Here is a 144179-nt window from a genome sequence, read left to right on the forward strand (position 1 = left end):
TCAATTAGGGCATGTTTTGGATGGATAGGGAGCGCTGCTCCCATTTTCTCAACTGTGTGCTCTTTATAAGTTACGACCCGTACAGGTTTTACCCTATCTACAGCTGAAACACTATATTGGCTCCTTACCGTTTGAATGTAAGCGACCAAATGGTCTTTGGAGCGGTGAGCCAGATGTTGCAGCTGGAGAGGTCAGTGAAATTGACAATGGCGGAGATGCATAAGGGGTTAAAGAGATCTGTCTTAGTTGACTCAAGTGTGAATCTGGCGGAGAGATGGAACAGTGACGGTGTATTCATGGTATCCCCTGGGATGCTTTGGAGTTGCTTTAAACAGGTCACACAGGTGTCCAGTAATCTGTACTACCAAGAGATGCAGTATAAATTCTTGTGGAGGGCATATCTGTCTCCGCATCTCCTATTTAAGGCCAATTTAGGAGCCACAGATCAGTGTGAGAAATGCTACGTCGGCCCCTGCACTCTCTCTCATTCTTTTTGGGGATGCCCAAGAATCCGATACTGTTGGATCCGCTTCAAAAATTATTTAGTGGATCTGTTGGACGTCTCTGTTCCTCTCTCGCCAACAGCTCTTCTATTTGGTTGCATACCTTCCTCTGTGGTTCGGGGGTCGGAGTTACGCCTGTTAATTCAAAAGACCTGTTACGTGGGGAAAAAACTTATTTTGTTGCGCTGGCGGTCCCCAGAGGCCCCTTCATACTGGATATGGAGGAACGCTTTTTTTAGGCTGCTGCAGATGGAAAATTTGGCATCCAGGACAACACCGTTGCATCGTTGCAAAATCCTGAAGATCTGGAATATTTACATACAAATCTTACCCCACCGAATTAGGTGCTTGATCCTAAATGACTAATGGCGAAGTGTTCTTGGCAAGTTGGACATGTTGTCTTGTGGAACAGCCGAGCATCTTCTGTATGTACTGGTTTGTTTTGGATGCCCAGAAGTTTCGTATACAGTTCAATGACTCAAATCCAAGCAAGAGGGGAGAAGGGGGAGGGGGAGAAAGGAGATCTGTGAGGCAGAGGTGAAACTGTAAATGAGCTTGTTTTAAGATAATCGCCAATCTGTGTTCCTGGGATGTATAAGTATCCATGCATTCTGGGCAGTGTGTTTTGTTTATGCTCAATAAAAACCATTTAACCATAAGAAGAATAGCAAATATAGTAAATGATAAATCGCACAGCTGAATTTTGGATAGATTGTAGTAGAAAGAGATGGTTCACTGGGAGACGTGAGGATTAGGTTGCAATAATCTAAGCGAAAAGTGATGAGAAAGTGGATAAGGGTTCTGGTAGTGTGTTCAGAAAGGAAGCGATAGATTTTGGTGATAATGCAAAAGAAATGGCACATTTTAGCAGTCTAGGATATGTGTAGAAAAGGAAAGAAAAAAATCAAAGATGACTCAAAGGTTACAGGCTGAGGGGACTGGGAGGATTACAGTGTTATTCATAGAAACAGAGAAAGGAGGAATAAGGGAACTGAGTTTCTGGGGAAAGATAAGGAGCTCTGCCTTGGCCGTGTTGAGTTTAAGTTGGCGGTGGGATATGCCATACTGGGTTAGACCAAAGGTCCATCAAGCCTAGTATCCTGTTTCCAACAGTGGCCAACCCAAGTTACAAGTACCTGGCAGGATCCCAAAGGGTAGATAGATTCCAAGCTGCTTATTCCAAGAATAAGCAGTGAATTTCTGCAAATCTATCTTAATAATGGTTAATGGATTTTTCCTTCAGGAACTTGTCTAAACCTTTTTCAGATGAAGCTACATCCTCTGGCAACAAATTCTAGAGCTTAATGGACATCCATGCAACAATGTCAGACAAGCAGGCTGAGATCAGGGAATAAATTTGTAATGACATTTCTGGTGCAGAGAGGCAAATCTGGGAATCATCAACATAAAGATAGTATTGAAACCCATGAGAGGAAATCAGAGTACTAAGGGGATTAGTATACAGAAAGAAGAGGGACCAGGACAGAAACCTGAGGCACACCAACTGATAGTGGGATGGCAGTAGAAGATGATCTGCCAGAGAAAATACTAAAAGTGCTATGGGAGAGGTAAGAAGAGAGCCAAGAGAGGACAGAGTATCATGGAGTAAATGGTGATTAATAGTGTCAAAAGCAGCAGATAGGTCAAGAAGGATAAGGACTGAGTAAACGCCTTTGGTTTTAGCCATAAACAGACCATTGGAGACTTAGGAAAAGGGTGAAAACCAGACTGGAGTGGATCAAGAATGGCTTGAGATAAAAAAAAAAAAAAAAGTCAAGACAGTGGTGGTGAGAAACACGTTCAAGAAGTTTGGAAGCAAAAGGAGGGATAGAGATTAGGTGATATTTGGCAGGACAGGTAAGGTCTAGTGAGGGTTTGGGGTTTTTTTTTTTGAAGAGTGGTGTGATCTAGGGATGTGCATTCATCCAGGCCGAATTAGGCAATTTCAACAAAATTGCCTAAGTCGTCCTGGTTCAGGGAGCCCGAAATCTGAAGGAATTTTTCCCGATTTTTGGGAAAAATTTGTTTTTGGGTTTAGTGTGCACTAACTCCCCATTAGTGTGCACTAAAATGAAATTCGGGTCTCCTCAAATTTTAAAGGCCCAAACTGTGGGAAATACGAAATTTCCTGCAGCGGGCCGAAAACGAAGCTCGAACCTATAGGTTTGGACTTTACACATCCCTAGTGTGATCACAGCAAGTTTGAAGTCAGCAGAAACAGTAGCAATAGAAAGTGATAGATTGAGGATGTGACAGATGGAAAGAATGACTGCAATGGAGACAGAGCTGAGGAACTGGGTGGGAACCAGGTCAGAGGAATAAGTAGTGAGTTTGGAGGAGGAGAGAAGATGGATAGTTTCCTCCACTATGACTTCAGAAAAGGAGGAGAGAGTGGAAGAGGCCAGGGGAAGGGCTAAGGAAAGAAGTGGGGCAGAGGAAGTTAGTAATGATCTAGTAGAGAACTCAGAACTAATATTGTGAATCTTGTCATGGAGTTAGTCAACCATAGTTTGGACAGAGAATGAAATGGAGGAGGGAGTCAAGGGAAGTTTCAGGAGGAAATTGAGTGTGGCAAAGACATGTTAAGAGTTGGATGAAAGAGAGTTTGTCAGATAGATATAATAGTCTTGCTTGGCAAGTTCGGTAGCAGACTGGAAAGAGGTCAGCATGAATTTGAAAAGTATGAGGTCTACATGGACATGGAATTTTAGCCAAAGACATTCTGCAGAGCAGGCACAGGAATATAGGAAGTAACACCTAGGGGTCAGCAAAGGCTGGGGTTTGGTGCACCTTACAGGGATGGGGAAAGGGAAGGGCATGAGTGTTGTAAGAAGAAACTGTAAAACAATTTGGTGCAGGAAAGAAGCAATATTTTGCTTTTTCCACTGTGGCAGAAATGTTAGGTTTTTGTCCACTGTTACCAAACTATCAGGGAGATATATGTTAAACAGCATATATTGCATGATATTTGCTTCATATTGTGCAAAAGAGCACTATTTTGATTATATGGAGCAATATTTAGCATGTCCCTACCCTGGTACCCTTCCCTATTACAATAACCTTCTTTGCATGCATGATAATGCAAATGCCTGCAAAGAAGGTTATACCTAGGCAATATAATGCAAATGTTTTATCACAGGCGACTCAGAAAGAGGTCAGCCATGATAAAATAGCAACACCTCTTTGAAATGGGGAAAACGTGAGGCTCCCACTTCACATTTAAAGTACCAGTCCCCAAAAATAAAATACCTGTGAATCAAGAAAAGTTTGAGCGGAGGTCAGGGCTGACCCCTGGCCCAACTGGCCAAAAGAAAAAATACAGTCAAATGTGCCCGCAAGGTGATGGCCCCGGCCCCCCCATCACCTCTCCTCTAAAGATACAATAAAAGACAAGCTCCTCCTCTCCATCTCCCCCCAAAGGTTAGGCTCATTGGAGTTCAGTGGCCCCCCAACCCCCCTCCCCAAAGGTAAAATAAAATCTAAAGAAGGCCTGAGCCCCTTCCCTTCCCAAAGGTCAAATGTAAGCATTGGGGGTTCAGTGCTCTTCACCCCTTCTTACCGCCTTCCAGCTACCCAAAGTGCTCTAAAATTAAAAAAAAAAAACCGTCTGGGTCCCCACCCCCCAAAGTGCATAACATAAATGTCTTCCAAGCCCCATCTTTGTCCTCTCCTACTCCCTGCACCCCCTAAACCATTAACATCCTGGGTAGGTCCCTTAGTGGGGCCAGGGCATCCCCTCACACCCGGCTCAGTCAGCACCATTTTTCAAAATGACGCTGACCTGACCTTGCCCCAGCATGCCATGTGGGTTATTATTTTCTTTTGGCCAGTCGGGTCCACCTCAGGTTGTGGTCCCAGTTTGAGCCCGGGGGTCAGCCCTTACCTCTGCTCAACCTTTTCTTGAGCTGTGTTTTGTTTTTTTTTGCAGGCTCTTGAAGGCAATGGTGGTCCCTTGAGGTTAAAGGGCCGCACACTGCATTCTTTTGTCCCGCAAAACAACATGTGATAGAGCTGTGATAGTTTTTCAGAGGAGGGGCCTCACTATCGCAGCGACACTTACCCTCCCACAATAGTGGGATCCCTCCCGCAAAAAAAGCAGTTTGGCTTAGTGGCTCTAGGCCAATATTGTAAGATTTTGGGCTATGTATAAAGTTCACTTGCAATTGCAAATAGAGGAGCCCAAATCTGTTAGCAGTCTGTTAAGAATTTTTGTTGTATTGTGCACACAAAATACAAGTTAGTATAAACTTTGGCCCAAACCTTATGAAAAGCATTTTCTTTCTTTGGTCACATGTGCCATTTCATGAAAAGGCAAAAGAGATTAGGGTGGTAATACATTATCAGGACACAGCTTACAATTATTTCTTACAAGCTAATACTATCTTGTTTAGTAAAAATGATAATGTTTGTGGAGATGTTTGGGTCAGCATAGTTATTTCTTTTGATATTACGGACAGCAACTAAAGCAGGTAACAAAACAAAAAGAGTCCAGCATTCTAATAAATGCTAAATAGGAAATTAATATCATAATTAAAATTCAAGATATTTGCTCACTGTCCATTTAAGTGAAGTTAGAGGCAGGGCATTTTCTGTTTCAGGACCTAAATTATGGAACTACGAGCGCAGAGGGACTTCAAAATGTTTAAGACAGAGCTAAAAACTTGGTTATTTAAATTAGCGTTGGAGGGTTAAAATCCTGGCTGAAGAAAGGTAAAGATAATTGGACCCATTTATGAAAGCATACTTAATTTGATTAGAAATTGATATAGGAGGTATGGATTAAGTATTGCCATGTTTTATTATGTTTTCTGTTTATAAAATTGTTTTAGTGTATTTGTATTACAAATTTTCTGTATTTTGGAATTTTGTAAACCACCATGATTGCTCATCAGAATGAGAGCATATAAATAAAATAAAAATATACTATAAAATATTTAAGCCAATTGGAATTTGTTGCTTTTTCACCTCTGACTCTTTCCTCTTTCTCTTTCTCTTTAGAGGTAATTTTAAAAGGAGTTACACATGTAAATGTAACATATTATCATTGCAATTTTAAAAAGCCATTTACACGCATAAAGTGCACTTACAAGTGAATGCCCTATGGACAACTCAATGGCATATATTACAGCAATTTTCAAAAGTGCACTTACACGGATAAAGTGCATTTACATGTGCAAATCCCTATTTTAAGCATGTAAATGCTTTTTAAAATTAGGTCCTAAATGTATAACAGCTGCACAATTATGTATAATATAACTTTGCACAAAGCTTATATCTTAAAATAAAATATTCTTAGATTGTAAGCCCTCTGGGGATAGGGAAATACCTACAGTATCTGAATGTAATCCACTTTGAAGTGCTGAAAAAAGTGTGAAAAATAGAATATAAATCAAAATAAATATATGAATACCTACCTTTTATGTCTATCTTCTACTGTACCCACTACCCTGGGAAAGTGAGCTCAGGACCTTGCATGTTCATTACTAATAATAGTGAGGTTGCATTTGGAGGTTCATCTTTCTGGGAACTTTCCAGTGGATCTCCAGTTGGGTGGGTAAAACATTTGGTTGTACCGGGAATTTGGTTAAAGGCTGGTAAAACCTTTTTTTTTTTTTTTTTTTTTTTTTTTTTTTTAAATTGTGGGTTTATTCAGGGTGAGGTTTATGACCAATAGTTCTTGTGATCAAATTTGGTGATATTGCATGGCATGGTATTTGTCTGAATTAAATGAGTACTGCATATTGCACAGATGAACTTGTTATGGTTTGTTTAAATTGCCAGATCTTTTCCATTATGTAAACTGCTTAGAAAGAGTTACAGAATTGTGGCTTGGTACACAGTGAAACTGTCCCTCATTTAATACATTACACATCTCTCCCTGTGATTTCAGCTGTATCCTTTCCTTATGATTTGTTTTCATTCTAGCCTGTCTTAGTGAATGTGTGACTTGATCAGACTGGAACAGACATCTAGTAATTCTTTACTTTTTCCTCCTGTGGACCTTTGGACCAAGGTGGAGTTGTTGACGCAACTTGCAGGGAGTAGCCCTGCAGGTCCCCACCGTTGGCAGGCAGCCCCAGATGAGCTTTGCCTGTACCAGCCCATATTGCCTTTGGCCTGAGCCTTTGGGTGCTAGGGTCGGTAGGTCTTAGATGGGGGCCTCTGCTGATGGTAGAGAGATCCATCGGGGTCACTGGATCGGAGTAGAGGTAGGTCAGGCAAATCCAGAAGCAAGCAGTGGTTAGCTGCAGGCAGTGTTCAAGAATGTCCAGGAAGCAGGCCAAGGTCAAGGCAAGGTATCCATCTGAAGGGAAGGTGGGACAGAGACGCAGGGCAGGAAAGCAAGAAACAGCACAGAAAGCAAGGCACACTGAAGAACTAAAGATACGACCACAGGAACTGATGAATGAAGACAAGGAACAATGGAATTGAAGAACAAGATACTGGAACTGAAGGAAGGAGACAATGAAACTGAAGAAAGATGTCACTGTAACGCTGGGACAGAAGACAGGCAACGCTGACAACATGCACTACTCGCAAGTAAGAAGACCAGTTGCTGAGGCAAGGATGATGTACAGGAGGACCTTTTATAGGTCTGGCGGAGTGAGGTCATCAAGGGGCGCCACAGGCCCTTGAAAAGATGGTCCGTCGGGCACACATGTGCCTTAGGGGGGGAGGCTGGATGAGCGGTGTCCTGTCGCGAAGGATCTCGGTGGCATCCCGCTGTGCTGGGAAGCCAAGCAGTCTGGCAGCAACGGGGGATAACGGATGAGGCCTGGCCTGGGAGGAGCCCATGGACTGCCAAACTCAACACCTTCGCTTTATTCTCACTAAACTCCCCCCCCCCCCCCCCACATATAAACCAAATGTTCTTACTTTCTGCTATCCTTCAGATCTCTTTTCTTCATAATAGAGAGGTATTTTTACATCCAAGGATGCACATCTACCGTATATAAGAAAAATAAATAAAAAGCCCTGTACCCTGTATAGATCTCTGTAAGCAGTCTTAACCATGGAAGCATTTGATTTCAGAGTTAAATGAGCTATTTTTCTATTGCAAGACAAAAGGTGGTCCATTTTTATTTGAGTCAAATGATATGTCATGGAATGGAATGCATTGGCAAATAAGATATAATCAGGAAATCAAGAAAAAGAGTAAGAAGAAATGTGTATTTATGCAAGGAATCTGCAGAGGTCTATCTGTACTTAAAAAGGGGAATGCTGTATTTTCCATTCAATGTGTGTAGTTGTCTAATGATTTAGAGGAGGCTCAAAACTCCATTAATATTCAAAGAACCAAAGTGATACAAGCCACAAATTCTTTTTTAGCTTTTAGTGAAGAATTACAAGCACTTAAGAATCAAATGAAGCCTTTACAAATTTAATTGGACTCCCAGGGACAAGTTAATAATTAAGTGTCCTGGCCATCAGTTTCTCTCTTTTCTGCCCCTCCCCCATACCAAGACCCCCACTATATGCCACCTACATGTTGTTTTGAAACAAATGGAAAAACAAAAGTGTGCATGGCAGGGCTAAGGCATGGCAAAAACTATAGGAAAAGCTAATCAGATATCTGAAAGCCCTGTAAAGGAACAGAAACCTAGAGTAGCAGATCAGGATCTATATTCATCAGATTCTGATGATGATGAATCCCCTGCAGCTGTAAATGTGGTGTTACATGATTCATTGAAACAAAGTGATACTGAAAGATTAGCAGAGAAAGCTTGTCCTATGCCTTTTAATTCAAATGAATGGTGTAAATGGGCTACAGATCTACTGACCCATTGGGGTCTAGAGAAGTCCAAAAATTCAGATTTTGACAATCTCATACACCTGGTTCTGGGACCACACTATTATTAAAAACCCATACTAACTGGTGAAAAAGGGGGTGGAAAACTGAACCTGTCCAAGTGCTGATTAATTACCATTTCTCTTGCCAAATGATTTAGTAGAAGAGTTTGCTTACAGAGTCTAGATTTTGGAAGCAGTTTTGTGTGAGGCGGAATACTGGCCCGGAACAAGTGTGACAGAGTGATCCTGTTTCCCCCTGTTTGCTTGTGCAGGACAAGGCTAGAAGCCTGATCCACCTTAATTCCGGAGAGGGAGCATGCTCTGTGGGTGGACCCCGCAGGGGCAGGGAAGAGTCCAGCGGGGTGGGTGGGAGGGACTCAGCTGGGGCTGGGATAAAAGGGCAGACCCAGCTGTGTTCAGGAGGGCCCATATGCCTTGAGGAGGATGGCAGCTCCTGTGAAGCGCTCTGTCCAAACCAGAAGGAAGTGAAGGTACCCTGGCCTGAAGCAAGGCAGGCTACAGCTCCTGCGGGTGAAAGTGACTACTGATAAGGAAGGAAGTCCGTTATGAAGGATTGTGTTTACTTAATAAAGATTTTATTTGCAGCAGAAAAGCTGGAGTCAGTGTGGATTTCTATCTCCAGCCAGGGAAACTCTGCTCAACCCCCCTCAAGAAGATTATAGTCAAAGACAGTATAAGGAACTTTTTTTTTTTAGAATTACTCTATCATGAAGTAACTAAACCTCTACTACTGTTTTCAGAGGACCCAAAGGAAACACCTTTTGGTACTTTAATGCTCCAGATAGGGTCTGTTTTTGGAAGAGTCAGCCATCACAGGTAACAGTATCAGAAGCTAGGAAATGGCAGAGGCAGAGGGAATATTGACTCTGGAGAGCACAAATCAGAGATAATTTAAAAGATTCCCCAGGACATATTTCCTTTCATGAACCGAAAGCACAGCGAGGTGAGACAGAAAATGAGAAAATGAAATAGGAACAAGATAAAGTCACATTAGAATCAGAGCAAGACAAATCAAAACTTGGCTTGCTTGCAGCCCAGGACAAACAAAAAGCTAATATACAGGGATGTCCTGAGCTCATGTGTCCAAATGTCTTATAACTTTGCAACTCAAGTTGGATCTACTTTCTCACCAAGGGACTCAGCTAATGGGCCCCAGGATGAGGGGAAGGATTCAGCTTCAGATCAGGGCTAATGTTTATGACACCATTGATGTTGGCTACCTGCAGGTGCCTCAACTATTCCACCAAGGTTAGAGGTCAGGAAAAATTAACTTTAATTGATACAGTGGCTGAAATTAATTTTACAGACAGAATTTCTCCCACTGCAGACCAAAGAAAGAATAGAAATCTATGAAATTCAGGGTGTTAATGACACAGTTTCCAAATGTGTGGCTATCCCAATTAAATGGGATTTCCATATGCAAAGTGAACATAACAATGACATTTTAAAAACCATTGCTTCCATTGTAGTGAAAAAAGGGAAGAAGATAATTTGGAATTGATATTATCAGCCATTTAAATCTGGTTGTGGTTATGGATAATCTGAATCTGTGCTAGTGTGCAGAAATTTCAAATGTTTCCAAAATTTAGTGCATAAAATAATTTCTATAAAGTTGACTACTCAGTGCTCAAAATCAGATCATATCCCAGATACTGGAACAAATGAGGAATAGTGGGCAACCCTTAAACCCTTAACAGTTTCTCAAATGGGATGAAGAGTGGAAACCTTAGATGGGTTAAACAACCCCAGCATAGGGCTGGGAAGGAAGAGAGGAATGGGGATTTTCTTAGGTGTATCCCCCTAGTAAGAACAAATGCTCAACCTAAGAAGTTTGAGATGAGGGGGAGGATACGTGAAAGAATATACAGGACAACCCCCACCCCCAAACAAAACCTTAAAGTGTTAGTTTCACAACTCATGGAGCTCAGGCATGAGCCGTGCCAGTTACTTGGCTTCTGGAGCTGGCGGATACCCTCTGTTTGCGGAGGGACGCTGCCCATGGGCTTTGCAGCAGGATGCTGTTGATACCACTTCCTCATAGGCTCCTCCTAGATGCCCACAAACCAGACTTCCCGGCCCTTAAAGTCCCTGCAGTGGGATAGTACTAGAAGCGCTTCCTGATGATGTCATCTGTCTCGCCCTATAAGGGCGTGCATTGGATGTCCCTTCTTCGTCTCAGCAATAGGTCTCCTGTGCAGAGTGAGTTGCTGCTTCCTACATTCATGAGCCAGCCCAGCCTGCCTTGTCATTCTGCCTAGTCTGCCTCCCGTCCTTGCTTTCTCATCTATCTTTCGACTGACCCTTGACCTCAGCCTGGACCCTGACCATTCTTGTCTTCTGCCTGACTCTGACCTCAGCCTGCACTACAAATACCCTTGTCTTCTGCTTGCCTCTGACCCTTGCCTGGCACTGGACCTTCACTATAGTCATACTATAAGAGAGACTTCCTTAAGACCTCCTGACCCCTAGAACCCAAGGGCTCAACCTAAGGGGAAAGGGCTAGTATAGGTAAAGCTCCAGAGCAGTCTCTTCCACAGTCAGCTCTGCCAGCTGTTGGTGGAGAGCTACAGGGCCCTCCCTTGTAGGTTGAGCCAACTCCAACATAGGAATAAGGGTTCACAAACCTTACAGATTGCTGAAGCCATGGACCTGATGGTTGTGTCCTCACTCCAGGCCATTCTGGGCCTGGCCCAAAGAGTCCAGAAACAACAAGGCATGCTGAATTAGGTCACCACTGCCTTGGAAAAACTCACACTCCACATGGATGCCCTGACACCTATTCCAGCTCTTCCGTCAGTGTTTCCACCTCAGGCTCAGGCTGCCATAGTATCTAGACTGATATTCCAGATTCTGGTACCACCTAGCTTCATGGGTGATCCAAAGGAGTGTCAGGGTTTCATCAACCAGTTTCTTAAGCACTTTGAATTATAGTCCAGACTTTTACTGACAGATCGCTACAAGGTCCTCTACATCCTCTTTCTGCTTATTGGCATGGCCTTAGCCTGGGCTTCCCCCATATGGAATTGAGAGAACCCCCTGTTCCAAAGCCTTCCAGACTTCCTCCAACAATTCAAGCTGGTTTTCAAGGAACCTGGATGGACCTCTTCCCTAGCTGCTAACCTGCTGTGGATCTGCCAGGGGACATGCACCCTAGGGCATCCTAGGTGACTATGGTATTCAGTTCCACTCTCTGGCCTCAGAACTACATTGGGGAAAGGATAGCCTCACAGCCATATTTTTGCAAGGTCTCTCCAGAAGAATTAAAGATGAGCTAGTGGGTCATGAAGTGCCCTCTGAATGCACTGATGTCTCTGGCTGGCCATATTAATTGTTGCTTTCAGGAAAGGGTTAGGGAGAACAAACCCACTCAGTGACCAAAATCCTTGGCACCAAGCATTCAACAGCTTTTGTCTATGATATCCTATCCAGATACTCAAGCGGCTGAGGAAGCAATGCAACTTGGCATAAATAAATTTCACAGGAGACAGATGGGCTTTTGTCCATATTGAGCAGTCCGGAGGCACCTGGTGTCCAACTGCCAGAAAAGCAAGGAAACTTGAACCAGGGAGGCAATCTGAAATTGTATATCTTCCTCCCTTCAACTACTCGTTCCTGGCAGGATCTCTACAGAAAAACCCCAGTTACATATAGAGGCCTTCCTAGATTCCAGAGCTGGAAGGAATTTTATAGATCAAGTCCTTGTCCACTAATACCAGATACCCACCACTCTTCTGAAACAACTCAAGATCATTTCCTCCATCTACAGGGATCCCCTTCCTGGCCAGCTAATGGAGATGGCCATTCCCGTGTCTCTTCATACTGACTACCTTCATTCAGAAACCAATTTGTTCCACAAGCAGTGAATCCCATTATTTTGGACTTAACTTGGCTTCAGCAGCATCAGCCTATAATGAACTGGGCCTCTCAGGAATTATCCCAATGGAGTCCCCCCTGTTCTATCACCTGTTTGGCATCCATTCAGCATCCTGTTTGTCTAGCCAGGGCAGCTACTGTGCCTGGACTTCCTCCACAGTATGCAGACTATTTTGATGTATTCTCCAAATAGCGGGCAGAGATGTTGTCCTATGATTGCAGCGTTAAAACTCCTCTCTGACAAAATGCCCCACGAGGAAGAGTCTACCTGTTGTCCCCACTGGAAACCGAGGCCATGAGTGAATACATTACAGAAAATCTGGCCAGGGGCATTATTTGGCCCTCTTCTTCTCCCACAGGAGCGGGCTTCTTCTTTGTAGCCAAAAAAGATGGGACCCTCAGACCTTGCATTGATTACAGAGGTCTTAATGCCATTACCAAAATGAATCATTACCCATTGCCACTCATCTCAGAATTGTTCGATCTCCTGCAGTTGCTAAAATCCTCACCAAGCTAGACTTGAGAGGATCCTAAAATCTCATTCAAATCAAATAAGGGGATGAATGGAAAACAGCCTTCAGTAATTGTGATGGACACTACGAATTGTTGCACGAGTAGCAGTGGACCCTTGGGCTGGCCTGACGGAGAGAGAGGATGATGGGAGAAGGAGTCTCCGTGAAGAGAACACAGGCCGGGAGGTGGATGCTGGTTGAGCGAGCAGGAGCTCTTCGCCCTGGAAGCCCGGATCCCCCCGGGAGGAGCCCTTGAGGATCCAAGCCACTGGGACTTAGGTGATCGAAGAAGATGACTTCACCCTGGAAGCCCGAGGCTCTGTCCGGGAGGAGCCCGAAGGAGCCTGGGCTGCTGGGACGTAGGCGAGCAGCAATCCGAAGAGGCGGTCCGAGGTCAAGGCAGGCGGCTGGCGAGCAGAGTTAGAAACAGGCAGAAGTCAGCACCGGAGAAGCAAGCCGGCATGAGCAGGAAGGTCTGGAACTGGAACCAAGGCAGGAATTGGAACAGGAGGAGAAGAACTGGAACTGAAATGGAGATTCGAACCTGGGACTGGAACTGAAGACGAGGGTCTGGACCTGGCACTGGAACTGGAACTGAAGACAAGGATTCGAACCCGGAACTGGAACTGAAGACAAGGATTCGAGCCTGGAACTGGAACTGAAGACAAGGGGTCAAGCCTGGAACTGGAACTGAAGATAGGATCCCAAGAGAACACAGACAACGTCCGCAGCACACAGCAACAAGAAGGCAGGTAACCTTGTTGCAAGGGCTTGATTGAGGGCAGACGCCGGCTTTAAATATCTGCCGGCATCTGAAAGGGGCGGCCCGCGATCCGGCGGGAAAAGTCCTTTAAATTGCCTCCCCTCGCATGCATGCATGCCTAGGAGGGGAGGGGCCATGTTTAGAGACTCGGCGGCGTCTCCCTCGTGGAGACGCCGCCGAACAGGCTGTGCAGGCCCGCCCGGATGCGGCGCACCGGCAGACGGACCCCGGACACGGAGCCCTGGAAGACAAGGTAAGGTCCCGGTTGCCAGTGCTGCGACCGGGACCGCAACAATGAATAGCTTGTTATGCCTTTTGGGCTCTGCAACATCCCAACCATGTTTCAAAACATGATTACTGAAATCTTCCAAGATCGTAAGAACATAAGGACATAAGAAATTGCCATACTGGGTCAGATCAAGGGTCCATCAAGCCCAGCATCCTGTTTCCAACAGTGGCCAATCCAGGTTACAAGTACCTGGCTAGTACTCAAAAACTAAGATTATTCTATGCTACTGATGATAGTAATAGCAGTGGCTATTTTCTAAGTCAACTTGATTAATAGCAGGTAATGGACTTCTTCTCCAAGAACTTATCCAAACCTTTTTAAAACCCAGCTACACTAACTGCACTAACCACATCCCCTGGCAACAAATTCTAGAGTTTAATTGTGTGTTGAGTGAAAAAGAATTTTCTCTCATTATTTTTAAATGTGCTACATGCTAACTTCATGGAGTGCCCCCTAGTCCTTCTATTATCTGAAAGAGTAAATAACTAATTCACATTTACCCATTCTAGACCTCTCATGATTTTAAAGACCTCTATTATATCCCCCCTCAGCCGTCTCTTCTCCAAGCTGAACAGCCCTAACCTCTTTAGTCTTTCCTCATTGGGGAGCAGTTCCATCTCCTTTATCATTTTGGTCGCCCTTCTCCGTACCTTCACCATCGCAACTATATCTTTCTTGAGATGTGGTGACCAGAATTGTACACAGTATTCAAGGTGCGGTCTCACCATGGAGTGAAACAGAGGCATTATGACATCCTCTGTTTTATTCACCATTCCCTTCCTAATAATTCCCAACATTCTGTTTGCTTTTTTGACTGCCACAGCACACTGAGCCGATGATTTCAAAGTATTATCCACTATAGCGCCTAGATCTCTTTCCTGGGCGTTAGCTCCTAATATGGAACATAACATCGTGTAACTACAGCATGGGTTATTTTTCCCTATATGCATCACCTTGCACTTATCCACATTAAATTTCAACTGCCATTTGGATGCCCAATTTTCCAGTCTCACAAGGTGCTCCTGCAATGTATCACAATCCGCTTGTGATTTAACTACTCTGAATAATTTTGTATCATCTGCAAATTTGATTACCTCACTTGTCATATTCCTTTCCAGATCCATTTATAAATATACTGAAAAGCACCGGTCCAAGTACAGATCCCTGAGGCATTCCACAGTATACCCTTTTCCACTGAGAAAATTGTCCATTTAATCCTACGCTCTGTTTTCTTTCTCTTAACCAGTAGTAATCCTCGAAAGGACATCACACCTATCCCATGACTTTTTAGTTTTCTTAGAAGCCTCTCATGAGGAATTTTGTCAAATGCCTTCTGAAAATCCAAATACACTACATCCACCGGTTCACCTATATCTACATGTTTATTAACCCTTTCAAAAAAGTGAAAAAGATTTGTGAGGCAAGACTTACTTTGGGTAAAGCCATGCTGACTTTGTTCCATTAAACTATGTCTTTCTATATGTTATGTGATTTTAAGCTTTAGAACACTTTCCACTATTTTACCTCACATTGAAGTCAGGTTAACTGGTCTGTAGTTTCCCGGATCAGCCCTGGAGCCCTTTTTAAATATTGGGGTTACATTAGCCACTCTCCAGTTTTCAGGTACAATGGATGATTTTAATGATAGGTTAGAAATTTTAACGAATAGATCATGGTTTACTTAGATGACACCCTCATCTACTCCCAGTCTTTGGCTTCTCACCGAGAACATGTGAAACAAGTTCTTCAGCTATTATGGGAGCACCACCTCTATGCAATACTTGGGAAATGCCTCTTTGAGCAAGAGCAACTTCCCTTCCTGGGCTACATCATTTCTCGCATTGGCCTCCTGATGGACTCTGCAAAACAGAAAGCCATCTTGGATTAGCCCCAGCTGGTCAGCCTCCCGGCCTTACATTGCTTCCTAGGATTTGCCAATTTATACCTCCAGTTCATTCCTGGGTATTCCATCTTAGCGGACTTACTCACGGCCTTGACTTGAAAAGAGGCAGACACATGGAACTGGTCTCAGGAAGTCATCGACACCTTCCAAGTGCTAAAACATGCCTTTCCTCAAGTTCCTTGCCTGTGACTCCCAGACCCTGAATGTCCTTTCATTATGGAGGTAGATGCTTCTACTCTTAGTGCAGGGACTGTCCTCAATCAAAACAATACTGAAGGGACCCTTCTACCATGCTTTTTCTTCTCCAGGAAGTTTTCCTTGGCTGAAAGATACTATACGATTGGGGATCATGAACTCCTGGCAGTAAAATTGGCATTAGAAGAATGATGACACCTCCTAGATCACCATCTACATGGACCATAAGAATCTGGAGTATCTTCAGCAAGTCGAACAGTTCAATCCCAGGCAGGCCCACTGGTCCCTCTTCTTTTGCTGGTTTGATTTTGAGCTCTGCTACTGACCAGCAGCAAAGGACCTATGAGCGGATACCCTCTCTTGGTCCTTTTTAATGGATGATGTAATGGAGGCCCCCCAACACATCATCGATCCTGCAAGAGTCATTGTTGCTTCTACTACTTCTGTCCCCATTGGAAAAACAGTTGTTCCCAAGAGTCCCTGGGAAAAAGTGTTAAAGTGCACTCATGACTCTCTCATGGTAAGACATCCTCGAGTAGCCCGAACTCTTGACCTCCTCCAGAGCCACTATTGGTTGCCTCAAGTAAAGACGTATGTGAAGAACTATGTGAATTCCTGCACTACCTGTGTGCAGCACAAACCTGTTCGTGGAGGAGGAAGTGACGTCACCTGCACAATGGCCGCATGATCGGAGAGCTCCTGGTCCTCCGGCGAGAAAAGCTTTATTAACTGGGCAAAAAACGCTGTGAAAAAGAGCCTGACTAGGTGGCAGAAACAGAGCACAACTCCCGACGATAAGATATTGAAATTGTGGGGCGCTCCGATAATTTTTCTGCACAGCAGCGACTATCCGGGAACAGCAGCTCTCCAATCTGATGGCTGCCTACTCTGAGAAACCCGCTCCTCCTGCTAAGAAAAATTAATTATACGGGCGATTCAAGCAGCGAAACAGATCAGGCTTTGGGGGCAGAAGCAGAGCTAACTTCCAGATGGCAAACTGCAGCACCGGCAAACTAGGTGTGTAGTTGTGAATCCGCCAACCGGCTCCCGGCTCCCAACTAGGGCATACAAAAACCAGAAAGGAAAGGAAAAGCATCCCCAAAACGGACAGTCACTGTGGCGATTAGGGGACGGGCATAGGAGCAACTATAACTCCCCTCAATCTGATGTCTAAACCGAGCCACTCAGTGGATCTCCAGCAGTTTTCCTACGAGTCAGCAGCTCCACAAAAACTTACCAGCTCTCGGGACAAAATGGCGTCCGGAGCAGCTCTGGAAAAATCTGCTCAGGCTGGTGAGTCTCAGGCCCCGTTGCCAACTTCAGCTACTTATGAGCCTATTTCTAAAGCAGACTTTATACATTGGTTTGAAGAATTGAATAAAAACATTGGTGGCATAAAAACTGAATTGTCTCAGATAGTTGCAGAGCTTCGTCAGGATATGGGGGCTATCAGGCAAAGGGTGGATGATGTGGAGACACAGATGGAGAAGCAATTTGTATCAGTGGACAAGCTTACAAAAAGATTCACAGAGCTGGAGTCCGCACATGACCTGACGCAAGAAAAACTTGAGGATCTGGAGAACAGGTCCTGTCGATGCAACCTTCGCTTCAGGGGGATCCCAGAATTGGAGGAGTATAAACATGCTGCGATAGTGGTTAAAAAAAAATCAGCAGCTACCTCCTACTTAAACATAGGGAGAGTTGTGACCTGGACTCTATACATCTGGAGAGGGCGCATAGGGCTCTAGGGGCCAGGAGGAACAACTCTCCCTGGGACATAATTGTTTGCTACCGGGAATTTCGCCAGAAGGAAGAGATATTCTAAGTGGCTCGGAGAGAAAACTAATTGCCATGGGAAGGCCACAATATCTCTGTGTTTACGGACTTGTCCCTGCTGACTCTGCAGAAAAGAAAGAGCTTTCATGATATTACTGAAGCGGCGTGAAGGTATAAGATATAAATGGCTGTTCCCTTTCAAGCTCACATTCACACTGGGAGGTACTACTTCTTGGCTGAAGACAGTACAGGAAGCTGCAAATATCCTTACTGAAGCCGGCATGCAAGTAGATATGCCGCCAGAACATCGTGAGCGGGCATCGGACCCTGCAAAAGATACACCTAGGTGGCAGAGAGCTTCATCGGGTAGACGAAGGCTGTGGAGGCACTCAGGGAGCTCAACCTCATCTAAAAATGCACCATCATGAAGACATAATTTTGGTCCACTTAGTGAAACATTCTGGTTGGCCTGCAGGACAGTGAGGGTTCTCATATTTCTATTTCGGCTCAATGGTAGCTCTATTTTGGCTTTGGACAACTTTTGGGCCCACTTTAGATATGCCCTATACCATTAACTGACCCTATAGGGACTAACTAGGAGGTGTAAAGGTTTGCTATCCTGTGGTCCCTATGTTTTGGTGGGTTCCCCTCAGTGTAGAGATTTTATGCTGTTGGGACGACCTGGGTTCGAGTGTCGTGGGATTAGGTGCTATCATATGTTGCAAAGTTACTGAGTTATGTTGGATTTGTCTGTTGATTGCTTAATGACCATCAATTCTACTAAGACAGGGGAACCGGGGCAGGTTGTGCAGGGGCCCACTTTCTTCCTCCCACTACAGGCTGCTCATGTATCAGCCTACTATAACAGGGGAGATTGGGGGAGGGGGATGATTCAAGGGCTCAGGGTTGTATTCAAATTGGATATGATGTACTACATTCTTGCTTTTTGGGAACTAGAACCCCACTTTTACACTAAACTGAATATTATTTTTTCACAGGGGAACAGCATGCTTCCATGGTTCATTTCTTACCTTACCATTGGGCTCAATCTGTATTCTAGGGTGCAAGGTCTGTATCAAGTGTTACATATGGATAAGGAATTCCAATGGGTATGTTCAAATTAGCCTCCTTGAACACGGGGACTGAATTCCCCATTTAAAAGGAATATGCTATTCAAGGAGGCTCGAAGTCTACAAGCAGACATTCTTTTTGTGCAGGAAACGCATTTAAAAAGCAGGGACAGAAGGCTTTTAACCTGGGGATAGTGCCTACTGCCAGTAGGCACTATCCCCAGGTCTTCTTGACTCCCAGTCGGGCTACTAATAAATATGGTGGGGTGGGTATTTTGATTGCCAGTCATGTCTGTGCAGATTTTAAGGTTCTGCACCTAGATCCAGAAGGGAGGATGTTGATTTTACAAATGACCATTCCACAGGGGACCTATATTCTGGTAAACATATATGGCCCTACACATGATCAGGATTCCTTTTATTGGAACCTATATCATCAGCTAAGTCAGTTTCCAGGGGATCATCTCATAGTGGCAGGCGATTTCAATATCACATTACACCCAGTACTGGATACTTCTAAGGGAAAGAGCTCTGTGCCGTCCACACAGTGCAGGGGACTGAAACAAATGATGTCACACTTTGAGCTTATTGACATCTGGCGCTTTATGCACACCAATACTAAAGACTTCACTTTTTACTCAGTGGCCCATTGCTCGTATTCTAGAATCGATATGTTTCTTATAGATAAATCACTCATTTCGTGCACCATGCATACTTCTATAGATATTATTACATGCTCAGACCATGCATCTATCACCTGTGACTTAAATGCTTTACAGGGAAACACAGGAAAGCGCTTCTGGAGATGTAGTGATTCTTTATTTGAGGACAAAGCAATTTTACAAAAAATACGAGAAGCAATAAATGAATATGTAGAGTTAAATGATACAGGTGAGGTGTCCCCGATGACGGTATGGGAGGGTCTCAAGGCAGTGATTCGTGGACACTTGATAGCACAGGCTTCCTATACGAAAAAATCCAACAATCAAAATAGACAATCCTTGGAATGCAAAATCAGATCCTTAGAGGTAGAACATAAAAAATATGGCAGAATAGATGACCGTCATCAGCTTTATCAGGCTCGGCAGCAATTACAGCAACTAAATATATCTGAAACAGCTCACCATCTGAATCTCCTCAAACAACAATATTTTGAAGGCGGTAATAAAGCCGGTAGGTTGTTAGCACATGCCCTAAAGAAACGGCAGTTACAGGCCCAGATCTTGAAAATCAGGGATGATTGGGGTAATGTCCTTTATCAATCTACTCAAATCAGGGAACGCTTCGTACAATTCTATAAAGAATTGTATACGCTTGATAACACGATACAGCACGATGACATTTCGGACTATGTCATCAGTAACACTCCCAACATTAACTGATCAACAAAGGGACCGATTGAATAAGGAAGTAACTTTAATGGAAATTATTCGGGCAATTGGCGACTTGAAATCTGGCAAGGCCCCCGGTCTAGATGGTTTAATGGGGAAATTCTATAAATCATATATGGAGCAAGTAGCACCCCTCCTCATGAAGGCTTTCAATTCATTAATCGAGGGGTCTCAGTTGGGACTGCACACTAACACAGCAGGGATAACGATTTTGCCCAAACCAGGCAAGGACGTTATGCAATGTGGTTCTTATCGTCCAATCTCATTACTGGATATTGATTTGAAAATACTAGCTAAAATTTTAGCTACTAGATTGGATGTCCTTTTGCCGGATTTGGTACATGCAGATCAATCTGGCTTTGTCCCTGGGAGAATGGCGTCGGACAATATTCGTCGGGTATTGAATTTGGTTAATTTGCCAAAAAGTCGACAGTTAACATCTATATTAGTGTCTGTCAACGCTGAAAAGGCTTTCGATAGAGTACATTGGACATTTTTATTTCAAGTTTTAGAAAAGTTTCAATTGGGGAACCACTTTATTCAGTGGATTCAACAATTATATACATCACCAGAAGCGTTTATCAAAGTTAATGGGGGATACTCAGACAGTTTCTTGGTGGGACGGGGTATCAGGCAGTGGTGCCCCCTATCGCCGTTATTTGCTTTAGTGCTGGAACCATTTGCCACTAAAATACGCCATACTGAAATAATTCGGGGTATAGAGGTGGGGGGAACTTCGTATATAATTTCAATGTTTGCAGACGATATCTTATTCACCTTAAGCCAACCGACATCCACTTTTCCAGCTTTAGTGGGGGAATTAGGAAACTATAGTAAGGTCTCGGGTTTTAGAATGAATTACGATAAGACTGAGTTGCTGCCGATCCACCTGTATGACTCTGTACGTAATCAACTACAATCACAATATCCTTTTAAATGGGCGAAGAACAGCATTCGATATCTAGGCAGAAATCTGACAGGCACGGGTACGGATTTATTTAAGCTAAATTATGACCCATTAGCAAAGAAGATTTATCTAGATCTTGTGGCCTGGAATTTGTTAAATTTATCCTGGCTGGGTAAAATTGCAACGGTTAAAATGAACATCCTCCCTCGTCTCTTATACCTATTTCAAACCTTGCCCATTGAAGTTCCCGATAGCTACTTTAGGTCACTGTGAAAATGGATCTTTGACCATATCTGGCGCAGGCGGCCACCATGGATTGCCAGGCAGATATTGTACCACCCAAAATTAAATGGAGGGGTGGGCATGCTAGATCTTAAAAAATATTATTTAGCTGTTCAGTTGAAGGCAGTAGTGGATTGGCATTTAGAGAGCCCGAAAAAGCAATGGGTGGCCATTGAGGAAGCCTCTGCTAACTGTCTGCGCCGGGCAGAGCTGGCTGGCATGCTCCCATAGGATGGTGGACCGAGAATTATCTCCCTATGCAAACCATACTTTAAGTCTATGGGATAAACAAAACGAGCATTGATAGGCTCCCACCCATTGCATAGAAATACTCCCATTTGTGATAACAGGGGATTCCCTCCATAGAAACATAGAAACATAGAAATGACGGCAGAAGACCAAACGGCCCATCTAGTCTGCCCAGCAAGCTACGCACTTTATCCATTTTTTTCCCCTTTTTTTTCTCTCCCACCTGTTACTATTGGCTTCCAGTACCCTCCAGCCCTAATTCCCCTCCACCCCACCACCAATTTAGAGAGCAGCGCCATATCTGCATTCAAGTGAACGTCCAGCTCAATTAGGGGTAGCAACTGCTGTAACAAGCAGGCCACACCCTTACCCCATACTCTTACCCACCCCTGTTTTTATTTATTTATTTATTTATTTTTTGAGATAGCAGCCCTCCATCCTTCCGCTCCGTGAAGGTGGAACACCAACTACTGGCCACTGGCATCCCGCTCCGTGAATGCCTCTGTGGCTACTGCCGCTCCGTGCAGTGTTTGAATGCCTCCTCCTTATTCACACCCTCTAGACTTGATGGATCCACAGTATTTATCCCATGCCCTTTTGAAGTCGTTCACAGTTTTAGACTTCACCACTTCACCACAGTCCTCCAGGACTACAATGTGGATATTTTACACACTGGCATACTTTAGGTCTCAGGGTGGTGGACAACTTATTAATACTAATAACAAAGAATTCATGGACTTTGCTACTTTGCAAGTGAAATACAACTTACCCTCAACTGATATCTTTATGCATTCACAACTGAAACACTACTTAATTCAAGCTAAATCTAGGCAACCGGATAAATTGCTTTTTGAGGGTATATGTGGTGTAGAGGGGAAAGTAAAAAAAGTGATTTCTAAGATCTATTTGCTTCTTTTGGGAGATATGCGGGACATCCCTAAACATGCCCAGGCATGGGCCAACGACTTAGGGGTGGACATAGACAATAAGGACTGGGATATCTGCTACCAAAGCATTGGTAGAAGTTCTAGATCTGCTATGTTGGTGGAAAATGGATACAAATTGTTGTATCGCTGGTATTTGACCCCCTATAAACTGCACATGATGTACCCTAATTTCTCTAATCAATGTTGGCGAAATTGCAAACAGTTTGGAACACTTTTACATATGTGGTGGGAATGCCCAGGAATTAGCGAATTGTGGACCTCTGTATTTTATACATTATCTGAGATGTTGGGCAAGACAGTGTTAAAAGAAGTAAGATGGTGATTACTTACCTTTCCTTACCAGGATACTGGTAGGGCATATAGACTGATAATTGTGTAGGTGGTTTTAGCCACGCGAATGACCATAGCAGCCTCTTGGAAGCAAGTGAGTAGTCCACAGAGTTCGGCTGTCTGGAAAAGAATGTCGAGTGTTTATTATCTGTGCAAGTTAACAGCTCTTCGACAGGACCGCCTGGAACACTTTCAGAAGCTGTGGGTGTCCTACGAACAATGGGTGGCCTGCAACTCGACTCCTTGATTGGGGAACCATAGTTATTACAATGAACATCAACTAGTGGGATTGTGGAACATCAAATCATCTATCCTCTTCCTCTATACTAATGATTGCGGAATAGTAAATCCAGAGGGGTTAGGGTGATGGGGTGGGTATATCTTGTCATGACATGTCGGCTCCTAAGGGCAGGCTATTTTACTGGTTTGCAAGGTTGTGTATTCTGTATTACGGATGCCTTATGCTTATGTTTATGATTATGTTCATCTGTTTCTGACATGTATTATTGACATTCATAATAATAAAACTTTAAATGACAAAAAAACCCCCCAAAAACCTGTTCATGCTTGACCCCAGGGGTTGTTACAGCTGTTGCCAGCAGCCAGGGAACCCTGGACCCATATAACCACAGAGTTCATTGTGGATCCCCCCCCTCACATGGCTCCACTACAAAATGGGTCATAATGGATAGATTTTCTAATATGGCACATTTTGTACGTCACAATGGACTATCTTCAGCTCCTGATTTGGCATGGATATTCATCCAGCATATCAGATTACATGGATTACTCTCTCACATTCTAATTGACAGGGGCATCCAATTCATGGCTTGTTACTGGAAGGCACTCTGCCAAAAATGTGGGATCAACTTAGACTTCACCACAATCTATCATCCTCAAGGCAACATGCAGACTGAGAGGATCAACCAAATTCTGAAAAACTTCCTCCAGCTGCATGTTAACAAAAGGTAAGATGACTGGACTACTCTTATACCTTGAGCAGAGTTCTCATACAATAACCACTTGAGTAGTGCCACAGGCTCCTCCCCATTTCAAATAGTGTATAACAAGCATCCATGAGTTCCTCTACTGTGTCCTCTCTCAGGCCACTAGGCAGGCTACTAACTGCTGCACAGGAATTCCAGGACTTTTGAACACAAACAACTCAACTAATTTCCCAAGCTGCCATTCAAGCCAAGAAGCATGAGGATGCCAAGTGCAGGCCAGCTCTGCAGTTCAAGGTGGGAGACCTAGTCTCGCTAAGTACTCAACATCTATGTCTCCACATGCCTTCTCTTTAGCTACTGCCTCACTTCATAGGTCCCTTCCTCATCCTATGACAGGTAGGACCAGCGATGTACAAAATTCAATTTCCTGCCACATTGAAAATTCATAATGCTTTATGTTTCACTCTATTTTTCCCCCTTAAATATGTTTATTGAGTTTTACAAGAGGTACATCCAAGATTATCAAGAACTAGAACAGTAATATGTTGCAGTACAATACAATATGTAACATTATGACAATCAAATATTAGGCACAAGAATCATAGCAGAAAAGACCTCCTTATTGCTTCCTTCCTCCTAATCTCCCTGTACCCCAACCTCCCTTACCCAGTAGAGAGGAGTTAAATAAAAGCAAGTGAGCAGAAAGAGAAAAAATAGTTTCCCTAGAGACTAAAGATTATAGGGACTTAGGGAGGAGCTCTGAAAATCCTTCTAGCACTTCATAAGGACTTCCCAGCGATCATAGGGACACAATGGTGTCTTTTACCACTAAAGGCAAATTGTCGACGTATGGTTTCCAAGTTTAGAATTTAGCCTCACATTTAGAGGTTGGCAGGGATTTGGCCAAGAGGTATTCAAACGTTAATAAATTGACCATTTTATTTTCCCATTGCTCCAAATACAGAGTTTCCTTTCCTATCCATACTGCTAAAATTTCCTTCTTGGCTATGAAGCCTGCTTTATCTAGGAACAACTTTTGACTCTTACGGGTGACAGACGAACCATATCATTCAACCCAAATAACCAGATTTTGGGGTAATCGGTAAGATTGATTCCCAGATTTTGGGGTAATCGGTAAGATTGATTAGCAGTAAGATTGATTTCTTACTGCTTTCCAAAAGGGGGCAACATTGGGGCAAGTCCAGAAGCCATTTAAAAAAAAAATCACTAGAGGGGTTATCACATTTCATAAAAATTGGGGTGGCACATAACTTGACTTGGAATGCTTTTTTTTGTGAGTAAAATAACTGCCAGAGAAATTTAAACTGGGATTCTTGTAGGTCCATGTTTTCAGTAACACTAGCTAGATGCTAGAAACAGTACTGCAGATCCACATTGGTTAATGAGAGAGCCAAACCCTATGTTTCACTCTTAAAGCCATTGAAGTGGTCCTGGTGATCCTGTTGACCTCTAGAACCCGCAGAAGAAGATACGCAATATGAGGTACAGAAGATTCTGGATTCCCTCAAATGTCATAACTGCCTGGAGTACATCATTACATGGAAACATTGTGAACAGGAGGTGAACTCCTAGGAATCTGCAGTTAATATAAATGTACGTTGTCTACTGAAAGAGTTCCATCATCAATTTCCCTCTAAGCCAAAGTCACAGATCTTGAGGGGGGCTTAAGAGAGGGTAATGTTACATTTCATGGTTGTGGTGCCCGCTGCGAACTGCACCACTCACCTGACCTCTGGAGTCAGTGGATGCCACCTGTGGACTTTGCAGCAGGACACTGCTGACACCACCTCCTGATGGGCTTCTCCTAGGCGCGATTGTGCTAGACTTCCTGTCCTTTAAAGGCCCTGCAGTAGGAAAGTACCGGCAGCACCACCTGATGATGTCATCTGCTTTGTCCTATAAGGGCCTGCCCTGGATGTCCCTTCTTTGTATCAGCAATCTAAATTGCATTCTGTGCAGAGTAAGTTGCTGCTTCCTGTATTCCTAATCCAGCCCAGCCTGTCTCGTCTCTCCAGCCCAGCCTGCCTTATCCTTCCTTCTAGTCTGCCTCCCATCCTTGCTTTCTCTGTGCTTGGACTGACCTCAGCCTGGACCCTGACCATTCTTATTTACTGCTTGCCTCTGATCCTATCCTGGCACTAAACCTTCGCTATACCCATCCTGTAAGAGACTCTCACCTAAGACCTGCTAGCCCCCAGAACCCAAGACCTCAACCTAAGGGGACAGGGTTGGTATAGGTGAAGTTCCAGAACAGTCTCTTCCATAGCCAGCTCCAATAGCTGTCAATGGAGACCTACAGGGCCTTCCCTGTAGGTTGAGCCAACTTCACTACAGCAACAAGGGTCCACAAACTTTACATAAAGGACCAGATCCAGAGATATAGCTTGGTCCACCTTAAGCCTAAAACAGCAGGGAATCCTAGTCCATGTGGAGGTCCCTGGGAAGGGGTATAACTATCCAGGTCAAGGAGGGAACAGGAGGTCTGTAGGAGATATCCGAGGTTTCACAATATGCAACAAAATATGAACTCTGACTTCACATAATGGATATCGACATGTATTTCAGCAGAAATACAAAGATGAAGAACTTTGGCCAGAATAACAATATGTAGCAGAGTTATCTGATCTGCCTGAATAACTAAGCCTTTCTGAAGGAATGTAGCTTCTCTCCGTAAACACTGACTTAAGAAAAGGCCCATGTGTGTGTGTGTCAGGGATAGGTCCCAGACTTGAAAACGAGTCCAAATCTGCATGGAGATGAGAACCAAGCCAATCTAAGAAGGCGGGCTTGTTAGATAGGTCGGCTTACAGATGAGGTCTGCCACAGCCAGGGCAGCTTGCTGGTCAAGAGGTTACAAGATCACGGTCACGCGTTCTTGTCAGGACTTGCTGCACAACAGGAACAGTGATACCGTCTCCCCCCCAATGGGAAAGGGGGCCAGCAGTCTGAAATGAATATGTGACCCCATCCATCCCTCTGCTTGCCTGTGCATGAAATCTTGCATATGCAAGTCCTGCCTTTTAAAAGCAGGAGTGGAAAGGGCTCAGGGAGTTAGCCTGCAGGAGAAGACCCATTAAAACCAGAAGACGATGCCCATGCCATCACTCCCTGCCCCCTCCATACAGCCAGCAGACCAGCTTCAACTACCCAAGGACCCTACCCATCAGAGAAGCTGAGTCAAACACCTTAATGTGTGCTGTCGCCTCAGAGACTCCGTGACTTGCGATGTCTCTGCAAACCAGGCCTCTGTTATGGTGAGAATAGATGGTAATCTCCTAAAGTAATGGGGGTAGGTAGCTAGCAACATTTATTCATACACCTTATTAAGCAAGTCTAAGTGTCTGAGTTCACCAGTGATTTAAAGTGTTAGCCAGTACAGTTAAGGACTTTAGAGGCATGAGTTGCCTGTCTTATTCTAACTAGTAAGCCTGAAATGTCTGAAAAATAAAGGTCTGATTCTGAGCTAAGCATTTGTCCTTTTCTAGACTGCTCACATCACTGAGAAGGTAAATAGGTGGTAATCTTCAGTAGTGCTGCCCTCCCAAAGAGACAGGGAGAGGAAAAGCAGGATGGGATCCACAGACTGCAAAATACTCTTTCTTTCTTACAGGCCTAAGGGAAAGATGGAAGCCTAGAGATGAAAACGCTACTAAACTAGAAGTCATATCACTATCTTTGTAATGTTGAACTGTGAAGAATAGCAGAGCTTTTGTTTCTTGTCACTAATAAAGAAATTTATGCAAGATTTCTGCCAGAGACTTCTCCTGAATCTGTTCTCTGGTTACTCCAAGACCAATTACAGTGCCACATATGCGTTTTTGTATCTATCAGGTGTGTATTCTAAAAAGAATCCTGTTGCCTTAGCTACTAAAGATCAAACCACTACAAATAATTACCTCAAGGATTTACTATGGTATTACTAAGCTCCTCCTGAACTTTATTTAAATGTTCTGATTATACAATTGACGCCATTTATCTAAATTATTCCCATGTGTTTTTATTCCAGCCAATGTCAAGTTATTCTGTGTAGTCCAACCTTCTAATTAGTGGGTTAGTCTATAAAGTTAGAGTGGAAGGCAGGAGATGGGGAGAGGATCCCTTTCCCGTCTACTCTTCCTTTCTAAACTTAAGCTATAATAATACCCAACAAACCAAAATGCAATGCAAAATATTCCTTTTTCAAAAATAAACAAAACAAATGCAATGAAGAAAAATACCCCCCCCCCTTATTTTAAAAGGTCTCAGCAGTTTAATTCAAGCCAGAAACATTACCTCTGTTTGTAGTTTTGTTCCTCCATATTAACAGTTAGTTATTTTAATTATTTACTGTACTGTCTAATTTCTTTTCTATTTTGTAATTATCACTTCTATTACTTGAGTCATTCTCACCCTTGCATTAGATCCAGTATAAAAACCAATAGCAGAGTCAAATTCTGTTTCAATGTGCTTCTGTATCTGCTCATGTTTTTTGGGACTCTTGTGGACATCCATGCTATATCAGCTAATAACACAGTAAATAACAGCAGAAAAAGACCATCCAGCTTATCCACTTTACTCAATTATCCTGTCCACACTACTAAGGATACCAGCTAGCCATCCTTAGCCATCTGCAAGATTCCTCCTTATGCAGGACAGTCTTTTTTTGTCTTCCTCTTTTGTGCTCACCATCTTAGGAAGATGATTATACTTACTTAGTTCCCTCCAGTACCCATCTTTACCATGCCTAACTACAAGGCTCTGTAATTATCTGAATAGCCAGCAATATTAGTGTGGCCATTGCCCAAACCTCTGGGCTCCTAGAACCCATATACAACTTGCCAAACATCCAGCTATTTGAGCATTTGTGTTTTCATGAGGAGTTTTAGTTAATTACAGAACTTGCAGCCTGCTGGACAGGCTCAGCTTCTAGTTTGATTCTATCATCATAGTATGATCTAAATAGATACCATTACTAGTTAACCTCCCAGTTCCCTTGTGTAGCTTTCCCAGCAGACCCAGTTGTGTGAACATCTGCATTTCCACTAGGACTTCCAGAATTTCAGACCATGCAGCCTGCCAGACAGGCTCAGCTGCTAATGTAATTTGGATTAGCCACTGTTGGAAACAGGATACTGGGTTTCATGGACACTTGGTCTCTCCCAGTATGGTAAATCTTAGGTTCTTATCATCACAACCTGTTAGACATACTGCCCTTATGGACAGGGCCGGTGCAAGGGTATTAGGCGCCCTAGGCGAAACGTCGGCTATGCCGCCCCCCCCCCCCGCCTCCACACACAATTAACTTACATTGTGCATTAATGAAAATAACGAAGTCTGTATTTATAACAGAACACTTATTTGACATTTTTATGCCATGTAAACCATTGAGATGATTTGTCTTATTGACGGTATAGAAACTCTTTTATAAATAAATAAATAAAAATAAATAAAATAAACATAAACCAAACAAAAAAAGCAGACACATCACATAATATTAAATAATTAAAATGGCAGTCAATCAAGAAAAATAAACTTAAAGCCACCTTTACTTACCCCCTCCAGCAGCTCTCCTACTCCCCTTCCCTGCAGGCCGTGGCACACACCAGAAGCAGCAGTAGAAGCTAAGCTCTATACTCATGGTCCTCTTCCTTAAGGCCCATGTCTCTCACACACACACCATATCAGTCATGCCCCCATGACCAGTTTCTGTCTCTCACACACCAATCATCTCCCAAACAGTCTTTGACACACACACCAGTCACCTTCCTGAACAGTTTCTCTCATGCCATACACACACACAGGCTTCCCACTCCTGTGTTCTACTTACATATACGGGCTTCTCACTCTCATAATCACTTTCTCTGTCTCACACACACACACACACACACACACACACACACACACACACTCACTCACCAGTCTCTCACTCCCATGCTTGTTCTCTCCACATGCACAGGCTTCTCATTCCCATAATCACTTTCTTTCTCTCACACACATACACAAACACACACACCAGTCACCTGATCTCTCTCATGCATACACACACACAGGCTTCCCACTCCCATGTTCTCTTTCAGATATACAGGCTTCTTACTCCCATGCTGTATCTCACACACTCCCAGCTTTCTCACTCCCATGCTCACTCTTCACATGCACAGGCTTCTCATTCCCATAATCACTTTCTTTCTCTCTCTCACATACACACAAACACACACCAGTCACCTGTTCTGTCTTACATATACAGGCTTCTCCCTCCCATGCTGTGTCTCACACACACCCAGGTTCTCACTCCCATGCTCACTCTTCACATGTACAGGCTTCTCATTCCTATTATCACTTTCTTTCTCTCTCTCACATGCACACAAACACACACCAGTCACCGGTTCTGTCTTACATATACAGGCTTCTCCCTCCCATGCTGTGTCTCACACACACCCAGGTTCTCACTCCCATGCTCACTCTCTTCACATGCACAGACTTCTCATTCCCATAATCACTTTCTCTCTGTTACACACACACACACACACATACACCAGTCTCTCTCTCATTTCCATGCTTGCTCTCCAGGTACACAGGCTTCTCATTCCCTGAATCACATTCTCTCTCTCTCACATTCACATACACACCAGTCACACCGTCACCTTACCAACCAGTCTCTCTCTCATACATGCACACACACACAAGCTTCCCACTCGCATGCTCTCTCTCACATAATCAGGCTTCTCACTCCAATGCTTTCTTTCACATACACCCCCACCACACCAGGCTTCTTACTCCCATGCTTTCTCACATACCCAGAGTTCTCACTTCCATGCTTTTTCTCTCTTTCTCACACACACACACACACACACACACACACACACACACACACACACATCCCTGACTGTCTCACACATCAGTCATCTCCTTGAGCAGTCACTTTCATTGGCTCTCACATATACACATACATCAGCTCTCTGACCAGTTTCTCTCAATCACACACACATGCTCTCGATCAAATACATTCTCTCACTTACACACAGGCTCTCAATCACACACAGGCAGGCTGGCTGCTTCTCTCTCTTTCTCTCACTCACTTCCTCCCCCCCCCCCCCCAGCACAAATGGGAGCTGCAACAGCCTCCTCCTCCAGCCCCCGCAGGCCAAGAAGGAAGAATCCCATCGGCCGCAGGAGGCTCATGCTGCTGACTCCTTTCTTGATTCCCGGCTGCTTCAATTGCTCGGGGGCCGATGCTGCTGTCGCCGCTATTTTTTTCATGCGGCACGGCTCTTTCTCCTTCCCGCGCATCACTTCCTGTTCCGGGTCACGGGGGGGCAGGCGCGGGAAGAAGAAAAGGCCAGCCGCGGATGCCACAGCTTTTTTTTTTTTTTTGCACTGCTGCCGTTCCCGCTGGGCTTGAACGTGCTGATAGCCCGGCGGCAACGGCAGCAGGGAAGAAAGAGCAGCGGGAGAGACCGGGAGCACGTGAACCGCTGGGGGAGGTCAGATGGGTCTTTTGGAGCGGGCTGCCGGCAGCGGCTTCGGGGGGGGGGCGGCGGCGGCTTAATGCAGCTCTTTTAATTTTACCGGGGCAGCGGCTGAGCGCGGCTCTCTTAATTTTACCGGGGCAGTGTCGCCCCCGGGAAGCTGGCGCCCTAGGCAACCGCCTAGTTCGCCTAGTGCTTCCGCTGGCCCTGCTTATGGAGCTTGTGTTACTGCTAGGATTTCATATTAACCTCTTTGCCATACATTCTGGCATCCCCAGCATCCATTGTTGAATCAGGTGGGCACAGTGTTATGAACACTTAAATATGTGTTGCTAGGTTGTTCTTTCTGCTGTCTTCACTTTGAGCAACTAAGGAGCCTCTGTGCTTTTAAACCTCCTCTTAAACTCCATTACAATTTTAGCTGCTTCCACCGAGCCCAGGAGGTGTTCTACTCTTCCACCACTCTGCATGAAAAAAATATTTCCTAATGTTTCTGCTTAGTCTACTTTCTTAAAGCCTCATATCATGCCCTCTTTTTCCAGAACATCTTTTCCCTTGAGATGGGTTTGCTTTTGGTGCATTATTCATACCTTTCAGGTTTTTGAATGTCTCTATCATATCTCCCCTGTCTCAATTCCCTTCTCAGGTCGTGGTTCACAATCCAGTCTTTGGGACATACCTTGCCTGTCTTGTTTTCAGGATATCCTCAATGAATATGCATGAGGTAGATCTGTATGCACTGCCTGAAACATTTCACCCAATGCTATTTGCAAAATTTTTCAAAGTATGCATGTTGCAAAAAATAGTGCGTATTAACAATAAAACAAATGAAACAAAGATGAGAAAACAATACTAAATATATGAAATAGTTTACTGAACAAAGTTTAAAATTTTGGTTCTGGCATTAAAAGCTGTGTCCCACTTTACCTAAATCAAAACCTGAACTTCTATAGGCTGTCCCACTCTCTGAGGTCACCACCACAAGTATGCCTAATGGTGCCACCACTCAAAGACCAAGCACCTTACCTGTACCAGAAAGATAATTTTCTCAGGTGCAGTTCCAAAACTATGATTCTCCCTGCCTCTCAACAGCAGACTACCAACAACCACACTAATCATCAGAAAACTACTGAAAACGTGACTTTTTTAAATGGCCTTCACAACTCGTCATGATTTAAGATATACTTCTCTGACAATCACCACACTCTGAACCTGAAAAATGTTTATATTGCAGGGTATAGAACAATGATTTTTAAGGACTTATATTACTATATCCATATCTCACTGGAGAAAAAATTTCCAATGTCTGGTAACCTGCCTGAAGTGATACCCAGGGATACTCACCCAAATTGTGCTACAAATATTTCATTAATCTGCATACGCTCTTCTATTTTATGTACCTTACTTGATGCACAACGTAGTTTTGCTACTATCCCTTGCTGTGTTGTATATTTCTGCTCTGTTGTAACTCGCTTTGGGCTCTCTTGATGGAAAAGCTTGAAATAAGTGATAATTATGATGAAACAAATGGAAAACGAAACAAAATTATTTTTTTCCATGCATGCCCCCTAGGTTTCAATTACAATTATAAAACACATTGCTAACATACAATAACAGCAAAATACTAAGGGCTGGATTTTTAAACCTACGCGTGCGGGGTAAATTTGTGTGCGCTACCCGGCACGCACAAATGGACGCCCGATTTTATAACATGCACGCGCAACCACGTGCATGTTATAAAATCCGGGGTCGGCGCACGCAAGGGGGTGCACACTAGTACATCTTGTGCGCGCCGAGACCTAGGGGAGCCTCGATGGCTTTTCCAGTTCCCTCTGAGGCTGCTCCGAAATTGGAGCGGCCTCGGAGGGAACTTTTCTTCAGCCTCCCCCCCTACCTTTATTTTGTAAGTTACGCCTGCCTCTGGCAGGCGTAACTTGCGCGTGCAATCGCCCAGCTTTGCTGTTGTGCCAGAGGCCTTGGTCCCGCCCCCGCCCCACCCCTTTTTTCAAGCCCTGGGACATACATGCATCCCGGGGCTTTATGCTCACTGTCGGGCCTTTTGAAAATAGGCCCGGCACATGTAGGGCTTTGAAAATCTGCCCCTAAATTTAAAATAAATGAAAATTCCAATTATCCATAATTCCTATAGATTCTCATAGTTGTATATTTTATTATATTCTGATCTACCCTGATTACTAAAAGGACTGACCCTAGAAATGTGGTTGTCAAACCTAACTGGGAGAGACACTTAACCAGCCTGATTTTCAGGAATGCTGCAAAAAATATGCATGAGATAGATTTTTATACACTGGATTGCCAATGAGTGCAAATGGATCTCATACCTATTCTTTATAAGCTGAATTTTAAAAGCCCACCGTGCATCAATTAGGGGATGCACGAATATGTTGGGCCGATGCGCGCTGAGCGGATTTTAAACACCGCCCAGATACGCATGTATCTCCCACTGCGCAAATGAAAAGTTTCCAAAAAGTGGTGGGGCATGGGCAGGGTAGGGGCATCCCTGAATTTTGACTTCGAATTAGCACATAAATATTTATGTGCACTGCTGCATTCCGGGGTCCCCTGCCTTGTAACTTTACTTCTGCTATAGATGACGTGTAAGTAATAAAACAAAAAAAACCTAAACAGATCAGGGGATTTTAAGGGTCTGGTCTAACAGTGGGGAAGGAGGAGTATTAAACTAGGGGGGTTTGGAAGTCTTATCCCTTAACTGGGAACAAACTGGAAAACTGGGCAATGGAGTCGGCCCATGTCTTTTAAAATCCCTCCACTTACGCAGTAGAAATGGCATTTGCACGCACAGGCATGCATCCACTTTAAATTGAGCACACGTGTGTGTGGTCAGGCTATTTTATAATATGCGTGCATACATGTGCATATGTTATAAAAAAATCCATGTCCCTGGGCGTGGGCCAATGAACGCACACATGTGTGCCTGCACACCAGTTTAAAAGTTACAGTCTTAGGCTATCCTGAAAAACAGACCAGTTAGGCGTACATCCAGAACAGGGTCTGTCTAGGACCCTGTGATACATTGCATACCTTGCATGGTGAAGTCTTTACCCTAAGGGGTTAAACAGCTGTGTTTTTAACAATTCTACAAGAACTATATGGCAGCAGCTGAAAAGCAGGAACAAGCACCAGAGAATTGGTGATAAATATTCATATAGAGAACACCTCTAGGGAGGAGCTAGTTACTACTTATGTTGACAGGGATGGCTGGTTATGCATTCTAATGGATCCCTGGGGCAAAATTCAGAGAAGAGGGAGTGTGTGGATGTCCCTTAGCACATTTAGCAGGTGCATCTGATTCTCTAAGCAGGACACTATATAGCAACCTGTGGGCTATGAACAAGAGAAAAGCAGGTGTGCTGATACACAAGCTTGGGGGGGAGAGAGCGAGGGCTTTGGTGCTGCTGTTCTCTGACATTTCTGCTTATGCCTGGCTGTGTGTTTTTGTTGGGTCTGCAGGTTAGGCCGAATAGCAGTGAAAAAGGCTAAAATAGGTGTTTTAATGAAGTATTTTGGACATGCCCAGTTCCAAGCCATGGAATGCATTGACTGCCTCATTTCCCTATGCATGAGCCTTATTATCCCTTTTCAGACTTGCACTACTCTGGTGATGTTGGTCCCCCTATAACATACTCTGGTCATGATGTTAGCATAATCTAAGCAGGGCAAGAAGCTAAAAATGCCAACCTATACTTGAGTCTCCATACCACTTCACCTGCATATTCAGTGAAACATTTATTTGTCCAGGCTTCAGAGCAATCAATGAATTATTCCCCCTGCCTCCACATAACTTATTCACAACCCCAGTTTCCTTGCAGATTCTGTGGCAAGAGTTAGCAAATATTGTGGCAAAGTTTCTGAAATTCTGTGATAAATTTGCATATAATGCATAGTTTATTTTTCTTTAAAAAAAAATAAAGCAATTTTATGACTTTACTTATGTGTATAAGCAATCTCAGTAGCAGAAAAGAGATCTTAGTGACTGGGGTAGGGAAGGAAGGCAGGGGAAGGAGGGAGGAGAGGAGCAGAGATTGGGGGAAAATGTAACCAGAGGTTAAAATATGAAAATAAGGAGGTAAAGATTTTTTTTTAATTGACCTGGACCCTGGGCTCTAAGAAAATATTGCTGGTATGTGGCATGTTTTTTTCCAGTTCTCACTGTGTATGTTGCTGCATGGGAAAGATGTGCAATCAGCTGTAAGAGCTCCTGTTTCCCTTCCTGTGCTGCTGAGAATCTGAGGACTGCAATGTTTGTGCAATAAAGTTGCAGGAGAATTGACTTGTGAGTCATCAATTCGGAAGTGATCTGGAGGAGGTATTTCCTGGTTTTACAGAGGTCAGAGGAACTTTTAAAAGTTTATAAAAATGGATCTGAGCAAAAAAAAAAAACAACAAAAAACAAAAAGCAGATTCTAGGTGGGGAAAGCCTGCCTGAGCCCACACCTTGGATTTATAACGTCAGAGAGAAGGAATAGCCTAGTGGTTAGAGCAGTGGGCTATGAGCCACAAGACCAGGCTTTGAGTCCTGCTGTCACTCTTTGTGACCTTGGGCAAGTCACTTTACTCTCCATTGCCTCAGGTACAAAACTTAGATTGTAAGCTTTCTGGGGATAGGGAAATACCTACAGTACCTGAATGTAAACCGATGTGATATCTCAGATTGAATGTCGGTAAATAATAAATTGAATTTTACCTAAATTGATTTTGAGGGGGTCCCAGTGCTCTTTTTAAAGTTAGAATGGTGACAAAATAAGCATTGGGACCAAATTGGAGGCGCTTCCCCTGATAGCCAAAGGTGGTCTTGGGTCTCAGAATGTGTCAAAAATACCCCAGAGTGCCTATGGTGGACCTGAAGATCCAAATTGGCAAGGTCAGAGATGCCTAACTAAATACGTTCTGTGTTTTTGAAGGGGTTTTGTGAGGTTTTAAAGGTTATGCTCCAGAGATGAGCAGAAATGGAGAAAGAGGACCCTCTACATATTTTATTTTAATGAAAGTTTGAATGGAAATTTTTAAATATATTATGGTGATATAGGAAGTGTGTTTTGTGGTGAAGAGGGAATCTGGGGCACTGGGGGATGCTGTGGATCACTTCAGGGTTCTTTCCAAATTATTTGGAGGAGAGAATTTGGATTCCCAAGTGGATTTTCTCGGTGAAGGAGAAGAGAGCTCAAACTCCATTTTGTCACTGGAATCCTGAGGAAAGTGTCTGTCCATGCAAGTGAGCTGGTGACATCATTTTGTGAGCCAGTGTTGGAGGGAAAATTATGTGAAGAGACTAGTGGACTGATACACATATGTTTCTCAGTGATAAAAAAATTCAGATTCCATCAGCCTCAAACTATGTCTCAAAATTGTTACGAGTGCCGCCCGCGTCAGACCCGCAGCACGGCATTCTCACTTTCTTTACGGACCCCAGCTCCTGGTTCTTGTTCACTGGTGGTGGTGGGCCACCAGCTCTGACCTCGGGTCGCCTCCGGTACCTCCGGTTCTGCCATGGTCCCAGTGTTGCCAGCCAAGATGTCCCTGCTCATTGGGCTTCTACACATGGCCCACAGAGAGACGCCACCATCTGCGCCGCATCCCTCCCTAGGCGCGCATGCATCGCTGATTCTTTTAAAGGGCCTACGGTAGGAACCTGGCTGCAGCCCCAGAGGCTGACGTCAGACTCTTCAGTGTATATAAGCTCAGGCCTCGCTCCATATCGTTGCGTTTGCAACAGGTCTCCTTGTACTCATTTCTGATAGAGAATCGTCTCTAGGTTGTGTTCCTGTCTCCTGTGGTTCCCAGTTCCAGTTTTCCTTGTTCCTGCCCTGTTTATGTGTTGGACTGACTTTCTGGATTTCGACTTGGCTTATTTGACTACTCTTCAGCTTATCTCCAACCCTGGACCTTTGCTACGTTTGACTACTCTTCAGCCTATTTCCAACCCTGGACCTTTGCTACGATTGACTACGCCTGCCTCCTCCGTGCCTGACCATTGCCTTGATTGACTACGCCTGCCTTCTTCGTGCCCTGACCATAGCCTTGATTGACTATGCCTGCCTTCTCCATGCCTTGACCATTGCCTTGATTGACTACGCCTGCCTTCTCTATGCCCTGACCATTGCCTTGATTGACTATGCTACAGATTATTCCATGTCCAGAGTTCTTCATTACTTGCCATGACATTTGCTTGCCGCCAGCCTTGACTCCTGTCAGTGATGCCTCCTCCAGCCTACTTCCTGGACGTGGACTTACAAGGCTTTGGCCTTTCTTTGCTCAGGCACCTCCAGTTACCTCTTGTTTCATTGGTGCCTGAATTCCCATACCGAACCCAGTCCAGGGTAAGACTACACCACCTATCGACTGCTGTCTCTGGGCTGAATCACCTTACTTTACGAACCAACCTCGAGGCCCACCTAAGTCCTGCCGGCCCTGGCACCCAAAGGCTCAACCCGTGGGGAACGAGGGCTGGTATAGGTGAAGCTCCAGCGGGCCTCTATCTTCAGCCCACTCCACCTGCTGACATTGGGACTCGTAGGTCCCTACCTAAGGGTTGTATCAACCGCACCTCGGCCCAGGTTGCAAAGGCTATGGACTCAGTGGAGCCGCGTGCCCTCCAGGCTAACCCAGGCCTGGCCTCTAAGGTACAAGAACAGCAGCAATTTCTTGAGGCTCTGGCCTCTTCCATGGATCGTCTCCTCACCAGGCTTGATACCATTACAAGTAACCCAGTTCCTCTTCCGGCTCCTCCTCATCCACAGCCACCTCTATTGATGCCTCGAGCCTTGTTGGCACTTCCAGTGCCCCCGCGCTTCAATGGCAACTCTGGACTCTGCAGATGGTTTATAAACCAATGTTACATGCAATTTGCTCTACAGCCCTCAGTTTTCCAGGACGAGTTGACTAAAGTCACCTTTATCCTTTCACGCCTTGAAGGGAAGGCACTGGCCTGGGCTTCTCCCCTGTGGGAATGCTCGGACACTTTGCTGAAAGAACTAGCTCAATTTGTGGCTGTATTCAGATGAATGTTTGATGATCCTGGGTGACATGCCATTGCAAGCACCAGGTTACTACACCTTCGACAAGGTCAAAGAAGTCTCTTTGATTTTACCATTGTGTTTCGGAGTTTGGCTACTGAGCTTGTTTGGCAGGAAGACTGCCTCCGAGCTATCCACTTGGATGGACTCTCCCCCCAGCTGAAAGATGAGCTGGCTGCATGGGAGCTCCCTTCCTCTTTGGAGGACCTTATAGACTTGGCAGGCTGAATCGATCATCATCTTCAAGAGGGTCACTGGGAGAGTCAGATGCCCATGAAACCTACGCAGGTTTGCTCCCTTTCAACATCCATTTCCAACCTTCTTTTGGCAGTGATACCAGAGTGGTCAAGACGAAAGAGCCTATGCAGTTGGGTCATGGGTGGTTGACACCGGAAGAGCGCCTCCGGCGGAGACAAACCAGTCTGTGTCTGTATTGCGGAGCACCTGGCCACCATCTACAGACTTGCTCTATCCATCAGGGAAACTCCTTGGCCAGAGTTCAGTAGGGGTCCTGAACTTGGGTGCAACTTCTCCGGCCCTTCAGTTATCTGTACCGGTTATTCTGATATGGGATTCTCGATCCTTCCCGGTTCTTGCTCTGGTAGACTCCGGAGCAGGAGGTAATTTTGTTCTCAAAGACCTTGTTCAGCTTCTGGGTATAAAGACCCATTTACTTGACGCATCTCTATGCATTGCTTCTATCTATGGAGAGCTGTTACCCGGCCGAATTTCCTTGAATATGGAACCCGTCCAGTTACGCACTGGGGCTTTACATACTGAGGAACTTGAACTACTAGTGTTGGAGAAATCCATCCATCCCATAGTGCTTGGACTCCCCTGGCTGCAGAAGCATTCTCCCCAATTCAACTGGGGTTCATTGCAACTGTTAGAGTAGGGTCCCACCTGCCACCAGTCCTGTCTTCAGAAAGTGACACCACCTCCTGTGGTCCCCCTGGCTACTACATCCTCTGGCATACCTGCTCCATATGCGGCCTTTGAGGATGTGTTCTCTAAACAAAAGGCCGACCCTCCTTCCGCCTCTCCGAAGGTTGATTGTCCAATCAACCTCCTTCCAGGAACCACGCCTCCTCGTGGACACACCTACTATCTGTCTCTGCCCAAGACAAAAGCAATGATGGAATATATCCAGGAAAATCTTGCGAAAGGGTTCATTTGAAAACCCCTCCACTCAAAATTTCTTCAAACAAAAGAGCCTTCTCCACTGCAGGTCCGTTCCTCTGGAACTCGCTACCATCAGATCTCAGGCTTGAACAATGCCCCCTCACTTTTAAAAAAAGACTTAAAACTTGGCTTTTCTCTAAAGCCTTCGATTGATCACCATTCACAAATCGATCCTCCAGTTCTATGCCATATAATACCTCTTGCTCGACATCTAAGAATTAATTTTCCAATCCCTCCTATCTATTTTGCAGATACCTTATCCTTAATTGATTTTTAATCGCCTGTATATAACATTTCTATTACTACTGTTTTTATTTAATCTTATTTGTTATTAGTATTTATTCAATTTTCTCCAAGTTCATGTTCCTGTTCCATGTAAGACACACTTGTTAAGTCACTACAATGTTATATGTAAACCGAAGTGATTAGCAACATTGTTGCTAGAACTTCGGTATATAAGAATGTTAAATAAATAAATAAATTTGCCCGTCCACATCTCCTGCTGGGGTGAGATTCTTTTTTGTGACCAAGAAGGACGGGTCACTTAGGCCGTGTTTTGACTACCGCAGCCTCAATGCCATCACTCATAAGGATAAGTATCCCTTGCCATTAATATCCAAATTATTTGTCCGACTCCAGGGTGCCTCCATATTTACGAAGCTAGATTTACGCAGGGCATATAACCTGGTAAGAATTCGTCCCGATGACATCTGGAAAACTGCCTTTAACACCCAGGATGGGCACTATGAATACTTGGTGATGCCCTTTGGCCTCTGTAATGCGCCAACGTACGAACCATCCTCTAGCATCTCCATGAAAACCATCTGTTTGTGAAATTGGACAAATTCCTATTTGAGAAATCCAGTTTACCTTTTCTTGGCTATATAATCTCTCGGCAGGGCTTCTCTATGGATCCAGCCAAACTAAAGGGAATCAGAGATTGGCCATAACCTGTGGGCCTCAAAGCACTCCAGTGCTTTAGGGATTCCTCAACTACTATCATCATTTCATCCCACACTATTCTACCTTGGCTGCTCCATTGACAGCCTTGACCCGTAAAGGCCAAGCCCTGCGAAATTGGCCCCCTGAGGCCATTACCTCCTTCCATCATCTGAAGGAATCCTTCCAGAAGGGGTCCTGTCTGCACCATCCTGACCCGAACCGCCCATTTCTAGTTGAATTTGACACCTCCACCATTGGGGCTGGGGCGGTCCTAAATCAACGCACTACCTCTGGTACCATAGGTCCTTGTTCCTTCTATTCCAGAAAACTTTCATCCGCAGATCAAAATTACAGCATCGGGGATCGTGAGCTACTCGCCATAAAATTGGCTCTCGAAGAGTGGTGCTGTGGCTAGAGGGTGCACAAAACAAATTCACTGTGTTCACTGATCATAAGAATTTGGAACATTTAAGTCAAGCACACCATCTCAATGCCCGCCACGCTCGATGGCCTTTTTCTTCTCCATATTTGACTTTGAACTTCGTTATCGCCCAGCCGATAAAATCCTCCGGGCAGATACCCTATCACGATCTTTCGAGCCCGAAGACACTCCAGAAGAACCAACTCATATAATCGACAACCTGTATTTGCTTATCTGCCACTCATCCAGTTCCAGCTGGGAAACAGTCCAGCCCCGATGACTCCGAGAAAGAGTTCATCGACGAGCGCACGATTCCAAATTTGCTGGTCACCCAGGATGAGCACAAACCGTTTGCACTGCTCCAGCGATTCTTCTGGTGACCTACCATAGTCTCCAACATGAAAGCATACATCGAATTCTGTAATGTATGTGCACAGCAAAACTTCCTGTTTGGATGACCTAGGGGTTTCTTACAACCACTTTCAGCACCCGAAGAACTGTGGACTCATTTATCTATGGATTTCATCGTGGACCTGCTGCCTTTTAAGGGTCACACTGTAATATGGGTCACCATAGACCGTTTTTCAAAGCTGGCCCAATTTGTACCTCTACCAGGCCTACCATCTGCTCCAGAGCTAGCATGCCACCGCAGCAGGAGAATCACTACGAATACACCCCGGAGAGGTGGGGGAGTTAGAAAAGGAATGAAGGATCAGATCAGATAAAAAAAATAAAAGGAAGGAGAAGATCAGTGATGGGAGAAGACAGGAAAGGAGAAAGGACTAGAGATGGGGACAAAAGAGGAGAGGGGATCGGATATGGGGAAGGTTCAAAGATGGAGAAATCTTGGACTGAGGGAAGAGAAGGAAACAAGGAAGGTAGGGGAGGGAGGAAATGTAAGGGGAGGCAGGGCCAGGCTTGGACAGTTTAGGGCCCCTGGCTAAAACATTTTCTCATTTATAACTACCATTACATAATTTTGTGTTTGTTTGTGGCATAGATTAATGTAGAATAACACAGCTCACAGTGCTCATGCAGATGCAGTCAGCATGTTAATTCTTTGTTAAGGCCTACCCTCTACAGATGTTTCCTTTCTTTGCATTTCAAAATATAGTAAAAACTACAGACTTAAGTACATATAAAGTCACCAAAGCAAGATTAATTATTCTACAGAATCTAGGAAAATTACATATTCGAAAATGACAATAAAAATATCTGAATAGCAGTATTTGAAACACCATCAGTCTGTCAAAGTAAAGGTCACTTGTAGCAGATCCAGGCCTACTATTTGATAATGCAGATGTGATTCTAGACCACTTAAACTGAATTTGATGAACATAGATGGACACAAATTCATCTACCACTTTGTTGAAGTCAGTTTTCTGACCTATGTCCCATACAATTGCTATAATAGACAAGACCTTTAAACAGTCTTGGCTCATGCTAGCTTTTAAATAATTTCTATTTATGAGCTTAAATTTAGGAAAGATGCATTGTGAAACAACTGACATGGGTATTGTCAATGAAATACAAAGTCCAATTGCAATATTGGGATAGATTTCACATAAATTGTTACACACAATAAATTATAAGATTTCAGCTACATTATCAATATCATCTGGTAGAAGTAAGCAAATGCTGCAAAGTTCTTCAGCTAATTCAGTTCTATCTACAGTAAATTCTCCAGATTTTGAATCAGAGAGGGCACTTGTAAGTCACTTGTTTATTAAGTTCATGAAAGGACATTTGCTTCAGTGCCTGTAAGTCATACAAGAACTCAAATATCTCATTATATTCTCCAAGTATTCCAGTTTTTGTAATGGTACATTAACTAGGCGATAACATAATTCAGTTCTGAACCTTTCCTTTTCTTCAGTTATTGGTTTATTGCAAACCTTGTCATCAAATTGGAACTTTCATGGTCTATGGCTTCTGCTGGAAAAAACACAGGAATTTTTAATTCTGTCAGAACTTTCTTTTGACAAAGTCGGTCTCATGAAAATGCAGTAACAGGCCATGCATTGCTGCTACAACTGTAATTGCCCCCATCAACATGAACAGTGTTGTGTTCATGGACCCTTGGGCTGAGGCGAGACTGGCACTGCCTGCAGGGAGGTGCCCTGCAGGTTCTCACTGTCAGCAGGTGGACCCAGGCAAAGCAGAAACCGGTCAGGAGCTTCACCTTTACCAGCCCACGTTCCTCTTGGAGTAAGCCTTTGGATGCCGGGGTCAGCAGGACTTAAGCGAGGGTCTCTTCTGATGACTGAAGAGGTGGTCCAAGGCCAAGCTAAGGTCATTGGCCAGCAGCGAACAGGTGAGTGTTAAGGGCAGGTGTCAATCAGGTGTATCCAAGAGTCCAGGCCTAGGTCAAGTGCAGGTGGCAATCAGGTGTATCCAGAGTCCAGGCGAAGGTCAAGCACAGTGTCATCCAAGGAATAGGAGGAGGGACGGATAGGACTGAGACAGACAGGCAAGGCAGGTAGAGCAGGCGAGGACTGAACAGACTGAAGAAGAAGAGTGAAACAAGGCTGAAGAAGCAACAAGCACTACACTCAGTAGCTGGGTTTTTTGCTGAGGTGAGTTGCTTCTGGAGAGCTACCTTTATATAGGGCAGCGGTGGTGACATCATCACTAGGGGCTGCGTGTACTTTCCTGCCACAATTCTTTTAAAAGAAGGGAAACTATGCATGAGTGCGCGTTGCTGTTGGTGGCATCCTGCTGCGTAGTGAGCTTGCAGTGTCCTGCCACGAGGCGAGCTGGCAGCATTTCACCATGTCAGGGAGTAGCACGGCCAGCCCTGGGGGGGGGGGGGGGGGGGGGAACCAAGCTCCACCCTAAACTCTGCCCATATTCTCACTGCCAATTATTTACTTTTCATTCTATCTTACACATTCTTTGCAAAAACTGAGTATAATTTTTCATTCCCAGACCAATTGAAAGCTTGATGCTATAGGTAAAGGAGGAAAGGACAAAAACAGCATTATTAATAAAAATGTCTATATTGACTATTGTGTACTGTACGGCGAGAAGATCATCAAGTACCAAAAGAAAAATGACAACGGCTCGGCAGCGCCCACTTAATATGGTATTATCTTGGGGCTTCTGAGCTTTTGTTGTTTATTTGTGGAAGGTGAGGGGAGGGAGAGAGAGCAACAGGAGGTGTAGGAGCGGGGACAAGAGAGGAAGAGGAAGAGGACGCGGGGTAGGAGCAGGGAGAAGCGAGGAGGGAGGACGAAGGGAGATAAGGGGGGATGGGTAAATGGCAAGAGGGAATGGAGATGGAGGAGGAGTGATGTGGAGTACTGAAAGGGGAAGAATGGGGGGAGGGGTATAGGGGAGAGATGCAGAAAAGGGAAATGGGAAAAGAGCAAGAAGGCGAGAGGTGGGGTGCTGAAGAAGAAGGGGGCTGGGGATTTAGGGGCTGAAGGAAAGGCAGGAGAGAAAGAGGAGAGGTCTGGGGCCCCAACATAATCTTGATCTTTTTTTTAAGAATTATAAATCGCCTATGCTGGACCTGCTGGGCCTTTGCTGTTTTTTTTTTTTTTTTTGTGGGCATATGAGTATGGATAGGAGTGGGGACAGGAGGGCAGTAAAGAACAAGAGGAAAGAGTGTGTGTGCAGGGGAAAAGAGAAAGGGGGGGGGGGGGGGGCTGAAGGTAGAGGAAAAGGTGGAGAAGGAAGGCTGAAGGGAGAGGACAGGACAAGGGTGGAGAGAGGCAGGGGCTGAAGGAAGAAGACGTGGATGGGAAAGAGAGGTGAGATGCTGGTGGGGGGAGTGGAAAGGCCTGCCCCCCCCCCTTACAAACCCCTTGCTTTCCCAGTTTACTCCTTCCCCCAAACCCCTCTCTTTCCCCAGTTCACTCCCTCTCCCCCATCAAACCCCCTTCACTTCCCCTGGTTTACTCCTCCCCTCCCCCTCAGCAATCCTTAGTTTACTCCCTCCCTGACCCCTCTGGATCCCTTCGCTCACTGGCTCCTCTCACTTCAAAGCAGGAGCAGATGGATAAGAGCCTTGCAGCTCCTCCAGCCCGTCCTCCCTCCTACCTCTGCCTTATTCCTCCTTAGCCTGTACTTTCTGTCCTGGCTGCAGGTCATGCCTGCCCAGGTTTATGACAGCCTTTGTTTTCCAATTTCCAATCAGCCCTACGTCCTGTCACTTTCTTAGCTTATTTTCCTGCACCATGAACACGTGTCCTGCTCCTGTATCCCACCTACCGTGCCTTCTGCAGTCTCCCCACCCCTCTCTCCCTTTCCCCGGTCGGATGCTTGCTCTCCTTTGTTGTCCTATGCATCCTACTGCTGTATGGTTCAGTGATCGGTTGCTGGAGCTGTGCAGAGCCCTCCTCTGTGACTGTAAAAAAAACATCTGTTCATTGACTCGTGCAAGTTGAAGAGGGGAGGTGCCAGCTGCTAGATAAGTGACTGGATTTGGGGGGGGGGGGCAGGGCTGCCATCCGTCATTGTAAGGACATGAACTAGGGAAGGCAGAGATAGCAGGCTCTGGAGAAGGGGAGGGGTGGGAAAGGGAGAGCAGGGGCTTAGGGCACAAAAAAATGTGCAGTCAGCATCAGACCCCTCTAATTTTTCTGGTCATCTGCTCTCTACCTCCTGTTCCCCCTTCCCCTGCCTCCTCTCCTCTGCCTCCTCCTCTTACCTCCTTTCCCCTGTCTCCCTCATATTCCAATATCTGTCGTCGTCCCCCCCCCCCTGCTGGTTCTCGCAGCATCCAGCCCTCTGCTTCTTAACTCCCCAGCACCAGCCTTCTGCCTCTTCTCACCTTCTGTACCTTCCTCCTGCCTCTCCTTGGGAACACATATGAGAACCAATGGTTCAAACTATTCATTTAGTTACCTGGCATGCCACCCTTTTAATTGCAGGCCAGAGAGAAGGAGGCAGAATGAGTAGACCAGGATGGTGGTGGTGGTGGGGTTTCAGCCTGTCCTAATGATACTTTTAGGCCCATCTGGCCTAATAAGCTGTAGGGATGGGAAGGAAGGAGGATCAGAGCAGGAACTATGACACTGAGCAGTAGAAGCTTTTCTTTTAGCTGCAGCTATTGTGTTCAGTCTCTGCTGTCCAGCACCACAAGTATGTTCAAATCTTGCGGCTGGCCCATCTTCTATGCTGTGTTCATTCCCTGACCAATTAAAACACAGTGGGCTGCAGCTAAGGGAAAGGTTGCTGCTGTTCCTACATAATTGTACTGGGTACTCCCTAGGTTTTGGTGCAGACAATTGATTTCCTCTTTTGCACAGCAAAATGTAGGCTGTGCATTAGAGCGGTAGTTTTCAACCTTTTTCCCATCGTGACACACTGACAGACCATGTTCACATGTGAGACCCTGCTCAATACAATTCACGGCGGAAATAAAAATGTAAGGTCCAGTAATACTTTTATTGTTAAGAATGACAGAAGGGAAAGATAAGTACTCTGTCTGAACAGAACTTGCATAAATAGAAAACATCCCGTACCAAAACACCAATTTCCAGCACTCAGTTACCACCTTACCTAAGAAAAGGCAACACAGAAAATATTTAACCAGGCCTTAAGACACCAATATGCCTCCTATTAGTAAAATGGACCAAGCCAGGCTGCTATAGAGCCCAACACAGAAACTACGCGCCCGCAGAATACCTCACCTCAGTCACATCTGCAGATCCTCACCTAACAAAGAATAAAGAGACCATAAAGCATAACTAGAAACAAGCAGATCAAAACTGAACTGGAAGCTGCAACAAGCTAGAGAGATTATATGCAGTGTAACAAAGGAAAGAGAGAAATTTTACCAGTCATCAAAACAAATCAAGAAATATAAAATCAATAGCAGTAAAACCATACTAACAAAACGAACAGATTTCAAAATAGCTGATGAATATCAAATAATTAAAATCATATACAAAATTTCTAGATACCAATAAAATATTTCAAAATATTAGACACAAAAACCCAATAATGAAAAATAAGGATACAAAAATGCTTTGCTCTGCATACCAGGGAACATTTGATATCCAGGTGCCTTGAGATTGTTTTGAATTCGCAAGAGGAGGGATGGTTTGCTTGCAACTTTCTCCTCTCTCTGTCACACAAGAGCTCTCTCTCTCACACTGGCTCTCAGTCACACAAATATACACATGCTCTCTATTTCACTTACATAGGCTCTCAATCATGCACATATACACATGTTTTTTCTCTCTCACTTACATAGGCTCTTAATCACACATTTACACACATGCTGTCTGTCTTTTCACACTTACACACACACAGGCTTTCAAACACACATTTGCACACATGTTTTCTCTTTCTCTCATTTACACACAGGCTCTCAATCACATAGTTGCGTGCTCTCTCAACTACACCGGCTCTCAATCACACGCAGATGCACATAAAAACATAAGAAATTGCCATACTGGGTCAGACCAAGAGTCCATCAAGCCCAGCATCCTGTTTCTAATAGTGGTCAATCCAGGCTACAAGTACTTGGCAAGTACCCAAAAACTAAGAATATCCCATGCTACTGACGCTAGTAATAGCAGTGGCTATTTTCTAAGACAACTTGATTAATAGCAGGTAATGGACTTCTCTTCCAAGAACTTATCCAAACCTTTTTAAAACCCAGTACACTAACTGCACTAACCACATCCCCTAGCAACAAATTCCAGAGTTTAATTGTGTGTTGAGTGAAAAAAAATTTTCTCCAATAAGTTTTAAATGTGCTACAAGCTAATTTCATGGAGTGCCCCCTAATCCTTCTATTATCTAAATGAGTAAATAACTGATTCACATTTACCCATTCTAGACCTCTCATGATTTTAAACATCTCTATCATATCCCCCCTCAGCTGTCTTTGCTTGAAGCTGAACAGCCCTAACCTCTTTAGTCTTTCCTCATAGGGGAGCTGTTCTATCCCTTTTATCATTTTGGTTGCCCTTCTATGGATTTGGTTTCCCTTCTATGGATTTGTAAAAAAATGAGGATATTGTCCAAGTAAATCAGGACGTGTGAGTAAAGGAGATCACGGAAAATATCATTGACCATGGCTTGAAACACTGCTGGTACGTTACATAGACCAAAAGGCATAACAAGATACTCATAATGTCCATTGTGAATATTGAAAGCTGTTTTCCATTTATCCCCCTCAAGAATTCGCACCAGGTTATAGGCTTCCTGAAGATCCAATTTTGTGAAAATTTGGGCTCTCTTGAGCCGGTCAAATAATTCCATGATGAGGGGGATGGGATATTGGTTCTTTTGTGTGATGGCATTCAGGCCTCGATAATCAATACAAGGTTGCAGCGAGCTGTCTTTTTTCTTGACAAAGAAGAACCCAGCTCCCGCCAGGGAGGATGATGGCCTGATAAATCCTCGCGCCAAGTTCTCTTGGATATAGAGATTCATGGCCTCTATCTCTGTTTCTGGGAGTGCATAAACTCTTCCTTGTGGGGGAATTTTTCTAGAAGGAGCTCAATTCTATAACCATAATTGCGATGAGGAGGCAGCGTCTCAGCTTGCTGTTTACTGTAGACATCAGAAAAATCAGCATATTGATGAGGTAGACCAGAAAGACTGGGTTCCATGAGGGGGAAATTATGTAAGAGAGGCTTAATGGAGCTCAGTCATGGTGACACTTGGAACTCCAAGCCGCTAATTGCAAGGTCTCCCAGTCTACTTTGGGTTGGTGTAATCTTAACCAAGGCAGACTTAGGATGATCTGATTAACTGAGGAGGGTAGAACGTAAAGACAAATAGTCTTGTGATGCAGGACCCCCGTGGTCATGGTAATCGGTCTTGTGATAAGCGAGATCCTGTCTGCCGAGGGTTGTCCGGATACTGATGAAATGGTAAGGGGCACCTTGAGAGGCTATGTGGGAATGTGGTGCAGTTGTACCAATTGCTCTTCAATGAAATTCCCAGCTGCTCCTGTATCCAAGAAGGCCTGCAGATGAAGGGACATCTGAGTCAGGGAGAGCAACACCAGAATTAGTATCTGGGGAGAGGAAGTGGCACGACCCAGGGTGGCCTCTCCCACCAAACCTAGGTCCGGGAATTTCCCGACTTCAAGGGACAGGTCTTAGCAAAATGCCCAGCTCCTACGCAGTAAAGGCAAAGATTCTGCTGACGACATCTCTGGCATTCCTCTGAATAGATTTGGAACCGATCAATCTGCATGAGTTCCTCAGAGGTGGTCGGAAGTTCTTGGGGTTTTGGAGGGAAGAAAGGATGCTGAAAAGAAGGTGCTAGACGTACCGGGCGACAGAGTGTAGCCCTCTTTTGGGACCATTCTTGGAAATGGAGGTCTAGGCGAACGGCTAGCTGGATCAGGTCCTCCAGGGACTCCAGCGGGTCCCATCCAGCTAATTCATCCTTTATGGATTCTGAGAGACCTTGGCGAAAAATGGCTGTCAGACTCTCCTCTCCCCAACCAAGTTCTGTAGCAAGAGTCCGAAACTGAACTGCATATTCTCCTACTGACCTCATCCCTTGTCGTATCTGGAGGAGCTCCGACACTGCAGAGGCCGATTGCCCCAGTTGATCAAACACTTAGCATAAATCTTTGAGAAATTGATCTTGATTGTTTAGTGTGGCGTCTTCACGTTACCACAGAGGAGAAGCCCATGCCAAGGCCGTTCCTTCCAGAAGCGAGAGAATAAATGTCACCTTCATTTTATCTGAAGGAAACAATGGTGCTTGTAAAGAAAAGTGCATCTTACATTGGTTTAAGAAGCCCCGGCACAATTTTGGATCTCCGTTGAAATGGGAAGGAGGTGGCAGACGCAAGACTGAAGTGGATGGAGGAGGAGTCGGAGGTGATGGGGGAGTTACAATAGCCAAAGTGTCCATTCGAGCCGCCAGACTCTCCAATATGCCTGTGACCTGATCCAAGACTCCTTGCTGCTGTTGTACCTGAGTAGTGAAACCGGGAATAGCCTGTAGCACTGTTAAGTCTACTGGGTCCATGGCCTCGGCTAACTGTTACTGACCTGTAATGATGAGGACCCTAGTGATAGGCTGTGATTCTATCTTGAGTAGAACCACTGTGAGGGTCAGCCAAGGTGGTCAGAACGCACTCCAAGAGGCAGTCTGGGTCAGAGGCAGGCAGCGAGCAGCAATCCAAGTACAGTCCGGGTCAGATGCAGGCAGCAAGGCAACAATTCAGAAGGCAATCCAAGTCAGAGGCAGGCAGCGAGCAGGAATCCCCAAGAGACAGTCTGAGTCAGAGGCAGGCAGCAAGGCAACAATCCAAAGAGCAATCCAAGAAGGGAAAACCAGCAAGCCAATGAAATGCACCAGCACAAGCTAGCCTGTGGCCGAGGCACTTGCTATGCTGAGGAGCAGGTTTAAATGGCCATTTTTCCCATGCTTAGCGCAGGGCCTGTCAGGGACGTCAGCGTGGGGGGCGGAGCCCGACCAGGCTATTTTGAGTGTCGCAATTTGGCGCGTGGCTGTGCCGGCAGCGGGAAGGGAGGGCTTCCCCGAAATAGAGGTTCAGGGCCACGCATAACAAAAGGACATAGAGAAGCTAGAGCAGAGCTTCCCAAACCTGTCCTGGGAACCCCCCAGCCAGGCAAGTTTTCAGGATATCTACAATGAATCTGTATAACCTGTTGTTATTACATGTGTTTTAGTGGATCCTTGGGTGCTGTGGAGATGACCATGCCCACAGGGAGGATCCCCATGAGGAGCCACAGCACTGGGCTAGACTCTTGTACACAAAACACCAGAATTGAACTCTTTTATTAAACAGCTTGAAGATAGCCACCAGGTGGCAGTGGTGAGTTGTAGTCTCAGGGACCTCGGCAGAGGGAGCCCTTCTCTCCTAGGTGACGTCAGGAGGTTCTGCAGCAAGGACTTACTGTGGATGAGACAAATGAGATATTAGAGTACTCACTTGGTGTTAGCTGTTATGGATGCGATTCCACCAGATAGTTGTCGTAGGTACAGGCACTGAGGCAGGGAGAGCAGGTCCTCGGGGAACGAGTACCTGTTCCCTGAATGGCACCTGAAAATAGAACAGAGGGCCCCCGAGGAGCGGTTACCCAATTTAGTAGCAAACCCCGAAGGGCAGAAGGAGAGCTTCCTGCAGGCAGCAGGGAAGCGGCAGAGTAGCGCAGACAGGAACAGTTCGAGTTCATTCGAGTCTATTCGAGCCTTTGCCAACTCAATGAGCTAGCAATCTTGAGAAGTAGATATACCCGGATTGGAGTGATTTCAGATGAGGGAACGCCCTCGAGGTTCATGCCACTGGGCGTACTTAGATGTGGGTTGCGTGCGCGTGCATCCTAGCAGGTACCTGGGAGGAGCAAAGGCGTACGGCTGTACCATAGCCATTCCAGGGACGCCAGAGAGGTCGGCTTGATGACGCTGCGGTAGCCATCTTGCCCAGGTAAGCAGGAGGATCCAAGATAGGGGTGCAACAAGCAGGGCAAAGCCGTTGAAGACCGACGGACGCAACAGTATCCCCCTTCAAAGGGCGTCCACGCAATGACCTACCAGGTCTAGGTTTTTTTGCGAATGTAGATGATGGAAATCCTGTAGCATCTTCTTATCCAAGATATTGGACATTGGAGTCCAAGAGTTGTCTTCTGGGCCATAACCATCCCATGAAAGGAGGTATTCCCATACTCTGCCTCGTTTTCTTATATCGAGAACTGCGTCAACTTTGTATTCGATGTCTTCTTCTGCATCTACTGGAGTAGAGTTGGGTATCTTGTTGGAAAATTCACTGAGTATCACTGGTTTCAATAGTGAAACATGGAATGCATTGTGGATCTTTAGAGTAGCTGGTAGCTTCAGACTGTAGGTGAGGTTGCCCAGACGTTGGAGAATGGGAAATGATCCAATGAAGTGAGGAGCGAATCGAGCTGAAGGAAGATTGAGTCTTAAATGTTTTGTTGAAAGCCAGTGGCAATATGTGTCCACAGTTCTTCAGGGACCTGCAAGGGTTGGAGGAGACCCCATGGATGTCCTGGCGGTGTCTTCTCTTTAGCGAAGTTTGCGCAGGAAGCAACATAGGCGAACGTGTCCTCTTTCATGATGCCTAAAAGTGATCACAGACGTGAACACAGTGAGTTCTATTGTAGATAGGAATCGGTACTCGCTCCGCGAGGGTCACATTCCTATAGCGCTGAAGACTCCCTTCCGTCCAAGACATTATCACAGGTACGGAGATCGAGAGTTCTCTTGGCAAGATTGCAGATAGGAACCGGTACTCGCTCCACGAGGGCCCATGTTCCTAGAATCCTTTACAGACTCTCTTCTACTCTAGAAGCCATTCCATATACAACTATTGTGAGTTCTTATTACAGACTGTTTGTGGGAACCAGTGCTTGCCTACGGCTCCTGTTCCTAAATATACTGAAGACTCTCTGTGGCATAGAGACCATTGCAGAAATCTACTATTGTGAGTGTACCATCTTGTATCCAGTATACCCTGTCTACTCACTACTTCTAGTCTCTCTCTACAGCTCAGCAACCCAGAGATTATATTCCAGTATCAGAGGGACTTCAGCCCTGCCGAACACATTGGTGGTCCAGCTTCCAGCCTAATATTGTGTTTATCTCATATTCTAGCCTAGTCGGTGTTTCCTCTCAGGATCTCCTCCTGGGGGCGCTGTCATCTGTCATCAGCCCAGGGATTCACCATTTCCTCCAAGTGGTCATTCCTTACATTACTATCACTCTGAGGGAGCCAACCACTACCGACCACTAACCCCGCTTACGGAAGTATTATATAAATAGCTACCTTCTCTTTCTATGGGACTTGCCAGCAGCCTATGTATAACAGATTGCTACTCCGTAGCGGAGGCATGATAGATTGCTATCTCTGTAGCGAAGTACAATATACCTATTTTTAGCTCCTCTCCTCAGAAGAGTATCATTGAACAGATTGCCAACTCCTCTTCCTGGGGAGTTGATCCATAACTGATTACTATCTCCTTCCTTACAGGAGCATCTAACAGCAGTTCGCTAACAGATTACTACTCCGCCCTCCTGGCAGGGTAAGCATTACAGATAGCTAACTCCTCCCTTCTGAAGGAGCAGATCATGTCAGATTGCTAACTCCTCCCCCTTTGAGGAGAAAAGCAGAATAGATTGCTAACTCTGCCTTCCTGGCGGGGTGAGCGATAACAGATTGCTAGCTCCTCCCCTCTGGAGGAGGAGAGCATAATAAATACTTGAGCACGAAGTTGAATCTGTTGAAAAACAGCGATCATCTTGCTTGTCTATGGTTCAGGTGCTGTGCGTGGCGGTGCTACTCCAAGTTCTTATGGTCTGTGAAGACCATTACTTGATGTTGTGCTCCTTTGAGCCAAGGGTGCCATTCTTCGAATGTCATCTTTATAGCCAGAAGTTCCTTGTCCCCAACTCCGTAATTTCTCTCGGCAGGAGAAAAGCGATGGGAGAAAAATGAGCATGGATGTGGGACCTTAGAATCACCTGTTGCGACCGTCACTTCCCAACGGCTTCACTCCGCCTACCTTTCCTTTTTTGCGACTCCTCCTGCTCCTCACGGACGCCTGGCTGCCGCGGCGTCTGCCTGCCATCCTCTCCGGCATCCCCAGACCGGCTTGGGCGCTGCCTCCCGCCATGTTCTTCAGGTACCTTAGGGCGCGCGCGCTGCATGGCCCTCATTCTTATTTCCTCATTGGAGTGTTCCTTAGGGGTGTCCCCCTGTGATGACATCATGCTGCCCGGATATTTAAGCCTACAGTTTATTGCTAGCCTTTGAGTTAGCAAGGTTGTTCTTACGGGTGGGATTCGCTCTCCATACCCAGCTACTCTGCCTTCCAACTTCCATTGAACTCTTCCTGCTAACGGGGTACCCGCACCTCGGGGGCCTCTTTGCTTCTTTCAGGTCACTATCAGGTAACTGGTACTCACTCCTTGAGGGTCCATGTTCCCTGACTGCTGCCTGCATTTAGCTCCTCTTCTACTTGGAAGAATTTGCTACAGACACCCTCAGTGAGTACTACTATCATCCACTCCTCAGAGCTGTTTCCCTGGAACCAGGTACTTACTACTCAAGGGCCTGCCCCCATTCCAGCGCCAATGCCATCTCTTACGTGGAACCGCTGTGTGAGTACTTTGCCAATGAGTCTCTCTGCTTCCAGGGATCTGGTACTTGCTCTTCGAGGGCCAGCTCTCCCTATCTTGGGGCTTCTCCATATTTGGGACTCTGTGAATGTTCTATTGTACTCACTTTCTCAGTTCTCTCTACTACAGCACTGCTACCAGAGGAACCGCTGTTCCAGCACCCTGGGGAATACTAGCCCAGCCGGGCTACATCTTCTACTCACTACTACCACCTCTGGTGGCTTCTCAAACTGTCTAAATAAAGAACTATCAGTGTTTGTGTGTCCAGAGCTGAGCTTGACCTGTGGCCCCTTATGGGACTTCCTCCCATGGGCGTGGTCAGCTGCCACAGTGTCCAAGGGTCCACCCAAACCTCACTAACTATAACATCACTAGCCTGGCTTAGTATTGCCCCTATGCCAATGTCGGAGGCATCGACCTCTACGATGAAAGGTTTTGAGGGGTCTGGATGTTGAAGGCATGACTTGGTTGAAAAGGCATCCTTCAGCTTTTGGAATGCAGCAATCGCTTTGGGAGACCAATTAGCCATGTTGGCACCTTTTCTTGTCATAACAGTCAGCAGTACTGTGAGTGAGGAGTAATTCTTGATGAAGGTCCTGTAATAGTTGGTGAAACCTAAGAAGCATCTGAGAGCATTTAACCCGGTGTGTTGAGCCCATTTCTTGATACTCTCCAGCTTTTGTGGGTCCATTTGAAAACCTTCTTTGGAGACAATGTAGCCTAAGAAAGGCACTTATTCCTTATGAAATTCACGTTTAGATAGCTTGGTGTAGAGATGGTTCTCATGAAGCCTCTGTAGTATTCTCTTGACATCTTCTTGGTGAGTGGTGACGTCTTGTGAGAAGATTAAGATGTCATCTAAATAGATAACAACACATTTATAGAGGAGGTCTCGGAAGATGTCGTTCATTAAATTTTGAAAGATGGCCGGAGCATTGCATAGGCCAAACAGCATCACTAAGTACTCGAAGTGGCCGTCTCAAGTGTTGAAGACCGTCGTCCATTCATCACCAGCTTTAATGCAAAGCAGATTGTATGCTCCTTTCAGATCCAGTTTTGAGAAGATCTGGGCTCCTTGTAGTCTATCAAAAAGTTCTGAAATCAGAGGCAAGGGATAACGGTCCTTAATAGTTATTTCGTTAAGGCCTCTGTAATCTATGCAAGGATGCAATGTGCCATCCTTTTTGCTCACAAAGAAGAAGCCTGCACCCGCAGGAGACTTGGATGGTCTAATGAAGCCCTTGTTGAGATTCTCCTGACTGTATTCAGACATGGCTTTGTTCTCTGAAACAGACAAGGGGTACACTCTACCCTTGGGTGGCTCCGCATTCGGCTTCAGACGAATGGCGCAGTCATAGGGTCTATGAGGCGGAAGTATATCTGCAGCTTCTTTTGAAAAAACATCTTGAAAAGATGCGTATTGAGGCGGCAAGCCCGGCATTACTGGGGTGGTAGGCATACAAGGTAATGGCTTAACCTCAGTCAGGCATTGCCTATGGCAGTCTGGACCCCCAACTTGACAGTTCCAGAATGACCAAATCGAATTGGGGCATATGCTGTTGTATCCACAGTAATTTCAGTACTATGGGGTGCATAGCCTTCTCTAAAATAAAGAAGGACATGGTCTCCATATGGAAAGCACCGGTATGTAGACACACTGGTTCAGTATTTAGTTTTACTTATCCCAGCAAGGGTTCTCCATGGATGGATGAAAGAAGTAGAGGAGGCGACAAGGTAGAAGTGGGGATTCGTAGATGTTCCACTAGTCGTTGAAGAATGAAGTGGCCTCCTGCCCCTGAGTCCACTAGGGCAAGAGTCTATTACTGTAGAGGACAGCAGATGAGAGATATAGGAAGAGAGAGTGGAGGAGAAGGAGTGGTGAGACCTAAGAAGAGTCCTCCCGCAGGACTTAGTTCTGTCCGTTTCCCGGACATATAGGGCAAGATTTTTCAGTTTTAAACCTGTGCCTTCTGGGAGGCAGAATTCCCCTCTTCAGAAGTGTAGGCGGGGATCTGCACACCATTTTGCCTCAGGAAAGAAGAGGTCACAGAGACCTGCAGTTAAGACTCAAGATTGAGATTTTCATCTGATTTGGGAAGGAAATATTTTGCTTTCCCCTTCTTTACCCACAACTGGACTGAAAGAATTGTTCCAGTAGAGGCCCTTCCTCCAGGAGGGTATGTATTTATTCTTTTGAAGAGGAGTTGATGAGGGAAGGATAGAGGACATCTGGAGACCCCCCCAACAGGTGTTTCCACCCTGGGTCACAGGGCACAGACAGGTTGGAGTTCGGGAGCACCTTCTGGACATCAGGTACTTTGGGGAAGGGGATATCCACCCTGGTTAGAATGCCCCTATCACCTTGGGCCACATATTTATGCATACCATGGATGATATAACAGTTCCAATCTTCAGTAAAGGGACACTTCCACAGAGAGAGACACAACTTAAACCTGTGCTCCAATAAGGATAAAGAACCTGGATGTAACTGGACACTTCATTATTTGCTCCTATTAATTTTTCTGCAATCAATCACAGTAACCTTTATTTTCTACACCCATTCAACAAGTCCAGCCTGTTTTATCAAGGAACAGTCCCAAAGAGCTATGGTAACAGACACACACAAAGTTTCTAGTATCTGGGCCCAGAAGGTTAGCCTTCCCTCCACAGAAAGGAATCCATCCCTTGGAAACAGAAGAGTTGGGGAAATGGCAGAGGAGATAGCCCAGTCTAAGAAATTTTGTTATGGGCCTTAGGAATCAGACATATTCCCCAGAAAAGGGGTATACAAGATTAGGAAACAAGGCCAGAGTCTAAGAGCAAGACTAGTACAGAAGAACATGACTTAGATATAGCTCTGGCAAGGTACTAACCATGAGGCTGCAATATAACAGAATCCATACATGAACATTTATTTATTTATTTATTTATTTATTTATTTATTTATTTATTTATAATTTTTATATACCGACATTCTTACATTAAAATGCAAATCATACCGGTTTACATAAAACAGAAAAAGCAGGAAAAAATATTTCCATAGTCAAATACAGAGAACATATATAATAAAGTTGTTAACAAAGGCATAAGGAGCCCACAGCCCCTCGGGTTTTAAGGATATCCACAATGAATAGCCATGAGATAAATTTGCATATACTGAGTCTCCATGGTTTGCAAATTTATCTCATGCATATGTGGCAGATCCATCCAGGGACAGTGGCATCTAGTGGTAAGACTGGATGGATCTGCCACATATGCATGAGATAAATTTGCAAACCATGGAGACTCAGTATATGCAAATTTATTTCATGGCTATTCATTGTGGATATCCTGAAAACCCGAGGGGCTGTGGGCTCCTCATGACAGGTTTGGGAATCCCTGAGCTAGAGCCAATCGTTGTTCTTTTATGTGAACAATGCATTATGAGGACATATTGGGCAGTTCTCTCTGCCCACCACCAGATGGCCTCAGTAGACCTCTTGGACTGCTTGCTTGGTTCTCCCAGCTCTATAGCATGCAGCCTAGACATTCTGGTTAGTTCTTTCAGCTCTGTGACCTGCTTATGTTGTTTTGGCTCTCATGTTCATGTATGGATTCTGTTATATTGCAGCCTCATGGTTAGTACCTTGCCAGAGCTATATCTAAGTCATGTTCTTCTGTACTAGTCTTGCTCTTAGACTCTGGCCTTGTTTCCTAATCTTGTATACCCCTTTTCTGGGGAATATGTCTGATTCCTAAGGCCCATAACAACATTTCTTAGACTGGGCTATCTCCTCTGCCATTTCCCCAACTCTTCTGTTTCCAAGGGATGGATTCCTTTCTGTGGAGGGAAGGCTAACCTTCTGGGCCCAGATACTAGAAACTTTGTGTGTGTCTGTTACCATAGCTCTTTGGGACTGTTCCTTGATAAAACAGGCTGGACTTGTTGAATGGGTGTAGAAAATAAAGGTTACTGTGATTGATTGCAGAAAAATTAATAGGAGCAAATAATGAAGTGTCCAGTTACATCCAGGTTCTTTATCCTTATTGGAGCACAGGTTTAAGTTGTGTCTCTCTCTGTGGAAGTGTCCCTTTACTGAAGATTGGAACTGTTATATCATCCATGGTATGCATAAATATGTGGCCCAAGGTGATAGGGGCATTCTAACCAGGGTGGATATCCCCTTCCCCAAAGTACCTGATGTCCAGAAGGTGCTCCCGAACTCCAACCTGTCTGTGCCCTGTGACCCAGGGTGGAAACACCTGTTGGGGGGTCTCCAGATGTCCTCTATCCTTCCCTCATCAACTCCTCTTCAAAAGAATAAATACATACCCTCCTGGAGGAAGGGCCTCTACTGGAACAATTCTTTCAGTCCAGTTGTGGGTAAAGAAGGGGAAAGCAAAATATTTCCTTCCCAAATCAGATGAAAATCTCAAGAGTCTTAACTGCAGGTCTCTGTGACCTCTTCTTTCCTGAGGCAAAATGGTGTGCAGATCCCCGCCTACACTTCTGAAGAGGGGAATTCTGCCTCCCAGAAGGCACAGGTTTAAAACTGAAAAATCTTTTAAAAAGCTGAGCAAAAGGGAAAAAACAAACTCTCATAGGTCCCTTGTCCCGCTAGTCTATCACCAAGACTGGCAGAGCAGTGTCTCTCCCGCTCTGTGCTAGACTGGGGGCCTAACTTGCACACTGAACATGTCTTTCCTTTTTGAAAGCAAAGCTATATTGCCTCACTACTCTCTCCTAACCCTCACTCATTGACCTTGAGCTATCCAGTCTACCAAGACTTGGAGGGAGGTGCTATTAGGAATGGGATGTCCCTCTAGATGACTAACTGGCTGGCAGCTAGGGCCAACTTGTGGAGACCTCATAGCCTCTACACTTGGTCTTAGACTCTTGACTTGTTGGCCTGAATTTGTAGCCTTTCTCTTGGGCCCATGTATTCTGTGTTTTTGTTGTTCTATCCTAGTCTTGATCTTAATCTCTGGTTTTGTTGGCTCTAATTTGTAGCTTTGCATGGGTCCTCCTCTCGGACCCTCATATTCTGCTCTTGTGCTCCTGTTTGCTTTAATCTGCTTTCTATTCCCTGTCTGGTATCAGTTTTGCCTCGGTTCCTATCTAGTCTTAGCTGTGCTTGTGTTCTTGTCTGGACCTAGTTATCCTTGTTTCTGAGTTCCAGTTGTTCTAGTGGGTGCTTTCCTGATTCCTGTTCCTGCAGCAGCTCTCCCCTGCTGTTGTGGGCATATTCAAGTTCTCCGACATGGGTGTTCCTGTTTCTGTTGTCCAAGTCCAGCCAGCACCTGAGGGCTTAACCCAAGGAAAAGATGACTGGTACTGGCAGAACCCTTTTTGTTCCTGTTCTCTTCAAGCCTGTTTTGTCTGCATCCAGTCTGCTCTTGCTTAAGGGATTATAATCCACGTATGCCTTCCCTATTGGTAAACTTCTCATGTGTTTTTCCCCTGTCTGCTTCTATATATAAGAACGCTGAGAGTCAACATAATTCAAGTGAAGGCAAGCATAAAGATTTCCTGAGACATACAATTCATTCCCTGAGGCAGAGATGGGATCCTGAAGCACAGTTCTGTGTCAGGAAATTGCTGAATGTGCAGTGAAGTACTCAGAATTTGTTCTTTCTTTTTTTATATGCTTTGAGATAAAATGCAAAAATTGAAAAACTGGGACTGATAATTTTACTGAGGCAATGTTGGACAAATCATATATGTGGCCAGCTTATGTGAATGTCCCTTATATCCAAATACTGAAACTCAGTTTTGTCGAGTAAAATTTTATGGTAAATGTTTTTTTTTATGGTGCTACCCTAACTTCTCAACCAGTGTGCTAGAGCTCTGCTTACTTGAAGAGTCACTGCCCCAGGCTTCTTGTGCTGTGGGGACTCAGGACTCACCTCAGCAGAGGAAACAGGACACAGTCATCCAGAGCTCCAGTCAGCTTGGGAATGATATGTGGGAAGGGAATTTGGGGGGTGGGGGGAATGCTGAAAGGGGTGAGAGGAGAAGGGGTGAATGCTTAGGGGGAGGGACAGGAAAAACAGTGATGAATGTAGGGAAAGGTGAAGAATGTGCTTGGGGGAAGGGGGTACAGGATGCTGACATGGTACTATGCACTGCAGATCCTGCCTGCTGGGGGTAGGGAAAGGGTTGGGAGGACAAGCAGGGTCATATTGGGAGAAGAAGGAGGAAAGGCAGCGCACGTGCTGGGGCATACCAGGGATAATGGGGGAGATGTGGGAAGAGAAGACCGAACTTAGGATGGGGTTAGGGAGGGAGAGAGATGAAGGTATACATATGGGGGGGGGGGGGGGGAAGACCTAGGAGGTGACAGAAATAGGAGAGGGGACGAGAGATTGAGAGAGAGGAAGAATTGAGAAAGGACTCTGGATAAGGGACAGGGTGATGGAGAGGAAAAGAGGACCCATGATAGAGAGACAGTGAGAGGAAAAGGTATTGGGCAGAGCAAGATGGAGAAATGACTCAGCTACAGGGAGAAAGAGGGGCACTGGGTGACAGAAAGAAAGGAGAGAAAAAACAAGATAGGAGAGTGGGAGAGAAGACCCAGGGTGGACAAACAGGGGGAAAAGACCTGAGATGACAGAGGAGACAGAAAGAGGACTGGAACAGGAGACAGGTGGGAATAGGGAGTGAGAGAGGGGGGGGGACACTAGATTTGGGGGGGAGGGGTCCTGGGAGATAATGGAGGAGAAAAGGAATGAGGAATGGAGGCGAGAGAGAGAGTAGGAGAAAGAAGGAGGAATGAGGAAAAGAGGGCATCAATGGAGGAGAGAAGTACAAAAGATTGAAGGAAGAGAAAGTATTTCTGGTGAAAAGAGACAAAGAAGAAAGAAAGAGTACACCAAAGTTTGAGGGAAAATTAAAAAAGAACAGAGAGAAGACCAAGGAGTCAGGGATTGGCTGGCTGGGTCTGAGGATTCTCCCTACAGGATCAGTACAGGGCTTCATGGCAAAGCAGGGCAAGGTTTTCTGCCTGGTTACCCACCTGCCCCTTGGGTTAAGCCCGCAGGTTCTGGTGGCCAGCAGGACTTTCTTGGCATGGTACTTGACAGGCCAGGGTCAGGGTTGGTAGCGGTCAGGCAAGATTGGAGTCCAAATGCAGGCAAGGCAGAAGACAGTCCTAGACAGCAGCAGGAGATCCATCTGAGGGAGATTGACTGGGAGGGGAAGTAAGGCCAAACAGGGCAGGGCAGGAGCCAGGAGAGACAAGGTGGGAACAGAGTAAAACTACACATGTGGTGACAGGGTAAAAGAGGGGTGCAGGGCAGGATTCGGCAGGCTAGGTAGTTTACTGGGAGGTCTAGACAGGACAAGGACCAGACAGGGGAACAAGTAGACATAAGATAGACTAAAAAGCCGACGAGAAGGGCATACCAAAACAGATTGATCACCCAACCCGCAAAATCCTCCCTGAGAAAACGCGCCCTATCCACAGCGGGCCCGTCACTCTGGAACTCGCTACCACCAGACCTCCGCCTTGAGCCATGCCATACCACTTTTAAAGTGAAACTCAAGACTTGGCTCTTCCTACAAGCATTTCCAGAGAGCTAAGATCAAGAAATAAACTACCCTCCTGTCCTATAGCATTAATATAATGTTTATCTGACCTATTTATTATTTGCCTAACCTTTGTACTCAGAGTTGAACTTAGTTTGTTTTCCACTTATTATAGATCAATCGTATGATATATTCCATGTAACTCCATATAAATCGTTTGATATGTTCCATGTAATTCCATATAAATCGTTTGATATGTTCCTTGTAAACCGCCACACGGCGGTAGTTATTTCTGTTACCTGTAAACTGGAGTGATATGTATTTTATACAGGAACTTCCGGTATATAAAAATAAAAAATAAAAAATAAATAAATAAATAAGATAGAGCAGAAGTGGAACAGGGTTCCAGGCAAGGAACATAGAAGAGAGCTAAGCCAGTGGGGGACCCCAGAGAGGCCACTGAGAGGCCCAGAGAGGACAGGACAGGACAGAATAGGGACACCAGAACAGGGCAAGGTAAATACTGACACTGGCAAAGGACTAAATGGTACCAAACAAAAAAGTGGCTATATAATTAGGAATGGTGAAAATGGGCATTCATAATTGTGGTTAAATATTCTGCAGTGCAAAGGTGTCCTTTCATATATGGAGTACACCACTTAAAGGATAATCATCATCCATTCAGAAACACTAAAAGCACTATATCTTCAGTCACTGGGAAAACATTTTTTAAGAATATTTTTCTCTTTATGCAAACTGAAAACAATTGGAGTGGGTAAAACTATTATTGCCCAACACAATTCTGTTTCAGCATCAGTACTGCCTGCTTCAGGGGCTCATTCTTTTAATGCTGCATCTCTTATTCACTCTGGAAAGACATAAAGTTCATTATATATCACATGACCAAATGCAACCATTGAGCTTTTAAAGCTCTTGTAGACTGAAATCATTATGAATTACACAAGTTATCACAAGTCACATGATCCCAATGGACAAATCATCTGGATCAGAGTGGTCCTCATCCAATCAAAAAGGAAAAGGCCCACCAACTAAGGACCAAACACAGTAACTGATGTCAATGAATGAGTCTAGAATAATAAAATATATATTTGAAGTAATGTTTCCCCTTCCATGTCAAGGTTTAACTCAAAGGGTTGAATGGTCTGTAGCTTGTAGATCCAGCAAAATTATTTTTTGGAAAGTAAATGGGACATATCCCAAGAGGGCTCTATCTGGTCAACACCCATCATGTAAAATGCTCAAAGAAATGTCGCTTCTTTCTGCTGTGTGTAACTAAAGGGAAAGACAATATTTTTTATGGAACTCCAACTTCAGTGGTCATTTAGACGAGTCTTCAACATGCATTTTATCTTCCCCACATAAAACAAAGCACATGGGCAATAAAATATATACAGTAAATCACTTGTTGAGACACAAAATAAATAAATTTTATTCACCTCATGATCCGTGCCCTTTCTCTGTTATAAAGGAAATTAAAGTTGTTTCCTATGAGATAATTAGGGCAATGATTAATGGTTTCTTGACTAAGTGATGAATCCCCTATCAGCTAAAACAGGCAACTGTTAGGCCAATTCAGAAAGACAGCAGTTTTCAAGCTAGTGATGTATGTAACGATTGCCCAATATCCAATTTGCCATTGTTAACAAAAGTAATGGAAAAGAATGTTTTGCTTCAGTTGATGATTATCTAATTGAATGCGATATTCTTGATGAGAGCCAGTATGGATTTAGAAAAGGATACTATTAATATACATAGAAACATAGAAATGACAGTAGAAAAGGGCCAAATGGTCCATCCAGTCTGCCAAGCAAACTTATAGTTGCACCAGCCGTGCCATACAAGTCTCCCTCATAAAGGTATCATTAGGGGGTGGCATCTGCCTTGCAAGTTACCCCTCATACTTATTTTCCCAAACCATTAAAGTTAGGGCCCTTGTTGGTTGTGTCTGAATCCAATTCTCCTTTATCTCTTGCCGTTGAAGCAGAGAGCAAAGTTGGAGTTACATCACAGTATAAGGCTTATTGGTTAAGGGTAGTAACAGCCACATCAGCAAGTTACCCCATGCTTGTTTGCTTTCTCAGACCGCAAAATTCAATGTCTTTGTTGGTTGTTGTCTGAAACTAATTCCCCTTTTCCTCTTTTCCCCCTGCCATTAAAGCAGAGAGCAATAATGGAGTTGCATCAACAGTATGAAGGCTTATTGGTTAAGGGTAGTAACCACCACACCACCAAGTTATCCCCATGCACTCTTTTCCTCATTTCAGTCCTGTAGCCTTTAGGGATCCACAGTGTTTATCTGTTGCGGGACCGGGCCATGCCCCGGTCCCTCCACCTACCTTGGGGCCAGCCCGCGCGAGCCCGTCTCTGGCCTCCCAGGCCTGTTCCGCGGCCTGCTGCGGCGTCCCCACTGCGAGGGAGACGCTGCCGACTCCCCGTTGCTGGCCCCGCCCCCTAGGCGCGCGCATGCGCAGGGGCTCCAGTCTTAAAGGGGCCAGCGCAGGAAACCAAGGACAGCTCCTAGGATGACGTCAGACTAGGAGCTGAGGATCCTCGCCTTGCAACGAGGTTCCTCAGGTTTCCTGACTGCTAGTTGCTGCGACTCTTGGATTGCTTCTGTCTTCGACCCGGCTTGCTTCCTGAACTTGTCTCCTGCTTCCGCCCCTTGGGTTTTGGTATCGACGTCTGACTCTTGGCTTCTGACCTGGCTCCGTTCCAAGACTTCGTCTTCGGCTTCTGTTCCTGGTTTGGTATTGACTTCTGACCTTCTGGCTTCCGACCCGGCTCCGTCCACAACTCCATCCTCTGCTTCGCCCCTGGCTTTGGTGTAGATCTCTGACTCCTGGCTTCCGACCCGGCTGCTCCTGGACTCCGACTTTGGCTTCTTCCTCACCTCTCGTATCTGGTACTTGCTGGCCCAGGGGATTCTCCTAAGTCCCAGCGGCTCGGGCTCTCACAGGCTCCTCCCGGGGGAGCCGCAGGCTTCCGAGGGTGAAGACTCTTCATCTACCTGGGTCCAGTCCTCGTCCTTCTCTTCAATTGCTGCCTGGGTCCTTGGTCGCATAGGATTCCATCTAAGTCCAAGAGGTCCGGGTTCCTACAGGTTCCTCCTGGGGGGACCTCGGACTTCCAGTGGTGAAGCCTCCTCTGAGTCTCTTCCGAGCTGCCTCCCGGCTGGGACGTTTGCTGTGGCCTTCCATAGCATACCATCTACTGTCCCAACCGGCCGAAGGGTACACGACCGCAACATTATCCTGTGCCCCTTTGAAATCTTTTACTGTTTTTGTCTTCACCACTTCATCCGGAAGGGCATTCCAGGCATCCACAACCCTCTCTGAAGAAATATTTCCTGATGCTGGTTCTGAGTCATCCTCCCTGAAGTTTCATTTCGTGACCCCCTAGTTTTACTGATTTCTTTCCAATGGAGAAGGTTGGTTGATTGTGCTTCATTGCAACCTTTCAGGTATCTGAATGTCTGTATCAAATCTCCTCTGCCCCCTCTCTCCTCCAGGATATACATATTTAGGTCATTCAACCTCTCCTTGTAAGTCATTTGATGGACACCCCCTATCATTTTTGTCGCCCTTCTCTGGACCGCCTCCATCCTATCTCTGTCCCTTTTGAGATACAGTCTTCAGAACTAAACACAATACTCCAGGTGAGGCCTCACCAAGGACCTATACAAGGGGATTATCACCTCCTTTTTCTTACTTGTTATTCCTCTCTCTATGCAGCCAGCATTCTTCTGGCTTTACCTATCGCCTTGTCACATTGCTTCGCCGATTTCAGATCGCTAGACACTATCACCTCAAGGTCCTTCTCTTGCTTCGTGCATAACAGCTCTTCCCCCCCATCACATACAGCTCTTTTGGATTACCACATCCCAGATGCATGACTGAACTTCTTGGCATTGAATCCCAGCTGCCATATCTACAACCACTATTCAAGCTTCTTTAAATCATTTCTCCTTCTCTCCACTCCTTCTGGCATATCAACTCTATTGCAGATCTTAATATCATCCATAAAAAGACAAACTTTATCTTCTATCCCTTCCGCAATGTCGTTTAAAATGATGTTGAACAGGACCGGTCCCAACACCGATCCTTGCGGCACTCCGCTTAACACTGTTCTCTCTTCAGAATAGGTTCCATTTACCATTACACGTTGTCGTCTATCCATCAACCAGTTTGAAATCCATGCCACCACCTTGGCACTCACTCCCAAGCTTCTCATTTTATTCACAAGCCTCCTATGCGGGACCGTATCAAAAACTTTGCTGAAATCCAAGTAGATCACATCGCGCGCTCTTCCTCGATCCAATTCTTTAGTCACACAATCAAAAAAATCAATTAGATTTGACAGACAGGACCTTCCGCTAGTGAATCCATGCTGCCTGGGGTCCAGGAATTCTCCTGATTGTAGATAGGTCACTATCCTTTGCTTCAGCAGAGTCTCCATTACTTTTCCCACCACCGAAGTGAGGCTAACCGGCCTGTAGTTTGCAGCCTCCTCTCTGCTCTCACTCTTGTGAAGCAGAACAACCACTGCTCTTCTCCAATCACTCGGCACCACCCCCGTTTCCAGGGATCTATTGAACAGTTCTTGCAGCGGACCTACCAGCACATCTCTGATTTCCTTCAGTATCCTGGGGTGAACCTCATCAGGCCCCATGGTTTTGTCCACTTTCAGTTTTCCTAACTCTTCCCATACATTCTTTTCTGTAAACAGAGTTTCGTCTACTTCAACCCCATCCACTGTCTTGTTAACTAGAGACTGTTCTTCTTCAGGATCTTCTTTAGTGAACTCTGAACTGAAGTATTTGTTTAATATTTCTGCCATTTCTTCGTCTCTCTCCACACATTGATCCTTTTCACCTTTCAATTTCACTCTCCCACTTAGGACCTTTCTCCTTTCTCTGATGTATCTGAAAAATGTTTTGTCACCTTGCTTTACCTCTTTGGCAATCCTTTCTTCTGCCTGACATTTTGCTTTCTTGATTGCTTTCTTCATCTCCCTCAGTTTCACCAGATATTCCACCTTGTCTTCCTCTTTTTGGATTCCTTATATTTCTTGAACACTGTTCTTTTTGCTTCTATTTTATCAGCCACCTCCTTTGAGAACCAGTTAGGTTTCTTACTTCTTTTGCTTTTGTTTACTTTTCTAATATATAGATTTGTTGCCTTTGCAATTGCTTCTTTTCATTTGGCCCAATGTTGTTCCACCTCTCTCATTTTCTCCCTGACCTCCAGGTACTTCCCCATTTCAACAAAGTCTGTATTTTTTAAATTTAAAACTTTGGTCTTTGTGTGACTTCTCCATATTTGCGATATCAAACCATACTGGTTGATGACATTAGAGACATTATCCCCATTAGTGAGCACTAAGTCGTGTATAACTCCCTCTCTCATGGGTTCCAATACCATTTGTTTCAACAGAACCCCTTGCAGGGCATCCACTATCTCTCTACTTCTGGTAGATTCCACAGAAGGAATTCTCCAGTCTACGTCCGGCAGATTAAAATCTCCAACAATCAACACTTCTCCCTCCTTTCCCACCTTTTGGATGTCTTCAACCAGATTTCTGTCTAGGTTTACAGTTTGAGTTGGAGGCCTGTAAAAATAGATGCACCATCATCTTTTTTTAGGATGGTCCATAATGCTTCTTTACCCTACATTAGAACATAAGAACATAAGAAATTGCCATGCTGGGTCAGAACAAGGGTCCATCAAGCCCAGCATCCTGTTTCCAACGAAAGTTCCCTCCGAGGCTGCTCCAATCTCAGAGCGGCCTCGGAGGGAATGGAGGCAGGCTTCGCGCCTCGGCGCGCTCAGGCTGCCGATTTTGCGCATACTTTTGTTTGCGCCGGTCGCGCGAACTAAAGTACGCATGGGCGCAGTTTTTTAAAATCTACCCCTAAGTGAACTTGATTAATAGCAGTTAATGGACTTCTCCTCCAAGAACTTATCCAAACCTTTTTTGAACCCAGCTATACTAACTGCACTAACCACATCCTCTGGCAACAAATTCCAGAGCTTTATTGTGCATTGAGTGAAAAATAATTTTCTCCGATTAGTCTTAAACCTGCTACTTGCTAACTTCATGAACATTTCCTTGCAGTTCAGTCACTTGGATATTGTTTTTGACATAAAAAGCTATTCCTTCCCCTTTTCTGACCTCTCTGTCCTTCCTTAACAAGTTATATCTAGAAGTAGTCTCTGGATATTTGCCACGGATCTTCTTATATACAAATATTCAGTTTGTTCTGATAAAATTAAGTTCACATAATTGTTTTAAGTCTATTGGCAATGATTTTGACATATATTTTAATGATCTGATTTAAAAATGAGATGGGTCTATAAGATCCTGGATCTGTTGAATCTTTATCCGTTTTAGATAAAAACACAATGGAAGCTAACTGCATGCTTTCAGGCATGAACTCTTTTATCTATCTTGCATCTGAGTAACTCTCTTAATGGTAGTGCTATGGAATTTTGTAACTAATTATAAAACATAGCTGAGATCTCATTTGGTCCTATTGATGTATACAATTTTATTTCCTGGATTACTAGATTAACTTCATTTTCCAAAACTGGTCTATTTAGTTGTTTGAGGTTAGCCTCTAATAATCTGGGAAGTTGTGAACCATCCAGAAACTTTATTATTGTCAGCTATGGTCTCTTTATTATACAGATTTTGATAAAAGACTTTAAAAATCTCACTAATCCCAGCAGTAGAAATAATCCAATCCCCATTTGTGTCATTTATTCCACAAATGCAATTAGACTTCCTTTGGGCTTTCGTTAAGTTTGCGAGCATACGTCCTGGTTTATTACCAAACTGAAATAATTTATGCTTGAACATGAATATAGACCCTTGTTCTCTCCAGTGCAGTAAGTCATTAACACCCTTTGTGTTTCTCGGAACTTAAGTTTCCAGTCTTCAGAGCATTAACAATTAATTTGATTTTTATAATACTGTATATATTTCTTCAAGTCTGGTATGCCTTTATTCCACTTCCCTTACTTAGATATTCTGTAACTAATTGTCTTATTTCTTAGTACAGCCTTTGCTATTTCCCAAAAGAGACTTGGGTTGTTTTTATATTGAACATTTTCCAATTCATAATAGTTCCACCTATTCCCCAAAAACAATTTAAAATCAGAATCCTTTCTTAACCAGTGTGGCATCTGCCAATTTACTGAAGAACTGGACCTGTTTTGGTCCCTAATTGTGCATATCACAGGACAATGATCTGAAATCGTTAGACTGCCAATGTCAGCACTGTCTACCTGATGAAATAGCTACTCTGAAATCAAAATGTAGTCTATTCTAGATTTAGATGAATGAACTCTCACATAATGGGCTGGATTTTAATAGCTCCGCGCGGGCGTAGATTTGTGTGCACAACCCGGCGCGCAAAAATCTACGCCCAATTTTATAACATGCGTGCGCGCGCTGAGCCCTAGGGGAGCCCCAATGACTTTCCCTGTTCCCTCCACTCTGAAATCGGAGCGGCCTTGGAAGGAACTTTCCTTTGGCCCCCCCTCACCTTCCCCTCCCTTCCCCTATCTAACTTGCCCCCCAGCCCTACCTAAATCCCCCCCCACCTTTATTTTATAAGTTGCGCCTTCCTCCATGCAGGCGTAGGTTGTGCGAGCCGGCCGATGGCCGGCCCGCGATCCCGGGCACAGCAGCAAATGGCTGTTGTGCCTGGAGGCTCCAGCCATGCCATGCCCCGCTCCCGGATCACCCCGCCCATTCCCCGCCCCTTTTTTTGAGCCCCGTGACATATGCGCGTCCCGGGGCTTTATGTGTCACCGGCCCTTTTGAAAATAGGCCCGGCGTAAATCCAGGCGCATAAATCTGCCTGGATTTACGCGCGTAGGCTTTGAAAATCTGCCCCAGTGTGTACAATTGCATTCTTCTGGGTGAAGAACCTTGCAAATATCAAGTAAAAATATTGTGTTGCCTATAAACTGCACTCCTTTTCTTCTATCTAATTGATGTACTTTAGAGTCAGTACATTTATCTATGTTAGTGTCTATGTTGATGTCACCACTCATAATAATAGGTGCAAGTCCCAGATCTGATATTTGGAATCTTACTTTAATAAAAAATGAATGGTCATATTGATTTGTGGCATACAGTATATGAATGCTATAATGAGCAGCCTGCCAAATAATCAGCCCTGTAACATAACAAAGCAAGCCTCATTGTCTGCCCATATCTTTTCCATTGTAAATAACACATTTCTTTATTTCTGTGGATAACACTGAAATCCTCCTAATCCTTTCAACCTGAAACCTTTTGGTTTATTTTGGACTCCTCTCTATCTCTACACATATCCAAAATACTGCTAAAATGTGTAGTTTCTTTCTCTATAACAGTGGTTTTCAACCTATTTCTATCAGGACACACCTGAGAGATGACATTCATATGCGTGACATTGAACACATGACCATCATGGGACTAAATATAAATATATACTCTGCATCCACAGGAATCTCCCGCTTCCTAATAACGAGCGCAGAGCTGAACTAAGACATTTCCCTGTACATCTCATCATACAAAAAAGAATTTCCGATTCTGGTGTCATCTCAATAACAGCATCCAAACTCCCTCTACTACCAGATGCATTATAAAATAAAACAAAAGAAAACCTGGAAAAAAAAAACTAACCCCCACTCTGTACATGTTTATCAAATCTGCCATACTGAAGCAGCACCAACTCCAAGAAATGAAACAGCAATAGCCCTACCCATGAAAAGGCAGCAGTTCACCACCAGTGTAATATCATACTGAGAAAATACAGCAAATAAGGCTGATACAAATCCCTACATGCTACATTTCAGTCACACATATACAGAAATCAGACAGACCTACCTTCACCTAATATAGAATAAAATGCCACAAATTACAAATGTGGAAACAAAAATATAAATGAAACACCAAGACCTTCTGCATGCAGTGCAAAACTGGAGAACTAGAAACAGAAATATATTTCCTCCTACATTAAGCAAAGTTCAAAGATAGAAAAAATGCATATTCTCAAAACTGACATATTATGGCTCTTGTACCCCATTACTCCCCTCCGTGCCCCCATCATCCCTCACCTCCCAACTACCCAATTGTCTCTTCACATGCTCATATCCCTGTCCAACAATTCCGACACTCCCCACCCTTGCGTCACCTCTATCCCCTGCTCAACTCTCCCTGCCCTTTCCTCTCCCCTTCCCTACTGAGCATATCTCTGACCACTTCTTTCTGCTCAGCATTCCCTGACCTCTCCCTCCCCCAACCCAGCAGGCCCACCTCCATCTCTCTCCCCATTTCCATCTCTCCTCCCTGTCCAACAGCCCCCAGCCTCTCCTTTCTCCACCTCTCCCTACCCAGCAACCCAACCTCCTTTCCCCCACCTCTCCCTACCCAGCAGACTCCTGACTCCCTAGGTCCCAAGGCCTTCATGCCCAGCACATTTCCCCCTCCTCCTGGCTCCCAGCCAGCATAAAAGCCTTCAATCCAATTCAGAGACTCCTTCCCACTTTACCAGCAGCAGATGAGGGCAAGAAGTATTGAGGAGAAGTAGAAGATGAGGCAGCGGCAGTAGAAGTCAGCAGTGGATCTATAGAACACACACCTCCCTCCCTCATGCTCCTGCTTTCACGTCCAGGTCCCATGGGGTAAAGAGAGCATCAGCAGCCTCACTGCCAAGCCAGGCAAAGGAAGATAAGTTTGGTGTCCTGCCGGGCCCATACGAACAGGAGTTGGAGATATTTCGCTCTGATCTGGGCAAAAGAGAAGGGAATAACCGCCTACTGAGCCAGGAAGAGGACAAGGAAGCAAGAGCAGCGTCCTGTCATACCCAATAAAGGAGAAATCAGCCAACTCCTGTCCAGACTGATGAGGAAAGAGCAGCCTTCTGCTAAGTCTGCAACACACTAGTGTGTCCCGACACACCTGTTGAGAACCACTGTTATATATCATCGTTCCAAAAGAAGATCACAACAGTTTACCAAATCAGTATTCATATTCTTGGTCGACATTCACATTCTGGTCCATTGTGATGGGTTCATGTGTGTCTTTGCCTCTTTGCTCCCTTTGTTTTAAAATTTGGTGGAGCTATCAGTGCTTTTCTAGCTCTTCTTTTGGCCTCTCTATTTCTGCACTCCTTGCTCCGTGGAGGCTGGTGTGCCACACAACATTTCTGTTAATGCAGGTGTGCCTTGGGCATGAAAAGGATGAGAAACATTAGTGAATAAAACACATACATACATACATATTGTCACAATCATCTCTCCACAATCCATCAATTCAATAACCACACTCGCAACCACTCCTCCCCCCCCCTCCTCCTACTTTCTCCCAATCTGTCAGGGACTTAGGCGTCACACTTGACCCCCAATTCAATCTACAGAAATTTATCACATCCACCATCAAAGACTGCTATTACAAACTCCACACACTTAAAAAACTTAAACCCCTCCTTCACCTCAATGACTTCAGAACCGCCCTACAAGCCCTGATCTTATCCAAAATAGACTACGCAAACGCTGTGCTCCTAGGCCTCCCGAAAAACAGCCTTGCCCCCCTTCAACTACTACAAAACGCAGCCGCTCGGATATTAACCGGCTCCCGCAGAAAAGAACATATCACCCCTGTCCTCAAACAATTACACTGGCTTCCCATCACTGCCAGAATTCAGTTTAAAACCCTTACCCTCATACATAAAGCCGTCCACAATCCTAACATGCTCTGGTTCTCAGACAGTCTACATATCCGTTTCCCCTCCAGACCCACCAGAACACCCTACACATCATACATTCATACGCCATCTCCTAAACTCTACCACCTTACAACCACCAAACAACGTGCACTTTCCCTAGCTGGACCCTCGCTATGGAACTCTATCCCCACCTACCTACGCCATGAAACATGCCCCAAACAATTTAGAAAAAATCTCAAGACGTGGCTCTTCGCACGAGCCTATACATGAACCCCGCTGTCTATCACTTACCCTCCCCAAACCCCTCCACTGCCCCCCTCTGCTCCCCCTAACCCTAAACTCATTCACTGCAAATAATTTACTTGTAAATAATCCTTGTATATAATTTTTATTGCTTATATATCGTCATGTTTATAGCCTATATTCTTTTCGTTCAGTAATTCCCTGTGTTTTCCCCCACCTTCCCTCCACCCAGTTCCAATATCAGTTTCATTGTAAAGCCATGTTGGCCAGTTTTATGTTACATGGAAACCGATGTGATGTTTGCCTAACGAATGTCGGTATACAAAAATTTGCAAATAAATAAATAAATAAACAATCACGCCCCTCCACTCAGCACTCTGTGTAGGCTTTGCTGGGCCTCAGGACTCCCTCTCCGCTCATATACCACTGTCTGTCCACTCATACAGCTCCTGCACACCACTGCTATGGACTCGTCCAAGTCTCTAGTCAGAGTGCCAGGCCTAGTCCTGGCACTACCAAACAGTACACAGAAAAAGGTCTTTATCACAAAAGGGTTTAATGTGTTCCTGTAGCCCCACCAGCTGCAGTCCTGTAATAATGCCTGGTTGTCCTTATGAGCCCCAAGCCTAACTGCTTGGGTTCTCCTTAACAAGCCCAGAGTTAAACAGCTTTTAAAACCACAATTCCCTTCCCCCCTTTCTCATACATCCATTTACTAACACAGGATTTACCATCCCCCAACCTCCTGGTTATTCCACCTCCATAGAGGAACAGCTAGAGCTTTCCTCTCCCCCGCTTACCTTCATCTCCTCCACCCCCCTGACTCTGAGGTGCCGGGCTTTTGTGGCCAGCTCCACCATGGCGGCACGCCCTCTTCCTCAGCTTCCATGGGTTCTGCTGAGTCATAGGGATCAGTCCCTATTTCCTCCACCTGTTCCTGCTCACCCTCCAGCCAGGGGTCAGGTGCCGGTTCAGGGAACCTGGGAAGTGTAGTCTTTGTTGCTTTCCTCAGTGTCCTCCGGTGGATAGGTTTGGTACTGCCCGCCTCTGCTTTTCTATATCCAGGCTGTTTCTGCCCCTGGCCAGGTCGTACTGCATCACAATATATACAAGTGAAGATAAAGGAAGATGTTTGTTTGATGTGGGCAGCCAGTTCAGTTAGTTATCTTGGCTGCTGCATGTGGCTGCCAGAACTCCTTCACGGCCATGGTTTCCAGTATTCAAAGTGAGTCACATCCAGTGCTCAGTGCATGCTCTTCCGATTTCACTCAGCCTGGGGATAAGACAGGTGGGAAAGAGTCAACAACAGGGAAGATGAGGTGCTGTGTGCAATAAGGGGTAGATTTTATAATTCTATGCTTATGCGTACTTTTGTAAGATACGCGCATAGCCGCACATATCTTATAAAATCTGGGGTCGGCGTGTGCAAGGGAGTGCACATTTGTGCAACTTGCGTGTGCCGAGCCCTGCGCACGCTGCCCGTTCCCTCCGAGGCCGCTTCGAAATCGGAGCGGCCTCGGAGGGAACTTTCTTTCCACCCCCCCGCACTTCCCCTCCCTTCCCCCACCTAACCCACCCCTTCGGCCCTATCTAGACCCCCCCTCTACCTTTATCTGAAAAGTTACTACTGCCTCCAGGCAGTAGTAACTTACGCGCGCTGGCGCGGCAGGCCCCGACACAGGCCGCTGTGTCGGGGCACTTGGCCACGCCCCCGGACTGCCCACACGCCCCAGACACGCCCCGATCTGAAACTTCGCCCCCTGGCCACACCCCCAACCACCCCTTTTTGCAAGCCCCGGGACTTACGCGCATCCCGGGGCTTCCGCGTGCTGCCTAGCCTTTGCAAAATAGGCTCGGCGCGCGCAGGGGGTTTTAAAAGGGTTACGTGTGTACCTTATGCGCGTAACCCTTTTAAACTCCGGCCCTAAGTGTGCTGCACAAAGCAGTTCCCAGCTGTTCATGTCTTGCTTGCTGCCCATTAATTACCACACTCCAGGGCTCATGTTGTAGCTAGGATTCCACATGTTCTCAAAAAGGAATTCCTAGAAGTTTATGAGCCACCGCAAGTGTCTCTTGTTGCTGTGGGGTGCTGAGAACAGAGCCCAAGTGCTGACCTGGATCTGAGAATCAGACAGTGGTATTTTTTCCACGGCACACCCGATCACTTTTGAAGGCACACCAGTGTGCCATTGGTTGGGAAACACTGACCTAGGCCACCCTCTGTTGCATACATAACACCCCTCCCCTGGCATGATGTAATCATCCAGTCACGGAGTCACCCACAATTGCAGTGAGGTCTCTGCAGGTCCCCTTGCTCAAATGGTGGTTCTGAAGGTTACATGTCAGTCTCAGTCCTTGACGAGCCAAGAGCATTGTCCTCACATAAGATCTGACAACGTGAGAGTGCCGGAGCTAAAGGAGGAATCAGTGCCTCTGAGATGATAGTGTGCTTAGCATGAAGAGCTTTCAGAGTCTCGAGAGGTACTCCAATGTTTGTGGATGAGTGACCTCTCAGCTGATCAATGTGGTGATGCCAGATCTGTCCATCAGTGGATTGGACCTTTTATGACAGAGGTCCAGTGATCTTGATGATAGAAACAGGGAGCCACTTTGGTCCAGCCTTCTAACCTCTAACAAAAACACAAGGTCTTGCAGAATAAATGAGCAGCAGGTAAATTAGTCCGGGGAAGAGTCTAGCTCCTGTTCCTGCTTGAGTTGAATTCAGATGGTCTTCGCATGCCTTTAGGCAGCATCAGCTGCAGTTCTGTCAGTCCGACCCCCTGAGTTGGAGAAGGTGTGACATGTCACAGGATGAGGAATTGAGCAAATTTAGGAGGCCAGTCTCCTTCAATAATTCTCTGTAAAGTATCTTTTGTTGACTGCACCATCTGCTCTGCCGGGCTGTTTGCCTGAGTTTGGCATAGTGCAATGTTGACAGCCCCATTGAGGTTTATTTCCATAAAGTCCTCAAAATCATCAGAAGTGGAAACAGACCTATTGCCTGACCTGTTGCTGTTCAGGAATCCATGAGCTGCAAACGGCTGTTGAAGCACTGTAATTATTGCAGCTCATGCTTGTCATGCACTGTCCTGTCACTGCTGCACATTTCCTATGTGCAACTTAAACAGATAACTTTACTCAGTCTTTACTTTGCAGACACAGGAGGTCGATTTTTCAACTCCAAACTTTATTAATAAGTAAAGAAGTAAACAGCGTTTTACAGTAAACAAGCTGGAGAAAACAGCAAGCAAAGCAGTTTGGGTCACAGAAAATAAAGACAGGTAAAAAGAGAATTCTGTTCTGCAGGGCTAGGGCAGAACAGCTGCTGAACCATACAGGCTGGGCACATGAGGAAAAACTCCCAGATTTCCCTGCTTCCAAGTCAGCAGTTAACACTTTTCAGCCGGCAAAAGCAGTAAAGGTACAGGCTGACCACCAGTTGGTAGCATAATAGTAAGAAAAGAAACTTTATACAGAATAAAAGCATGAACACAGCATTAGCAAACAGAAACAGACAAGGCTTTCACAAGGAGACTGTGAAAGCAGGAAAACAGTAAACAAACAGGAAATCACCTGTGGAGACAAGACAACCGCAGTCAGCTTGACCCATCTCGAATAAGAATCTACCTCAGCCAGGTAGTTCTTCCCTGGAAATGAAGCTGCATAGTCAATGTGAATCCTTGACCATGGTGTTTCTTAGTCACATTCCGAGGGAAAGCAGGGGCTATTGGCAAGTTGTGTCTAGATATCTGGAATGTGTTACATGCCTTGCCAGCCCTTTCTTTTTTCCTTATTTTCTGTCCATTCTTTCGTTTTTTGTTTTAATCTTTTTGCCTGACAGTTTCCTCTTTGCTCGTTTGGTCTGGCAGCTCAACTGGAACCAGACTCTACTGGGCTAGGGCATTCATTTGCAGCTACATGGGGGAGGGGTTTCCCCTAGTTTTATAATCCCCTTTCCAACTCAGTCCAGCCATCACAGTGACAGTCCTCAAGCAGGGACCACAAACCACAGCTCCCTCTGGAACCCAGCTAACATATACCCTAGATCTGGCCACTAGGTGTCCCTATGGAGTGATGGCTGAGACTCCATGCCTTCAGTGGCTGTGAATGCTGCCTCTGCTGCATTCTCAGCCCCAGGGAACATCCCAGGGAGTAACAACCAAACCCATGTCTCTGCATGGCCGTACAAAGCACTGACTCTGAGCCATCAGACTGACGCATGGTTGCCTTTCTTAAAGTTTATTGATTCATCTGAAAATGTTGATGTACCTCTTCATTTGGAAAAATAACTATAACCAGCTCTGAGACCTTTACATTATTGGATATAGTATCTATATGCTTTTAATACATTTCTAAGGAAACAAATCCAAATTATGTTATTCAAGTATGCAACAACTGAGATGCTGAATGTATTTATGTATATCATTGTATCAATACTGTTTGTTATAGGAAACTGGATCTCAATAAAAATTAATTTCAAATGATAAATGGGGTCTGTTGAATGTCCATTCATATGTTTACAGTCAACCAATGAAATCTACAGATATAGTATATCCCAAAAACACTTTTAATACATAATTGTCTAATTCAAGTTTAACATGAAGACTGGTTGTGCTCCCTTTTTTCCCTAGTTCAAATATTTTCCTTATGCAGATGAGTGTTATTTGCTATATTGTTGTCTTTTATGCCAGGGGACTTCTGAATACAAAACAACAGGGTAGGTATATTCCCCAGAGAAGCAAACAAAATCTTAGCTAATTGCTTATAATCAGAGCTCAAGAGAGCAATGGGACAGCAATTTTTAAAGCAACAAGAAAATGCAGATTATTCACTTGACAATTAAAGATAATTATTAAAATCACTGTTTTTAATTCAGATTTTAATTTTATTCCTATGTGTTAGGGATAAAAGTTTTTTTTAAGTTCTTTCTCCTTAATTATTTACACTAGTATGAATATAAATACACTGCTGTGTTGATACTCATCAGAACCCTATAAAGGCACAACACTGATTCTTTTCAAGTATGAATATAGAATAATATGAACTGAAAAATCAACTTTGGAAAAAATTAAAAAAAATCAGGAATAGCCATAAAGTTGTCCATTTTTTATTCCAATAAATACAAACAGGCTTCCTAGTTTCCCATTATTCCATGGCCACAGCAAGGGGCACAAAATCAGGTCATAGCTATGATACTTACTATAGTTATGATATCTAATGATGTTCCTTATCACTCTGCTTTTGCTGAGATGTTAATTATAACACCAATGTTTTTACGTTTATATTCTCTGTTATTAAATGTTTTCATGTATGAAGTTGTTCAATGTACACCGGAGTGAAGGCTTCTCGCTATACTTCGGTATAAAAAAGAATCTAAATAAATAAATAAATAAATAAATAGCTGTCTAATTTCTGGAATTTTTTGGAATCATGAGACACTAAAGGCAAACAGGTGGGCAGGCAGTTGTGTATGAGCTTTGATATTCTCTCTCCCTCCCTCTCCTGTCATGTAAGATCAGTGGACCCTGACTGCTGTGGTGAGATTGACTCAACCTACAAGGAAGACCCCATAGGCTCTCACCAACAACTGGTGGAGCTATGCAGAGAAGAGACTGACTAGGAACTTTATCTATACCAACCCCTTTCTCTTTGGGTTGAGCCCTTGGGTTCCAGATCCTTGGGCCGGCAGATCTTAGGTGAGAGTCTCTGTGGTTATAGTGTAGGCATCTATCCAGGCCCAGACTAGGGTCAAAGGCAGGTGGCAAGCAAGAATAGTCAGTGTCCAGGCAAGGGTCAAGGGCAGGTGGCAAACCAGAAAGACAGTGTCCAGGCAAGGAGCAGAAGTAGGCAGCAAGCTTGAATGGTCAGTGTCTAGTCAATGGTCAGATCCAGAAGACAGTCCAAGAGGAAGCAAGTATACAAGGCAAAGAGGCTGAGGAGATGAGGCAAGGCTGGGCTGGGCTGGAGAGATGAGGCAAGGCTGGAATTCAGGAACAAAAGCAACAACACAAACTACACTTCCAAGTGAAAACAACCCTTTGCTGAGGAAATGCTAGGGTGTGCGGCTGAGCCTTAGGTATACAAATGCGTGACATCATTAGGAGGTCTGGCAGCCCTGGTTTTTACTGTGGGCCCCTTAAAAGGTGGTCTATGCATGTGTATGTACCTAGAGGCAGCCAGCAAAAGAGGGAGGAAGATGAGTGATTGCTGTGTCTTGCCACAATGAGCTCGCTGGGTATCTCCCTGGCAGCGAAGGGGTGAGAGCTGCCAGTTGTGGGTGGCTCCTGTAATTGGCAAATGTAATAGTACCCTCTAGATCTTGATTTCTGGGGAAAGAATTATGAAATTCTCTTATTGATAAGGAGGCTTGCAGGTTGGTTGCTGGCCACCAGGAGTCTTTCTCTGGAACATAGTTCTTCCATGCTATGAGATATTCCAGTTTATTGTGTCTTTTGTGAGAACCTAGGATTTCCTATACTTCGTAGTGGGAATTTTCTTCTGAGGAGACCTCCGCAGGTTTGCGAGGCTGTTGGGAAGGCCATGAGAAGAGTACTGATTTCAATAAGGAAACATGGAACACATTATTGATCCTTACAGTGATGGGAAGTTTCAGTTGGTAAGTGACAAGTACCATTTGATGCAGGACTGGGAAAGAACCTATAAATCTGGGTGCCAAACAAAGAGAAGGATCTCTGAGATGCAAATTCTGTGTGCTTAACCAGTCCTGACTTTCAATTGCAGAGCAGGTCTGTGCCTTTTATCAACATGCGTCTTACACTTGCTGCTGCCTTAAAGATCAAGCAGCTGGTTTGTAGTCAAAGATCCTGGAGTTCTTGGTCAGTGTGGTGGGCTGCTGGACACAAAGAGAGGCATTGGTAGAGAAACCTATGGATGTTTGCCGTATACAACATGGAAAGGAGAGGAGCCTATGGCACTACTGACATGATTGTTGTGTAAAAACTTGGCCCGCGGTAAGAAAATAGACCGGTCATCTTGTCTCTCATTGACATACAAGTGAATGAAAGTTTTGAGGACTTGATTGATTCTATCTATTTGGCCATTGCCTTGCAGATGATAAGCAGAAGTAAAATCCAAGATAATATCAATTTTTTTACAAAGACCCTTCCAGTATCAGGCTGTGAACTGGATGCCTCTGTCAGAAAGGATGTGAGAGGGTAGCCCATGTAGTTTGAAGACATGCTGGACAAAGAGGCATGCTAGTTCAGGAGCTGAAGGCAAGCCTGGGAGAGAAATGAATGTGCCATCTTGGAGAATCTGTCCACCACAACTCATATCATGGTGTAGCCATGTGAACAAGGGAAGTCTATTATAAGGTCAAGGAACAGTTGAGTTCAGAGTTCCTTGGGGGCTGTCAATGATTTTAATAGCCCACAAGGTCAGGCATGATGTTATGCTCAGGCTTGTGAACCCTTGGGCCAATGGGAGGATGGTATACCTTAGGAGGAAGATCCGTAGGTTCTCCCATTGGGTGGCGAGGCAGAACAGAAGATGCAACCAGCTGACCCTCGGCACTGGAGACTGAGGCGACTGTGGAAGCAGATGAAGAGTCGTGACGTCAAGAAGAAGAATGGAGTCTTCACCACTGGAAGTCTGCGGTCCCCCCGGGAGGAGCCCGTAGGTACCTGGGCTGCTGGGACTTAGGTGGGCCCTTGGAGACGATGGTCCAGAAGAAGTCCGAGGTCACGTGCCAGAGGGTCGTCGCTTACCAGTCCGAGGTTGTATACCAAGGGATTCCCACTTGCCAGTCTGAAGTTACACACCAGGAATCATCGCTTGCCAGTCCGAAGTCACACACCAGGAATCACCGCTAGCTGATCCGAAGTCAGGAACCAGGAACACCAAGACAAGACAGGAACAAGGATCTGAAGTACAAGAACTCAACAAAGCAAGCAGACCTGACTACATGGGACGTTGCCAAGTCGAGGAATGAGCAGAGGAAGCCTCCTTTTATACTTCCTTTGCTCTGCTCATAGGGAACAGCTGTAGAAGGTTAAAGGGATCAGGACCCTTTAATTCTAATGAGGAGGCGTGGTCTCGCACCTAAAGATGGCGGCGGCCATCCTGGATTTCTTCCGCAGAGGAAAGACTGCAGGACGCCGTGAGGGAGGAGCAGGGACGGCTCCCCACCCGGCAGCCAGACCGGGGACCTGCTCCGGAGCGATGGGCACCAGCCCAGGGGTATTGCTAGGAGCTGCTGCGGCGGGTCGCCGCTGCAGGTAAGGTAGGGGGCTGCGCCTGTGGCTGTCCACAGGTGTGGAACACAACATTAGGTTGAGCTCTTGGATTCTAGGGGCCGGCAGATGTTAGGTGTGTTTATAGTGCAGGCATCTATCCAGGGCCAGACTAGTGTCAAAGGCAGGTGGCAAGCAAGAATAATCAGTGTCTGGACAAAGGACAGGGGCAGGCAGGAAACAAGAAAGATCAGTGTGCAGACAAGGGTCAGAGGCAGGTAACAAGCTAGAATGGTCAATGTCCAGGCAAGGGTCAGATCCAGAAGTCAGTCCAAGAAGAAGCAAGAATATGAGGCAAGGAAGGCTGAGGAGATGAGACAAGGCTGGGCTGGAGAGATGAGGCAAGGCTAGAACGCAGGAACAGGAAGGAGTAGCAACACACACTACACTTCCAAGTATAGATGACCCATTGCTGAGATAATGTTAGGGTGTGCAGCTGGGCCTTAGGTTCCCAGCCAAGTGCCATCATCAGGAAGTGTAGGCAGCCCTGGTTCTCACTATGGGCACCTTAAGAGGCTGCATAGTACAGGAGCACCTAGAGGCAGCCCAAGGAGGAGGGAGGAAGATGAGGTGATTGAGGTATCTTGCCACAACGAGCTCACCAGGCATCTCCCCGGTGGTGAAGGGGTGAGGGCTGCCAGTTGCAGGTGGCTTCCACGACTGGAAAACATAACATGCCACTTCCATCCTCCTGGAAGACCACTGACTCACCAATAAGTTGGCAATTGGAAGAGGAGAGTAGTGATGCCGTTAGCCATGCTCTCCTCCTTTGCTACCTGGAACTGGAGTGGTAGTTTAAACCATGATGTACTATGGTGTCCCTCTTGGTTCAAACTGGAGACTGGTGTTATAATTACTGAGGTTTGGATGGTCCCTTAGACACTGTGGCAGCTGTGGGGGGAAGTCCCATCAGGGGCCAAAGGTCAGGCTCAGCTTAGGACGTACAAACACAGAGATTGATCTTTTATTAGACAATGTGATGAAGCCACCAGAGGTGGCAGTGGTGAGTAGTAGAAGTAGCCCGGCTGGGCTAGTATCCCTCAGACAGTGGAATAGCGACTCCTCCGGTAGCAGTGCTGTAGTGGAAAGAACTGAGAATAATGAGTACAGTGGAATATGCACAAAGTCCCAGTATGAGAACCCCAGGATAGGGAGAGCAGGCCCTCGAGGAGCGAGTACCTGATCCCTGAGAGCTGAGAGGCTTGAAGGAATTGTACTCACACAGCAGTTCCACGTAGGAGATGGCACTAGGGCTGGAACGGAGGCAGGCCCTCGAGGAGCGAGTACCTGGTTCCAGAAAACGGCTCTGAGGTGAAGATGGTAGTACTCACTGGTGTTGAAGATAGTGAATCCTTCCAGGCATAAGAGAAGGTAGGAGCCGGCAGCGAATCAGGGAACATGGGCCCTCGAGGAGTGAGTACTGGTTTCCTGATAGCGACCTGAAAAGCAATTGAGGCCCCCGAGGAACGGGTATCCCGTTAGCGTTAAGAGTCCAATGAAATTGGAGGCAGAGTAGCTGGGTACGTAGAGCGAATCTCATCCGTAAGGTATCCCTTGCTAACTCAAAGGCTAGCAAACATCGTAAGCTTTAAATATCTGGGCAGCGTGATGTCATCACAGGGGGACGCCCCCTTTGTCACCAGGTTGAAAGACAGGTGCTTTGGAATGATGAGCGTCGTAAAACCTTTTGGCTCGATCACTCGCTTTGAGTAGCATTGCTTTCGTCTGAGCCCATAATTGATGGATTTCTTCAGCAGTGCTTTGAACTGCTGGGGATGTCACTGAGAGCTTCAGTGGAAGTGGCGGTGATGGTGAACGTCCATATTCTACTTCAAATGGTGTTGATCCAGTTGATGTTGCTGGATGAGAATTAATGGCAAATTCAGCACATGGTAACAGTTCGGCCCAGTTATTCTGACGGGAACTCACATAGGCCCGAATGAACTGTTTCAGGGTCATATTCATCCGTTCTGTTTGGCCATTAGATTGAGGATGATAGGCAGATGTATAATCTAGAGAGATGTCGAAGAGTTTGCACAGGGTCTTCCAGAATCTTGCCGTGAACTGCCAGACAGAGAGGTATATAGATGAGACCTTCAGGGACATAGTAGTCAAGTCCCAACTTCAGACTGGCAGCCCTGCTGCCTTGGAGGAACTATACGTAAAAATTTACAGTGGAGTTGCCATATGAACTGTGTCAAAATATCATTAAATGTTGGATCTGATAAGATTTCTGCACTTATTGTGTTTGTGGATTTCGGATTAAGAGTGCAGATCCAGCCCGTGTGGTGTTTAGACTTCAATTACCCCAATATTGACTGGGTAAATGTATCATCAGGACACGCTAGAGAGATAACGTTCCTCGATGGAATAAATGATAGCTTTATGGAGCAATTGGTTCAGGAACTGTTGCAGTCTAGGTAGCTGCAGTCCAGGTATGAACCCTTGAGCTGAACTACCCTGAAGGCAGAGTAGATCGGGAGGCGGAGCCACAGGCAAGGTCTTCACCCAGGAACCAGGAACCCCCCAGGAGGAGCCCGTAGGGTCCTAGAACATTGGGACTTAGGAGCACAGTAACAGTCTCTATAGAAAGAAGGCCTGGGCAAGGAGTAAACCACAGAGTCCCGTATACAGTGAGCTGGAAAGCCCGGCGAGAGCAGGGCGGTAGAAGACCAGATAGAGTCCCGTATATCGTGAGCTGGAAGGCCCGGCAAGAGCAGGGCGGTAGAAGACCAGATAGAGTCTCTAGCTTGCTGTGAATAGAAACAGTCTGAAAGCAGGCCCGGGGTTGTAGTATGCAGTGAAGCGGAGCCGAGAGGCCCGGAGTAGAGTCTGTAGCGTATTGTAGACTGTAGCAAGCTGAAAGCAGGACTGGAGTCTGTAGCGGGCAACAGAGCTGGAACGGATGGTGAGTAGGAACGGAGACGAACCCCAGACAGGCTGGCAGCCAGTAGAAGCAGAAACAGGAACAGGCAAGGTCGGAGGCTGGCGGCAGGCAGAAGCGGAGACGGGCACACGCTGTGGTCAGTGGCAGGCGGCAGGCAGAAATAGGATTTTATCAGTTTAAAAACATTAATTATTAATTTACTGCTAGTTAAATCAAACTGTTAAATGTAACTATTAAATGTAACCAAATACGTTCTCTGTTATTCAATGTTATTGTTCACATGTTACCATATTGTAATAAGTTGTTATATCTGTAAACCGGAATGAAGGCTTATAGCTAAATTTCGGTATAAAAAAGCGAATAAATAAATAAATAAATAAAGTCGGGCACACGCTGAGGTCAGTGGCAGGCGGCAGGCGGAAGCGGAGTCAGGAACAAGCTGAGGTCAATGGCAGGCGGCAGGCAGAAGCAGAGTCAGGAACGAGCTGAGGTCAAAGGCAGGCGGCAGGCAGAAGCAGAGTCAGGCAGAAGCAGAGTCAGGAACGAGCTGAGGTCAACCGGAACGTAGAACAGACGAAGTGCAACTAAGAACTACTAACAGTAGCGACCCTCGTTGCAAGGCAATGAGAAGGCTGGCGATCGCCGGTTAAATCAGGCTTGGGGCGTGGCGTCGTTAACCCAGGTGGGACCAGACTTCCGGTGGCCGTGCGTCCATAATGCGCGTCCTTGCGCGCGCGCGTGGCAGCAGAGCGATGATCTGGCAATGGCGGACGCCCTGAAGGCCTAGCGGGACCGCGGGAGCAGTGTTTCCACCACTGGAGGTGAGCACCAAGCAGAGCAGATAGAGGGGAAGCGGTGGAGACTGCAACAGGAACCAACGAGAGAGGGAGCAATTTTAGATCTAATTCTCAGTGGAGCACAGGACTTGGTGAGAGAGGTAACGGTGGTGGGGCCGCTTGGCAATAGTGATCATAATATGATCAAATTTGATTTAATGACTGGAAGAGGAACAGTGTGCAAATCCAAGGCTCTCGTGCTAAACTTTCAAAAGGGAAACTTTGATAAAATGAGAAAAATTGTTAGAAAAAAACTGAAAGGAGCAGCTACAAAAGTAAAAAATGTTCAAGAGGCTTGGTCATTGTTAAAAAATACCATTCTAGAAGCACAGTCCAGATGTATTCCACACATTAAGAAAGGTGGAAAGAAGGCAAAACGATTACCGGCATGGTTAAAAGGGGAGGTGAAAGAAGCTATTTTAGCCAAAACATCTTCATTCAAAAATTGGAAGAAGGATCCAACAGAAGAAAATAGGATAAAGCATAAACGTTGGCAAGTTAAATGAAAAGAAGTTGGCTGTAATATATCCGAAGCAGAAAGCTTGTGAGGGAGTCAGTTGGGCCGTTAGATGATCGAGGGGTTAAAGGGGCATTTAGAGAAGATAAGGCCATTGCGGAAAGAATAAATGATTTATTTGCTTCGGTGTTTACTGAAGAGGATGTTGGGGAGGTACCTGTAATGGAGAAGGTTTTCATGGGTAATGAGTCAGATGGACTGAATCAAATCACGGTGAACCTAGAAGATGTGGTAGGCCTGATTGACAAACTGAAGAATAGTAAATCACCTGGACCGGATGGTATACACCCCAGAGTTCTGAAGGAACTAAAAAATGAAATTTCAGACCTATTAGTAAAAAGTTGTAACTTATCATTAAAATCATCCATTGTACCTGAAGACTAGAGAATAGCAAATGTAACCCCAATATTTAAAAAGGGCTCCAGGGGCGATCCGGGAAACTACAGACCGGTTAGCCTGACTTCAGTGCCAGGAAAAATAGTGGAAAGTGTTCTAAACATAGAAACATAGAAATGACGGCAGAAGAAGACCGACTGGCCCATCCAGTCTGCCCAGCAAACCTCACACATTTTTTCTCTCATTCTTATCTGTTTCTCTTAGCTCTTGGTTCTATTCCCCTTCCACCCCCACCATTAATGTAGAGAGCAGTGATGGAGCTGCATCCAAGTGAAATATCTAGCTTGATTAGTTAGGGGTAGTAGGGGCAGTAACCGCCGCGATAAGCAAGCTACACCCATGCTTATTTGTTTTACCTAGACTATGTTGTACAGCCCTTGTTGGGTTTTTTTTTCTTCTCCCCTGCCGTTGAAGCAGAGAGCCATGCTGGATATGCATTGAAAGTGAAGTATCAGGCACATTTGGTTTGGGGTAGTAACCGCCGTAACAAGCCAGCTACTCCTCGCTTTGTGATTGCGAATCCTTTTTTTCTTCACCCCTGTCGTTGAAGCTATGCAGGATATGCGTGAAGCATCAGTTTTTTGTTTTTGTTTTTGTTTTTTTTTTCCCCTGCTGTTGAAGCAGAGAGCTATGCTGGAAATGCGTGATGTATCAATCTTTCTCCCATGCCGATGAAGCAGAGAACCATGCTGGATATGCATGGAACGTGAAGTATCAGGCACATTTGGTTTGGGGTAGTAACCGCCGTAACAAGCCAGCTACTCCCCGCTTTTTGAGTGCAAACCCTTTTTCTTCTCCCTTGCCGTTGTAGCAGAGAGCTCTGCTGGATGTGTGAAGTATCAGTTATTCTTCTCCCCTGTCATTGAAGCAGAGAGCTATGCTGTATATGCATTGAAAGTGAAGTATCAGGCATATTTGGTTTGGGGTAGTAACCGTCGTAACAAGCCAGCTACTCCCCTCTTTGTGAGTGCAAATCCTTTTTTCCATTACCTCTTGCTGTTGAAGCTTAGAGCGATGTAGGAGTCACAGTAAGCATGTGTATGTTTATTTAATAAGGGTATTGTGTCAATAGCCATCATTCTGGCGAGTCACCCACTCTTCATTGGCGGCCTCTTGACTTTATGGATCCGCAGTGTTTATCCCACGCCCCTTTGAAGTCTTTCACAGTTCTGGTCTTCACCACTTCCTCCGGAAGGGCATTCCAGGCATCCACCACCCTCTCCGTGAAGAAATACTTCCTGACATTGGTTCTGAATCTTCCTCCCTGGAGCCTCAAATCGTGACCCCTGGTTCTGCTGATTATTTTCCTACGGAAGAGGTTTGTCATTGTTTTTGGATCATTAAAACCTTTCAAGTATCTGAAAGTCTGTATCATATCACCTCTGCTCCTCCTTTCCTCCAGGGTGTACATATTTAGATTCTTCAATCTCTCCTCGTACGTCATCCGATGAAGATCCTCCACCTTCCTGGTCGCCCTTCTCTGTACCGCTTCCATCTTGTCTTTGTCTTTTTGTAGATACGGTCTCCAGAACTGAACACAGTACTCCAGGTGAGGCCTCACCAAGGACCTGTACAAGGGAATAATCACTTCCCTTTTCTTACTCGATATTCCTCTCTCTATGCAGCCCAGCATTCTTCTGGCTTTTGCTATCGCCTTGTCGCATTGTTTCGCTGTCTTCACATCATTAGACACTATCACCCCAAGGTCCCTCTCCTGCTCCATGCACATCAGCCTTTCCCCCCCCATCGAGTACAGTTCATTCGGATTTCCACTCCCCATATGCATGACTTTGCACTTCTTGGCATTGAATCTCAGCTGCCATATCTTCGACCACTCTTCCAGTTTCCTTAGATCCCGTCTCATTCTCTCCACTCCTTCCGGCGTGTCCACTCTGTTGCAGATCTTAGTGTCATCCGCAAAAAGACAAACCTTACCTTCTATCCCGTTCGCAATGTCGCTCACAAAGATATTGAACAGGACCGGTCCCAACACCGATCCTTGCGGTACACCACTTAAAACCGCTCTCTCTTCAGAGAAGGCTCCATTTACCATCACACATTGTCTTCTGTCCGTCAACCAATTTGCAATCCAGGTCACCACCTCGGCACTCACTCCCAAGCTTCTCATTTTATTCACCAGTCTCCTGTGCGGAACCGTATCAAAAGCTTTGCTGAAATCCAAGTAGATGACATCTAGTGCTCTTCCTTGATCCAATTCCTTGGTTACCCAGTCAAAAAAGTCAATCAAATTTGTCTGACAGGATCTTCCCCTGGTGAATCCATGCTGCCTCTGGTCCATCAATTCTCCAGACTGTAGATAGTTCACTATTCTCTCTTTCAGCAGTGACTCCATTACTTTTCCCACCACCGAAGTGAGGCTAACCGGTCTGTAGTTGCCTGCCTCTTCCCTGTTCCCACTCTTGTGAAGCGGGACCACCACCGCTCTTCTCCAATCACTCGGCACCACTCCCGTTTCTAGGGATCTATTGAACAGGTCGCACAGCGGACCCGCCAGAACATCTCTGAGCTCCCTCAATATCCTTGGATGAATCCCATCAGGCCCCATGGCTTTGTCCACTTTCAGGTTCTTTAGTTCTTCCCACACATTTTCTACTGTAAAAGGATTTTCATCTATTCCCCTTCCCTCCAGTTTCTTGTTGTTTAGAGATGGTCCTTCTCCAGGGTCTTCTTTAGTGAACACAGAGCTGAAGTATTCGTTTAATATTTCTGCCATTTCTTCGTCTCTCTCCACACATTGATCATTACCACCTTTCAATTTCACTATACCACTTTGGACCTTTCTCTTTTCGCTGATGTATCTGAAAAATGTTTTGTCACCATTTTTTATCTCCTTGGCAATCCTCTCTTCTGCTTGACTCTTTGCCAACTTGATTAATTTCTTTGTCTCCCTCAGTTGATACAAATATTCTTCTTTGTGCTCCTCCCTTTGGGATCCTTTATATTTCTTGAATGCTGTTCTTTTAGCTTTAATTTTGTCAGCCACCTCCTTTGAGAACCAGATAGGTTTCAGTTTTCTTTTGCTTTTCTTTACATTTCTAACATATAGAGCAGTTGCCTTGGTGATTGCTCCTTTTAGATTGGTCCACTGCTGATCCACATCTCTCTCGTTCTCCCATCCTTTAAGTTCTTCCTCCAGGTAGTTCCCCATTTCCTCAAAGTCTGTGTTTTTGAACTGTAAAACTCGGGTCTTTGTGGTTCTTTTCCCTATTCTTTTAGTGATATTAAACCATACCGTTTGATGATCACTGCTGCTGAGGTGGGCGCCCACCTGGACATCTGAGACAATATCTGCATTAGTGAGCACTAAGTCGAGTATAGCTCCTTCTCTCGTGGGTTCCAACACCATTTGTTTGAACAAAGATACTTGCATGGCATCCACTATCGCTCTACTATTTTTAGTTTCTGCAGATGGGATTTTCCAGTCTACATCTGGCATATTAAAGTCACCCACGATCACCACTTCTCCCTTCTTACCTATCTTATGGATGTCTTCAACCAGATCTCTGTCCAGCTCTTCCTTTTGGTTTGGAGGCCTGTAAACCACTCCAATATAAATGGACGCTCCGTCATCTTTTTTTAGGTCGACCCATAGAGCTTCTTCAATACCCCAACTTCCTTGTAGCTCAGTTGCTTGGATGTTGTTTCTGACATAAAGAGCCACACCTCCCCCTTTTCTATCCTCTCTGTCCTTCCTTAACAAGTTGTAGCCTGGTATTGTTGTATCCCATTCATGAGATTCTGTGAACCATGTTTCTGTGATAGCAACAATGTCCAATTCTGCGTCAGCCATTAGGGCCTGCAGATCTGGGATTTTATTTCCCAAACTATGAGCATTTGTGGTCATAGCCTTCCAGGTACTCTCTTTACGGTTATTGCATTTCCTGGACTCCTTGTGAGATATTTGTTGAGATTTGTTATTCACTTCACTATTTCTTTTTGCGGTAGTGCCACTGTTGACAGAGTTATCCATCTCAATTAGATTTTTCTTTTGCTTATGGATCTTGAAATACTGCATGCATTGTGTTTTCTCTCTCTGTTCTGGTAATACTGCAATGCTTTTCTCAAGAACTTCTTCAGTTTTTATTTTAGAGAAGGCTTGTTGTTCTTTTTGCATTTGGTACATTGTGTGTCTCCTCATCACAGGTCTAATTCTACCAGAGCCAACTGTATTCCTGGTTTTTAAAGAATTTCCTAATGACCTGTTTGAGTGGGGCGGTATACCTGTTGGCTGCTCTTCTGTCAAGAATGGGTGACTGTGGGTCCTACCTGAGCCTAATGGATCTCCTTTTCTTGACTCCTGGTTTGTTTGTGGTATTGGGGAATTATTTTCTGAGTAATGCAATGTGGGTGTAATTCTTTTAATTGAAGCTAATTGATCTTTAATCACAGACAGCTCCATTTTCAAGGAAGAGAGTTGTGCACAAATTGGGCAAGCTCTAAGTTTCCAGATGCTTTCCCTCAGAATAAAGGCTCCACAGCAGTTACATTGGATAGTCCTCATCTTGGTAATTTGTGACTTTATTTCCTTGACTGTAACCAATGTACTAATTTATCTTGCTGCCAATGGTAATCTAGGCAGTCTTTATTAGAAACAAGCCCCAGGGGTGGGTGGGTAGAGGGGTAGGGTGGTAGGGATTCAAACAGTTTAGCCTGGGACAAGCTGGGTAAAGCAGGGCACTACTGGACTGTTGTCTTTGCGTTTTGGTCAATTCTTTTTTTAAAAAACAGTCTTTATGCCCCAGTTTTTTAGTTTGTGCCAGCTAACCCCAAACTAGAGAGATTTTACCAGTTTAAAAGCTGATAGCTTTGCAGACAGGAAATAATCACAGAAGCTTTCTACACAAGCTTTCTACACAAAATGAAACAGACTATAAAGAAGTTAAAACACAGGCAGGAAATAATCACAGAAGCTTTCTACACAAGCTTTCTACACAACTTCAGATCAATAAGCAAAAATAAGTAAAAATAAGCAGAAAATACTTAGCCAGAATGAAGATTTTGCAATGCAGTAAACAGTTCCACCAGAGAAATCCCTTTAGCATGTGCTCAGGACAACATCAAAATCACAGAACATATAGAAAGACATGGTTTAATGGAACAAAGTCAGCATGGCTTTACCCAGGGCAAGTCTTGCCTCACAAATCTTCTTCACTTTTTTGAAGGAGTTAATAAACATGTGGATAAAGGTGAACCGGTAGATGTAGTATACTTGGATTTTCAGAAGGCGTTTGACAAAGTTCCTCATGAGAGGCTTCTAGGAAAAGTAAAAAGTCATGGGATAGGTGGCGATGTCCTTTCATGGATTGCAAACTGGCTAAAAGAAAGGAAACAGAGAGTAGGATTAAATGGACAATTTTCTCAGTGGAAGGGAGTGGGCAGTGGAGTGCCTCAGGGATCTGTATTGGGACCCTTACTTTTCAATATATTTATAAATGATCTGGAAAGAAATACAACGAGTGAGATAATCAAATTTTCAGATGACACAAAATTGTTCAGAGTAGTTAAATCACAAGCAGATTGTGATAAATTGCAGGAAGACCTTGTGAGACTGGAAAATTGGGCATCCAAATGGCAGATGAAATTTAATGTGGATAAGTGCAAGGTGATGCATATAGGGAAAAATAACCCATGCTATAATTACACAATGTTGGGTTCCATATTAGGTGCTACAACCCAAGAAAGAGATCTAGGTGTCATAGTGGATAATACATTGAAATCGTCAGTTCAGTGTGCTGTGGCAGTCAAAAAAGCAAACAGAATGTTGGGTATTATTAGAAAGGGAATGGTGAATAAAACGGAAAATATCATAATGTCTCTGTATCGCTCCTTGGTGAGACCGCACCTTGAATACTGTGTACAATTCTGATCGCCACATCTCAAAAAAGATATAATTGAGATGGAGAAGGTACAGAAAAGGGCTACCAAAATGATAAGGGGAATGGAACAGCTCCCCTATGAGGAAAGACTAAAGAGGTTAGGACTTTTCAGCTTGGAGAAGAGACGGCTGAGGGGGGATATGATAGAGATGTTTAAAATCATGAGAGGTCTAGAATGGGTAGATGTGAATCGGTTATTTACTCTTTTGGATAGTAGAAAGACTAGGGGGCACTCCATGGAGTTAGCATGGGGCACATTTAAAACTAATCGGAGAAAGTTCTTTTTTACTCAACGCACAATTAAACTCTGGAATTTGTTGCCAGAGGATATGGTTAGTGCAGTTAGTATAGCTGTGTTTAAAAAAGGATTGGATAAGTTCTTGGAGGAGAAGTCCATTATCTGGTATTAAGTTCACTTAGAGAATAGCCACTGCCATTAGCAATGGTAACATGGAATAGACTTAGTTTTTGGGTACTTGCCAGGTTCTTATGGCCTGGATTGGCCACTGTTGGAAACAGGATGCTGGGCTTGATGGACCCTTGGTCTGACCTAGTATGGCATTTTCTTATGTTCTTATGTGATCCTCGATCGAGACTATGTGTTTCGGTAGGCTGTGGAGGTGAAAGATATGGACTATGAAGAGCTTCGTAAGTTCTGAGGCTGAGGGTAAGCCAGGCAGTGCCACGAAGTGGGCCATCTTGCTGAAGCGGTCGACTGTGACCTAGATGGCATTCATACCTCCAGAAAGGGGTAGATCAACTACAAAATCAGTAGCGATATACGTCCAGGGCTGTTCTGGAGCTGGAAATGGTTGCAGCAATCCCCACGGTTGGCCAGAAGTAGGTTTGTGCTTGGCACAGTTGGCACAAGATGCCACATAGGAGAGTGTATCTTCCTTGATAGTTGGCCACCAATTATACCTCTGTAGCTTCAGCAGGGTCCGGTGTTGACCAGGATGGCCAGCCAGCTTGGAATCATGCGCCCAATAGGGCATTTTCTTTCTGCGACGTTTTGGCACGATGGTCTTACCAGCGGTCACAGAATGAGTAGCTGCTAAGACGACTTTCATCGGGTCGATTATGTGCTGCGGCTCTTCCGGAATATCCTCCGAGAGGAAGGAGCGTGATAGGGCATCAGCTCTGGTATTCTTGTCTCCGGGGTGATATTTGAGTACGAAGTCAAAGCGGTTGAAAAATAAGGACCATCTACCCTGTCTATGGTTAAGACGTTGCGCATGGCGGAGATACTCTAGATTCTTATGGTCCGTAAACACGGTAATTAGATGTTGAGTGCTTTCAAGCCAAGGCCGCCATTCCTCGAATGCCAACTTAATAGCCAGGAGCTTTTTGTTACCGATCCCATAATTCTTCTCTGTCGGAGAGAAATGTCGTGAGAAGAAAGGGCAGGGACGTAAGGACTTGGAATCTCCAGACTGGCTGAGAACAGCCCCCACACTGACGTCAGAAGTGTCGACCTCGACGCTGAATGGCTTGTTGGGGTCCGGATGACGTAGGCATGGTTCCGTGGAAAAGGCAGTCTTTAAATCTTCGAAGGCGGAAATGGCCTCCGCAGACCATTTAGAAGCATTGGCCCCTTTCTGGGTCATAGCAGTCAAGGGCACCGTTAAAGAAGAATAGTTCTTTATAAAGCTTCTATAGTAATTGGTGAACCCAAAAAATCATCTCAGGGCCTTCAGGCTGGTAGGTTGGGACCAGTTCTTGATACTTTCTAATTTTTGGGGATCCATCTGGAAGCCATCTTTAGACACAATGTAGCCAAGAAAAGGCACGGAGTCTTTATGGAATTCGCACTTGGATAGCTTGGCGTAAAGTTGGTGTTCTTGGAGTCTCAGTAGAGCTTGCTTGAAGTCTTCTAGATGAGTAGACAGATTCTGGGAAAATATCAGGATGTCATCTAGGTACACTACGACACTCTTGTACAACAAATCCCACAGAATGTCATTTATCATGTTCTGGAACACAGCGGGTGCGTTGCACAGGCCGAAGGGCATTACTAAGTACTCAAAATGAACATCTCGAGTGTTGAAAGCCGTTTTCCACTCATCACCACTGCGAATCCGGACTAAGTTCTAGGCCCCCTTCAGGTCGTTTCAAAAATATCTTGGCCCCCTGAAGCCGGTCAAGCAGCTCTGAGATTAAAGGCAGGGAGTAACGGTTTTTAATCATAATCTTGTTCAGACCTCGATAGTTGATACAAGGACATAAGGTTCCGTCCTTCTTCCCCACAAAGAAGAATCCTGCGCTGGCTGGCAACTTTGAAGGTCTAATGAAACCTTTCTGTAAATTCTCCTCGATATACTCTGACATAGCCTTGTTCTGCATTGCAGAGAGTGGATAGACACGTCCTTTAGGAGGTTCAGTGTTTGTTTTCAGCTGAATGGCACAGTCATAAGTTCTGTGTGGAGGGAGGATGTCAGCAGCTTCTTTGGAAAACACATCACTGAATGATGTGTATTGAAGCGGCAGTCCTGCCATCACTGGAGTTGTAGACATGCACCAACTAACCTCTTTCCCTTCACAAACAATTCTTCCCCACTGATTCAAGGGAAAGCCTTGCTCGGTGGTCTTTTTTTGTATGGTGGCTCTGTTCAAGGATAACCACTTTTTAGTTATCCTTCTCATTTGCCCCGTGTATTACTCTATTATTCACACTTTATATTGATTTTTCTTTTTTCTTTTACTTTTTACTTATAAAATCCCTTCTCCCTGGCTGCTTATCCGACCCACTTCTCCGTTTTATTGTCATATACTTATCAAGGCTGCCGCCCTCATCACTTCTTATAGGTTTGGATCCGCCTGCCCGACATTGGTCATGTTTCGGCACTGTGTGCCTGCTTCAGGGACTGCGGGAGAGAAATCTACTGTGTCCAATCCGGGTTCACAGTGTCAACATGTTTTTTTTTGTACTACGTGTATAATGTGAGCGACGCCTTCAGAATCGTGTACTGAAGGGTTTCGGAGTGTGTAACACTCCTTCAGGGAGCTTCAGGATGTCTTGGATAGATAACTTGAGCTTTCATTAGCGTGCTTACAACAGCATAGTCTCCGCTGTAGTTGTGGTTGCCACGTCTTTGAAGGAGTGTTACACACTCCGAAACCCTGCAGAGTTGGAGGATTACCTTCAGGACTGAGATAAGTGCACTTTAAATCTTGTTCAGTGCACTATCTTATGCTCATTATAGTTAAGCGATCTTGAGCCTATACAAAGACTGTGGTGAGGAATGACCAATGATTAAACTGGATATTGTGCTTTAAGGCTCCATCAAATAATTTTCAGCCTGTTGCATTACATATACCAGGTCTCAGTGTCATTATAGGCTTTACTCATGAGCCAGTGACAAGACACATAATGGTCATCCATACCCTCTATATATAATATAATATTATAAGAGCCATAAGTAGCAGAATTTTTTGTTTATTGATTGTTTCAAAGTTTCTGCTTCATACAGGGGTTTATGCACTCTTATTCTTTATTTACGGCACTCATAAATGTTTGGGGAAATTTGTGTTGTCCTGATTTGCCATTTATAATACACGTTATAAGTTCTGTTATAGTGTAGCTTTTTCAATGAATCTTTTCTCTGACTTTTACATTCATTTACTTCCTTTCTCTTTTACTGTAAGTTTTCTTTTAAAGAAAACTCAGCATTAGTTTTTAATAATTTCACTTGGTTATCCAACAGAGATTGTATGGAATGGATGACATAAAAAGTTAACAGACAACTTTCAAATCATCATCTCTCAGTACACAGCTATTTCATTTCCAGGATCTCTTTTCTTAGTATCACCGAGTTGCCTGTGTTTAGGATCAAGGCCATTCCTATAATGTACTGGTCAGTAATTTTGCTAGAAATACTGATATTCTTTTTTTTTTCTTGGCAACTTTCTTCTACTGCTTTGAAAAGACATATGAAAAGAGATGTAGGGACTTATATGTATGATAACGCTAAAGGAGAAGAGAGGCAAGGGGAATATGATAAAAACATTCAAATAACAGTCAGGGCAATAATCAAGGGCCCACATTGGTGCAAACTCCGCAGGTACTTTTACCCATGGGGCTTGCACCGATAATCAAAGCAACACCATGTCAGTAGATTTTCTTTGATTACTACCTCAGGAAACTTACCTGTGGAGATTTCTACCTGCTTTCTCTGTGGATAATTTTTCAGAACAAAAAACAGCATGCATGTTTTCGTATAATCGAACCATGACTGTTGTTTTATTCTCTGCCATCCTCCTATCACTGGGAACACCTCCACAGCATGTGGATAAAAAGTGCATACTGTACAAATCAACAAGAAGGACTCTCAAGGTCCAATGTTCTTCATCCCCAATTACTAAAAAATGGGTCTCTGTCATCCTGATGTTCACCCTCAACTAAAGCTAAAGGGCACTGAGCTCTGTTGATGTCCTCCTTCTGGCCATGCTCTCTCCCTCCTACCCCATCTCGATTTCTAGAATTGAAGATGGGGGAAAAAGAGACTTCCAATTCCTTTGATGGGCAAAATAGTACCAGCTGACTTTATGTGCTCCCTTGCTTTGCATGCGTGGAAAGTGGGGTTCTCTCCCTATCTACAATTTTGCAGCTTTACATGGGGTAGGTGGGTAGGTTTAGGTCAGGGGCTGTACTCGGGTGTGGGTGTGGACACTGTGTTATTGGAAGCCTCTTTCAGCAATGAGGGTGGAGGAAGACACCAGGTCTTGTGGGCGTTTCTTACTGATCTGGGTGAGGGTAGTGAAAGGATACATTATCAGACTTCGAGGGCCCTTCTTACTGACTTGGGTATGGGGAGATCTGGCCATCTGGGCAGACACATTAGCCTTCTGAGGTGACCAAAAAAAGGAAACTAAACCTCAAGACATATATTTAGTTTTTTGTGGTCCCTAACTGCATTTGAATAATAATGAGCAGTTTAGCATGTATTTACATGCGATGTAACTCATTTAAATATTACTCACTTTATGTATTTAATTAAAATTGTTATTAACCTTCTTACCAGCCCCTGAGTATTGCTGAAGGTGGTGTACAAAATGAAATATGCATATCGGGTCTCAAGAGCCTGAAAATGTTGTGTTACACTAACGAAAGCATGTTAATACAGCTTTAATATGTGTTAAGTGATATTTGATACTGATGCATTATTTTGATAGCTATTGTTTTTGGTAATATGTTTTAATTTATTGTACACTGCTTTGATTGGAAAGAAAGCAGTATATAAAAACTTTAGATACATTAATAAATTAAATTACTTAACACAGGTGTTTAACGCACATTGACACACTTTAGTTAGTAGTTAGGCCCCTTTATTTCACATTGTCTCAAGTACCTATTTAGACTGTAAGCTCTTAGGTTTTTGTGCCTGAATGTAATTTTGTTGTACGGCACCTTAGTGTTGGGCACTATAACAAATGTTGAACCAAGTAAATAAAAAGAAAACAAAATACTTGGTTAGTCATAAAACCAAGAAATTCAATTATCTGCTTTCTTCCAAACTAAATTCAGTTGGGTGTATCTTCCAGAAGATTAATATCGCAGAGCTGCACCGCATTCCTTGACAGTGGGAGAGAGTAGCCTGTATGGACTTGCTATCTGAAAACCAGGGAGGCAGGAGCCTGCCCTACTGCTGGATTCTCATTAGCAGGGGAGGAAGGAGGGCCTGCTTTCTCCCTGCAGCATTCCTTATCTCTGAAAATGACATTTTCTTAGGATTCAAATGAAAAAAAAACTTTGTAGTGCAGAACCTTGTTGTTCTGCTGCTCTTTCATGTGAAAGGGGGGCAGTAAGAGGCAATCTTGCTGTCTGGGTTTGAAACTCACGCCCACCATTCCTAGTGAAATCATGGGGAAAAAGATACTTGTTTGTCTGAAGCCATCATAGATTTTTATAGTGATGGGATTTGCAATTAAGTAATTGGTGACTGAGCAAGAACTAAAATTGACATAAAGGCATTAATAAAAAACATGCAATTCACTAAGTATCAGATAATGGATAGAATACTTGCTGATACTAGGTGAAATTCCCCAGAGGCCTCTATTCATTTCCTCCTTCCCCAGCCTGTGCCCATAACTCTTGCGTCCACTCCTCAGCCCAACCACAGCACACTCCAACTTCCCTCCCTAGCTTGACCCTCATCACTCTCGTTTCCTTCTCTTTAGTACACTCTGTCTCCCTTCCCATCGCCTCTTTCCCACTCCCAATCTGAATCCAGCATTCTCATCTCCCCTGCCCCTCCCCCTGCTCTGACCTATCTTGATCTGAGCACTCTTGCTATTTTTCCCTTCCTATCCATCTGTTTGCTTCTCTCTGATTCTGTAGGCCTCTTTTCGGGTTGTCTGTCATTGTGACTCCATTCGATCCTGTGCTATCTCTGCTTTCCTGTGGCTTTGCACATTACACCCAGTTCCATTACATGCGTAGCCACTGGCAGGAGGTGGCATGCAGATGTGCACTAGTGCATACATGTGCAGGCCATGAGTCTCAAGTCTGCTGGTCTCGCAGCAGAGTGTATATGCATAACTTTGAATTTATGTACATACATGTAGGTGTATAACTTAAAATTGTGGGTTTTTATTCTTTGAGCTAGGAAAAGTTAAAAGTCATGGTATAGATGGCGATGTCCTTTCGTGGATTACAAACTGGCTAAAAGACAGGAAACAGAGAGTAGGATTAAATGGACAATTTTCTCAGTGGAAGGGAGTGGGCAGTGGAGTGCCTCAGGGATCTGTATTGCGACCCTTACTTTTCAATATATTTATAAATGATCTGGAAAGAAATTTGAAGAGTGAGGTAATCAGATTTGCAGATGATACAAAAGTGCTCAGAGTAGTTAAATCACAAGCAGATTGTGATAAATTGCAGGAAGACCTTGTGAGACTGGAAAATTGGGCATCGAAATGGCAGATGAAATTTAATGTGGATAAGTGCAAGGTGATGCATATAGGGAAAAATAACCCATGCTATAATTACACAATGTTGGGTTCCATATTAGGTGCTACAACCCAAGAAAGAGATCTAGGCGTCATAGTGGATAACACATTAATCGTTGGTTCAGTGTGCTGCAGCAGTCAAAAAAGCAAACAGAATGTTGGGAATTATTAGGAAGGGAATGGTGAATAAAATGGAAAATGTCATAATACCTCTGTATCGCTCCATGGTGAGACCCCACCTTGACTACTGTGTACAATTCTGGTCGCCGCATCTCAAAAAAGATATAATTGTGATGGAGAAAGGTACAGAGAAGGGCGACCAAAATGATAAGGGGAATGGAACAGCTCCCCTATGAGGAAAGACTAAAGAGGTTAGGATTTTCAGCTTGGAGAAGAGACGGCTGAGGGGGGGATATGATAGAGGTGTTTAAAATCATGAGAGGTCTAGAACGGGTAGATGTGAATCGGTTATTTACTCTTTCAGATAATAGAAAGACTAGGGGGCACTCCATTTAGTTAGCACGTGGCACATTTAAAACTAATCGGAGAAAGTTCTTCTTTACTCAACGCACAACTAAACTCTGGAATTTGTTGCCAGAGGATGTGGTTAGTGCAGTTAGTATAGCTGTGTTTAAAAAAGGATTGGATAAGTTCTTGGAGGAGGTCCATTACCTGCTATCAATTAGAAAATAACCACTGCTATAACTAGCAATGGTAACATGAAATAGACTTAGTTTTTGGGTTCCTGCCAAGTTCTTATGGCCTGGATTGGCCACTGTTGGAAACAGGATGCTGGGCTTGATGGACCCTTGGTCTGACCCAGTATGGCATGTTCTTATGAGCTATTTATTTAATCAGTCTTATATTCCACAGTATCAAATAAAATTTTCAGTGCAGTTTACAATTACACATTCATATATATATATAAAACAAACATTAAACAAAACAAGCATATCAGATCCAACAAAACTAACAAAATAAAAATATATACAATAATGCTGTTAAACAATATCACTAAAAACTTGAATAAAAAGCAGTTTAACTTGCTTTCATATTCCTGATGAAGGACATGAGGCAACAAATTTCATAGAAGTGGCCTGGCAATAGAAATTGTGATAGGTCTAGTTTTCTGTAATCTAAATTCTTGAAATGATGGAGCACTCAATAGATTTTGGCTTGATAGTAACATAGCAAATGACAGCAGAAAGAAATGCACATGGCCCATCCAGTCTGCCCAGCAAGGTATTTTAGGGTTGTAACTGCCGCTCTTGCAGGTTATTGCTGTGCCTTTCCTTTAAGGTTGTAGCTGTCACTTCCTGCATGTTAATCTAGTGCTTTATTACTTTTTCAGAGATCTTTTGTGGTTATTCCATGCCTTCTTGATAATCATAAAGTTTGTGATATAGCATAAGTCTTAAAAATTTCAGATGGGCAAGCTGGACCTTCATTATGGATAACTTTGCTCTTAGCTTGATGAGTCCAAGTGTAAGTTCTAAAGTATGCACATAGGCTTCTCACTGGATGTCAAGGATGTGCATTTGCACTCATACATGCATGTGCGCCCTATTGATTGTCAACACATAGACACCATCCAGTGGGCCAAGCATATTATATACTGTATATAGATAATTCTAGAAGTCATCTCCATTATAATAAATGTAGATATCTGAACTATACTTCCCATGATGCTCATCCAGCAAACTCAGCAGCCAACAAAGCTACACCTTCTGTCCAGGCTGGTTGCTGAAGTGCCTGGGGTTAAATCCTGCCTAGAATAGTTTGCTCAAGTTACCCCAAGTGTCTACATACTCTGTTTCCTCGTATATGATCATTTGTATGAATTCAGGATTGGCCAAGTCTTTGTAACCAATGAATGCTAAACATATATTTCAACAGAGTCCATCTTCTACAGACTTTTTCAGACAAAAAGCCTTAAGCATCCTGGTTTAAACAGAGACAGATAATTATAATCCCTTACAATGATCAGTGATTATAACACTAGGAATAAATGCCTAGTGACTCCTTTTTAGCACGACCCCCTCATTTAAATATTGGATCACATGCCCAGGAGAAGTGGCTGGGCGCACGTTAGGAAAACGGGTGCTCAACACTGAGTGCCCGTTTTCTGCGCATATTTATTGCAATGGCCCCTTAATGATAGAGATCCTTTCTTTACCTCCAAAAGGTAATACAACCACAACTTGGGGTTTTCCAAACATAAACGTTTACTGAGATACTTGTGGAATGGTAAAATCCATAGAATAACAAAATAACCCCAACGTGTATAGATCATCAGCAAAGAGGACTTCCTCTGACTCCCGAACTCTATCAAGATAATTTTCAGGAACATTCATTTTTGTACATGAGTCAAGGTGGTAATTTCACCTCCTCCTTTGAACATGCAGGGCAGATATCCCTACACCATTGCTTTGATTTTATATTAATTGCTCTGATTTTATACTGAAAAGAGGTATATTAAATTTACTTAACCTAAATTGATTTCCTTCTCACTCCTGTGGTTCTTTACTGAGAATTCTTCTTACAGTTCACTTGGTAGGAAGTTTCTGCTGCCCCTCTCTCTGGGTGAAGAACTCTTCCATTACAGATCACACATTCCCTGAAGCTTGGACTTCATAGTGTATTGCCACTTCTTCACAAATCCCAATAGAGCAAGAAGCCTGGAGTAGGTTTCTCCTCTAAAAGAATCTTTCCAAGATTTATGCTTAGAGCTCTTCATGGAACCCTGAGGACTGGGCTTGTCTGGGTATTTTCTGTAGAAATGGGCTAGGGTCTGTTGGTGTGTACATGCTGGTTCTTTCTGGATTATAGCCCTTCCAGTCAATAAGATAGTGCAGCCATTCTCAAATATATCTTGCATCCAAGATTTGCTGGATTTGTTGGCCTTGGACTGAAACTGGCTTTGGACGGGGAGCATCACTGTTCTGGAAAAGGGTTTGGCAATATGGCTTCGGGAGGGTAGAATGAAGCACTGGGTAGACTTGAAGGTTGGCAGGGGTTAATCTGTTGCTAGATGATAAACAGACCCATGTATTTTTGGTCCAGCTTTGTTGCAGGCCCTCTGTTTTTTACATTGTGAGTGATGACCGAGACTAACTTTGCAGGCCCTATGTTTTTTACATTGTGAGTGATGATCGAGACAAACTTTGCCTCTTTCTAGGCCTTCCCTACTCCACAATAAAACCACTCCAAATGCTGCAGAATGCCATTGCAAGAACTATCACAAATGCCCGTAAATTTGATCACAATCCCCCATCCTAAAAGATCTACATTGGCTCCCGATCCATTCACATATCCTCTACAAAACCCTCAACATTATACACAAATCCATGTACAAACACAATTCTAGCTGGCTCGATGAGCCCTTCCAGTTCACACCCTCCTTCTGCCCCACTAGAGCATCCCGCAAAGGCACCCTCCTCATCCTATCCCTCAAAAATGCACACCTCACCTCCACAAGGCTGTATCCATTGCAGGCCCCACCCGATAGAACTCACTGCCTACTTATATGCACCTCGAGCCGTGCACTATCAATTTCAAGAAAAAGTTAAAGACCTAGCTCTTCAAGCAGGCTTACCCAGACTAGAACCGTTACTCTATGATCCCATTACCACAGAATTACGCTTTCTAACTCTCTAATTTTTTGCGTTACTTGTTATCATGTTAAGTCTATTCAGTTATATCTATTTATATAGTTATACTTTTGTTTCCTCCTCTATTCTTTACTTTAGTTCTAGTTTTCTGTTAACAGTAGTCCAATCCCCCCACCTGTTCCATGTATTTTTCTGGAAAAATATCAGGATTAGACGCCAAAGCTTTATTGAAGTGGAGACATATATATTCTTAAAGCCCGACTCTGGCCGAGTTTCGCCGTTAGCAAACGGCTGCCTCAGGGGCTGAATTAGATTAGGACTCAGATTGAAAAGACTGTAATCTGGTGCGCAACACTTTTTGACTAAGTGTGATCCGCTGTGTTATAGGTTCTTTTAGTTTAATATGAAAATCATAATCTTGTTAATACAATGTGTTTGTTGAACTCCAACTCAGGCATCACATTTAACATACACCGCGGTTACAGAAGCTTCTGCCTCACATTCCAATGCTCGTCCCCACTCCGACTAGCGAGCATTGGAATGTGAGTCCTAATCTAATTGAGCCCCTGAGGCAGCCGTTTGCTAACGGCGAAACTCGGCCAGAGTCGGGCTTTAAGAATATATACGTCTCCACTTCAATAAAGTTTTGAAAAAGACTTTGGCGTCTAATCCTGATATTTTTCCTGACTGCTTTCTTAGACCGCCTACCTTTGTGCTTTTTGGGACCTTCCATGTATTTTTCTACCTTCAGTTTAATGTAAACCGATATGATGTACACACTAATGTCAGTATAAAAAAGTTTATAAATAAATAAAATAAATAACTGCAAACTGCCTCTGTTCCACTTTGCAAACCATGTGGGGTTTTTTTTTTCACTTTCTCTAATTCTCTGTTAATTTGAGTATGCAAATCATCCAAGGTGTTTACTTAGTTGGCTGCTGCAGGAACTGGGAACTGGCTGGTTTCTTATGAATGGAAATGTGGATGGAAACCATGGTTGACAAAGAATGGTGAGGTCTTAGTGGATGAGTGTTCAGAATAGTTGTACATGAACTCTGCCTTAAGAACCAGTTGCTACTAGTTGTTTTGTTGATAATTGTAAAAATAATGCAGATTCTGCTCTAGGGTTTGATTGAGATGCTCTGTTTGTCTGTTAGACTGTGGGTGGTAGGCCGATGACAAGTGAAATTGGATGTCGAAGAGCCTGATGTTCTCTTTCCAAAATGTGACTACAAATTGTGATCCTTGGCCTGAGACAATATAGAATGGTTACCTGTGTAGCCAAGTTACTTCCTTTACCAGAAGTTCCTCTGACTCTCGGGAAGAAGAAAGACCGGTGATTTTACAATATTTTAGTTACATATTTTATTATGTCTGTTCTTTTGTAAACCGCCCCAAACATTGGTGCGATTAATACATCTTTTTTAAATAAATAAACATATAAATAAATAAGTGTAGACAGCCCTACTGGGTCTCTACTAAAAGACTTGTCCCATATTAACAGGGGGACTACAGGTAGTATATTGTTGGGTTTTAGCTTCCCCATGTGGGAGACTCCAGTGGTGGAGTTCATAGAGTATAAAACATAGTCCCACCATTTTATGGTATGGATTTTTAGTTAGCCATTACAAAGGACAGGATGCCTTTGATTCTGTTCCTTATTATCATTCTTTTTTTGGATGGGGTGGGGTGGGGGAAGGATCCTTGAATCTTTAGGAGTGAGACTTGAGAATGGAATAGAAGAAAGGGTGCCTTTAAATATGCCAAATTTTATCCATTTCAATATGGAATGAAGTTTTTACCCACCCTTCCTTCCTCATTTTTGGGTTTTAGTTCAAGAAAATTTTATTTTTCACTATCTGCCTGAGTTCCCAAGGATCCAGATACTCACTGGATCTAACATCTGTAAGGATTTGGGAGTCTTTCACTGTGAGAGATCCAGTGGACCCTTGGAAGTCCTACAAGGAGGAGTGGATTTGGAGAAGACCAGTGGCACTCATCTGGTGTTAACTATTATACTATCCCCTGGATAGTTATGAAAGGAGTGAGGAGATATCCATCAGGGACCAGTAATTACATCAAGGACTGTGAGGAGAATGGATAAAAAATAAGAAGTAATTTCAGTATATCAGAATAAAGGTATTAGATATGAGACTAAGTTATTGTTGTGATCGCACCTGCGGCCCTGAGAAGGGACGCAAGAGCGCAGTCGTCTGCTCCAGGAGAGAGTGAGCCCTTGGCTTGTGAGGCGACTCAGGGAGGTGCCCCAAGACATGCCCCAAGGGAGGTGAGCATGGACAGGAACTGAGACGAAGAGGATCAGCCCCCTGCTGGGCTTCATGACTGGTGACATCAGAGGCAGAGAGCTGGGAATGAGGAGACCTGGAACTGGAACAGGAAACTCTGGATCCTGGAACAAGAAAAGAATTAGGGTATATAGACATGACAAGACTCTTGGAGACAAGACGTGAAGCTTGGAACGAAGATTCAGACGAGGAACTTGAAATGAAGACTCAGATGAGGAGACTTGGAACGTGGACACAGATGGGGCTGAGCAAGGCACCGCAGGCACCCTACACATCCTGGGGGCTGGTCGCGGACCACATTGTCCCCTACATGCCCTACACAGCCGGATGGGCTGGTTGCAGACCACAAGGGGAGTGGGACAAGCTCAAGACGTCTCACAGCACAGTAATGAAGTAACCCCTTGGATCCTCTGGAGTCGGAACAGGATATAGAAGAGGAATAAAACTTGAAACTTGGAATTAAAAGCAAGGAACCTCTGGAGGCACGGGTTATTCAGGACCTGGAACATCGGGACTTGGAACATCAGGACTTGGAGCATCAGGGAGAACTACGTGAAGACATGAATATCAGAGGATGTGGACCACAGGACAAAAGCTTCTGGACATCTAGAGATGGAAGGACGTCTGGACATCTGGAGATGGAAGGACATCTGGAGACATACAAGGAACTCCAGGGCTTCGGGAGAGAAGCCAGGAACTGGACATACCTTGAAGGAGTTTCGACAAGACCCAAGACATTGAAGGAAGACATCAGGAACACGAAGAACAAGGAGTCATCGAAACAAGAGATGGAATCCTTGGAACCTGGAGCAGATCCAAGGATGATGTAACTCAGAGATGGCATCTGAAGGAAAGAAGCAGGTTCTTTTTATAGGGCAGGTCCAGGAAGTGCCCTAAAGACGTCAGGAGGCGGGCCGAAGGGTGCTTCCTGCTTCTAGCCCTTTAAAACCAGAAGAAAGGCACGTGCCCCTGCCTAGAGGATTCCTGGAGGCAGGTGGGTGGAGTCAAGGCCTGTAGCAGCGTCCTGCCATGAAGAGGAGGAGGAACAGGCCGGTGGATGCTTCCAGCCACGAAGAGGAGCTGTGCTGGGCCAGGCCGCGGCCCTGAAGAGGAACAAGCTGAAGCGGCGGCTCCCAGCCGCTGAAGAGGTCTCCAGCGGCGGCGTTCGGCCGCATGGGCAGAGGGAGTCACGGCGGGGACTTCCCCGCTGAAGGTGGAGTCGGCAGCATGGCTCAGCCGCGAAGAGGAAGGCGGCATCGGGCCACTGGTAGGAGCGCCGGCCTCAGCAGCAGGCAGCAGGCTGCGGAGAAAGGTCCGGGGTGGCACCAGGAGAGAGGTAAGAGACCTCCCATGGCTCCGGCCACAAGAAGGAATCGCAACAGTTATTGCATTTAAATTGGATTTAAGAACCCTATTTAGTATTTTTGGAAAGAAGCTTTAAAACTACCCCAACAACTGGAAAGGATCAGAAATGAAACAACAAATTAACTTAAATTATAAAGTCACAGATGTATTGGATGCAACCAACAATGTAAATGGACTTTTAATCATTATTTTTATTATTTTCAGTGAAGTTGGAATCCACTTTAACCAGCGTGAACATTACTGCTGCATACAAAAGACTGTCATGTGTAAATATGGGTTTATCAATGTTCAGGGCCTTGGAGATAAGCTTCTTTCTTCCCCCACCCACCACCCCTCCGACAGGGAATTCTGGACTCAGAGGAGCTTAAGGTTTGTAAGAAACTTTGAACCAGCAGGATCCCTAGGATTCTTTGGGGAGGTTTTTTAGCTCAGGGTTTACACAAGATTATGGACTTACCTTGGGATACCAGAAGATCAGTAATAAAGTCCAGGGAAATCCATTGCCAGAGTCCCTCTGGCACCAGCAATGGGTTCAATAAACCATGAGGGCTTTGGTGCACTCTTTGTTGCAAGCACAAACCTCACAGGAGGACATATACTCTGTGATGTCTTTGCTCCAACTGGTCCACCAAAAGTCTTGGTTGATCACTTCATTAGTTTTACACAGTTCCAGATGAGCCACCAGAAGGGAGTCATGGCACATCTAGAAGGTTTCCTGTTGAGCTGCTCCTTGTGGCACATATAGCTTCAGCCCTCTATAAAGATTCCCTTCTCGCTGGCTCCACTCGCCCTCTATCAGTATCAAGGATTCCAGCTTTCCTAATAGAGAGTGGTTCCCAGTTTTTGACTGACTGGGGCAATTTTGCCAGAAATGGCTAGGGAGGCCACAATACAATCACAGCCTGTCTCATCATCACCTCTAGTTAGGGCTGCCTTGGCCAAGAGGCTCACCATAAACCCTACCTTGAGGGCCTCTGAGTAGTAAATGTAGTGGTGTTCCTTGAACCAAAGTTTGCATTGATTAATAAACTCTTGGAGCTGTTCCCAAATCCCATCACATTTTTCAGGCAAGGGCAATGGAGGTTCCATGCAGGATCCACCTTTTTCTGCAGGGTCTGTAGCTGGGCCTGAACCATGTCCATGAGGCCTTTCAAGATTTCTGATGTCCCAGATGGAGCCTCTGTCTTGTCCCAGCCTCTTGATTTGGGCAAGTCCAAATTGTCAATGTATCAGGGGGACTTCCCCTCAAGGGAGAACAAGGACAGAGTATGGAGGCCAGGATACTGGGTAAGCAGCAGCTCGGAAGCAAACTCACAAAGCATAGTGCCCAGGTAGTGACTCACCTAATGCTGTAGCCATTTCTCATGAGTTGAGCCTGCAGGGGCAGGCCATGCCTGGATTTTGTGATCTGTGGAATACCTGAGGGTGCTGGCAGGTCAAGGCTTGGGCCTAAGCAAGGATCAGGAATCTGGTAATGATCCAAAATCAGTCAGGGATCATAAGTCAGGCACTGAGCAGGAATCATGGGCCAGTAAGACAGCATTTCCAGAGACAAGTCCTCAGAAAACTGTTTGGACCAGCAAGGATGTGTCAAGCTGTACTCCTTATGTACAATTTCCAATCAGGGGCCACACCCAAGGCTAGTCCAATAAGAAGCTTCCAGGGGCATGGTTGTCCCTGCTGGGTAGACAAGGTAATTACTTCCAGAGTGTTTCAAGATCAGCTGGTCCTGTGGCTAACCCTGAGAGTCTGCAACCTGAGCTCCAAGAATTGCCAATTCAAGACCTGCTTTTTCTGATAGAGGGGAAGTTGAATGCCTTTCTAGTTGAGGGGAAGAACTAACAACTTTCACGCCTACTCCTCTCTCCCTGTCCCCACACTCTCTCACTCTATTTCCTTTTGTCCCCCTGTGCCAAACCATCTTTCTCTCTCTTCCCAGCCCACATACATTTTCTCTTTCCCTTCCCCCACAGGGATGCTGGAGGGATTTTAGTGATAAGTGCTAGGAAGGAAAGAGGGGCATCCAACCAGGAGAATTGGTGTGGCTCAGCATCAAAAACATATGCCTTAAAACACCATCTATGAAATTTGCCCCAAGGTTCGTGGAACCATTCCATGCCACCCAGCAGGTAGGTGCAATGGCATAAAAATTGAAGCTACCCCCGACTCTCAAATTCATGATGTGTTCCACATCATTAATGAAGCCAGACATTTTGTCCTGGCCATCAAGGCCTCCCCTTAAACCCATAGACATGGGAGCTGAAGAAGACACTTAATACAAAGTGGAGGAGATCTTGGGCTCTAGGAGGGTCAGGAGCACAGTACAATACGTTATCATCTGGAAAAACTTTAGGCCAGAAGAAAATTCCTCTGAGCCAGTCTCCAACCTCCAAGCCCCACAGCTGGTATGTGAATTCTACCAGAGATTCCCCAGGAAACCCAACACCAGAAGACTGGGGAGGGGGCTTTGGAGGGCAGTACTGTTAGGTTTAGGAGCTCGTAAGATGGCCCCGTGAGCCGACTCACTCACCCCCGACACTGTTAGCAACCTCCTGCAATGCCACTGACACTCAATGCAGCCGAGCATGACAGAGGACACTGCCATGCCACTGCTCCTTGCCCTCTCCTTAGGGGTGCATGCACCCAACACTTCCTGTCTTAAAGGGCCCATGGTGGGAAACTACCCCGGTGCTTCCTGATGACATCTCCAGCACTCTACTATTAAGGCTCCTTCAGCAGAGCATCAAATACCTCAGCAACAGGTCTCGTGCCTCAATGCATGTTGCCTTTGCTCCTGTGTTCCTGCCTTCCTGTTCTTGATCCTGTGTCCTGGTGTTCTATGTTCCTGCCTCATTCTTGCCTTCCTGTCTTGTTCTGTGTTCCTACCTGCCTTGCCTTGCCCATCCTCACCTGTCTTGTCTGCTATGCCTTAGCTGTTGTCTCTTGCCTTTGTCTTGATCCTTGTCTTTATCTTGTCTCTTCTTGTCTTCCCTTGGCTTGATTTCCCGGATTCTGTCCTCTGCTTGGACCCTGATCTTCCCTTGATTGCCTCCTAGACCTGACCTTTTGTCTTGGATCTGACTTTGCCTTGTCTGCTGCCTGCCCTGGCCTCTGACCTGTCTCTGGTACCTCCTGTCTGCTGCTTGTCCCAACCTCTGGTCTGCCTTCAGTATCTTATGCCTGTCGTCAGCCCTGACCTCGGTCTGTCCTTAAACTCTCATCTGCCTAACCACCCTGGGACCCATCTAAGTCCTACTGGCCACCAGAACCCAAGTGCTCAATCTGCAATGGATTTAGCTGGTATAGGTGAAGCTCCTATCAGTTCCACTACAGGGTGCATCCGGCAGTTGTCGATGGAGTCCTAATGGGTTTGCCCACTAAGCTGCAGCCATCACACCACAGCATTAAGGGCTCACCAATACTGAGCTTATTACATGTGCCAGATAGTTGTAATTTGTTGTAATTTCCTTATGAATAATGTTAGTATACTGCATTTTACTTTATTCTGTTTTATTTAGGATAATGTATTTTACTCTATTTGTTTTATTTAGGCTATATTTATTTATGTATTCTGTTATTCTTTTAAAAATATGTAAACCGCCATGATGGCCTGACTGAATAGCGGCATAGAAATCTTAACAAATAAATAAATAAATACAATAAATACATTGTCTTTTATGAGATTGTTATATTGTAAATATAACAGTACTCTAAGGGATAGAGTTTAAAAGTTGTGTGCGTGTGTCTATGTGCACGCGGTTCCCGGCATGTGAACGTGGCCGCGAAGATTTTATAACATGCACGCCAGTGCACGCATGTTATAACAAGCTTGGGCTGCATGCAATCCCGTGGCGGATTTTATAATCCGTGCATGTGTGTGCGGGTGGTGCGTGCAGGGAGGCTGAATTTTGTAAGAGTATGCGAGATGACGCAATCAGGCCTCCCCCAGTTCCCTCCCAGTCCGCACCAATTAAGGAGTGGGTTTTATGCATGCAGGCCTTTGAAAATTTGGCTGGAAGTGTACAGATGTGATGATATACTTTGCCAAAAGTGTCACCCCAAAATGAAAAGCAGGTAGTGTACAGATAGGGTGAGACTGGTGGGATCCAAATAGAGAAGAAGCTGGGTGTTTTCAGCCTATAACAGCCACCTTAACTTTGGGTTGAACCCTTAGGTGCTGGTGGCCAGCAGGATCTGGACAGCAACAACAGGGAATACAAGGAACACATTAGGATAATGTAGAACTTAAACCTGACTAGAAGGCACCCAAAGAAGGTCAGGATACACCAACAAATAAGGACTAAACATAAGACCAAGCTCTAGCAGAGTGCAGACTATAAGCCTGTAATGGATAAAGGTGTGTGAGCCCTTAGTGCTGCAGCAAAGCATACACAGCCTCCAGGATGAGCCCCTGAGGCCCATGCTGGCAGCTGATAAACAAGCCCTGTAGTGGGACAGTTTGGAGCTTCAACCTTACCCGCTGCCTTCTCCGCAGGTTGGGCCCTTGGTTTCTGGTGGCTGGCAGGACTTAGGTGAGTCCCTAGAGCAGTGGTGGTGGCTAGGGTCCAAAGACATACCAGAGATAAGGTAGACAGCAGGCTTATGGAAGTTAGAGGAGAGCCAAGGTCAGGATAGGCAGTGAACAAGAGTAGTCGGGTCCAGGCGGCAAGCAAACATGGACAGATCCAGGCATGAGATCAGGTCCAGAGCAGGAAACACACAGGAGACACTGAGGATGAGAACAAGGAAGGCAGACTGGACGAGGCTGGACCGGGTGACAAGATGAGGCTGGGCTGGAAAACAAGTAGAGGCTGGACTGGAAGACAAGGCAAGGCTGGATGAGGCAAGATTGGAAGGCGAGGCAAGGCAAAGATGAACGAAACAAGGCTGGAAGACAGAACAAGGAGCAGGTATGCTGGCAACACACACTGTAGAGAATGCAGGAGACCCATTGTTGAGGCTAGGTCTGGATATCCTAAAGGTTCTTCTAAGGGCTGAAGCTTATGATGTCATCCAAAGGTGCCACGGCCTGTTTCCTGCCGTGGTCCCTTTAAGTCTGGGTGCTCAGCATGTGCACGCACCTAAGGAAAGCAGGACCAATGCAAGGATAGCGGTGTCTGTGCCACGTGAGTGAAGCCTGCTGTTTTGATATTCAGGCCTGAACACCCTAGCTCGCAGGGATGTCCCGTGAGACGTCAAACGTAACAGACCCTGAAATATAAATGTGACCACACAGGAACAAGATGGCTGCTAGCAGGAAGTTTGGGCCATAGAGCTGGAAGGGCTAAATGGATAGTCCAAGAGGCCCACCAAGGCCCTTTGGCGGTAGGAGGCAAGAACTGCCCTTCAGGACCTCACAGCATAATGATATTTGTATTAGGTAAATCATTGAACATGCATATCTTCCCTTAAATTATTCAGTATGTGAGATATTAAAATGACAATATGGGTTTATTTGTACATAGAAAGAGTATGGAATACAACTGTGAGCATGTGAGATGTGATTGAATCATCGTGTATGAGAATAAGGCACACAATTATGCAATAGTATAGAAAAGTAGGTTTTGATTATGATAAGAGAGATGGTGTGCATGTTATGGATGATATTTCAGTCAGTAGGAAATGTCAAAGTACTATGTAAAATATGACTTGTATTCCCAGTCAGGGCAGGAGGCATTGACCCTTTAACGATGATTTTACATGTGAAACCTTAGCCAATGTTTAAAAATAGAGGAAAGCTACACAAATATTTTTAGGCGTTATGTGACAGATTAAAGACAAGGGTATGTTTCAGCTAGTATTAAAACAGTTTTAACCGTGTTTTACTTCCTGTGTGCTCAAATATCTTGATTCAGACCATGATGAATATCTTTTTTTTTTTTTTTTGTGCAAAATAGCTGGTGGATATCTCTTTTTTTACAGCAGCTGCTGTTTATCAAGCCCTGAATATTCCCTTCTGTTCAGCTTCCAGAAGCCATAACAATTTGTAGTGAATCAAGTTCTCATCCTTCAAAATTAAAAAAGTGGAGGTGGACGTAATCGATATGCCCTTCTCTGATCATTCTATGGTGATGGTCCAATTGCCTTTTATGAGAGGGAATAAGAAAAGTAATGCTTGGAGCATGTCTCCTTTTCTTTATGAAGATGCATCTTTTCTACGGTATTTGAAGGAAAAGTGGTTGGAATATGCTCAATTGAATTCTTCTTCAGAAATATGCCCTTTGGTTTTCTGGAATGTTGCTAAGGTGGTCCTAAGAGGGAAAATAATTTCAGATCAAGCACATCAGCATAAAGCTGAAGAATGGCAGAATTCTTGAATTATATAAAAAAATTGGCCAGCTTGAGATGGATTCATATGCAAAATCCGTCTCCTGACATAAAAGATCAAATTGCTTTAGTCAAGAAAGAACTGAATGATTTACTAGATATTAAAGCATAGAGGAATTTACAAATCCTGTGTTATAAATGATGTCTTTGGGGTGGTAAAAGTGGTAAATTATTAGCTAAATTGGTGAGACTTCTTGATCAAAAACGCTGATTATTTTTCTTAAATATGGAGATAAAGAGTATGTCCTTTTCTGGGTTTATTATAGAAGCCTTTGAGAAATGTTATCGTACTTTATATACTAAGGATACATTCTATAGTACTGTTGCTGAATATTTTCTAATCTGACTTTCTCAATTTAGATGCACCTATACAAGCCTCAGAGATATATCAAGTGATTTAATAATCTAACTGTGTCATTCATCACATTGTGTAAGGGCCCTAATACCCACCATTAATACTGCATCATGAGGTGTGACTGAGAGAAAGAGAGAGAGAGAGAGAGACTCTCATATTAGTCTATTTATACCACTCTCGGAGGGTCATCTAGGAACTCGAGGTGAGGTTTTTGTGGTGGTCCAAGATTTGGGGAGCAGTGTTACATGCACAGTCAGATGTACGAATAGCACAGTACATATCAATGAAGCTTCGATGTAAGTTGGAGTGAGAAAATATACACAAAGATGAGATTTGCACATTGTACTCTCGACCTAGTTTGATGCACTCTTTCACCTAGCTGCTATCAAGCCAGGGCGAGAGTACATTGTACAAATCTCAACTTTGTGTACCTTTCCTCACTCCAAATCACATCGAAGCTTCACTGATGTGTACTGTGTTGTTTGTATATCTGACTGTGCATGAAACACTGCCCCCCAAATCCTGGACCACCACCAAAACCTCACCTCGAGTTACTAGATGACCCTCCTAGAGTGGTATAAATAGGAGACTAAAATGAGAGTCTCTCTCTTTCTCTCTCAGGCACTGTTCATGTGAAATTTATAGGTCTAAGCTTGGAAAGACCCCTGGAATTGATGGGTTTCAGCCAGAGTTTTATTGTATTTTGAATTATCTTATGTTGACACATTTATGAGATATGTTTCAAGTCACAAAAGAACAGGGCTTTTTAGAAAAGGGACAAAATATTGCTATGGTGGTATTGCTCCCTAAACCTGGCAAAGATTTGAGTTATTCAGAATGGGCTGGATTTTAATATCTACGCGCGGGCGTACATTTGTGCGCACAACCCGGCGTGCATAAATGTACACCCAATTTTATAACATGTGCATGCAGCCATGCACATGTTATAAAATCCGGGGTCGGTGCGCTCAAGGGGGTGCTGGCTTTCCCCGTTCCGAAATCGGAGTGGCCTCAGAGGGAACTTTCCTTCCGCGCCCCCCACCTTCCTTTCCCTTCCCCTACCTAACCCGCCCCCCAGCCCTACCTAAACCCCCCCTAACCTTTATTTTATAAGTTGTGCCTGCCTCCGGGCAGGGGTAGGTTGCACGTGCCGGCTGACGGCTGACCCGCGATCCCGAGCACAGCACCAAATGGCCGCTGTGCTTGGAGGCTCTGGCCCAGCCCCTGGACTGCTCCGCCCCCGGACTGCCCCACCCCACCCATTCCTCGCCCCTTTTTTGCAAGCCCCGGGCCTTGAAAATAGGCCCGGCGCACGTAACCCCCCTACGTGTGTAAATCCTCCTAGATTTACACGCGTAGGGCTTTGAAAATCTGCCCCAATCTTTTTAGCAAATTTTCTTACTCAATCAGGATATCAAAATTCTTTCAATCATATTGATACGCTGGTGGTGGACCCTTGGCCAGAGGTGTAGTTGATGCAACCCATAGGGCAAGCCCCAAGGGTCCCCACCATCAGGAGGCAGAGCTGATTAGGAGAAGGAGGCCAGCTGGAGCCTCGCCAATTCCAGCCTTCGTTCCCCGCAGGTTGAGACCTTGAGTGCCGAGGCCGGCTGATCTTAGGCGGGCCTCCATGTGACAACTCCCAGTAAATGAGATACAAGGATTGCTGAGGACCATAAGAGGTATCAAGGAACTGGCGAAGGTCCAGACGAGGCAGGGATCCAGAGACCCGGGCGACAAAAGGAACAGGGCAGAGACAGGGGATGCCCAGGTAGAAGAAGGCCGAAGCCTAAGAGGCCAAGTCCAGGGAGATACCGAAGACATAGTGAAAGGCTGGCTGGAGTCAGGGCAGGCGGCTGAGCAAGACAAGGTTCTGAGTCCAATGGAGCAAGTATCAAAGCCAGAGGGTCAGTCCAGAGTGTGGTCTGACATAGCAAGGGTCAAAGCCAGAGGTCAAACTTGAGCGTGGTCCAACGTAGCAAGGGTCAAAGCCAAAAGAGTCAGTCCAGCAAGACAAGGAAGGGTCCAAGGTACGGGTCAGGAACAGGAACCAGGAACGAAGTCAGGATCAGGAACCAGAAATGATGGGCAATGAGCACATGAACAAACGTGGTGACCTGTTGCCAAGGCGAGGAACTAGTGGTGGGCCCTGCCTTATATACCAGGGCCCGATGATGTCATCATCTGGGGCCACAGGCTAGTTTCCTGCCACAGCCCCTTTAAAGGTATGAGAGTCACGTGCATGTGCGCACCTAAGCCAACACCCACAGGAGGCCGGACAACCGTGTCTCCCTGCGGACCACACAGGGAGACCCACTGGGAGCTGAGGAGGTCCGCGGAAGAGTCAGGAACAGCCGAGGAGGCAGCAGGTGCTCGGAGGCATAAGCGGCTGCCCACAGCTGTGAGCGAGGATGGTCCAGGTCCAGAAGCAGAGCTGCAAGGGTGAGTAGGCCCAGTTGCGGCCCTACCGTGGACGGGAAATGCAACATATATTAGCTTACAGCCTGAATGCTCTGGCCCTTCCTTGATTTCTAATGACCAAATGGGATTTGTAAAAAGGAGACTTTCTAACTTTAAAATTGTGAAAGCTTTATTGGCTATCCAATCTTCTTCCCAGGGTAATTCAGGGGATTTGTTAATTAGCCTGGACGTTGAAAAGGCATTTGACCAGGTTGATTGGGACTATTTGCTGTGGATTCTTAGGAAATTTAATTTCGCGACAATTTTCTTGACTGGATACACTTACTATACAACAAACCTATGGCTCAATGTCATTGCAACATATTCTCTTTGAGAGGGTGACTTGTCAAGGTTGCCCACTTTCCCCATAGCTTTTTATTACTTTTTTTGGAACCATTGGCTATTAAATTAAGAAGTTTAGATATTTTTCAAGGGATTTCTTTGGGTAGGATGAAAGTTAAATTAAACTTGTTTAATGATGATATGTTATTATTTGTGGGAAACTCTATCTAGTTTGGTCATTGTTATGGAAGTAATCAATACTTTTGGTTCATTTTCTGGGTTAAAAATAAATTATGAGAAGTCTGAGACTTTTCCATTGGCTCATTCTCTTGTCCCTGAAATGAGTGCTGGATAATATGTAATATTTGGGCATAAAATTTGCCAGGAAATTTTTACTTCTATTTTGGAAGTCATACTGGATAAATGGAAAGTGCTACCACTTTCTCTTATGGAGCATTGCGCACTGGTAAAAATGGTTATTCTACCAAAAATTTTATATCTTTTGCAAGTGCTCCCAGTATGGATCAAGGGATTGGAAATAAAACGTTTTAAATCTTTGATCTCTTCATTCCTTTGGAAGAATAACCTACCCCTTTGAGGATTTGACAGGTTAGTGTGTATTAAGGAATTGGGCAGGTTAGCTTTATCTGAACTATGTGTAACCCCCATACACCTGGAGGTCATCTTTCCAGTTTTGGGGAGCATTGGGGTTACTATCCCGAGGTGGGGGGGATCAAGTCCCCGGGTCCATGAGCTGGGGGTAGGATAACTTACAGGGCCAGTATCAGGCTGAGAATACGCCACACAAACCGCTCTCCAGACTCAATTTGTTCTCTAAAAAACAAATGGTTTACTGTAGAATCTTCAGAGTCAAACATAATGACAGCTCAAGTAGACGCAGAAATTAAACAGAATCACAGTTCCAAAAAATCTCATTATAATCTCTTTTCGTTAAGTATCAATTCCTTCTTACAGCAACACAGTGTCTCTGGTTACATTTTTTCTTTATTTCCTCAATCTTTTGAACAAACCTAGCCTGGTCCTCTCTTTATTTCTTCAGTTAGTCATAGTTAGTCATAAGAAAGTCCTGTTCAGCTCAAGGAAACTCCTTCTGGTGCAGCATCAGGATCCTTCAAGCCCCAGAGCAAGTTTTCTCTGGCATGGTTTGTCTTCCTGATCCAGATAACTTCCTACCCCCGTTAAACGTAGACTATCTTTTAAATTTCCAACCCTCTACTTCTCTTCAGGCCTCTGTAGATTTTTAGGAGAAAATCTCTGCCTCGCTCGTGCTCGTGGGAGAGGATCACAGCTCCAGCCTGTTTCTTCCCTTTACGATCTGGAGCAGGCCCAGACTCAGTACAGTCAGGGTTTTTATCACTTCTCCTCAATAGCCGAGCTCCTAGGGGATGTACCCCCTTATCTGTCAAGAAGGGCATGAAATCCCCTCTGACCAGAAGATGACCTAGAGCCCTGGAACATTCTTACACTGGCTCCAGGTTAACCTTTTGCCTTCTGTACATCCTGTGCACTTCCAGCAGATGTTACACAATGTTTGAGGTTTTGCAGATTTCCCATAAGGGGGAAACCTCTATTTTGCCGTAAAACCTGTTAGCACTGTTAATTTCTGTACACTCCTGTGGCAAGGGGCCACATAATTTTATATTGTGGCTTGTTTACTTTGTTATAATCCAGGATGGGGTTTATAGTAGCATTAAATATGATATGGATGGTCTGTTGAAAGACCTTATAAACCACTTAATCTTTTACATTTGCAGGGTAAGAAGATTGTTTCCATCGTGGTTTCTAATTTTTGGCTGACAGCTTTCAGAAAGGGGTGGCATTGGTGGAGGGTACTTATTTAATGTAGTGCTAATGTTTCCCTTTTTTTTAACCTTTGTGGATAATGCAGAGTTTCCGGGGGGGGGGGGGGGGGGGTTCACTTTTTCAGGGATGGGCAATTAAAGGTCTTTGTTCTTTGGACAAATTGTATATCCTGAGCGAAATTGTCTTTTTTCCTTTCAGGAACTCAGGGAATAATGGGATTTGCTACTTCTCATTCTTTTGAGTATCTCCAAGAACATCACTATTGCACTTCTCCCTTTAGGGAGAGTGTTCATCATATTGTTCCTGTGGAAGAGGAGGGAGTTTTTGGTGAGACTGTCCCCAAACATAACAGATTTGCTGTTTGGTGTAATACTTTGAAATCTAAATTGGTTATCTTTCATTTACAGAAATTAGCGAGTCAATGGCGTATTGATTTGGAAGTTAATTTGGATGAAGTGAATATCATTATTTAATCTCTGCCGATATTTGATACAGTTCAACCTTGTACATAAGATTTATTTTACCAGAGCTAAGCGCACCAATCTGAATTTTGGGATTCTGATTTGCGTTCCAAATGCAATTCTGTACAGGGTACTCTCTGCCATATGTTTACAGAATGTCATAAATTAAGTTCTTACTGGAAACAGGTTTTTGCATATTTAGAAAAAAATCTTGAATTGTAAAATACATTGGCTTTCCAGCATTTTGTACTTGCTTCTTTTCCCTTCTGATTTTATATTGCCTTCTGGGGGGAAAGTTTCTAAGTATATCTTTTCTAATTGCCAAGAAAGAATGGAAACAAGAAATGTACCATTTTACTTTGTTGGAATTATTGAAGCAGACTTAGCTCACCCATTATCGACATTGGCGGCTGCATAATGATTGAGGAGTTTTGTTTATGTTTTATTTTTGCTCTATTTATTTATTTATTTGTTAGGTTTTCTATACTAGCCATCACAACGGTTTACAAAAGTTAATACAAGACATCCAATAAAAATAGAAATAGAAATAAGATAAACTAATAAACATAAAACAAGGTTGATAAAAGGTATAAAAGACATAAAAGTTATTACAAGGCTTCTTAATCATAAAATAAAGTTAGTCACCAGCATAAAAATAATAGATATAAGCTTATAAGATTAAGCTGTAAGACTATGGTACTTAAAAAGATAAAATGGAGGTAAAAAAAGCCAGGTTTTAAGTGCCTTTTTAAACTTTTAAAATTCTTCTTGTAGCCTTAAATCTTCAAGTAAAGCGTTCCATAATTTTGGTCCAGCACGTGAAATTGCTCTTTCTCTAAGGGTAAGACGTGCGGAGTTTACAGAGGGAATAGAGAGCAGGCCCTTGTTTGCGGACCTTAAATTTCTTTGCGGAGTGTGCAGCCGAATTACTGCGTTCATCCAGTCCACTTGCCCGCCATAAATTGCTTTGTGTATAGTACAATGTGATTTGTATTGAATCCTAGATTCAATAGGTAACCAATGCAAGGAATTCAGAATAGGCGTGATATGATCTTTTTTCCTAATACCCATTCTGTAAAACCTGGAGAGGATGAATGGTGGAATATGGTAGACCAAGAAGTAATGAGTTGCAATAATCTGTACCAGTGAATATCAGGGACTGCAAAACTGTTCTAAAATCATTTTGGGTCAATAACTGTTTTAGTCATCTTAAAAAATGGCACGGGTCATTCATTGCTCCTACCATGTGACAGGGGCTGACCAATGGCACCGATAGCCCCTGTCACATGGTAAGGGCAAAGGGCCATCGGCACCATTTTGATTAGTGGCAGCCGACAGCCCGAGAGGGGGAGATTGCTCCCGGGATCCCGCTGGACCACCAGGGACTTTTGGTAAGTCTTGGGGGGGGGGGGCGGGGGGGGGGGGGTGTCGGGCAAGTATTGGGGGATTGGGAGGGTGGGGGGTTGCAATTAATTAAATTTGAAGGGTTAGGGTTGTTTTTTTTTAATGTGCCCTTTTTCCCCTCCCCCAAAACGATAAGAAAACCACACAAAATTTTGTGGTTTTCTTATCGTTTCATCGCCCACCGAACTGGGACGAAATAGAAAATATCATCTCTATTTCCTATTTCATCGCAAATGAATGCACATCCCTAATCAGAGCTATTATATTCACTAACGGTTTTAGTTCAGCTATTGGGATTGAATCAAGAGAGTGATTTGCTGGGTTTAGGTGCTTTATCAAGCATTCGACCTCCCCTATTGTTTCTTCAAATTCTATCCATTTCAGGACTTTTTTCAAATTCATTGTTATTTCTTGCTTTGGAATGTCATCTATCTTAGATATTAGTTTTTCTATTTTGTTTTTGAAAAAAAGGGCCATATCATTACATATGTTTTCACTGAGATCAGGGCAGAATTGCCGACGGTCCTTCGTTAGATTTTTAACAATATTAAAAAGGGGTTTTGAGGCTGTCTCCTTAGCCTGGTGGATGGGATGCATAGTGACAAGCAAACGCTGCTTTTGCTACAAATTTATATTGCTGCGCGCAGTGAAATTGCCTTCAGGTGGAAGAACGCTGAGGTCCCTTCTATGCTACAGGTGTACCAGAGGTTGGATAGGCTGTACCAGATGGGTCGTTTAACGGCGCTTAAACATGACCGTATTCACAAATTTCAGGATGTGTGGGCTCCGTATACAGCCTGGCTGGCAAAGAGACCATGATGTAGATCACCTTGATTGTGGAATTCTGCAGGGACGGGGGTAGGGTTGGGGTGGGGGGGGGGGGGAGGGGGGGGAGGGGTGGGAGGGGGGTAACTTGGAAAACGATATTGCTCATGTATGCCATTAGCTTGGTGGTCTGCGCTCATACTTCGTCCTGCCACTGGTTGTTCAGACTTCTTTTTCCTCACCGCACCTAGTGTTGTACCCTTTCTATATGGTTGAGGTGGTATGGCTCCTCGGTGTGGGTGGCAGTTAGTTGGGTATGTTTGTGCTTATAGTCTGTTCCACTGTACATGTATGGAACCCGGACCTCGTCATGTGTTGTAACATTGTTTTTCTTGCAAAATAAAATAAAAACTTACACACAAAAAGGGGTTTTGAATTATGTGAAAATCTTTGGAGCTTCTTACTATAGTAGTCTTTCTTAGACCTATTTATAAGATTCTTATAAAATGCTAGATAAGAGCGGTAGTTACTGAGTGTCTGTGTAGATTTCTTACTTCTCCAGGCTTTCTCTTTTTTTCTTAGCATTTTTTTGTCTTCCTTAATTTGATTATTGTACCATGGATTCTGTCTTTTTGTTTCTTCTATGCATTTGGTTTTTATCGGATTTAAACTGTTCACTCTCTCTGATGTGATCTTAAACTATGAGTGTATGGCTTTTGTTCCGTCTGTAAAATCAACCTTAACAGCATTTTCCTCTAGTTCCCTTTGCAGGTCCTCTGTTTTAAATGGGGGATGAAAATTGAATGTAATTGACCTATTAGTGGTTTTAGCAGTGTCCAGTTTAAATGTCATATTAGATTGAATTAAGAAATGATCCGACCAAGGAACTGGAGAGTATTTCAGTACATAATCGATTACTATTTCAAAATTTGTAAAGATTAGATCTAAGGAATGTTCAGCTTTGTGCGTCGCCTCGGTGGTGAGTAATGTGTAACCAAGGGCCAACAGTGCTGCAGTAAGAGTATGACAGGCAGTAGCAAAGGTTTCGTATCAAAATGTAGATTGAAATCTCCAAGAAATATAGAAGGCTTATTAGGATTTAGGAAGGAAACAAAGAATTCTATGATTGGAGAGATATTATGCTCCAGGAGCCTTGGAGGACAGTATAGTAGACATAATTGCAAATTTACAGAGTCAAATAGAGCAATTTCATATTGATGTGGTAAATTCACAGATAGTAGTTTCATCCTTAGGTTTTTTTTTGCAATGAGCACGAGACCCCCCTCCTCTCTGTTGTGGTCTAGGTATAGAGAAGGTATCGTACTGATCGTTAGCTATTTGACTTAATATAACAGTATCAGAATTTTTCAACCAGGTTTCAGTAAGTGCGATAAAATCAGGTTTGCAGTCAGTTAACAAATCAGAGATCAAAATTGATTTTTTTGTTAAGGATTGCACATTAATTAGAAGGCAATTGCTAAATAAAGAAAAGTCATTAGTCGGTATGTTGATAATGTTCTGGTTATTTAAGTTCCTTACTTTTCTTGCAGTGCATTTTGTCTTCATTTTGCTAGTAGGTCGATTGCTGTAGATTCCCTTATTCAGGCAGACTGGGACTGGAAAACATGGGTTAATAAACATTGTAAAATTATTTTTAATTTTAATTTAATTTTATTATATTAGGTGGCACAGTCAAGTTTGAGAGTCTGTGGGTTGTCACGAAGGGGCGCACAAAGGGGCTCCATCAAATCTAGGAAGAATGGCGGTGTCTGCCAGTTCATGCCAACCTCTCCGGTATTCCTGGGACAGTGTGGGTGCTGCTGGTTGCCATCTTGGACCCAGAGTTACCTAAGGCATGTGCGCACAAGGGCCTTAATTGAATACGTAATGGCGGGAACCTCGGGGGCGTCACCACCCGATGACGTCAACCCACCAGCGTATTTAATCGAGCCAGCCCTTGCCTTCATCGAGTTAACAAGGAGTTCCATCTTGATGTTCTCTGCTCATTCAAGGATTTCCTGTTTCAGCTTTGGCAATTGGACGCTCTGAGTATCCGCTCCTCGGGGGCTCCCCTGCATTCTCGGCTATCCGCTCCTTGGAGGGCCTTCCTGCCTGTCTGCTGCTGGATCTGTTTCTCAGATCTTACCCTCCTCCAGGAACCATCCATTGTGAGTACCTCTACATTTCTGTACTACCCTGAGGACCCTACGTGGCGTGCTCCGATCCTCGGGTCACTACCGCCTTTCTTCAGTGAGAGCATTTCATCCTTCCTGCTCTACAGTATTCCTGCTCACCATCTACACAGAACCACTTCTGGGTTTGGCATTGCTACCAACATCAACTGTACAGACTTCCTTGGTGTACCCTGCTCTGCGAGTCACTACCGGGTATGCCATGGATCTCCTCACCAGAGGAGATCCATGGCATACCCTGCTGCAAGGGCCACTACCGGATCTTATTCACTGTGTCTCATTCTGGGTAATTCCCATTGCCCAGGACTGTACTTCCATATTGCTAATACTGTGGACATTACTTTCTTTTTCCAATCAATAAAGTCTCTTCCTTTAGCTGTGTGCCACGCCACTGAGAACAATGCCTGCTGACTGTTGTGTAGAATGGAGAATAATAGTAAAATACAGCTATGCCAATTCCTTCATAGTTTACTCTGGAGTATCTCTTACTCGGGGTCTGTGCAGCCTCCTCTGCAGTGCTTCCTAAATTGAGAGACTCTGGATGCGCTGTCTCGTACTCCTGTGCTTGGTGCATGAGCAGAGAGGTGGTTGCACACCCAGTGTGGAGGCTCTGTACGGGGTGATCATAGCCCAGGGAAACACCAATAACTAGTTCAGATATAACTGATTTTGAAACAGTTATTATATATCTGTTTGAGTTTGTTAAATATGTATCTCCCTGCAAGAACCTGCTATCTGGAACTGAAAGAGATAAGCAGTAGAGTTAACTGACTGATGTCTGTGATGACAAAATGCTAGGTGTTCTGATTGAATCAATTACTGTGATTGACAGAGCCAGACCAGCCAGTGGTAAAGCTGTTCTGTCTGATTAGCCCTGGTCAGAAATCCCAGAGAGATAGAAGAAAGAGTTTTAATTTTGAGTTTTTGTCTGGGATACAGGGAAATGACCAGTCACAAAAGTGTAGGTTATTGTCAAGATAGCAGTAGGAGACAGAACATGAATGAGTGCTCCTGTATTTTAACTGATCCATCAAAGGCTGAAGATTAGCTTCATACTGTTGCGTCCATCGGTCTCAGACGGCTTCAACCTCTGTGCCTCACCTTTCTTCCTTCTCTCTCCTCAAGCCTTGGGAAGATGGCTGCTGCTGCATCTTCATGCCGCTCTCTCCGGTGTCCCCGGATCGGCAATGGCGATGGTGTTCGCCATGATTTTCCTCAGGGCCTCCTAGGGTGCGCGCGCGCATGCCCCCCACGTCTTTATCCACGTCATGGCGGGAACCTCGGGGGCGTCCTCTCCGAGTGATGTCATCACATCCTGGTATTTAGCCTGCCCTTCGTTTGTGTTATGGATCTGCTCCCCCAGAGGGAAGGAGTTAGCAATCTGGTATCGATCTGGCTGCTGAATACTCCTGTAGAAGGAGGAGCTAGCATCTGTTATGGATAACTCCGCCAGGAGGACAGAGTTAGTAATCTGTTAGCGCTCACCCCGCCAGGAGGGTGAAGTTAGCAATACGTATGGCTTAGCTCCTTCAGAGGGGAGGCGTTAGCAATCTGTTGTAGATCCCTCCTCGAGAAGAGAGGGGTAGCAATCTGTTAGTGATGTGATTGTTTTCCCAAGGAGAGGAGCTAGTGATTTGTAATACTCCATAGGCGGAGTTAGCGATCTGATGTGGGATGGCTCCCACAGAGTGGCAGTCGGTAAGCTACAGCTCTAGTAGTATAAGGAATAAACACTTAGTAGAAATGGTGAATCCTTGGGCCGATGGCAGATAACAGCGCCCCCAGGCGGAGATCCTGAGAGGGACCACCGGCTAGGCTGGAATATTGAGACAAACACAGATAGTTCTTTTATTAGACTGGAAGTTGAACCACCAGAGGTGGCAGTAGTGAGTTGATGTGCCCACAGGGCTGAAGTCCCTCAGATACTGGACTTGCGATCTCTGGGTTGCTGAGCTATAGAGAGAGACTATAGGTAGTGAGTAGACAGGGTATGCTAGATACATAACCAGTAGTAGATGATACACTCACAATTCTAGATATCTGTAATGGCCTCTTATGCAACAGAGAGTCTTCAGTATATTCAGGAACAGGAGTCGTAGGCGAGTACTGGTTCCTATAGGCAGTCTGAAATAAGAATTCACAATAGCTGTGTATGAGATGGCTTCTGGAATAGAAGAGAGTCTTGGAGGGATTTAGGAACATAGGCCCTCGTGGAGTGAGTACCGGTTCCTATCTGCAATCTGTAATAGTAATTCATAAGATATAGATATGCGATAGCTTCTGAGATAGAAGAGAGTCTGTAAAGGTTTTTAGGAACATGGGCCCTCATGGAGTGAGTACCGGTTCCTATCTGCAATCTGCAATAACAACTCATGATCTCTGTATCTGCGATAACATCTTAGACAGAAGGGAGTCTTCAGAGATTAGGAACATGGGCCCTCGTGGAGCGAGTACCGGTTCCTATCTATAATAGAACTCACAGTGTTCACGTCTGCGATCACTTCCAGGCAGTAAGGAGTCTTCTGAGCATTCAGGGACGTAGGCCCTCGAGGAGCGAGTACCGGATCCCGTCTTAGCAATCTGAAATCAAGAAGAGAGAGAGCGGGGCCCCCGAGGAGCGGGTACCCCTAGGTAAGTTTGTAGAGGCAGAGCAGCAGAGAAAGAATTCCCCTTGCTAACTCGATTTGTAGTTGCAAGCAAAGACCTTTTAAGTTGGAAGCGGATGACGTCACTACGGGGGGACACCCCCGAGGTTCGCGCCCTTGCTAGTACAAAGTCTGGAGCGTGTTTGTGCGTGCGCCCTTACGTCATCAGGAACATGGCGGATCCGCAGCATCAAGCCAGCCCGGGGATTCCGGGGCGAAGAGGCAAGGAGAAGCCGCGGCTGCTTCTGTCCATCAGACCCGAAGGGAGTCACTACAAAGGTAGAGAGGGTGGAGCGAGGGCGAGAACAGGCACAAACGCAACAGTTTGCTAACAAACTGAGTTAGCAAGGATTGGATTGCCTCCAGTCTAAGCTGCTCTGCTGCTTCCCAGCTGCCACAGGAAGCTCTCTCTGCCCTCGGGGTATTTCTTCACTAACCTGGGTACCCGCTCCTCGGGGGCCCTTCTGCTCTATTTCAGGTACCTATCTTGGGATACCGGGTACTCACTCCTTGAAGGCCTGCTCTCCCTAATCTGGTGCCTGCCACTGAACAACTTCTGCCTGCCAGGACCTTCAACAATACAGCTTTCTGCTTCAGTGAGTACTAACCCTTTTAGTCTGTCTCACCATCAGCTTCAGCGCTCTGTGTCTACATCGGGGACCTGTCCCTGCTATGCCGCGCTGCCTATAATCTACTCGAGTATGAGACTGGTCTCCTCTGCTGAGGACCCCTGGACTACTTCTGCTGGGTTACCTTCACTGTTGCCCGCTCCCCGGGCAATACCATCGAGCCGTACAATAAATACAACTTCTCTATATCTGCGTGTATAGAGTCTAGCCTAGTACTGCGGTTCCTCACGGGGCTCCTCCCCATGGGAGTGGCCATCACTGCAGTACCCAAGAATCCACTCCAACACCTCATAACCATAACACATACCAGTGTGAGCTCCTGTGTATCTGAACCCTGCCTGAAACAACAAAGACTGTAAGTTTCCTTCAGTACCAAGTGGCTGATATATTGCGTTAATAGTGATATTATTGCCATGCATAGTTTTATGATGGGTCAGTACATTGTTACAACCTGTGCTAAATCACAACATATTTTGTTGCTGTGGCCCATAACCTGACATTGCTGAACCTCCTTTCACCAGACCTAGTCAGCATGCACTTTACAAAGACTTAATCAGGTGAATATAATGGAAAGTATATTGTACCTACTGCAACTATCAATGCAACGTAATCAACCATAGGAGGTAAATTAGTCTACATCAAATATCCTTATACATATTCACATTGGGGCAGATTTTAAAAGGGTTACGCGCGTAACCCTTAAAAAAACCCCTTGTGTGCGCCGAGTCTATTTTGCCGCTGTGCCCAGGATCGCGGGCTGGCCATTGGCCGGTATGCGTAACTTCTTCAACAAAGGTAAGGGGGTGTTCTAGGTAGGGATGGGGGGCGGATTAGGTAGGGGAAGGGAGGGGAAGGTGCAGGGCGGGCGGAAGGAAAGTTCCCTCCGAGGCCACTCCCATTTCGGAGCGGTCTCGGAGGGAACAGAGGCAGACTGCGTGGCTCGGCGTACACAAGTTGCACAATTGTGCACCCCCTTGCGTGCGCCGACCCTGGATTTCATAACATGTGCGCGACTGCGCACGTATGTTATAAAATCGGGCGTAGATTTGTTCCCGCCAGGTTGTGCGAACAAATCTGCGCCCACGCACAGGTTTTAAAATCTGCCCCATAGAATTTATTTCATCATTCAATTTTAACATTTTTACAAAAAGTATTAAAATACAAATTGCATAGTCAAAAGGTGCATAGAATAAAATCTGTATGCACAGCTAAGTGTTATTTACTAACTTGCTTAATTCTATACACAATTTATATCACTCATACCCTCACATACCATTCACACTCATAAAATACATCTAAAAACATCAAACCCATAAACTCATCCAAAAATAAGAAAAAAACATCTTTCCCAGAAACTTCATATGTGCATATTGGATGGCGTCTTAAGGTACAATTCTTCACCGCCGTTGGAATATCACTTAATTTCATTTAATTCCACAGCATAGATGCTCTTCTCATACTTCAATGTTCCACAACAAATGTCCACACATTCCGACAAGATCCCTTGTTTCACCCAATTGGTCTTCTTCAGGGGAACATTTTCATCAAGCGATTCTACATGCCGCTACACCAAGCTGTGAAGTATTTAAAGGAATAATCCATTTCAATACTCAAGCCATTCACACTTCACATAATATAAAAATAATGTCACTACATATCCCCAAAGCCATAAAGCAAATACCTCCGTCCTAGATGCAGGATTGCAAAGAAATGGTCCCTTTCAGTCTTCAAGTCAACCGCGTTTTCCAATATACTGCTTAATTAAATACCCGGTTCAACATTCCATGTGTAAATGCAATTATAACAGCCACATACATATTCTAGCAACTGTACCCGTTCTACGCCCGGGCGGCGAGCCTTTTTATTGGCACATATGCTCTTGTATGGAAGCATTAGCTGAAAAGGAAAAACTAAATTGTTTCACCCAGGGCAAGGGACGTGGAGGCACATTTGCTAAAGCCAGGGCTGGCAAAGTTTATTTACCAAGCTGTCTCTCGCAGTCCCCCCACACCCCCTCTCCTCTCTCACACACACATTCTCTCTTACCGGCATCCCCCTCCCCTCATATAGGCTCCCTCTCTCTGAAACCCACACTCAAGCATCCCCCCACCCACCTCTCTTACCTCCCATGCTCTCTCTCACACCCTCCCCACCCCCCTCTTACCTCCCATGCTCTCTGTCACTCCTCTCTCACACACATATTCTCTCTCCCTGGCATCCCCCCCCCCCCATGCTCTCTCTCACACCCTCCTGCTCTCTGTCACCCTCCCCTCCCCGACACACATTCTCTCTCACTGGCATGCTGCGGGACCCGTGCTGTTCGCGGCAAAGATGAAGGCCCGGCATGCCGTTCGTAGCGAAGATGAAGGCCCGGCGCACTGTTCGCGGCACACGGAGGCCTTCCATTTTCGCCTTGAGCAAAAAATAGCAGTGGAGACCCCGGCTTGCCACGAACGGAGCGCGTCCTGTGGCACACGCTCCGTTCGCAGTGAAGATGAAGGCCCGGGCGTGCCGAGCGTGGCACATGGGGGCCTTCTTTTTTCACCGCGAACGGCGCACAGGGCCTTCATCTTCGCCACGAATGGAGTGTGTGCCACAGGAAACGCTCCATTCGCAGCATGCCAGGGTCTCCTCTGCTATTTTCTGCCTGTCCTGCGATTGCTGCTTTCCTTCTGGTTTTGAATAGTCTTCCAGTGAGGAGGAAATCGGCGAGGTGAGGGAGGAAATGTGCAGGAAGGAGGAATTCTGCGCAAAATCTGCATTCCACAGTAGCACTGAATTCCCCCAGGAGTACCTCTTGTAGCTGGGGTTGTGACATGTCCGCTGTACGGTGTGTTTGAGCCTCCAAGGCATCCAGGAAGCTGCCTGCATCATCTATCAGCGGGCTGGGGAACATGAGTGAGCGCTGACGGACACACTACCAAGCCCGATATATTATGGATTATACTCAGTTTAAACAACCTTACCACCACTAACCTCAACAAACTTCTCTACAAGACTATTTCTTTACTCCCAGTTCACATATATACCATACCAACCTCTTACTTGCCGTCTTCAAATGTAACAGCCATTTAAATTTAGAGTGTGCCACCCGCTGATATCACGGGCATCTGGACACTTCCTCCTCGCAGTTGGCGTTCCTTCTAACCATAACTTTAAATACTGAAATGAATCAATCCTGACACTTTATCCCACTTGCATGTAAAACAGCAACCAATCCCATAACTCCATCATCATACCCCCAACCCTATTAAAACTTATATATATCGCAAAAAGATCTCAACAAATGTGAATATTACATCACTACCACATCACTACCCTCATATCACTTAGACAACATTAAAGAAATTCAAATACAAACATTTCAAAAATATGCCTCCCACTTGATCTCTTTGTTCAATCCATGCAGGATCAAAGTGTTTCACATGAAAATAAATTTTTGATCTATCTGCCATAAGCAATGGAAAAAATCACCTCCATCATTACACCAGATTTGTTGAATAACAAAAAATTTAACTTCATGAATCTGATGGGCACATGATTTCCAATGGTCTACCAATGGTGCCATTTCCCTACCTACCCATAGACTATGTTCGATAATCCTTGTTCTAATCTCTCATTTCATATGCCCTATGTAAATCAAATTGCATGGACATGCAATGGTATACGCAACTCGAGCAGATTGGCACATATATCGGCCAGATATATTATATGGATATTTCAGATGAGGGTGACAAAATGTACGTAAACACAGCACATTTTCACATACATTTAAATTGTCCAGATTCACTATCCTGTTCCTTAACTCGAGAATGAGGTCGGACTAAAATGTTCCTTTTATTTTTCCCTTTATTTTATGGCAAACATAGGATTCTCATAAAAGAGACCTCAAAATAGGCCAATGTTTCAAAACATTTTGTTTAATTTCAGTAGTTCTGGATGAATAAGGAATGCAACAAACCATACGAGCCATCTGGGGGCGACCACTTGAAACCAACAAATTGGACCTATTGGCATACAGACCCCTCTTGTAAGCCTGCTTTACACATTTCCTGGAATAACTTTGGGCAATAAATTTCTGTATAAGGTCTCCTGCCTTACTCTTATATTCCCCAACAGAAGAGCAAATCCTACGGTATCGAAGAAACTGAACACATAATATTTTCCTTTAATCTTAGCGGGTGAAAACTGTCAAAATACAGTTTGAATTTCTAACTATGTTTAATATAAATCGAAGTGTATATTTTGCTACCACCTTTATATACACCATCATGTCCAAAAATGCTATATAGTCCTCACTATATTGAATGGTAAACTCTAAATTAAGATCAATGGTATTAATCCAGTTCTTAAATTCCATTAATTTCATATGACTGCCTGACCATATCCAAAACAAATCACACATAAATTGTTTCCAAAAAATAATATGTTCAAAAAATTGGGATGGATAAATGTATTCATGTTCTACTGTTGCTACATATAGACATGCTACAGATGGAGTGAGAGGGGATCCCATCGGGATCCCTTTAACTTGTTTATAGTAATCCTCCTGAAATGTAAAATAAAAACCTTAAGACACCATTCAACATGCACATATGAAGTTTCTGGGGAAGATGTTTTTTCTTATTTTTGGATGAGTTTATGGGTTTGATGTTTTTAGGTGTATTTTATGAGTGTAAATGGTATGTGAGAGTATGAGTGATATAAGATGGGTGTAGAATTAAGCAAGTTAGTAAATAACACTTAGCTGTCAATACAGATTTTATTCTGTGTACCTTTTGACTATGCAATTTGTATTTTGATACTTTTTGTAAGAATTTTAAAACTGAATGATGTAATAAATTCTATGTGAATATGTATAAGGATATTTAATGTAGACTAATTTGCTCCCTGTGGTTGATTACTTTACAAAAAACTGCCAGAATCAGAGACTGAGAGGTGAACTAACAACTGCAGCATGAGTTTAAATTCTCCATTTACTCAGAAAGATAAGTAAAGATTTGAATCCCTGCAGAGTGTCATAAACCATAGTGGTTCTCTGACCTCTGGAACGGTGTTTAAAAATCCAAAGGAAATCTGTGAACTGTCATTACTGGACGTGCGTCTTTGATTTCACTGAGAACTGCAACAATCTGAGTACTAATTACAGGAGGAAGCGCTCACAGCATGTTAATTTATTTGTGTCTTTTCAGATGAGAAATGTCATATAACCATATAACTAATATTTTTAATGTTTTCACGTCATTTTAAAATGACAGCATATCCTTATTCCTTGCTTCCAGTTCTCCTACTCCTTTTCAGGCTAGTAGTATGCGTCCCCCATCAGATATGCCTCTGGCACATTAGCTCCCCTCCAAGTTAGAGTCACTTCCCTGCCAGATATGACCAGAAAAGCTGAAGCACTGGTGCACTGGCTGCTTCATCGTGCTATCAGTATCGCCTGCTGCTTTTGGACCCTGGAACTGGAGAAAATCACTGGAGGAGTGGCAGTTTGTAACCAGTGTCTTTAGACTTGCCAGCTAGCTCCATATTTTAACAAACAGGCTGATTCAGTTTTTGTTTTACTTTCACTGCATTCATATACCAGGTTGCCATGTATGCAAATCTATCTCACGCATATTCAATGTCAATACCCTGCAACCTGACTGGCTATGGGATTACCAGCATAGGTTGAATTAGGGAAAAGGGGACTACAGCAGAAGACCAAGATAAAAACCTATGATTCCTCCATGGTGGGTTTTTTTTCTGGTTGTAAATCTAACAGGCATATTATTTGTCCTTGCCAATCCCGCACCTACAACTAGTATCCATCACCTACAGCTGATACCTACCACATGGGAATGGGATGAACATTTAGGGACAGAGTAGTTACTCAGGATGAGATGAGCTGGTTGCATTCAGTAAAGCTTCAGGAGTACCTGTGAGTGAAGATGTTTTCCTTTTAACTTTGTGGGATTTTGTCATTTTTGCTTTAATGCATTTATTCCTTTTATTTTTGATACTTGTAATTTCCCGGTTGAGCACTAAGAAAGCAATTCTGAGTAGCCCTCGTAGTTGCAGAGTACTCAGGAATTTGTACCTACTTTGTAGCTAATTTCTCTTTGAACATTAGCTAGTGTAAGGTACACATGCATAAAGTTCCCATGCACTTTGCATCTGCTGCTTGTGCAGGCAGTGGATTGGGGGAGGAGTAACCTAGTAATTAGAGCAGAGGGCTTCAAGCCAGGGAAGCCAGAGTTCAAATTCCACTGCTGCTACTTGTGACCTTGGGCAAATCACTTCATCCTCCATTCCCCCCTGGTACAAAAACTTAGAGGTAGATTTTAAAAGAAGCATGTGCACATCCATGGGTGTGTGGTTCCTGACATGTGCACATGGATGTGCCAATTTTATAACATGAGCGCGTCAGGGAGTACCAAAATTGGGGCAGAAGTTAGCACTGCTTTTAGACATTTGAATGCATGTTGCTGTTCAGGGTTTGTGGAATCAGAGTAGAAAATGGCCCTACTGTTGAGGGCCACTGAGGTTTTTAGATCTCCAGGCAGGCCAGCTGAAAGAGTGTCATGCAGTGGACAAGTTAGTTTAATATGCTGTTTCTAAGGGCCTCATTTTCCAATATCGGGGGTGTACCTTATGCTAATAAGCATGTGTATTGTGAATTGCTATGCAAAAGGCTGTTATTGCACTATTAGCTCAATTTGGGCTACATTGCCAGTATGGGGGGGGGGGGGGAAGGGAGAGAGAGAGAGACTTGCTATAGTGCCGCCTCCCTAGACAGGTATTTCTATCCCTATGGGAGGCCCACCTAGTAACTCGAGGTGAGGTTTAAGTCTTAGTGTAGGGGTTAGGGGCCACTTTCACATTCAACGTGAGACATACGAACAGAACAGTGGTCTCTTGTGAAGATTTGATGACCTTCGGAGTGAGGAAACTCACCCAAAGATGAGATTTGTGCAGTGTTCTCTCAACCTAGCTTGATGGACTCTCTACCTGGGTAACAACAAGCTAGGTGGAGAGAACATTGCACAAACCTCATCTTGGAGTGAGTTTCCTCACTCCGTAGGTCATCAAATCTTCACAAGAGACCACTGTTCTGTTCGTATGTCTCACGTTGAATGTGAAAGTGGCCCCTAACCCCCTACACTAATACTTAAACCTCACCTCGAGTTACTAGGTGGGCATCCCATAGGGATACAAATACCTGTCTAGGGAGGACACACTATAGCAAGTCTCAGTCTCTCTCTCTTCTTCTCACACACACACCTGTAATGCACAATGTAACACAAATGAAAGAGGTGTAGTTATGAGCCATGCTAACAGTGCAACTGTTTTGCAGCACATGATAAATCCTCCCTACTTTACATTTGCTCCGCCCCCTGAATACAAATTTGCATTCGCAAATCACGTTAACTGCTGTTAGCGCAATTTGCGGAATTATCACACGCGGTAACTCCTTGGAAAATGAGGCCCTAAGTATCATGATTTGATGTTAGAATCAGCTTTCCAGAATCGAGTCTAAATTTAGTCTTGTATCTGGGTTAATCATAGTGAAACTGCAAGGCTAACTGTTTATGGGGATGAAGAAAAACATCATGAATTGCCTCGCCAAGATGGATGCTTAAAGGGTACATGGTCTTAGACCAAAGTTGGGAGACAGAGGGGTGTGCTATGGCTTTATGATATAAGTTGATGACTCAGTATATGATTGGATTGGGAGGTTGTTGACATGACCCTTCATTGGCTCTGGAGTATAGCAACTGATGAAAGGGTATGATTCAGGGAAATGCATAATCAAATTCTAACCTGTTGTTTGGTACTGTATAATTTCAGTAATAAGTAAGATTTATATTAGTGACTGTCTGGATTTGTAATAGGCGAGTAGATTTGAGATTGTTAACTTATTCTGTTTGGTTTTTTTTCAGCAATAAAAACCACAAAGAGGAAGTCCTGGTTTGATGTCAAATAATTTTATTAATGCCACTTTAATCCCTTGAAGCTGTTTTTAGAGGCCCTTACCCAGGTGGGCCATTTTTCAAAATTGAAATCCACACATTTGCTTCTTCAGAATTTCTGAGAGCAGAGCTCTCAATTTGGAGACTCTTTCGATGAATGGTTGATAGAAATTTGCAAACCCCATAGAGCACTGCACGCCTTCATGTCCCTTGGGATTGGCTATTCTGTCACTCCTGAGATCTTGCCTGTTTCTATACCTAAATGTTCTGGTGATATTATTTAGCCTAAGAATTCTGTGGACTTTTGTTTGTACTAGAATTTCTCTAGCTTCATGAATAGCTTATGTTGTCTCAGGCAGTCACAACCTGATATACCCTTTAGTCATGGTCTACAAGAGTCATTGGGAATACAAGAGTATCATCTAAATAGAAAATTATGTACTGGTTTAACATATTTCAAAACAATTTGTTTACAAGGTTTTGGAATGTAGCTGGAGTATTCATTAATCCAAATGGCATTATTGTGTAGTAACAATTACCATATTAAGTATGGAATGCTGTTTCTATTCATCCCTCACCCAGACACAAACTACGTTGTAGGCTCCATTAAGATCTAACTTGGTGAAAATCTAGGTGGATTGGATGTATTCCAGGAGCCCATTAATGGAGAGATAGGTGTCTGATATGGATAGTGATGGTATTAAGGGCCCAGAACGCCACACAAGGTTGGACAGCACCATCTTTATGTGGTATAAAGAAAATCAGAGTTCCTGCTGAAGAGATCTAAGGTCTGATTAACTCCTTCAGATTTTCTTGCAGATATTCACATAGTGCCTTTAGCTCTGGTTTGGACAGAGAGTAAATTCTTTAAATTTAAATTTTTAAATTTTATAAAATCTTATATTCCGCTACCTTCCAATAATTGTGTTCAATGGAAACTCTGTCCTTAGTTGCACGTCTGTTGGGCAATCAATCTCTATTGGGGGGGGGGGGGGGTTAGAAGGTCTGCAGCCATTTTGTCAAACACATTAATTGAATTGAATTTCATTTACAAATTTCGATTTGCTTTTTATGACAAAAGTCCGGTTTATTTCTCAGATAACTGTTCCATAAGAACATAAAAAATGCCATGCTTGTCATATTAATATCCATTGAACTCCAGCATCCTGTCTCTGACAGTAGCCAATTAGGTTACAAATAAATGGTAGATCCCAAAAAGTAGCTATATTACTTACATAAGAACATAAAAAACATGGGTCAACAGTAGAAGGGTTCCGCTAATTGTTTGTGATTCAGTTTGGGACTTGGGTTTTATGATTGACTCAACACTCTAGCTGACGTCTATTATTAAAGCTGTTTTTTTAAATTACGATTGAACTGTAATACAGATTTTCATCTTAACTTCCATTAATTACTGGAATTTGTTATATTTAGGTTTACCATAATACATGTTAAATGCTTTGCAGTTATTGCAATATTCTGCTGCTTATCTTATTACATCCAGTCCTGTCAAAGAACATAGTACACCAATATTACAGAAGCTACGTTAGCTCCCTATGCCTCAGTGAATTCATTTTAAAGTTGCTGTTATAATTTTTAAGACATTAGACACCCTATCTGTGTGTCTAATTAAATATAGACTGACTAGATCCTTGCATTCTATGAATGTCTGTTGGAAGTCCCCTCTTACCAATTGTGCATTTACAGATTACCCATTCTTGTGCTTTTACACTGGCTGTGCCAACTTTGTGGAATGATTTGCCTCTTGATCTCTGCTCTATGACAGACTTCAAACTGTTTCATAAAAATGTGAAGGTCTTCTTTTTCAGCATGCCTTTCATATATAGTATTATCTGTCTGTTATTCTTTGATGTTTGAAGTTCTTTTGTCTATTTTAAATGATATGCATGTAATTTGTACACCACCTAGAATGTATTTTCATATAGGCAATATAAAAGAAGCTATAAAAAAATAATAAAATAAATTAGAACATAAGATTTGCCATACTGGGTCAGACAAAAGGTCCATCAAGTCCCGTATCATATTTCCAATCCAAGCTACAAGTACCTGGCAGAATCCCAAAAGATCGATAGATTCCATGCTGCTTGTCCCACAAATGGGCAGTGGATTTACCCAAGCCCACCTTAACAATGGTTTATGGTCTTTTCTTCCAGGAACTTGTCTAAACCTTTTTCTTAAACCCAGTTACATTAACATCTTTTACCACATCCTCTGCCAATAAATTTCTGAGTTGAATTATGCGTTGAGTTAAAAAAGTATTTCCCCTATTTGTCTTAAATGTATCACCTAGTAAATTCATTGAATGTCCCCTAGTCTTTGTACTTTTTGAAAGAGTAAACAACCAATTTTCATTTATTTGTTTCACTCCACTCATTATTTTATAGACCTCTATCACATCTCTCCTCAGCCTTCTCTTCTCCGAGCTGAAGAACCCTTACGTCTTTAAACCTTCCTCATAAGGGGAATCGATCCATACCCTTTACCATTTGGTTGTCCTTCTCTGCACCTTTTCTTATTCCACTATATCTTTTTTGAGAGGCAGTGATCAAAAACGCACACAATAATGAAGGTGCAGTTGCACAATGGAGCGATACAGAGGTAATACGATATTTTCTGTTTTATTCTCAATTCCTTTCCTAATAATTCCTAACATTCTATTTGCTTTCTTGACTGCCACCGCACACTGAATAAAAGATTTCAAAATATTATCCACAAAGATGCCTAGATCTTTTTTCTCCCAATATGGAACCTTGCATTGTATAGCTATAATTTGGATTGCTTTCCCTATATGCATCACTTTGCACTTTTCCACTTTAAATGTCATCTGCCATTTGGATGCCCAATCTCCCAGCCTTGCAATTTTGTGTCATCAACAAATTTGGTCACCTCACTTGTCATTCTCATCTCTAGTTCATTTATAAATATTTTAAAAAGCAGCAGTCCCAGTATAGATCCCTGGGGTACTCTACTATTCACCTTTCTCCATTGAGAAAATATGCCATTTAGCCTTACTCTCTGTTTTCTATATTTTAACCAATTCTCAATACACAACAGAATTTACATCTTATCCCATGACTGTTTAATTTCAAGAGTCTCTCATGAGGTACTTTTTCAAAAGCTTTCTAAAAATCCAGATACACTAATTCAACTGGCTCACCTTTATCTACATGTTTATTTATACTTTCAAAAAAATGTAGAATATTGGTGTGGCAAGAATTCCCTTTGTTAAATCCATGTTCGCTTTGTCCCATTAAGCTAAGTCTATCTATACAATCAGCAATTTTGTTCTATAGAATAGTTTCAACCATTTTTCCTGGCACTGACAGACATCAGGCTCACCAGTTTATAGTTTTCTGGATCATGCCAGAACCCTTTTTAAAATCAGGCATTATATTGACCATTCTCCAATCTTCAGATACCATAGCTGATTTTAATGATAGTTTACAGATTAGTATCAATAGGGCTGCAATTTCATTTTTAAGTTCTTTCAGCACTCTTGGATGTAAGCCATCTGGTCCAGGTGATTTGTTAATCTTTATTTTGTCAATTTGCCCTAGTACATCTTCCAGGTTCACTGAGATTTTTTCAGTTCCACTGAATCAACACCTTTAAATATCACTTCTGGCATGGGTATCTTCCTCAATATATTAAAGTGTAGTGCCAAGATGCATGCAGATCCTTAAACTTCAAAAGATGAATCAATCAATATAACAGGTGCCAAGCGACATCCATCTTTAATAAGTAGAGGTATATAGATGAAATTCAAGTAGGTCCCCCAACACGGACCATCTTTCGCCACTCCAGCTGCATCAGGAGGGACAGAAGCCCAAAACTAGTAATTTAAACATATAACATAAATAATATAGCTTGCCATCTCCAGGTTGTATGTGAAGAAGTCCAAGTGGCTTAATAGACCACTATTCATCCCCAAAGTCTCATAAACATGAAATAAGGAATTCAGAGGGTTAATACTGGGACAGGTGGGGTTACAAAACAACAAAGCTTAGAGTGTCTTACAGTACAAGGAGCACAAGGGTTTCTTCCTTACATCTTCCTTAGTAAAGACCGAAGCAAATAATTCATTTAATCTCTCCACCATGGCCTAGTCCTTCCTTAGCTCTCCTTTTACTCCTTGATCATCTAATGGTCCAATTGATTCTCTCTGCTTTCACAGCAAGCTTCTTTTCAAATTCTGTCTTTACCTTTATTGTTGCTTACTCCCAGGGATAAGCAATGGCTTTCCCAAATCTACTTGACAAGTAACTGTGGAATTTTCCTCCAAGAATCTGTTCAAACCTCTTTTAAGTCCTGCTACTCAAGGTGTATTGACCACGTCTTTTAGATATAGCTTCCACAGCTTGATTGAGCCCTGAGTGAAAAAAAATACCATCTACAATTTGTTTTAAATCTGCTAGCTGTTAGTTTCATGTAGGGTCCCCTAGTTTTAGAATTATATGAAATGGTAAATAATCATCCCTTATTTACGTTTCACCTCATTTACGATTTTATAAACTTCTATTATATCTCCTCTCCACATTGGTTACTGTATAATCCCTGAATAGCTGTATGCTCTCTTTTGGCTTGTTGTACTTCTGTTCTAAATTGGGAAGCAATTTTATTGGCAGTAAATAGAGATTGTCATCTGGTGCATCTTCTACTGAATGTGCAGATCATGATATTCCTGCCATGTCCTAGGGCAGTGATGGCGAACTCCAGTCCTTGAGTGCCACAAGGTTTTCAGAATATCCACTATGAATATACATGAGAGAGATTTTCATGCAATGGAGGCAGTGCATGCAAATCTTTCTCATGCATATTCATTGTAGATATCCTGAAAACCTGGTCTGTCACACTCGAGGACTGGAGTTCACCATCACTGTCCTAGGATAATTGCAAAGTCTGGGGCACAGTTGAGATCAAAGTGTGGGGCACAGTTGAGATCAAAACATAGTGGGCCAGATTTTAAAAGGGTTACGAGCATAAGGTACATGACCTGGTGCGCGAACAAAAGTATGCGCACCAGGTGCCTCTAGGCATGTTTATTAAACCAAAACCAAACATTGAAAGGGAAATAGTTTCAACTACAAAAAACTGAATAAGTGGTGCAAAATCCGTTATGCCTCCTAATCACAACTAGTTTTATATATTATTATATTGGGAATAAACAGATAAAGGGTGCTTGTGTTATGGGGTAGGTGTAGGGTAGTTAAATGAAGGGTAGAGAGCAACTAGCATGGACACTCTTGGGACCAATATCGGATACTAATGAAAGAGTCTTAACTACCCTGAGATTTATAGGCTAGTGAGAAAGACATAAATCTAGAATTACAATGTATCTTATAATTACTCAACCCTTGTATACCTAGAAATCCAAACACTCTGAAGTCAGGAGGATTCACTACACAGCATGTGCACTTTATTCTTTTCTCTTTGTTGTTTTTGCTGGCTCTGATTCCTTCTCCATCTGTACTATTTATTTCCCCTCTTCCTCCTTTCCTTATATGTCTGGTTTACTTGATTACTACAGTAAATGAAACCAGACTTTAAAAAAAACCCAGAGTGAAAGCTCAAACTGGTAAGCTGGTAAGAATGATGAGAAGGAAGTTGTTTTGCTGTGCAGTGACATCATTTCTGAATAAATTGGTCACATTCATTCTGATTGCCTGGAGTCTTTAATCTTACTTCAGTGCTGCACATAGAGAAGCTTTGCCTAAGCCCTGCCAGTTGACTTTGCTGCCAGCATTCTGATAAAGCTAAAGAAAATAACAAAAACTGCACAAGGCTTCATTCAGCCTATCAAGAAAAAAAGTCACACTTACTGCTCTAGTTTAGTTACAGACCCTATTCAGGAAAGGTTTTCTCCCATTCTGTGCCTATGGCAGCTATCCTAAATGAGTTGGGCCAATATATGAGAGCAGCATGAGCAAGTAGCAATGTCAAAGCTACAGTATGCGTTACAGGAAGCCCAGCCAGGTTGATTTTTCATTAAAAATTAGAGTATTATTTTGACTACCAGAGACATGAGAAATTGTTTCAAATTGGATATATGGACATTTTTTGACTTCCAAAATTTAAAGGTTTACGGAAACTTTATGAGCAAACAACCATATAAGCATACCAGGGTTCTATTATAAAGACTGAAACCTTTTATTGGACCAACATATGAATAATCAAAAAACATTGTAGGACATGAGCTTTTGAGATCCCTCTGGTTCAGATTTGATTGCCACTTCTGGCAGTCACATCTGAAGAAAGGACCTAGGTGGTCTTGAGAGTTCTTGTACCAAAAAAGGTATCAAAACCATGACATCTGAAGAAGGGGCTTATATGGTCAAGAAAGCTCATATATTACAACATCACAACCTACTAAGGCTCCATTTTTCTCTGGCACTAGTATGGCTACAAGAACTCCACAATCCAGCATCTCAAGGATAAAGCTATGGAATCTTTTATCATGTATGCTATTCTGATAATTTCAAGTGCTCCCCTTCAGCATTACCTGCATAAGTAGGGCTCCTTTTATTAGACATTCTCTGAAAACTCTATCACATTCTTTTGTGCAATTTTTTTCTTTTACTGGATTTTGCTAAAAGCACGTGCAGATAACCATTACTCATTTTTGAGAAGTTGAAGTTACACCAAAATGATTTTCTATTTAAAAGATTGGATGAGCTGCTCTGGCTCAGACTAAAATGTTTACTTTGTTCTGCATCTTGGTGAGGTACATTTTCACAGGACTTATGTGCATAACTTTAAGAGTTAGGATCCTAAATTGACTCTTTTGAAAATGTTCTAAGGCTAAGTTCCTAAATTTAGACTTCTCATTTCACTAGGCTCCAAGATTTAGGAGTCTTAAAAGTGGGTGGCTACAGGAGCAGAGTTAGGGTAGAAAGAAAGCTAGGGGCTTAGCACTGATTTTCAATATTAGGCACCTAATTTAGGATCAAAAAATTGAGGCACAAAAATAACAGGTCTAAATTTAGGAGCTGAGAGAAATCAATTAATACTAAAAACAATGAGGCCAATATTAAAAAATAGCTGAATCCCTAAATTAAGGTGAATTTTTAGCTGAAAACTTTGAGATCCATATTCAAAAGATATAGGAGATACCTGAGCAAATCATGGATTTCAAAACTTTCCCCTGACACTCAGTTTCAATTTTGCTTGGATAATTCATTACCTGCATATAGGGACCCTCCAGGTCCATTATACACTAAATTGTCCCTAGCTTAAACCCCGGGCTAGGAAGTTGTAGTTTGCAGACCATCCCTGCAGGCATCTCCACAAAGGCTTGCTTGGATTAGACAGCAGTCTCCTTCAAAGCAGGCTGTGCATGAGGAGAGGTGTGGTACTTTGAGATAGAGTTTGAGGAAGTAGCAGTTTCTTGGAGAGTCTCCCACCTTTAGCCTATAGCCTGATATCAGGAAGAGAGGCAGATTCTTGGCCCAGTAACCAACAGATATGGCAGGGCTTGCCTCAAGAGTGGAGAAGATTTTGGAAGAGTTATTTTTGTAAAAAAGTTTGCTTTTTGGAGCCTGGTCCTGCCTCAAAAGGATTTTCACCCCTACCTGCTGGAGGTCAGAATAAGGGGTTATGATTCCGTACTCACCATACAAGGAGAGATAGCAGTGACCTGACAGAGAAGATGAGAGAAGTATTTTTGTAGAAGTGTTTTGTTCCCTTTTTTTTTTTTACAAGAATTTTTGCCACCAGCTTCCTGCTCAGGAGAACTAAAACTTTGGTTTTTGCAGTTTGGGGGTCTCTCTGTCCCAGAGGTCTAGAGTACCATCAAAGAGGGAGATCAGGAGATCTCAGCCTCCACTAGGAGCCCACTTCCCACCATCTGGAAGGCCGGATTGTTTTCATAGTGCTTGCCACCAAAAAAGGACACTGGTTCAGGAATGCAGGTCTGAGGCTCTCAGAGCTTTTTGGATTTGTTTTGTGAACATCGATTAAAGACTGATTGCCAAATGGACTTGAAGTATTTTTTAGTTACAGTGCATTTATTTTGGAACACCCCCACATGAGTGTCCTGTGAAACTTTTGTTACTGGGTGCAGAGACTGAGTATGAGAAGAATTCAGCAAACAGTGAGTGAGACAGTGGGTGAGAGAGATATGATTTCCACCCTGCAAGTCTTGGGTTTAGGCGGTTACATCTCCTCCCATTGAGAGAATCCATGCCCCAGATTTTAGAGAACTGGGACTTAGCCCTGATTGAGGGTGTTCCCTGCACTAATTCAGCCCTAGCAACAAAAAAGAGGCATGAAGGGGCATTCCAGTAGTGTGGCTTAAATTTAGTTGGTTGCACTGATATTCAACACTATCCAGATCAAGTTATCTGGGCTAAGTCTGGTCATGCTTGAGGGCTGTCCTAAAGTTATCCGGATAACTTTATCTGGATATCTTTCACTAAGGGAATCAAAGGTCTCAAAAAATATCAACAAAACAGGATAGGGGTTCAAGAAGGGAATCTGTTATGGAGATGATGGGTTTGCCAGGAAGGTTCATAGTTATTTGTGTATTTTGGGGAGAATATGAAAAACGGGCATGCATGGATGAGGTTCAGTGAGGAAATTGGCTTCACAGGGTGTGATCAAATGGGCATCAAGAGCTTATGAAATCAAAACAGAGATTTGGTCCTGTAGTATAATAGTAGGATCGGTCAATAAAGGAGCAGATACATAAACATGTTATGGGAACACTGGAGGCAGTCCCATTTCTGGGATTTCGTGTACCTTTCAGCCACGACGCAACCGCAGAGGAGCTCTGGAAAGCGGCGAGGCAGGCGAGGGGTATCCAAGCACAGACTAGAGATGCAGAACCCTGGCCTCTACCGAACCTGATCGCATAGAAGAGACCCAGCAATGCAATGTTGGTCTCTGGAGAAGCCCTCCGGCCACTCAATAGCCCTTTCGGACCTGCCATACAGAACAGCAAATGTGACAGGACGGATAGAGGCTGAAGGGCAAAGACGTTAGATGCAGATGATGACTCAGGATACGTGAGGGCTTCACATGAAGAATCAGAATACTTCAAGGTTGAGACAAAGATTTGAAGGTTGAGACGAGACTTCAGGATATTAAAGAATTGAAATGAAGATTTCAAGAACTGAGATGGACTCAGGTTGTTTGAAGAGAAGGACTCCGAAAGAGTCACAAAGATACTTGAAAAACCCTGAATAGGTACTGCCACACCACGCGCCCTACACAGCCAATCAAGGCTGGTCGCGGACCATGTTGGTGGTTCCTGACTCAGGTTGGTTGGAGAAGGTGAGACGAGACTCACGGTTGATTGAAGAAGAGGTGAGATGGGACTCACGGTTGATTGAAGAAGGACTCCGAAAGAGTCACAAGGATATTTGAAGAGAAGGACTCTGACCGAGTCACACATCAAAAGTTCTGAATTGGTACTGCCATACCACGCGCCCTACACAGCCAATCAAGGCTGGTCACGGACCACGCCGGTGGTTCCCGACAGGTTGCTTGAAGATTCCAGGATGAAGACTCCGGCGAGGCCTGCACTGAAGCGCGCCCTCCACAGCCAGTCAAGGCCAGGTGCAGATCATGCTGATATGGAACAGGATTAAGCAGAGTTCATTCGTATGGATGGAGCAAGCGCAAGGAGTTTCCCAAGACCCAGACAGGATTCAGGATAAGGAGAAGAAGCTTGGAGATGGGACTCGGAGCCAGGAACCCAGAGACAGGACTCTGAGCAAGAACACTGAGGCGGGACTCTGAGCAAGAATACTGAGGTGGGACTCAGTGCAAGAAAGAATAAAAGCCAGGATCTTCTGGAGGGTGTGCTGCTGAGGAAATGGATATCTGGATGCGTGAAGATCAGGAAGTGAAAACATCAGAAGAATAGGACATCAGGAACACTGAAGGACAAACATCAGGAACATCAGGATCTGGACAGAGAAGACACAGGATCTGACAAGAGACCTTGATGAAGATGAAGACATGGAATTCCAACATGGAACAGAGTTCCAATGAGAAGCTGGATATAGAGTAGTCCTAAGGAGGACTGGCTCCTTGCAAAGGCAACAAAGCAATGAAGACAGACCCCTTTTATAGGGCTGAAGAGATACTCCCACGATGACATCACAGGAGGACCACTCCCTCACTGGCCCTTTAAGAATGGACAGGAGGCGCGGCCCCGTGCCTAAAGAGGAAGGAGTAGGCAGGACCCTGGAGAGCGGTGTCCCTGCCGCTGAGCAAGCAGGAGCAGGGCTGGGCCATGGAACAGGCCCCGACACTGGAGTGGCGGCGACCAAGCCGCAAGGAGAAGCTGAAGTGGCTCCCTGCCACAGGAAAAGGCCGAGGACAGAGGCCCCCTCCATGGAGGGAACAAAGCAACATCAGCGGCATCCAGGCCGAATGGGAGTGCCAACAGTACTCTCCAGATTGCGCAGGAATGCACCTGGACGGCTCCCCACTGCCGAGCAGCAGCTGGAATGCTGGTGGTCTCCAGACTGTGTGGGGATGCCATTGACGGCCTCCTGGCCGCAGCACATCACCACAGCGATTCCAGCCACGTAGAAGGACTTCGGCGGCCTCTGGGCTGCTGAAGAAGTAAAAAAAAATAAATGATAAGAGAGGTAAGAGACTGCCCGTGGCTCCGGCCACGGGCAGAATCATATCAAAACATTTCAATCCATGAGGACACCACCATCTCCCTTATCCTCAGGTTCACCCCATGAAGCCAATTTCCTCTCTCAACTTCTCCTTTGTTTATTAGATATATGCTGATAGTTTGGTCTGTCACTGGTTGATTCTGCCTGTTATCTACATCATAAAAACACCAGTGTAAAGTGCATAGTGTGCCAAATGAGTAGCATCTAGATGTCTAACAATAAGACAATGATATAAAGAGGATTGATTATGTGGTATGCATCAATCTGGCATTGATAGAAATAGAATGAAGGCATAATCTAGCATTTCTTAATAGGTATACCAATTCTATACACAATGATGAGAAAGCGAAATCTATTTATAGATATCAAATCTCATAATACAATTCTAATATACATTTAATACAAACAAATTCAAATATATCAATTACAAAAATACATATCAATCATGCAGATGCACCATACAAAATTTGACTCTTCAATTAAGACCCACATAACGCACACACACATCATCCCAACATACCTGGCAATCATTCATAGTCACTACCAATCGTATGGAATTCTCATCCACTAAAAACACTCCTTATGCTGATTATCTCAAATATTACACACAACCACTCACATTACAAAGCAACCTTTTCTCTAATCATTTATTTCCCAAAATATTTTTTCCATTCAAAAAATGTTTCCCGTTATGTTCTTGTTGGGTATGAGGCATAGTGTGGACTCTTAGTCGCTGTGGAGATGACTCCTCCCACGGGGAGGGGTCCCGTGGGGAACCACAGCGATAGGCTAGACTCAGAGAGCAGACACTGGAG

The 144179-nt window shown here is 44.2% G+C and overlaps 1 long non-coding RNA gene across 1 annotated transcript; it reads right to left on the bottom strand.

Annotated features, from left to right (window-relative positions):
- Positions 1-19528: 19528 nt before the first annotated feature.
- On the bottom strand, positions 19529-120921 carry LOC115086035. The gene is made up of 3 exons (XR_003855022.1): positions 120831-120921; positions 22803-22922; positions 19529-19660 (listed from the first exon to the last, which is right to left on the bottom strand). It is a non-coding gene; the product is annotated as an uncharacterized LOC115086035 (long non-coding RNA).
- Positions 120922-144179: the final 23258 nt, after the last annotated feature.

Source organism: Rhinatrema bivittatum, chromosome 2 (assembly GCF_901001135.1).
Source record: "Rhinatrema bivittatum chromosome 2, aRhiBiv1.1, whole genome shotgun sequence".
NCBI lineage: Eukaryota > Metazoa > Chordata > Amphibia > Gymnophiona > Rhinatrematidae > Rhinatrema > Rhinatrema bivittatum.